Source organism: Cheilinus undulatus, linkage group 21 (assembly GCF_018320785.1).
Source record: "Cheilinus undulatus linkage group 21, ASM1832078v1, whole genome shotgun sequence".
Lineage (NCBI taxonomy): Eukaryota > Metazoa > Chordata > Actinopteri > Labriformes > Labridae > Cheilinus > Cheilinus undulatus.
The window spans coordinates 23,609,181-23,748,465 of record NC_054885.1 but is presented as its reverse complement, the minus strand read 5'-3'; the positions used below and the strand labels follow the sequence as shown (position 1 = coordinate 23,748,465).

The 139,285-nt window shown below is 38.2% G+C and overlaps 4 protein-coding genes across 14 annotated transcripts in view; 2 read left to right on the top strand and 2 right to left on the bottom strand.

Annotated features, from left to right (window-relative positions):
* LOC121503706 (clusterin-associated protein 1 homolog) overlaps nucleotides 1–5,712 on the top strand; it is a 7,031-nt gene extending 1,319 nt beyond the window's left edge. Inside the window, exons 2-13 of one of the 3 annotated variants that reach the window (XM_041778239.1) lie at nucleotides 684–760; nucleotides 873–984; nucleotides 1,344–1,428; nucleotides 1,529–1,708; nucleotides 1,887–1,982; nucleotides 2,223–2,306; nucleotides 2,405–2,538; nucleotides 3,618–3,759; nucleotides 4,052–4,121; nucleotides 4,171–4,272; nucleotides 4,457–4,506; nucleotides 5,531–5,712. In XM_041778239.1, coding sequence (XP_041634173.1) covers nucleotides 739–760; nucleotides 873–984; nucleotides 1,344–1,428; nucleotides 1,529–1,708; nucleotides 1,887–1,982; nucleotides 2,223–2,306; nucleotides 2,405–2,538; nucleotides 3,618–3,759; nucleotides 4,052–4,121; nucleotides 4,171–4,272; nucleotides 4,457–4,506; nucleotides 5,531–5,629 — 1,176 coding nt within the window. In that variant the 5' untranslated portion in view covers nucleotides 684–738 and the 3' untranslated portion in view covers nucleotides 5,630–5,712. Of the gene's footprint in view, nucleotides 1–683; nucleotides 761–872; nucleotides 985–1,343; nucleotides 1,429–1,528; nucleotides 1,709–1,886; nucleotides 1,983–2,222; nucleotides 2,307–2,404; nucleotides 2,539–3,617; nucleotides 3,760–4,051; nucleotides 4,122–4,170; nucleotides 4,336–4,456; nucleotides 4,507–5,530 lie in introns of all 3 variants that reach the window. The other 2 variants (XM_041778238.1, XM_041778237.1) reach the window with 2 other exon arrangements.
* A 13,001-nt stretch (nucleotides 5,713–18,713) lies between these two features.
* Nucleotides 18,714–40,821, bottom strand: gng13b (guanine nucleotide binding protein (G protein), gamma 13b). Its single transcript, XM_041778418.1, has 3 exons — nucleotides 40,347–40,821; nucleotides 24,200–24,326; nucleotides 18,714–21,600 (listed from the first exon to the last, which is right to left on the bottom strand). Exons 2-3 carry the CDS (start codon nucleotides 24,295–24,297, stop codon nucleotides 21,495–21,497), a joined length of 204 nt encoding a protein of 67 aa, XP_041634352.1. The 5' UTR covers nucleotides 24,298–24,326; nucleotides 40,347–40,821; the 3' UTR covers nucleotides 18,714–21,494.
* A 19,546-nt stretch (nucleotides 40,822–60,367) lies between these two features.
* On the top strand, nucleotides 60,368–83,889 carry traf7 (TNF receptor-associated factor 7). Of its 2 annotated transcripts, none has more exons than XM_041817295.1 (22): nucleotides 60,368–60,462; nucleotides 62,783–62,943; nucleotides 63,090–63,147; nucleotides 63,247–63,335; nucleotides 63,452–63,568; nucleotides 63,680–63,772; nucleotides 65,907–65,940; nucleotides 66,108–66,330; nucleotides 66,460–66,594; nucleotides 66,821–66,916; nucleotides 67,082–67,203; nucleotides 67,549–67,622; nucleotides 67,774–67,822; nucleotides 68,184–68,311; nucleotides 68,607–68,689; nucleotides 68,828–68,867; nucleotides 68,975–69,091; nucleotides 70,485–70,607; nucleotides 79,163–79,282; nucleotides 79,592–79,723; nucleotides 80,729–80,848; nucleotides 81,188–83,889. In XM_041817295.1, the coding sequence occupies exons 3-22, from the start codon at nucleotides 63,096–63,098 to the stop codon at nucleotides 81,200–81,202; spliced, it is 1,962 nt and encodes a 653-aa protein (XP_041673229.1). In that variant the 5' UTR covers nucleotides 60,368–60,462; nucleotides 62,783–62,943; nucleotides 63,090–63,095; the 3' UTR covers nucleotides 81,203–83,889. The 2 variants fall into 2 exon arrangements, with proteins under 2 accessions (XP_041673229.1, XP_041673228.1); XM_041817294.1 differs by having other exon boundaries at nucleotides 63,244–63,335.
* A 3,284-nt stretch (nucleotides 83,890–87,173) lies between these two features.
* The window catches only part of caskin1 (CASK interacting protein 1), a 144,105-nt gene continuing 91,993 nt past the window's right edge, over nucleotides 87,174–139,285 (bottom strand). Inside the window, exons 3-24 of one of the 8 annotated variants that reach the window (XM_041817028.1) lie at nucleotides 136,619–136,716; nucleotides 135,092–135,237; nucleotides 131,324–131,419; nucleotides 131,110–131,240; nucleotides 127,479–127,587; nucleotides 126,063–126,171; nucleotides 125,425–125,519; nucleotides 124,176–124,293; nucleotides 119,384–119,629; nucleotides 115,505–115,609; nucleotides 114,571–114,689; nucleotides 111,916–111,994; nucleotides 109,424–109,536; nucleotides 105,527–105,637; nucleotides 101,939–102,040; nucleotides 100,433–100,571; nucleotides 99,830–99,973; nucleotides 98,458–99,656; nucleotides 97,639–97,944; nucleotides 96,763–97,381; nucleotides 93,618–94,125; nucleotides 87,174–90,354 (exon numbers count right to left, since the gene is read on the bottom strand). In XM_041817028.1, the coding sequence (XP_041672962.1) occupies nucleotides 90,258–90,354; nucleotides 93,618–94,125; nucleotides 96,763–97,381; nucleotides 97,639–97,944; nucleotides 98,458–99,656; nucleotides 99,830–99,973; nucleotides 100,433–100,571; nucleotides 101,939–102,040; nucleotides 105,527–105,637; nucleotides 109,424–109,536; nucleotides 111,916–111,994; nucleotides 114,571–114,689; nucleotides 115,505–115,609; nucleotides 119,384–119,629; nucleotides 124,176–124,293; nucleotides 125,425–125,519; nucleotides 126,063–126,171; nucleotides 127,479–127,587; nucleotides 131,110–131,240; nucleotides 131,324–131,419; nucleotides 135,092–135,237; nucleotides 136,619–136,716 (4,789 nt within the window). In that variant the 3' untranslated portion in view covers nucleotides 87,174–90,257. The remainder of the gene's footprint in view (nucleotides 90,355–93,617; nucleotides 94,126–96,762; nucleotides 97,382–97,638; nucleotides 97,945–98,457; nucleotides 99,657–99,829; nucleotides 99,974–100,432; nucleotides 100,572–101,938; nucleotides 102,041–105,526; nucleotides 105,638–109,423; nucleotides 109,537–111,915; nucleotides 111,995–114,570; nucleotides 114,690–115,504; nucleotides 115,610–119,383; nucleotides 119,630–124,175; nucleotides 124,294–125,424; nucleotides 125,520–126,062; nucleotides 126,172–127,478; nucleotides 127,588–131,109; nucleotides 131,241–131,323; nucleotides 131,420–135,091; nucleotides 135,238–136,618; nucleotides 136,717–139,285) is intronic. The other 7 variants (XM_041817030.1, XM_041817029.1, XM_041817032.1 and 4 more) reach the window with 7 other exon arrangements.

Here is a 139,285-nt window from a genome sequence, read left to right as displayed (position 1 = left end):
CCCCAATGTGAGTTATAAATACCCAAATAGCCAACCATAATTCATCATTTTTTTCTTTGAAAAGCATCTCAGAGCTCAATCTCAGCGCATTCTAATATCTTAAAAAAATCTTTAGGCCAGGTGAACTTTCATAACACTGGTGTTGGGCCAAAGATTGGTATCTCCAAAATGATCATTTTTCAGGGAATGAAAAGTTTATAATTTATAAAAATGATATAAATATGATTTATAAAAACAAGCTAAAATCATGAAAAATGGAGATATAAGGTTTTAGCCTGATGTCAGTGATAAATAAATATATGCTTATTGTCAGTGACATATTGGTTCTTCTGACTCTATACAGACATTTGCATCCCATTTAACCTCATAATTATCCACCAATCCCCTGTTTAATGTTATTTCAACTACAGATTAACTGATCTATTATCTACTTTACATTCCCAGTTTCGATTGTGGCTCTCGCTAAAGTATTTTTTTAGATAATGTGGCTCCTTGGTAAAATAAGGTTTAGTACCACTGGTCAAACTGTTACAGTTACACGGTGGAACTGTGAAATAGCACTTTAAAGGGGCACTCTGTAATTTTGGGGAAGACATTTTTAATCAAACGAACATCGGACCCTGAACAATATCACCATGACACATTTTCTAATGCAGTAACTAGCTTCCTTGTCTTCAATACAGTGTCTTTCAGAGGGTGAATCGATTCCTGTTTACGGTACAATCCTCACACATCAAAATGTCTGTCAGAGACTTAAGAAGTAAGTGTTATTCTGCTCCCCAGTAAATGTAATATCATGTTGCTTCACAGATAAAGTTTGTAATGTCTCCCCACATGACAATAGTCAAGGCCGTGTCTTGTTTTTTTGTCAGATTTTACAGAAGTGATGAGGGCCCTCGGCTACCCTCGTTTGATATCAATGGAGAGCTTCAGGACACAAAACTTCACTTTAGTGGCAGAAATCCTGATATGGCTTGTAAAGAGGTAGGCTTTCACTTTAAAAAATGCTCTATTTCTTCAGCTAAAATCATGTTAGAACAGCTGTCATTTTGTCTTCTAGATCCATTAAGAACAGCCCTGCCTCTGTAAATAATTTGGACCTGTTTTAGTAGTTACTACATTTGTACTGTGTAATGTATAGAATACATTCCTGTGGATCATCTTTGGAAGGAAACCTCACTCCAGCCTCGTCTTCCACTCCATACAATGTTTTTCACCCAGATTCACTTGTCTGTGCTTTTTCCTGGATTAGCCAGTGAGACATCACTTACATTTAAACAGCTGTTACATTCCACTTTTTGTTATTTTGTCTCTTCTTACTTGTCATTCTCCACTACATTTAGATATGAGCCTCAGATTGATTTTCCAACTGATGTGGACACAGAGTATGACAGGATATTCTTCATCAAAGCTGTAGCCCAGTTTATGGTGATACCTTTTTGTACATTTAAACAGAATGTAAATATCGCTCTAAGTAAGTCAAAGATGGCTGTTTGTGTGACATGAACATTGTCTCTCATTGCTGCAGGCAACAGAAGCTCATACTGAGTTGGACACCAAGCTTCTCTACCAGGCTGATGGTTATGCTGTGAAAGAAATGCTTAAGATCACTTCAGTACTGTACAGTGCGATGAAGACAGCGCAGATGACACTGGGAGATCAAATTGAGGAGGACAACAGCAAGTCTAAATTTGACCTTGGATCATGGGTGAGATGCCTTGTTTACACTATTTAATGTTATCTGTGCTGACATTTCAATGACAACCCTACCACTAAACAGTTGAATTGAGGCTAATACCATTCATAGTTGAAGTAAGCAGATGTGACTGTGCTGCTGAAGAGATAATTGTTTACTGCTGATTAAATATCACTATGTCTTCTCTTAGAGTTCTGATCTTAAAGCAGCGCGCCACCTGGCATCAGATATCATATCTAAAGGAGCATCTCTTTGTGCCTTGCTGGAAAAAGAGGTGGAACTTAGGGTGAGAAAAACGCTGATGTTAACACAAGCATACTTCTCTACGAGAAAATAAGTCACTGAATAAGTGTTATACACTCAGAATTTTGGAAATGAGACAGCAAAATCATTTTTCATGGATTTCTGGTCATAAATCAGACCAAATGGATTGTTATTTCTCTCTGAGTGCCACCAACATGAACAGATATCAGTGATTTAACAGCTGGTGATTTCTGTACAATTTGTTTTTTCAATTTCGGCATAGGAAATAAGAACTTCAGCCATTGCCAGACCTCTGGACATCAATGAAATTGAAAAGGCCCTGAGAGCTTCCATCAAGGAGGTTTTGGTGTGTATTTATTCTGATAACCTTAAAAATTAATGCATGAAATGTTCATCTTGACATAATGGTACTTAAATCTGCTATAATTTCTTCCTGTTCTAAAGGAAAGTGTGGAGAAGTACGAAGACTTGACGAGGAAAGCTGTTTCTGATCAAACCATTCTGGATGCAAAGATAGAAAAGAAAAGGCAGGAGCTGGAGAGGAATCATAAAAGGCTGCAGATGTTAAAGAGTGTCAGGTCAGTTCACAATCTGAGGAGTAGCAGAAGGGTAGGATGATGCAAATGTCTCCCAGCTAAAATTTTCGAGTGTAACTATGCACTTGGTGTTCTTTTCTAATCTAATTAAATTTTACCTAACATCACAGTTCCTACAGATCTGTAAAAAGTTTTTAATTGACATTTATAAATTTAAGGCCATTAAAAGTTAAATGTATGATAAAAATCCCCATTTGGTATATTGATAGAAAAGAGACATTTAATGTGCCACAAATCATCCAATTTGGGTCTTTTTCCTATAGCACTTGACATTTCATTTACAGTGAATTGAAACAGATCTGATGTACTGAGAAAACTCACATTTCATTTCATTTATGACATTTTACCACACAGAACATGGTATAAATTTTTTTCAGCTCAGGTTTTTAAAAAGGCCTGAAAAGTCTTAAACTTGATTTTTAAAAGTGTGTATGAACCCTGTAATGTTGGATTCTTCACTGTGTCTTTTCTTTATAGGACTACATTTATACATGCAGTATATCAATAGGCCATTTTTCTCTGTACATAAGAAGCATAGTACTCTTAATCTCCTGAATGTCACAAAGTAACCTGCTGTGAAAAATAAATGACATATTTGAATTGAAACACAGATTTCAACCCATTGGCCCAGGGATGTCAATGAAAAGTTTCCAGTTGAATATCTTTTTAGTGTCACTAAGCTCCTATCCCATATTTCCACTCACAGCCAAGTCTGATGTGAATTTATGAACTCCCAAGAGAAGGCCCTAATAGCACTGAGATGTACTGAATTACAACTAAGATGTTCCTTGAATCCTCAAACACCAGAAGCACTGTCAGACACTGGACACATGTAGGAATTATAAAGTTGTGTATTAGTTTAAAATCCAGTGTTTAGGCACCAGGGCTTTCCAGCTGACTGAGTAAGAGCATTCACAGCCTCTTTTAATGTGTTCATCTAATGATATCATTGATATATTCTTCAAATTTTGACCTGTTTGCTAAAAAAAATCTTTAACAGAGAAGTATGTTGTCTGGCTCCTTGTAAGTCTTTGATTTTTGTATCTCTCTTAATGTTTTAGGCCAGCCTTCATGGATGAATATGAAAAAATCGAGGAGGAATTGCAGAAACAATATGACATCTACATGCAGAAGTTTAGGAACCTCTGCTTCCTGGAGTCTCAGCTGGATGAATACCACCGACTGGAGCAGGAGAGGTCTGAGGTTTGTGTTTATGACCCAAAGTACACACTATGTTGACTATTGGTTGCAAGAATTCTATGAACGTTTATAACAAAAAAGCACTGTGGTGCATTCTGCCATATTTCTTTACAAATCCAGCAAACAGTGTGAACAAACCCCTGATGAAAAAATAATGTCCCTTCTCCTTGCAAAAATGTCACCCCTTGGACTGTGATGATGAGAAATAAGACAAAACCCCCACAAAAATAGCATGGCAATGAAAGTGCAGGAGTTATTACAATGGCATATACATGTTTGTTTCATTTTGCTACAGGAGGTGGAAAACACAATGAGGATGATGCAGCACAAATTAAGAGAGGAGGAGAGGGATCTAATGAAGAGTTCTTGTAAGACAACATTTAAGAAGCAAAACAGAAATCCTGTCATTTCAACCTATTATGTTATTGCAGGACTCTGACATGAATGTTCCAGAGGATGAAGGTTCAGACGACCAGGAAGAGAATAGATCCTCTAAGCCACGCAGATTCTTGGCAGGTACGCCAGTCAAGGCCCTGCACCCAAGTCTAAAAGTGTCTTGTTTTTCATCACAAAATTTAGGTACATTTTATCATGCTTTCTACTGTCTAGTTTTTCATTGGTAGCTCATGTAAATGAATAAATTAGAAATTTAACTGTATTTTTTAATGTTAATTTAGTTTTTCCCCTGTTTACACCTCAGGTAGAGGAGCAGGATTCACCGGGAACATGCAAGATGGTGATAGCAATGAGGTTAGTGCTGTCATAGCAACAGCAACACAAGATTCCCCTATGTCCTCTTTTTCTACACTTAAAAATCTGATCATTTAAGTTCTTTTTGCTAATTTTGCTCACAGTATCTGCAAGCTTCTCTGTCATGCCTGCTTTGCTACAGAAAGACATGCTGTCATCATTCCTTAAATTTGTTTTTTTTGTTTGTTTTTTTTTTGTTTGTTTTTTTGTAATTTCTTATAAATTACCCCATGCATCAACTTCACCTTCAAATCATATTTCCTACTTTGGGTTTCCATGTTTGATCTGTTCCATATCTGAGAGTTTTTTGGGGTTTTTTTTGCTTTCTTGCACTTGTGTTTCTGAAGCCCTTTTTAGCTGTTCCCAAATGGCCTAGCCCCCATGCCAAAAAACAACAGAAAGGAAAGCTTTGTTTTGCACCTAGTCTGGACTCCCATTGAATTAGTCCAGACTCCCAGTTCCTTGTGTATCCATGCTTTTAAAGAAAAATCCATCTTCAAAATTTGTAGACAAAGAAGAGACCAGTTATGGAGCCCTGTAAGTAGCATGGGGATCGATAATCTTCAAATAGTCGTTGATGTGTTCATACAGAAAATGTGATGCAGCAGAAGTTTGCCTTAACCCTGCTAACCTGCTTTAGTGGTTGTAGCACCCTGTTTACTTCATTTCACTGCATTCTGCCTCACTGATGCATCTGTTGGTATTTCTTTGTGTTCTATAAGACATTTTGGTCTGCATGTTTTATGAAGTTGTGAAGATAAACAGCAGAAGTTTAATGTTTTTTTCCTTTAAGTTAGATTAAACCTCTGCCAAGAGTTTATTATTAGCTATAGTTGGAATTGCCCCAGCACAGTAATTAACTTAAATCCTGTCCAGACTGGTACAAACCTGATCCAGTAAGTAGATCCCCCTGTCTAATGTTAATGTGAGACATAGAGTGTTTAACAGGAGTGAAATCATGTTCGTTCATGTTGTAGTTTTACGTTTTGAATAGTTGAAAATTTCCCCCTGCCCCATCTTACAGACCGATGACAGTGAGATTGACGAGGATGAGGATGATGAAGAGGACGAGGAAGGTGAAGAGGAAGAGGAGAGCAAGGATCTGGAGGATGACAGACAATAGTTGGAACCAGGAATAGTTTGGTGCCAACACTTTATTTCTTTCATTGTAGTTTATTTCTATTCTCCAAGTTGTCATTAAAGTAAAGGGAGACTTAATCCTCTTTTCTATGCATGAATGTAATATTTCACAATATAGCAAGAATAAAGTTCCATCATTCACACAGCGGTCTGATGATGTCTGAATGGTGAACCTTTATATTACAGGAATATGGTCGATTTTTCAAAAGGGTGTTCACTTTCAATTTTTGCACATATTTTTGTGAGTTCATCCACCATAAAATAAAAATATGTCCTTTAAGACCATCCACTGACATGGAGAACAAATTTTAAGGGATAAAGCTGCCTCTCTGACCTGTTGAATCCTGACTGTATGATGATGAACTTTGACCTACTTAGTCTCTGTCACTGTCTGTGGCAATAAGGTGTTTCTATTTAATTGGTGTCAATTTATGATCAATATAAGTCTTTTAAAATCACTCGGGATGCTGAAACATTTTGAAAAATACGCTACAATCAAGACGTCAGTGCGCAGAATTTTAGATAATTTATAATTCAATGTATAACGTGCGCACGCAGAGAGAGAGAGAGAGGAAGCACTAAAACAGAACTTGAATCGTGAAGCCTGACAGTATTCTTTAAAACTGTCGGGTCAGTCAGAGAAGTTTATGAAATTCCCTGAAGTCTGCAGACACAAAATGAGCGCTGCGAGTCATGCAGGCAGCGCGTAAACCCAGAGATCTGCGTAGGTTTACAGGTGCAGGCGTAGTGCCGTATTAGCCATAAAGCCGTGACCAGTGTATGCGTTAAAACGCAGGACGAGTGCCTGTAAACATCACTGCATCAACTTCTCTTCCTTCATGACTTTCACGCTTCGTATAATGCATGTTACGTTATAGTAACAGCGAAAACAAGGGCATTGTGCCCCACAAATAGCCGTCCGTGCGAAACGCAGCACGCCGCGCATCACAGCGCGATGTCCTGGCTACAGCATGGCCGTATACGGACACAGGACTGATTTAAGCGAAGCCTCGAGGCAGATAATTTGCCTCGAGAATCGGGTAATTTTGAATCGAATTACCCGGATAATTCGAGGAATCGGATAAAATTTTAAAGCGAAAGCTCCCTTCATTTAGAGGCAGAGGACGAAACACCAACTGACAGCAGTGGTAACTTGTTATCTTGCAGATTACAATATTAAATATGAACCACATTATAAGTTTTAAGAACAATGCGTATTTATGTAGATTAAACAGTCATCATTTTCTAAAGTTAGAAGCAAATTAATATACTCCAAAGAGTAACTGAACTGACTAATAACATCTTGACATCTAACTCGCCTAGGCCCTTTTTTTGCCTTCTTCTGCTTTCTTAGACCATCAGTATATTAAGCTGAAGAACCCCTGGACCTGAGTCTATTGTAAGTGGAAATCTTGGATTTGCACAGTGAGGTAAAAAAAAAAAAAAAAAAAAAGAAAGAAAAATCATGACTATTCTTTAAACAGAAAACAAAAAAACGGATCGTTTTCTAACATTGACCTGTTCATAAGCGTTTAATCTTTTACAGAAGCAGTCCTATTAGATGATTTTTTTCTATTTTCTAAGTGAAGCACTCTGGCTGTATGGTATTCTATGACTTAATCCTGGAACGGTTAGAACTTCACTGATATACTCTAGTTTTCCTTTAGTTAGTTGGACTGACAGAGTTTTGACAGCATGTTATCAGACTAGTAACATGCAGCAGTTGTCTCTCCCCACACAAATGCCACAAAAGCCCTCCATCCTCCAAACTACACCATAGATGCTCCTCCCCCAGATGGCCTGACCTCAAATTTGATCTGGCTGGGTTATATTGAGCGATCAACTTGTTTGCTGGGTCATAATTGATCTTCTAGCACTGAGCTAGGATTAGTGTTGGGCTAATGGGTATGGTATTAATGGAGCTTATGATATTATATTTAAATTCACCAAAAAGCATGTATATTGAGTGCATCTTAATCAAAGCTTTACTGAGAGGCTGTTGGATTTTCAGGGTCTTTGTCAAGCTGTGATTTTCTGAACATACTGGCATTTTCTGCCATGAACTGTAACTAGTAAAAATAAAAAGCTTTGCCTCCCATTGATTTGTATGTGTGTTATAATTAGGCCTGTTAATATAAATGCGTTAACACTCATGATTAATCTGGAAAGCTTAACGCGTTAAAAAAATAATAACACAATTTAATCATATGACTAATTTTGACCACAACTTCCTCCCGTAGTCCTTCTGCACGGATGTTTATGTCCCTGGGGTGAAAAGGTTAAAGGCAGGTCAAATGCAGCCAGCAGTGACAAGTGAGGAGACAGACCCAGGTCTGCTTCACGGCAAATTTCAATTTAAAAAGCTGCCAAATGAAAGTCTATGTGAAACAAAAGTTGTGTGTATATACTGCGGTGATGAACTGTCTTTACTCCGAATTACAACAAGTCTGAAGTACCACCTTCGGGCAAAACACATCTTTGCTAATGGTAGCAAAGACACTAACAACAACAATAGACTGTAGAAAGAATTGGACAAACCCTGTGTGACGTCAGCCATTTGCTTACAATAGGCGGACTCAAACAGCTCTTGAAGCCAATCCGCAGTGGCTTCCATAGTGAAATTGCTGTCTCAGCTGAACTTTGGATCAACCTATCAGCTAGCTAGCTAGCATTCTGGTTGACAGAAACGTAGCTTCTGTCTGTCGAGCTATCTGTCAATCAAATGAGACGCACCAATCAGTCCACAGTGAGGTTTTTCCTAAATCTAAACGATTTAAACGACCCCCATGCAGTGAGAGCACAATGAAGACATTAGCTAATGAGACACGTTTGGTTTTTTTGAACCAGGCTGTAAACCAGTTTATTTCTAGTGTAAAAACCAGCTGTTTAACAGGTGTCCAGATGGGACTTCCGGTGTTTCTGCAGCCAGCCTCAAGTGGACACTCATTGTATTGCAATTTTTAGCACTTCCACATTGGCTTCATTTTTCAGGACTGGAGGTTGCCGCTTGACAACAACACAGGTTCAAGCCATAATGCCAAGCCACACAATCCAGCAGACCCAGATTTGTCCCCAAAACGACAACATCGACATCATAACGACAAGGGGCTTCAAGATATAATCCGGGTTGCCTTGGATAACCCTTACCACAGAACACCTACGAGAACTACTGTCACAAGAATCCGTGAACTGTATGACAGCTAAAAAGGCAACTAAAATGGAGCAGCTGGCCCAAGCTACATTTATTACAGTAACAAGAGACCACTGGACATCAGTCAACAACTTCAACTACCTTGGGGTAACAGCACACCTGATCATTCACTTTATGGCAGAAGGTATTCTGTGCCCGATGTGTTTGTCAGCTGGGGTCATTTGCATTCTGTAAATATTATTGCTCAGTGAATTAAGACACCCTGATTTACAAACCACAAATAAGTTTAAAAACTCTAGTTTGTATAATATTTCTTCATTTAAGCACCATACTTGTACTAATTTAAAAGATACAAGTAAATGGTAGTAAATCTAAAGAAATGCTGTGATTAATCATGATTAATCACAGCATAGTGATTTGATTAACTTGATTAATTTTTTCAATCAATTGACAGCACTAGTTATAATATGAAAATCAAGAATATTAAATATTTAGTATGAATATATGCTAGTTTTCAACTTTGAACTGTAACTATGCAATAATTTATGTTTTGGATAAGAGACTGATTGATTCTGTTAATGAGAGTCTAATAAAGATGGTCAACATCACCACCCACATCAGTCATATGTTAAGTTACACATTCAATGTTCAATATAAATGTTTGTTCTTATTTTTTCAAGAACATCTACAATCTGTTAAAAAAAAAAACTTCTATTGGCTCAGTTTTAAACATTTCCCAGAGTTAGTACTCATCCTAAAAACATTAGAAATTTCTTAACAGTTCCCCCTGTATATAGCAGAATGTTTGAGTATCTGAGCTGCAGCTCTGGTGGATTAACCCCTACAGTGATAATGAGTGTTGATTGTGACCTAAAGTCCAGGGAATCCACTGCTACCATCAGAGGATCAGCCCTGTAATCTGCAGGACTGAGTAGGAAGAGAGAGATACACTTAAGTTCATATTGTTTGAGAAACCTGAGGCAGAAAGAGGCAGTCAACATTTGGTGCTGAGGGAGTTAGAGGGAAGGAGAAGCAGAGTGTTTTTGAGTGCTAAAAATAGACTGACTAAGAGAAGAGATCTGAGTAAAATCTAGTGACACTCTGGGTTGCCATCAAAGCTGCCTGGAATCAATGAAAAACAAAAATATAAAAGATATGTCAGTAGATAGTTTTACCAGCTCAACTGCTGTTACCAACACTCTTGCAGAATATCATCAGATAGTATGAAATGACATTTGATTAGCTTTCGCTTTGAGCTAACTGGAAAGGCATATGAAGGATATGTGTGAATTAATGATGCTGATTATTCAAATTAGATTAGCTTTTTTAAATACACAGCATCTAAGTATAATTTGAATTAGACCTTTAATTCACTTACACAGATGTTTCTGTCTCAAAAAATGTAATGTATACAAGGGACCTATCATTACATGTTCACTTTCATGAAATGTGGGCTTTTTGGGTGAGATCCTAAAATAAAGGGCGCTTGATCCACAGGGACATCCTTTGAAAGAACAAATGGGAATGATGTGATTCTCTCACATTATTTCAACATAGGAGAAACATTTCTTGTTCCAACAGCCAATGAAAGCCAGCCTATTTGAGATAATAGCTTTGCAGGTTATAATATATTTGTGCATATAAAATGGATTTTACCGTATTACTTATTATACTTAAGACCCCCACAGATGGAAATTCAGTTTTTTGCTTGACAAATAACTGCAAAGATCAGGAATATGTGACTCATGTTACAAACAGAATGGACAAATCTACAAACATAAGTTCATAAAAGTTGTGACATTGTGTAAATTGTAAATAGAATCCAGTGCTTTGCAAATCCTTTTCAACTTATATTCAATTAAATACAGCACACAGACGATGTCTTTAATATTCAAACTGATAAACTGTATTGATTTCGTATATTCTGAGTTTAATGTTTGCAACACATTCGAAATAGTCAAGACATGAACAATAAACAAAAAAACTGAATGCTGAAACATCTGGAACATTTTACAGTAAGGGTTAAATGGTAACAGATGATAGAACCATCACTGGCTTTAAAAGGAGCACTCCTGAAAGGCTCAGTCATTCACGATCAACAATGTTGATATTCTCCACTTTTTAAACACTGTCCAAGAGTTTATGAACAATAAACACTTGTAAGGAGTTTAGAGATTTTATCATACAGTCTATAATGTCATCATAAGATTCAGAGAATCTGGAGAAATCTCTGCATGTCAGGGGAAAAGCTGAATGCATGAATGTGACTGTTGATCCCTCAGGCAGCACTGCAATAAAAGCCAACAGCTTTCTGTGATGGATATTACAACATGGGCTCAGGATCACTTTGGACAACCTTGTCAGTTAGCACTGTATGACGCTACATCTGCAAATATATGCCAAGACTCTGCCATGAAGGGTGAAAGTCATATATCCACAACATCCAGATTTCTGTTGCAGATTTCTTTGGGCCCAGGCTCAGGCTAAGTTCCCAGGCTAAGTGGGACTGATGTATTGTGAAAAAGTGTGCTGTGGTCTGCTGAATGCATATATCATTTGTTTAAGGGCTTTAGAGTCGTCCGAGAAGAGGAGAAGGATCCAGATTGTTTTTAACACAAAGTTCATGATGATGGTCCAGGGGTGTATTAGTGCTCATGGTATGGGTTATTTGCTCATCTGTGAAGGCACCATTAATACTGGGAGGTTCATACAAGTTTTGGAGCAATTTATGCTCCCATCCAGACAAAATCTTTTTCAGAAACATCTTTTATTTCAGGAAGACAATGCAAAGCCAAATTCTGCATGAGTTACAACAGCATGGCTTTGGCGTATAAGAGTGCAATACTCAACAGTTCAGAACTGTCTCCTAATGAAAAAGTGCATGGCTCATTTTGAGCAAAAAACACGATAACAGAAGCCCTGTACTATTGAGTGATGTAAGACAGTGGTTCTCAAACAAGGGTCCAGGGACTCCTGGTGGTCCATGAGCCACAGCTTGAGGGTCTGCAAAATAATTTAAAATAAATGATTGCGGTAATGCCATGTCATTAAAAAGCAAATAAATAAATATAGGGACCACAGTTGGTTTTATGGTTGTTGACCATAAAACAACCATACAATGACTCCCACATAAGTCAGCTTTGGGAATTTTTAAGTGCGTCCACTTCATCAAGTGATGTTGACCTAAACCAGCTAAACTGAGAAAATATGATGCCAGCTATCTCGAGTTTGGCTTTATTGACAACAGCGACGGAAGACCAAAATGTGTTGTGTGTCTTCATTTGAAGCCACGCTAAGCCATGCTAAAGCGTCATCTGATAACAAAGCATACAGAGTTTAAGGACAAAACAAAATATTTTTTCCGATGAAAGGGTGAGGAATACATCTGACGGAAAACACAAATGGTGGACCTGACCACAACCTCAGAAAAAGAACAGAGGGTTTCTTATTTGGCTGATCAAAGGATCACAAAAAACAAGAAGCCACACTTAATCGGACAAGAATTTGTATTTAGGTTGAAGAGTTTAAATACAGCATCTAGGAGTACAAATGGCAGTTAACATATGTTTAATCAGCGTGAGGGTTATGTGGGGGTCCTTGGAAAATTTCTGCCCTGTAAGGGGTCCTTAGCCCCCAAAAGTTTGAGAACCCCATCAAGAAAGAGTAAAGTGATGTAGCACTGTGGTAAATGTGTTCCTGTTACAATCTTCTGAAACAATGCGGGCATCAAATTCAGAGTGTGTGTACATCAAAAAAAAAGGAACCAAATGGTTTACCACGATGAACATTAAATATCTTGTCTCTGTCCTGCATTCATTGAATTCAGGTTGAAATTTGTAAACCAGTGTTTGTTTATATTAAAATATTACTCAGCGCCCCAACTTTTTGTAACTGGAGCTTACCATTCTTTTTAGCAAATTTAAGCCATAATAATGACAAAGTCTCTCAAACATACAAGCTTTTGTACTCTAATTCAGCAGGCTTACGTGTGGTTTCTCATGTCTGAGACCAAACAATCGTTAGTTAGCTTTAGCCAGTTTAAACAGAACAGTTCATTCATAAGACAATGGGGGAGAGAGAGAAGGTCCCCGAAAGACTGGATTAAAAGTCTCAGATTAGATGGCATGTGGTGACCTGAGCAGAGAGAGCAGTCAGCCTGGTGTTTGTGGTGGGCGTGAGCAAGAAAGAGATTATCACCAGCAGCAGAATGTGCATTAGAGATTGGTTCTGGTTCTCTTTATGTACACCGGGGGACTGTTATGTGTGTAGTAGGGTTGGGGATGGGCAGTTAATCCTAATCCACTCCTCAATGTATGCTGAGAATTGATGGGCCATTAGTGCCTGTTTTATGCTCATGTATGTGCTCCTGTACATGTTTGTATGTGGGTTTATGAACACATGTCCATCTTAACCCATGTGCCTTTAAATCTGTGCATGACTGTACCTACGCATGTGTACTTGTATGCACGTTTGTGTGTCTTTCTGTGTGTATGAGAGTGTAATCTGAGAGTGAATGGAGGGTTAGGGGGCCATTAACTGATGCATTAGCCTTGAATGCAGACAGAGTGAGGAAACGTAGTGAGGAGAGTGGTGTGTGTGTGAATGTGCGCGTGCGTCGAGGAAAGCTGATCATTTGAGGATTTCAGGGGGAAAGGGACAATGGGGGGTGAGGATTTAGCATCAAGGGTGAGGGGATTGAGTGCATTAGTGAGTGCATGTGTGTCAGTGTGTGTCGATGGGATTGAGGGGAAATGACCCATAAAAGGCAGACAGACACACCCTGAGCAAGAGTCCTGACTTTCTATTCCCTCCTGCTTTATTGTAAACATTTCTAACAGACAATTTTATAGAGCTTTTTAGGAGGCCAGTGTTACAAATCTGTGCATGTACAGTAAATAAAGAGCAAATATCCTTAATCCCACTTACCATTTTCTAAGTTTTCCATTTTTTGATTTAATGCAGTAACGTGAATATATTTGATTATCTGCACCTCCACTGTGCGAATGTTTTATGCAGACATAGGAAGATCTTTCAGCCAATTTATTTTGTAGAATGCTATTTCAAAAATAAGTGACAGCAAATCATTACCTGAAGTGCTCAACATGAGTTAATATTTTTTCTAAAGGGATGCCTTCATGGTAACCTGAAATAAGGCTAAAATGAATTTAAAATTTTATTCTTATTATGATTTCTTTCCTACTTTGAGTTTTAGTTTAATTTGAGTCTTTTTTTATTAGTATGGGATACCTGTATTATCATCATCATCATCTTTATTGGCAGACATAGAAGTCCATTATATTTCAATACAACCAATTATGGAACCACAATAGTTAACATCAGACAAACCATAAAGGATTTGTGTTTGTATTCGAAGTTTTTATCCATCTTAAACACTCAGTGTATCTATGAAAAGAAATTCCCTTTTGTTTACCCCACAATACATGTTCAATTAGTTATCTTCTTAAGTCTTATCTTAAGTTTTATTCCAGTTAATGAAACTGGCATTGACTAAATGTGTTCTAAGTTAGATTTTGTCAGTCACAATAATGTTGATTTAGTTGTCGGTTTGGTCATGGAGTGAATGTTTCCCAAAGCTAATTTGTTTATAAAATACGATGGCCTAGAAGTGCAATACAAAATTACAAGATCTAAATCACTTTTTTAAACTTCTTTTTTGAACAAATATACATTAACCACTACAGTTTTAACATTTTATAAAACAAATTTACATTAGCAAAACATTTTTACAAGTTACAAAACAAATTTATATTTTACAAAACAAATTTACAAAATATGAAAATGTTTTTTTACAGATCCTGAACCCTTTAACTCAAACGCTTTTACATTTCATGACAAAAATCTTAATTTTAAAACCTATATTTAAATTTTAAAACCTATATTTAAATTTTAAATTTACATTTTATAAAGCAAATTTACAAAACACAAGCTTGTAGTTGAACACTTCTACACTTTATCACACCAAATTTACAAACAACACTATATTATGGAAGTGATTTAAGTTTCATGTTTTGTAAGAGTGTTTCAGACTTTGTAGTTTTGTCTTGCACTTCCAAGCCGTGATGATAAAATATTCAATATAATATGAAATCATTCTTGCAACCAGTGAATCGAGGACTATAGCCTCTGAGTGTAGACACCTGCTCTACCCACCACACTGGTGGGTGCCTATTTATCCTTTATATTTTTGGCACATGAAAATTAGTACTGCTTGCGGAAAGTTGTGAATAGAGTAAAAAAAAAAATCGCTGAGTAAAAGTCAACAGTGAGTAGGATCTGTTAGCTGATACTGTCATTGCTATGCTGCTGGCTGCCTGATCGTTGTTAATAGTTTATTTAAATCCTGGTTCTTATCCTCTCTTTAAACTTCACAATCACAAACTAAAAACGACTGCACAGAGTTTCACGTTAGTAATGAGCAGTTTAAATTTCATAATAGTTCCATTTTAAGAGCCAAAAATGCAAAACAGACCATAATATATATACATATATATTGTTTTATAAAGTGATATCCCGCTTGTCACCTCTATCACAGGGTTGGTGTATGAAGATGTGATCAACAGAAAGCATCAGGAACAGGATTTTTAATTTTTTTCTCTGTCAGAAATCATTGTAAGTAACACCATAATAATTTCCAATCAAAAGGGATAAGGGACACATTCCCAGGACAGGATCAGCAGAGAAATAAATCTGTTTGCATCGTAGTAGTCACTAAAATCAATATAACCTGAAAGTTCTTCACAGGAGCTTTAAAGTCCAAACATTCATGTTGTCATTTTTATCTCAGCACACAGATTCTTCTTTAAAATGTGAACATTCAACATCCTTAAGTCAATATTTTGCTCCCACTTACCCACCTTAAACAATTCAGGTACATTTAACATAACATAGTGTGAAGTCTTATTTCATGTTTATGATTTAATCATTTGAGCATTTTAATAGTTTTTTTCTTACCTCACCGGCTGTAAGTGCAAGACCTGAGATTTTGGGAGGGAAAAAAATTTAAAAACCAAACAGTGACCATAAAAATTGTTGTTAAATGGATTATGCTGAAGTCTGTAGCTGTCAGAAACATATATTTTTGGTTGTATGCATTAGTTTATGTCTCTGTTGATTTTCCTTTTCCTTTTGATTTGAGCTTTAAAAAGAAGTCAGAGAGAGCACAGGAGAGCAGGGTAATCAGGGATAAAGAGAGAAGGAGAGATACACTGAGAGACCAAGAGGCACTGACAGAGAGAAGTGAGAGCCCTCCATGTCTTCTGTTTTCTATTATTCATGAGATACAAGAAGCAGTGGAGGGGAAGGAAAAGAAGAGATTGTAGCTTTGCTTTTTCCCCACAAGCGTAGCTGTCAATCGCATCATTGGCCTCCTCCGTCTCTACCTCCATCTTTCAGTCTACTTTATTGTCTGGCAGCTTGTTGGGACAGATGGCTGTTTACCAGTGAGTCCGGTTCTGATGTAGGTTTCAGCCTGTAAAAGGTCTAGCTCAAAGCTCAACCAAGATTTGAACTCTGTAAAAAGACATTTAATCACTTGTTCATTCTCTAAATCATGCCCTTAAACAGTGCTAAGAGCATCAAGTAACTCCACTCAAATCATAACTTTAAAAAGCCTTGTCAGCTGTTTCTTTTCGTGAAATAGCTGAAAAAGCAAAGCAAAGATCATCCTAGAAATTGACATGTTGCGAAGACACACTAAGGATAGTGATCATTCAGACATGAGCTTTCTGTCTTGGAAATAATGACAGAAAAACAAATAGTGATGTGTTGTTGTCTATGTGCAGGATGGACAACTTTGCCCACTGCAAGGAAAAGTAATTCTATTTCACAAAGCACTCAACTAAACAATATGCTTCTATTAAACTAGTTTAGTCTAGTGTGATCATTTCACATTTATCTGATTAATTGATTGTTAGTATTTTGTTTGGGGCAGAAACTTGAGGGTTAAGTTTAATATCTCCAGTGTTGTTGTTTTGAGTTTTTGAGTAATAATTCCTTGATTTTAGTAGTTTTGGCAGCAGGTGATATGTAAATTATGGGCAGGTAAGATAGAATGGCTCGGCACGGGGGAAGGTGATTGGTTTTTATAAAGTAAGGCATGAGACAGGTGCATGCCACTAGAAATCCAGTTTGTTTGTAAGAACATTTTTGCTTCGACATTGGCATGCTTTATCCTGTGTATGATCTGCTCTCCCTGTGCCGCAGGCCTCAGTTTGATTTTGAGTCGTTTATTTATTAATTGTCAAAAGCAGACTGTAGTTAGTTCATAGTTAGAGAATCATTTTGATAGCAGTGACTAGTTATTGTGGCTTTTACTAATTTAAGGTAATTTTCCATTGCTATCAATCAATTATCTTCAACTCTATTGTGATCTGTACTGTGATATCTATTTACAGAGCCCACAACAAAAGTGTATGATCTGGGGGGGTTTTGCTGATTTTTAGCCCATATACAGTACCGACAAAAGTATTCACCCCCTTGGATATTTTACCTTTTAATTGATTTTATAAATCAATCATCAATACAATTTGTCTTTTTTTGACAAAGAAAATAACAAAAATCCCTCTTTAATGTCAAAGTGAAATCTGATTTTTACAACCTAATGTCAATTAGATAAAAATATGTAATGTAAAATAAGTGACTGCATACATATCTATCCCTTTCCAGTCAGTACTTAGTAGATGCACCTTTAGCTGCAATCACAGCACTGAGTCTGTGTGGACAGGTCTCAATCAGGCTTGCACATCTAAACATGGCAATTTTACTCCATTCTTCTTTGCAAAACTGCTCAAGCTCTGTCAGGTTACACAATGATCAAGTATGAATAGCCCTTTTAAGTCCAGCCACAAATTCTCTATTGGACTGATATCTGGGCTTTGACTCTGCTACTCCAGAACATTCACCTTGTTCTCTTTAAACCATTTCTGTTTAGCTTTCGTGTATGCTTCAGGTCATTGTCTTGCTGCAAAAGCTGTAGGTCTCTAGCAGACTGAGTAAGACTGTCTTTCAGGATTTTCATATATTTTGCCACATAAGTTTTACCCTCTACCTTTACAAGCCTTCCAGGGCCGGCTGCCGAGAAGCATCCCCACAGCATGATGCTGCCACCTCTATACTTCAAGGTGAGGATGGTGTGTTTGTGATGATGTACAGTGATTGATGTCCACCAAACATAGCATCTTGTCTGATGGCTAAAAAGAACCATTTTGGTCTCATCAAACCAGAGAACTTTCTCCCACTTGACTTTTGGAGTCTTCCACATGCCTTCTGGTAAACTCTTGTCAGGATTGAATGAGTTTTGAACAGTGGCTTTTTCTATGCCACTCTCTCATAAAGCTTTGACTGGTGAAGAACTCGGACAACAGTTGTTGTATGCAGGGTCTCTCTAAATTGAATTAAGTCAGTCACTTTAAGAAGGGGTGGATATTTTTGCAACTGCTCATTTGTGTTCAGTATCTTTGTTTAATTGACATTACTTTGTTGAAACCTATTTTCACTTGTTTTTTGTTTTGTTTTGTTTTTTGTTGTTCTAAATTTCTTAATGTCAAAAATGCCAAATTATATTGACGATTGATTGATAAATAATTAAAAGGGTAAAACATCCAAGGGGGTGAATAGTTTTTATAAGCACTGTAGAGACATCCATATCAATTTCAGTCTCTTTCATAAACAACTAAAAACCTCTCACAGATGCTACAAGTTGTAAGTCTAGCATATCCTCTATGTCATTTGTAGTGGATAAAGAAGCAAACTTTTTTTTGCCACAACAATTAAGGTCATATCTCAAATGATTTCTGTAAGCCTGCTTCATAACCTTAATTTTGTTGACTGTACACATGCTAGTTACATTAATGTAGTCAAGCTTCACATAGCATGAAAATACAAGAAAGACACTCAGTTGTCTAAAAATTGTCTACTTTATTCAATAAGATAGATGTTTTTGTAAAACATTCAATAAAAAATGATGTTTCTTTTATTGCTTATTGTCATCTTTACACTAAGACTTGATCCGATGCATAATATGTTTTCCAAAGCACTCTCAAGAGGAATATGTTGCTAGATATTGAGACAAGATTTTAAGCTGTCATTATAATAGTAGTAACATACATACATACACACGTTCAGATTATATAAAAACAAAACAAACAAGTGAGTAAAGTTGCTGAACAGAACACAGACGAGGGACAGGCGGACTCAGGAATCCTCTCATGTACAGTTGGCACTGATTTAGGACTATGTGAGACTTTAGCTAACAACATTTGTTCATTTTTTCATTGGTTTAGTAAGAGTTGAAAAAAAAAAAAGAAAATCTCATTGATGTTGAAAATAAACTTCAGCCTGACAATGGAAAAGCTACATACCTGAGACTCAGAAAACAGTTCTTTGTACCATTGAAGCCATTTTAAAAGTCCCACTTCCTGCTTTTATGATGGAATAGAAAGGCTGAATTTAATTCTTTCTAACAGTTAACTTAAATTTCACTTTCAAATTTCCAAACTTAAAATCTAATATGTAACATAATATCAAAAATCATGAACATTATGTCTCAGAATGTCTCACAATAAACCATGGGACTTCTAAAGTGACTCTAAAGGGAGTTGTTGTGTTGCATATATGCTTGACATCCTAAGTTTCTTGGTCACACATCAGGTCCAGAAATACAATTATTTTTTTACATTTGCAGTTTATAATTAAATCTTTAACTTGTCCTTATGACTGAATGAACTTTTGAAAATGTGTTTACAGGAAGTAACAATGCAGTGAAAAGATAAGCTAGAATGTTGGATAAAAAAAATGACAATTTAGAAGCACATTGTGGTAAAGATAATAAGTGAGATAAAAATTTAAGGAGAGACTTAGTGTTACACATTCAAGGACTAAAATCATTCAAGCACTGAGTAGCCTTTAGGGAAATGGGTCAGTTTGAAGAAAATGTACATAATGAGACTCATTACAGTACTGAGATGATGTGAGGCTCCCCTGTCCCAAGTCGTTTAGAGAATCCTACATCCTTGCCACTCCTCCCTCATACACATTCCCACTAAGCAGTGTGCGTGTGTTATGTCAATCTGCTCAGCCTCAGGCCTGCCTGTGTGTGACACAGCTGCTTGTGTGTGCATGTGTGAGCTTCATGATCTGCAAGGGAGCCTAACATCCACTGAAAAACATATGCACACATAAACACACAGTTGCATGCATGCACGCACACACAAACCAGCTCTGAGGTAAGCGTGATCATGCCATATATTTACATTCTCTGTTTAAGGAAACTGTGTACAAGGCAGTCACAGATGATGATCTGGCAAGGTGTCATAGATTTTTGGTCTGTTTTTCCTTTAGAGGAGGTGTATTAGGAGGAGGAACGCAGACGTACTAACCAAAGCAAGGGGGAAAGAGGGGTCTCACCAATAAATAAATAAATAAATAAATAAACTACAATAAGTTAATAAGTTAAAGGGGTCTGTCTGTACATGTGTGGAGAGCAATAGTGTGCTTGCATGGGTTGTTTGCATGTCAAATGCGTGGGTTTGTGGCTTTGTGTGTTGTCCTCAGGGGTTGTAGCTAAGGAGGAGAGGGAGCGGTAAACTCATCCCCCCCAGAGACCCATAGCTTCATTCTGCTCTGACAACACAAACAGAGCTGCTATGATACTTTTGGAAGAAAAGATGCTGAAGCAAAACAACACTGGTTGCAAAGCTCATATTCAGAATGTTAATGTTATAAGCATGCTATGCGAGATGTGTGAAATCACATTATGTATAAAAACTGTAGGAGTCATACCAGGGAGAACGCTGTGAAACTAAAAACATGACTAATATTGCTGTTATAGAGAATTTGTCCCAAATTTTGCATGTTGTTTCTTCTATGTCAAGGCGTCAGTTAACTCAGTGTATGCAGGCTTTTTTATCCTGCATACATCATGAATGTTCAAATCAGGAACAGCTAAAAGCATGCAACATTGTCAGGGGTGACACTCTGTTGTACCAAAAAGTTTATTTTTATAACTTTAGATAATAACTAAGCTTACTTCAATTTAACAAGTCCTGGAAATGTATCTTTTCAACTTGAAAACTTAACAATGGCATGATTTGTTTGACACATTTTTGCCTTTCCATAAACCGTACTAACCTGTTGAAACATGCAACAATTGCATTTCTATTTTGTTATGAATTCCTTTAATAATCTACAGTCATCTGCTGCCTGGAAGAATGTGACTCTACAGTTTATGAAAAACCATCAAAATTGGAAAAAAAAACTTTTATGCTTACAGTGACGAGAAGATATTGATTAAGAGGAAAGAAAGCTTGTGACTAGCAGCTGCATAAATAAGTCATCATATATCCATATAGAGAAAGGTAATAAGAGTACTGATCATTGTCATCATATATCATTGTAATGATGCATCACCGTGGCAGGAAAAAACTTGCAGTGAAAGTGTGGCAGTCAGGGATAATCCCAAAGTTTTGTATGAAAGTGTGTTACTGTGTTACTCTGGAAGTGTGTGTTTCTGTGCCTTTGTTGGGGTGTGTGTTTAGGAAGTTCAGGGTCATCATTTGTCGTACATTCAGTGTAAGAGGTTGGGAGGCGCTGCTTGGCCGTGGGTCAGCAGGGTCAGGTTCAGGGGCGATCTGAAGTGTTGGTCATGGTGGTCAAAGTTGAAGGGTCATGGTGAATTCTTCTAGAGGAGGATGCACTTTCCTTTTTCCACCCATGGGTTGTTCTTCATCAGCTCTGGGTTCAGAAAGGGATCCTCTGGGACGCCATCCTCTATCCACTTTACCAAGCTTTGAGAAGAGACACAGAGGAACAGAGACATATTTCAAATTCCAGGGGAAGTCGCTTACCCACAATCCATCCTCCATTCTTAGATCCTATATTCCATAAAAGGCAAAAAAGAGAATCTGAGCATTCATATGCCATAAGTCACAAAAGACATATAGTCCTGCGACAGAAGTGTGGTATTAGACTGACTTGTGCCATTACAACAAACATACAGCAGTGCTGTTATTTAGCATGACATCACTTCCTCCTCTTTATCAAATAAAACGACTTTTGCATATTTTTTTAATAGATTTTTTCTACACATATGTGAAGCTGCACTTGGTGTTATCCTTGTTTTACTTTTCTGTAAAAGAGAAGAAGTAGCACTAAAATAATAAGCTCCTTAGAATGGATGATCTTTGTGTCCTGGTTATCTTATGTTGTCTTATAAACTGTGTTATCTGGAAATAATTCTCCCCTGATCAACATGTGGACTACCATGTACCATCTGCTCCAATCTATGTGATGCAACAAGTGCTTTATTTACTCAAACAAGTGTAATTACAGCATTTTAAAGGATGTAAAATGTTAAAGGCTTCCCATTACCTATAAGCTTTCATGATATTTATATACAGTTATGTTCTCTACATGAATTAAAGATTGTTTGACATTTTGGGGCTCCATTTTGGGTCCACTGGCCCACGCATTGGATAAATAGAGCAAGGAAAACAGAATGAATAGAAACAACCTGAACTGTCAAGCCATTTCTCAATGTTACACTGTTATATACTAGTAGAAAACTGCTTTGTCTCCAAAATGAAAATATGATCAAATAAATAAATGTTCTACAATGAACGTCCTTAAATTGACTGGCTTGAGCTGTAACTTTGCTTGCTCATGTTGGACACTTTAAATTGTCAGTCTTTTTCTTTTCATTTTAATGATACTGTTTAAATTCTTTGTGTTTGCTTCTAATAACTAAAGAGAGCATATATTAGACCATAAAAACTACTTGCCAAATAAGACTGATAAAGCTGAAACAAAGTGAAACTTACCAACTTTAAATTTGGCTAATTATCCATTCAAATGTGTAAAACAGTTCACTCCTAATTTGTTCAGTTGTTTCATTTTAACAACAGTCTGACACAGAGTTGCACAGCTCTGCCTAAAAGGACTTCAGAGCCTTATATAAAAAACAGCCTTAGTCAAGAGAAGGTCCTCTCGCACAGTGTTGATGAAGCCTCACATGAAGTGAGTTTCCCTGATTGGTCCTTCATCCCTCTCTGTGTGCAGTGAGACAGACAGAAAGAGCTGAACTGAACTAAGTGATGTCAGCAGGGTTGTTACAAATTGAACCTTGTCTGTGTCTTTGGTCTTATGGGAAGTATTACTTAGTGAGCAGCTACATCTGTTTTATCATTACTGGCATGCCCAAGCTATAGCTGACAGAAATAATAATAACAATAATAATAATAATAATAATCATTTATAACACAGGTACTAAATGTTTTACCCTCTTAAGTTAGCAGTAATATATTTTTGTACAATCTAAACAACAACCTGATCTATCTTGCTGATGAAAATGGGTTTAGCAATCTTTGTTGAAGGGTTTGCTGCGTGACAGCTGCAGCATGTGTCCACTTTCATACAGCCAGACTGTGTTTACCTTACTGGGGACATGTTCTGCCAGTGTGACAGCGAAGAGCTGCAGCTACAGTTAAAGTTTAGAGAAAGTGTTCTACTTTTGTGAGCATACATATCTGCTATAATGAGGTCAACTTCTCTGTCTATTTTGGCTGAGATACACACATGGCTCACAGTTAAAATAGGCAAGCTTTTTGTTCTATACATTATAACTTTTTAACATGTCGGAATAAAAATGAAGCCGTTATACACCTGAGGTGCACTCAGTCTTAAATAGCCATTGCACTTGGGATGCTTTTGATCAGATCACTGCCATTTTAAGCAAACGGGGAATGCTCAGATGTCATTGAAAAGCATCATAAATTGTCCACTTCTGCCACTGTTGATGACCATTACATTTTGTTCTGTGTTTTAAAAAATAGCCTCTTTATTTAGAATTAAATTAGTAATGGTGAGGGGGGATAGGGATGGGGAAGGTGATGACTATTTCAGAGAACAAACTTTACACACTTCTATTCTTCATACATTTTCATGCAAAACATTTCTGAATTAATAATTTTGTGATTTCTTTTTATGATATGAAAAGCACAACTCTCTTGTATTATACAAATTTCAATCACTCTGATGGGTTAACTTATAAGATAAGATAACTAACAATTTTAACAACTGCTTAAAATACGATTGAAATTTATAATAGATACGATCAAGTGATCTGGAGTAATATTATAAAAACAAACTGCTAGTTTGTTAAGAATATCTCATTTGTAAATGACATATTAAAAGAAAGCTGCTTGACATCAAAACTTCATCTTAATTTGTTTTTGCCACTGTTTATTGGAGAGCATAATTAATTTGCATTGTACTCAATGTACCTTGCAATAACAAAACTATTTTAATTCTTTTCTCCACTGCTTTTCACAGTTGTTTTAGGAGGCCTGACCTGGGATATTTTAGAGCTACTGTTCACTAACTACTCACTCAGTCACTGTCTTGGAGGACTTTTCTCGTTTAAAGGCCAGCTGGTACTTGAGGCTCTCCACCTCCTTCTTCATCTGGGGCAGGTCCATCTCATCCATGGCTGCAGCTTGATGTAGAGCTTTTCTATCTGCACACAGAGAACAGGCAAAGGTTATTTTTAAACAGTACAAAATATTGGAAGACACACTTGATACTGTGTAACTGTGCCCTGCAGCAGCTTAGCGATTCCACCTACAGGAAGGGTGAAAAGAGGCTGTTAAATTCACAGAGTACAAACAAGTGCTGCCAAAACTGGCAGACCCACTCAACACCACAGGATACATTCAGTTGGCTTCTTCTTTGTCCTTGGGGCTGTATGTTTCCACTTCTGCAGAAGTTTGACAGCTTTTATAAATATCCCAAATTCAATTACAATAGAAATGATCATGCCATTTTTTTTCTATTCTGTCCTTTTAGTTTAATAGTTTTGTCAGTAAAAGAAAGGAAAGAGGACAGTACTGCTGTATTAACCCTCATCCTTTACTCTTCATCTGACCACACAGAGGGTGACCCAAAACAGAAAAGAACAGTGTAGAGTCACCCAGGGCAAACCGACGTATTTCTGTCCACCTTAACCAAACTTTTAAATATTGTTTCCTAAGGCTGTGCAGGTTGTGCAATACTGTCATGATGTTCTTGTATTTGTTGTGCTTTTATGTGGTTTGCTTATGCAGATGTGCAATGTGTGCAACTTTTTTTTTTGAAAGTCTGTTGTTGGTATGTGCTTTTTCATTTACAAGTGGATTTGCTTTTCTTTTTATTGTATTTTTTCAAATCACTGCAATAATAGAAGCAGCTTAATGTGCATAGCACTTCAGCACAAGACAAATTTCCTCAAGGGGACAATAGTACAAATTGTATTGTATCGTTACTTAGCTCTGCTAATCATATCGTACCATATTGGACTGTATTGGATCATACAGGATTGTGTCCTACCTTAGCTCTGCTTGTATCATATTATGACTTAGCTCTGCTGTTCATATTATATTGTAAAGTATCATATCGAATTGTAACTACTGTAACTTAGCTCCACTAATTGTAGTGTATCATATCAGATTGCATTGTACATTGCAAAGCTCAGCACATGGTATGGTGTTGCATCTAATGAATTGTATTGACTGATCATTTCCTATTGGATTATATCATTTTGTATCAAAACTTAGCACTGCTAATTGTATCATATTGTATCAGATCATAACTTTTACTTGTATCTACTCATACTGTCTTGTATATAGTATTGGATCAGATCTTATGGTATCAGATCATGCATAAATAAGCTCAGCACATGGTATGGTACTGAATTGTATTTATTGAGCATTATTGTATCGTATGGTATTGTATCATATCAGATTGTATTGTATTGCATATGGTATCGTAACTTAGCTCTACTAGTACTGTATCGTGTCTTATAGTATAGTATTGGACCAGATCTTATCGTATCATATCAGATTGGATCATCAAGCTTAGGGCATTGTATGGTATTGCATCATCTTCTACAACAAAAACAGAAACAACCAGAAGAGCATCAAAAGGTGTACTTTGTGACACAATAGAATACCAGAGCTGATGAGATAAAGCAAGTTATCAACAACAATTGGAAAATCAGACAAAATAACCCAAGTCTAAAGGATGTGTTTCCATCTGCACCTACAGTCAGCTTCAGAAGAGCACCGACCATTGGAGATAAGTCGGTACACAGCTATCTTCCAGGAGACAAAAAAGGCACTTGGTTGGATCGCAGGCTGCAAGGATTTTTCAAATGTGGAAGATGTAATCATTGTAACTCCATGTTACAAACCAACAGCTTCAAGGATGAGCATTTAAATAAAACATTTCCTATAAAATCGTTTATCAACTGCAATACTTATGTTGTTTACTATCTTCAGTGCCCCTGTGGATTTTTCTATGTGGGATAAACAAAAAGACAACTTGAAGAAAGAATTGCTGAACATAAGTATGCTACCCGGATTGCAAAAGAAGTCTATCCCATGGCCAAACATTACAAACAGCACCATGGGTGCAATCAAGATTCTCTCAAAGCCATTGGTATAGAGGCCATAGAAATGTCCAAAAGAGGAGGAGACACACTGAAGAAACTATTACAAAGGGAGATTTATTGGATTTTCACAAGCTAAAGGCTACAACAAGTCCAGGACTAAATGAGGAGCTGGACTAAACCCCATATCTGTAGGTCACCTTTTTCCCCCTCACTAGATATGAAGATTAGCAAAAGAATGGGATAGCTCTATGAGATTATTATGTTCTTTGTCATGTTTTTTACTTTTTTCTTTTCCTTTATGATCATGTTTACTGTTTTTGGTATCTATTTTTTGTAACTGCTGATTGTAAAACAATTGTTCTTGCTCTGAGCTTGCTTTGTTGGAGTGCACCAATACACACCCACTTTTCTCACTGCACCTGAGAAGCAGTTGACTGATCGCAAGGCAGCTGCCATCTGTGATCAGTCACTTGTTTTTAAATGCCCTGATGAAGGCTTTGTAAGTTGAAACGTGTAGGCACTTTAGCTCATTTATTAAAGGCTTTTTAACTTTTCAAATACAGTGTGCCTTAGTTTTTTTCTGGTTATGACATTTTACCCTCAACAAAAATACAAGTCTGACCTCCCTCCCTTTTTTTATCAACATGGTATTGCATCATATTGAATTGCATTTATTGTGCTGTATCGTAGTGTATTGCAACTAAGCTCAGTGAGTTGTACTATCATAACATATCGTACTGAACCATACTGTACCATATAATATTGTATTGTTGCTAAGCTCAGTGTATGGTATGGTATGATATAGTTTTATATGGCATTCTATATCCTATCATGTCGTAATGCACATTCACCCCCGACAAAGCAAAGATATGGACAAAAATGGGCATCCTGTTCATCCAGAAAGTTGTTCACAGGCTCCACAGTGAGTCAGTCGCAGTGTAGTGTAGCAATAGTATATGATGTTATAAATAAATGACCTGGGCCTTGGTGATGGCAAGGGTTAAGCAGACTCTTAATCATAACATTTAAAATGGACAGGATTGTTATCAGTGGGTTTGGACCAAAGCCTGTGTTCAGTAACATAATACCTCACAAAGTGTCTGTCCCCAGCACTTTTTGGATCATCGGAAGAATGATCTTTTCTCAGGAAATCTAATACTAGATTCTCTTGAAATGTAAACAAAAACCTGAGACACTCAGCCACTTTAATATAATAACTACTCTATTTCTACGACCTGCAAATATTAATGGAGTAACGTGCACTTTAACATGTTGGATCCATTTCACCTGCACTGCAAGTCAGCAGGAAATGTAATTAGCCAAAAATGTCTTCCTGTGTAGACATATCATCATATTATAAGGCATAAGCTGTAATTTAAGATACAGACTGGCAAGAGTATCAGAACAATTGATTTATACATTATGTTCATATAACTGTATGTTCATGAGGCAATTCCTTTGTTTATAATAAAAGCTAGATTCTATAAAATGTAGGTGCTTTTTAACTTTATAAAGCAAGAAATAAAGGTTTGGTTCTTAGTTGATTAAATATATCTTTGTTAGAAGTTAAATCATTGTGTGCAGCTACATGATGTTATCAGAGCAGCCTTCTAGTACAGTGTAACCTTGGATGAAAAGCACACATGTATTTAGGTCAAAGTCAATGCTACTAAGTGCAGGCCTGCTCCTATGTGTTTTTTTATTGGACAGTGGTATTCAGGCTACCTTGAGGGGACTTAGCCAAAGAGAATATTTTTAAATTCATTGCCATTTTAAATTTTGGGAATTATGATCATTCATTTTGTTCTAGGAGTAAAACAGGAACATAAGATTGCTCTTACTGCTCTCTTGCAAAGCTAAAATGCAGCTAGTCTATTTTACCTTATAGAATGACTAGAGGGAGAAATGCCAGCATCCCTTCGGCACCTTTTTAAAAAAAAAAACGTGTTTAGTAAATGAACTAGAGCTTGTATAATGCTTTAATGACTATGCCGCAGGTCAGCCTTACCCATTCATACCCTTCCACTCCATTCACATTCATACAATGTTGGCAGAAGTTGCTTTGAAGAATTGGCCATTAGTATTAGCTAATCTCATTCATACCCAGCCATACCCAATAACAGGCCACTGATTAAGCAGTGGGAACAAATTGGAGTTAAGGGACACAATGACATGTGACTGCGGGGGTACATCAAACCCATGATTTTATGGTTGCGGGACAACCCACTCTACCTACCAAGCCACAGTTGCCCCATGTGTCACTTGCTGAAAGTTGATGATAAAGATGTAGTTTCATATGTGTGTTGGTGTCCCCGTGGTTTTCTCTAAAAAAATTAACTGCTCTTATCCATGGCGCTGTGTTACCTCTATGATCCTCTGAATGACTGATGACTTGTGCCCCTGTTTGGGACAAAATGATGACACAGTGATGAGATTTACAACCAGGATTCCATCCACTGTTTTGTATTTTGAAACTGACCCTGTGCTGCGTGGGAGCAGTATGTGGAATTTAAGGGTAAGGTGGGCTGTTAACTCTAGATGGAGCTACACCAGCTGTTTCAAGTATTTGTTCTTCACTAGGATAGATATAGGAAAGTGGTGTTTATCTTGTAATATCACTATGAAAATTAAACTGCATTTAAAAAAAATGCCCTTGTACATTCAACTATAAAGGGTCGCAGGGGATGATGATGTATGTTGGGTCATACTGGATCAGCCATCAAATTCAAACATGTAATTTTTCAACTATCTAAAGCGATATTGTCTTCATTCTCTTCTACTGGGTGCTTTTCCTTGTCTCTCCTGCTCCCTCTTTCTCACTCTCACTCCCTACCCACGCATGTGTCCACTATAGCCTCCGAACAATACACTTTCCCTCGTGTGTGTGTTCCTTTGTGTTCATGCTCTCCTGAGTGTGTATGTGCCCTTATGTGAGTCAGTTGAGGATTGGGGGGATTGAAGTGCTTGTCTGGTCTGAACTCAGAATTGATCTCACTGAGGTGCTCCACATAATAACAACAATGGTATTTTTAAAGCACATTAAATAATCCTTGATATTATGCAATTGTCCTTCATGACTGTTTAGTGAGTGCTGGGGCATTGTGAGGCATGAAATGGCAGTGCAGAATTTACATTTTTTAAATAATGGTCTGGTTTCAAATTAAGCACAATACATGCATGACACTGAATCTTGTTTTTAGCTGAAAAAGTGTAAATCTAAAAATGTAGTTGGAAAAATACACAAAAAATAGAATAACCTGAAAAATTAATGCTACTTTAATAAAAGTAGTAGTATTGGTACAAAACACACCTACACAATACTTAAGACACAAAAGAAGGTCAAAGCAATAAGACTGTCTTGATACCAGATTTCTTTTAACTCAGGTAAGATTCCTGTAAAAATCAGTGAATATCAACACTTCCATTGTCTAAATTGTACAAATCCATTGGAAACATTTTGGTAGAGAAGCCTTGCAGTTGGTTTCAGGAGCATTTGTTGATCAATTTATTTCTCAAATGCATCTGTCTTATTAGAAAAATATATGTTTTTAAGCCTCAGTAGATTTTGACACCAAATTTTATCAAAATAATGATGAAAAAATTAGTTTACAACTTTTCAAAGCCAAACTGGATTAAAGGGATATTTCAGTATTTTTGAACAAAGCAATGTTGGCCTAACCTGACACGCCAGATGGATTTGTTTCACACATCCAACTCGTAAACCTGCCATAGAAAGCATTTAGCAAAGGGCAGAGCCTTTGAAAAAGAAACTCAGAGGGTGATTGGATGATTGTTCTGTCTGTCACATCTTTACAGGCCAATCAGACCAACAAATGTGACGTTGTAGCCACTACCAGTGTGCACCGCTAACGAGGTGTAAACTCCATAGAGAACTGCATAACGCGAAACACGGCGATTGTAGACATGTCAGTACACGACTTTTGTCGTTTTTGAAAAGAAAACAACTCACTGCTGTTCTTTGTCCTTCTTTTAACAAATAAATGTCATCAAGTTCTAATAAAACTGACACTTAAGCAGCATCCACACTAATCTCTTCTGCCATTATTGCACCAGCATCTTGTTGCTGCTTGCTTACATCACGACTCTGCTAAAGAACTGAAAGTACTCCCCCTGAACGCTGATTGGTCCTGTCACTTTCTAACCAGGCCCAAACAGTTTAGATGGGAGCTTTGCAAGATGGATTCGCCAGTGAGAAACAGTAAATGGGTGAATCCATCTGCTTTGTCAGGTTAATGTTGGCCCAGACATACGCACTATTGAAAACATTTGAAGCATTTTATTTTTTATCCAGAAAGCATCTGTGTTTTTGTCACTGTTTTGCAATGGAGTCTTTGGCTACTGGTTATGTATTGCACTGCAAAATAGATACAGAAATCCGGAGGCTTCCTGGGTATAAAATAAAACGCTTCAAAGGTTTTCAATAGTGTGAATATTTGAGGCAAAATTGTTTTGTGGCCCATTTTTACCTAAAACTCACTAAATTCTGCTGGGAAACTGTACTCATCTGTTAAGCTGTATAGTCTAGCTTCCTGGCTGGTACAACCAGCCAGTCCTTCTTAAAGGAGCAATGCTCACTGAAATCACTGGAGGCTAATGCAACTTCTACTGCTAGGTACCATATATGCCTCACCTTCCAAAATACTGAAATGTCCCTTTAACAAATACCTCTAAAATGCTAAGTTAGCTTAGCTTTGCATAAGACTGAAAATGCCAGAACTTCAAAAGCAACAGATCTTTTTCTTTAACCTTTTTGATTTAGCTGTACCTTTCTATTTTCATTTTAAAAGGGTTAGAATTAGATCTGTCCTGTCCTTACACAGATAAAATGTAAATAACCAGTAATTCAGTTCTAAACCTTTATTTAACCAACATGGTGATGCTAAAGTACAACAATTTCTGCTTCATAAAAGGCGATTCAAAAGGAAACATAAAAGTGTTGTTCAGAAAAGGTGAGACAGAGACTGGCAGACAGAGACACAGTGAGATATTTATAATGAGGTATGAGGCGTGTGTACATGTGGGTCCCTTTGTGAGTTTCAGGAAAACACCAGGTGCAATATTACATGACAAAGTGTGTGTGTCTACCCAATATTAGACAGACAGAGAGAGGCAGAGTGATGGCCAGATCAGGTTACAGCAGCATCCTCCAGAGACAACAAGAGGATTGGATGCTTTCCTTTTTCTAACACTATCATTCACTGTCTACTTCTTCTCTAATTTCACTCTCTCCTGTTTTCCCTCCTTCACACTTTCTCTTCTCTCCCAACTTTGACTCTTAATAGTCAGGCCTCTTCATCTGCTTCCATGAGTTAACCTCCTTCCAGTCTCCTTTGTTGCACAATTGTTCAGTTTGTCTTTAAATAAAACACTTCTCCTTTTCAAACACATTTGATTCTCACTTTGTTTTACCTTCATTGCCTCAGCCTCTCTGCAACTGTCTCCTTAAAAAGAGTTGTTTGGGGGTAAACTGGGGTTATGAAGTAAAAGGAACACTTCTAAAATTACCACATACCTGCCAGAAAGACTCCAAAACCGTCTGAATCAACCATCTTGACTCAATGATCTATGTCTTTAACTGTAAAAGTCAAAACTCATTAGCTCTATTAATCAATATTGTTAATTAACCTTGCTTTTTTTTTTCAAGCTACTCTTAACGTTAACATTAGCTGTATCACATGAAGCTGTAGGGGTTATAATCTATTCTCGCACCCTATCAGTTAACAAAAATCAATACGATTGATTTAAAATGATGTAACTTTAGCTTCAGCATCAACATGGCATAGAACAATGCACAAAGGGCCTCTATACCGCATTTTTTTTTCTTTCAAATTGTCTCTTTTACTGTTAAAAGTCAGCAAAAGAGTGCTGTTAAACAACATGCAAATCTAAAAGTGAGATTAAACAGCCAGTTGGATAAGCAACACTTATGACAGTTTTCTTTCATATCACTGTATTAACTACATAGTTTTAAAAATGATTTAACAGCATATTTTGTCTCTTTCAACAAAGATATCATCAATATGTCTAATCTGAATAAGACTATTCCTTAAAAGCAGGCTTCACATATGTAAAGAGAGCTGAAGGTTGGGGTTTAAACTAGGGCTGCGATAATTGATTGATTTTGTAATTGAGTACTCTATCGATTCTTCTGTTGATAAATTGAGTAGTCAAATAAGAAATATTGCATTTTTTTTTGTTGTTTTTTCAAGAGAATTAGTACTAGACCAGGGCTATTAAATTACTAATTCAACTGGGCCACATTTTAAAATCAAGAAATTTAGCTGGGCTGAAAATGTTCAGCGCCTAGTAAGCAACTGCTAATGTCAAATTTGAACCAATACAGATCAATTTGATGAAAAATTCATGCAATTTTTATTCATAGTCTCTCTTTTAAATTTGGCAGCATGACAAGGGCACATGAAAAAGTGCATAAAAAACAACAGAGCTGTAACATAACCTGAGGTAGTAGAAATATTTTTATCACTTGAATAAAAATAAAATAAATTGAATTAAAAATAAAAGGAAGTTCTGTAAATAGTAATTTTGGTCACATCTTACCCAGGCATAAAAACTACATTAGCAGAGTTGTAGCTACAGTTGATAAGGACATTTATACTCAGTATTTTGGGGCTACTTCTGTCAGATTCACTAGCCACGCTCCAAAACAATGCAGTGCATTGTAGACTGTTGCTAGGCTATGTAGAGTGTTGTATCCACAGTCTGAAATACTGTGGACATTTATGAAAACTTGCGAAACAGTGGTCTGACTATGTCTGAAAGGTGAACCTTTACATGCAGCAATATGGTGTATTTTTCAAAGGGTGTTCACTTTAAATTTTTGCACATTTTTGCTTTTGGTTTCATCCACGATAAAAAAAAGACCTTTAAAGACCATCCACTGACCTGGAGAACACATTTTAAGGGATAAAGCTGCTTCTGTGACCTGTTGAATCCTGACGATGAACTTGAACCTATTTAGTCTTAGTCACAGTATGTGGCAATAGCATGTTTCTATCTAATTGGTGTCAATTCATTATCAATATAAGTTTTATCAAATTATTTAGGATGCTGAAACCTTTTGAAAAATACGCTGCAATCAAGACGTTAGTGCGCTGAATTTTAAATAATTTATAGTTAAATGTATAATGTTAGCCCACGGAAGAGAGAGAGACAGAGAGAGAGAGAGGAAGCACCAAAACAGGACTTGAATTGTGAAGCCTGTCGGTGTTCTGTGAAACTATTGAGTCAACCTGAGAAGTTTATGAAATCCCCTGAACTCTGCAGACACAGACTGAGCACTGTCTCACACAAGCGAGTCATGCATGCAGCACATAAACTCAGGTATCTGCGTAGGTTCACCAGTGCCATATTTGCCATGGAGCCACGCTCAGTGGCTGTGTAAAAATACAGGGCGCGTGCCTGTAAACATCACTGCACCAACTTCTTTTCCATCATGACTTTTGCGGCTTGAATCATGCATTTCATGTTATAGTATCAGTGAAAACAAGAGCATTGTGCCACACAAATAGCCGTCCGTGCGAAACACAGCACGCTGTGTAACACACGGCGCAATGTTCAGGCTTACAGCATGAGCATATATGGATACAGGACTGATTTTAGCGAAGCCTTGAGGCAGATAATCTGCCTCAAAGAAATTTTTTAAATGAATCACTCGAATAATTCGAGTAATTGTTTCAGCCCTAGTTTAAACCCACTCATGAAGCTAACAGTTTTATAATCTAGGCGTTAAGAAGATAAGTCAACTGAAAAGGACGACCATTTCTAGTTCAGCAAATAAGCTAAGCTAGCAGTAGTCATTTCAGCCAGCAAACTCTAAAAAGGTTAAGCATTATGCAACCTTAATTCAAAAACATGGGCATATCTGAGGCCTCTGTGTGAAACAAAGGACCTGCTGTTTCAGAAATGAAAAAAGCATTTAGAGAGCTAGATCTGCTCTCTGACTGTATTTTGCATACAGATAGCTGAACGGTGACGTCATCGCCCCGCTGGTTTCTGCTCTACTAACTTTTAGTCGATACAATCTCTCACTCAGCCTTCATTAAATGATCTTTCTGAGAGGTGAAGCATTTCTACGAATGATATTTTTGTAGCCTCTGATGAAGCTGCTGGGATCGGCTAAAAATAATAAGATATAAATAACAGGCATAATCGATGTGATGTTTTAACAATGCTGGATTTCCTTTTCTCCTTTCACTCATCTGTCTACAAGACTCCATTATTTTCTGCCTATTCTTTTTTTTTTGTCTTTTTCTCTTTTCAGTTGTTCTCTCTCTCTCCTTCTCATATTACTCTCTCTGTCTGCTGTTTGCTCAGTACCCATCCATGTTTGCATGCCTTTATCTTTAACATCTCAGCCACCAGTTCATTAAATAACAAACTCTAAGCCAATGACACTATATGATGTAGCCATAATGAAAACCTAAATGATGGAAAGCATCCATGAAGCCTACTTTTGTCCTACACTCTTAGGTTTAAATCTCAAAGATTAGTTGCAGCAGGTTCCTCTCTGTGGTTTTCTCACTTTCTTCATTTCATTACTGTCTAGTCGCTGTTTTCCATCTGTCTCCTGCTGTCTTCCACAGATGCCTCTTCACTAAGTGATCCCTATCTGTTTTCACAAATTATGAACACTCAATCTATTACTCTACACAATAGCAATATCTCTTACTCCCTCTCTTTTTGCCTTGCAGAGAGTTTGTCATGTCAAACCTAAGTTGTTAGTTAGAAAATCCTCAAAATTACACTCAGTGTTGATGCACTGCAGTGGCAGCAGGCTAAGCAATTCAACCCAGAAATCTCTCTCCCAGTGACACTTTTACAACTCCTTCTGGGGATTCCCAGGTTTCCCAGACCAGCGCATTCTGGGTCTTTCCCGAGGCCTCCTCCCAGCCAGACATGCCCAGAAGACCTCCACAGTGAGGCACCCAGGAAGCATCCTGATCAGATGCCTGAACCACATCAACTCCTTTCGATAAGATGGAGTAGTGGCTCTACTCCTGGTTCCCGGCTGTCTAAACTCCTCACCCTATCTCCAAGGCTAAGAACCACATCATCTGCAAAATGCAGAGACGGGATTCTAAGGTCCCCGAACCAGAACCACCCACTGGGAAAAGCCCAACTAATGACTGGCAGTGGGACCCCATATTCTAGCAGTATGCCTCACATTACCCCTTTGAGTGACATGATCGTAAGCTTTCTCCAAGTCCACAAAACACATGTAGACTGGATGAGCAAACTCTCGTGCTCCCTCACTGTAAGAAAAAATTAGTTGAGCTTACTTAAAAAAAAATATGGAAAGTCATTGCCTCAAAAATAACAAGTAAACTACACTTGACTTTTGTGAGTTAAAAAAACTTGTTTGTTAGTAGTGTGCAGTACTTGTTCTACATGAACTATTTAAGTATTCACTACTAGTTTAAAATCAATTATTTTAAGTTTTCACAACTGAGATTCAAATGTTAATTTAAGTTTGCTGGACTTAGCCTAAATCATCTACTTTGAGTGTGTAATACTTAACATTTTTAGTGCATTGTAAACACTAACAAGTTAATAGCACTCAAAATATCTTAGATAACTGATTACCTTAGAACATCAGCTAGTACAAAAGTGTTGTAAGTCATCATTTCACTTAAGGTGGACTATCTTGTGCCACCATTTGCAACAATGGCTGTTGGTTTCCCACTTCATCAATGACAGTGTGCCATACAACTTTTACTGATGCTGATGACAGTATCAGTACTCCCTGCAACTTCACTCGTGGTGCATTTTATTTATTTATCTTATTTCACCTTTCTTTAACCAGGAGAAAACCTCATTGAGATTAAAAATGTCTTTTTCAAAAGTGTCCTGGCAAAGACAGCTGCAGCTAACAGAGTGCATAAAGGTTTAGTGCCCAAAGGCATTCTGGGAAAACTGCAGATTTGCCATAACTCAAATAATATGAGTTATAACAAAAAATACTTAAATTGTTTGAGTACTGTTCACTTAAAACTGAAATAAGTTCTATCAGCTCATAAAAATAGAGTTCAAATCGCTGTTTTGGATTTTTAAGTTAACACAACTTAATTATACCCCCTTTTTACTTAATTTTTTAAAACTAAGTAAACTTAAGTAAATCAAGCCCTTTTGCTGTTATGGCCAAGAAGTACAATTAACTTGTTTATAATAAGTATTTAGAACAGGTTAAGAAGAACTGAGTAATTTCAACTCAATGTTTATGAGTAAAATGGATGTTGCTTTTTACAGTGCTCAAGAAGTCCAGCAAGGGTAAAGAGCTGGTCTACTGTCCCATGGTCAGGATGAAACCTGTATCATTTCTCCTGAAATTAGGGTTTGGCAATTGGCCAGAACCTCCTTTCCAGCACTCTAGAGTAAACCTTCACAGGAAGGCTGTGAAGTGCAAACCCTAATAATTCGAGCACAACCTCCAGTCCCCCTTCTTAAAAAAAGGGACCACCACCCTGGTCTGCCACTCCCTGTCCCAGACCTAGAGTACAGCTAGTCTTCCTGGGTTCCATCTTAAAAAATAAGTATATTTACAGGTATATCAAAAGTGCATTCAAATCTAATTAAACACCACAGACTACAAAATTGCATGATGGTTGCCCCTGCCACTGGGTTGACAGTTATGTGGAGAGGAGCCTTTTGAAAACTCTCATGGCAGAGATTCACGGTGCTTGTAAGACATTTTATACAAAGAATGGGAATTTTATTGTTTAAAAAACATTTCATGCATAAGAATTGCACTTTATCCACAGGGGGCACCAAAAGCATCATAGCTGGAAGTTCATCACAGGCGCATTAAGGTCCCTGTGAAATCCAATCTTTGTCTCTTATGCACTAGATATGTTGTACTAAAGTTGTATAAATGTTGGAACACTGAGATCTACATGTGACTGAATTTTTGATTTAAATCTTTTGAAAGTTGTTCACCTCTTTCCTGTCTTGTTTCTATTCAAGCAGAGCAAAAATCTGAGCCAGTGATATACCCAGTCTCGATGGAGAATTACCACGCCTCCCTAATGCAACAATGATATGAAATTGGCAGTTCATCTCAGTACAGTCTGTTGTTAGCTGATGTTACTGTCTTCATTGAAAGTTAACAGCCATCTACATGCTGTGTTTTTGTTCTTTGTGAGGTAAATTTCCCAAATCTATCAGCCACAGTAGCCTATGGGTCATTAAAAGTAGCATAACAGAGAAATCTGTACAAGAAAATAGTTGATTTAATCCCCAAATCTTGTCTTTCTGCTATGGCACAGAGCAAGGCAGCTGTGCTCTGATAAAAGGCATTTTTTTTTAGAGGATCACGTTTCTCATGAGTTGGTGGGGCTTCAGCTCTTTTAACAGACACGCCCACACTGTCCTAGAGTAAATTCTACTGCTTCATTTTCATGATTTTGAAGCTGAATTCTAAAAAAAGGAGTTTTTCATGACTGAAATTTGCCATACAACAAACCTAAAATAAATATTTTCAATCACTTTATAGGGACTTTAATGTGGTCGTTTTTATAGTCACTTTGCTACGGTGGCTAAATGCTCCAATCAAAATGTCCCTTTTGATTTGTTTTTTCTACCTGAGCCTTTACTGAAAAGTAGAACCATATATTTCATATGAACTCAGATGGACAATAAACAAATACAAATCATGATTAAAAAAACCCCATCAAATCACAGTCTTTGTGGAGTTGTTCTCATTTTAGAGTATTTAAATGACAAAGGTTCTTTTATTCATTGCGTTCAAACATAAATGGTTGAATATATTCCATATTTGGCGCCAGAAGGTCAGCGTCAGTAAAATAATGTGGATTGATGGTTGAAAGTGGCACTGTGTGGTGTTTGGCAGTGGTTTGGGTGTGTATGCAGTGGTTACTGCAGCAGATTTGCAGCTTTAAATCTAAACTGGGACACTTTGCCATGAAGGGATTGCATCAAGATTGTGCTCAGGTATGAGACAAAAGATGAAGAACAAGTTAATTACATTTGCTTTATTAAAAAAGATTCTTCAAGATCTTCTAATCAACTTTCCTTCTTTTCTTTACTTTTAGGCAATTAAGGCCAGATTTAGCAGTGTTTTGTCAAAGGTAATTAATAAAACACCAATCCACAGACATTATCAATTAGTCAAAATGTGGCTCAGCATGCAAGAGACAGCTGAGTTTTGTATTTGTGTGCTGCTTTTTGAAGATATGTTTGGGTGGGGATTGTGGGTCCGTTGTTTTAGGGGAGGGTATGTAGGTCGTTTGGTGATTTGGGTCAAAAGCATCCAGAGATTAACCTCTACCCCCGTCTCCTCCGCTGTCTTCTCATTCTCATTCAGTAATGTACTGTATGTGTGCATGTGTTTGTGGAGCAGGTGGCAGTTTGAGGTGAGCTCCTAGCAGTGCTTAATGTGTTGAATGGCTCTGTATGTGATGGTGGAGAAAGCAGCTCAAAGGAGAAAACCAAAGGTGAAAGGGAAAGTTTGAAAAATAGTTGAGTAAAAGAGGAAAAAGGCATAGGAAGGAAAAGAGACAGGGAAACAGAGTGAGACTCTTCTTGCCTCTGTAGCTACTGCATTGTAAATAGAGACTAAAAATAGAAAGGAACAAGCAGAACTGCTCTGACCAACTGAGAGAGGAGGCTAAGACAGAAAGAAGAGGCTCCTTGCTGTAAGACTGAAAAGATGCTGCTGCTGAGGATAATAAATTACACTGACTGATGATGTTTGAGCTTTTACTACAAGCTGATCTGTTCTGCACTTCTATGACTGAAGCGGCTGGGACAAGTCCAGCTTATATCTGTACTGACATGGAGAGATGTCCAGTCGATCAGATCTGATCAATTTATTCTTGAACCTGACAGAATGTTTTTTGTGTGTCAGGATACCAAAGGTCAGATGTTGTATATCTGCCAGTTTCCCTCACTGTAAAGAGCCTGATAGGAGTCTCCAATGAGGGTGTGCTCTGTCCTGTGTGGGACACAGGGCAGAAAGGAGGCACAGGGGTGTGGCCAGAGTGAAGAAAGGTAGCTGGCTAAGTAATATCAATGATGACCCACCATGTATGGAACCACTGTACTGGGTAAGTGCATAGATTTATTCTTGGAAATTGGGAGGGTGCACACAAAGGTGTGCAATAAGGAGTGCAAACAGTTAAAGTAATGACAAAGTCAGACAAACAACCACATAAAATCAAGCAATACACACAAAAAGACTCAAATTAGCATCTAGAAATGCAAACTTACTGCAAATAGCTACAAAAAGGAGAAAATGACATCAAAGACACAAATCAATACAAGAATAGCAACTAGGAAAGACAAAAAACAATGATATCTAGAACCCCCTTAATAGACAAAAAACACCTAGTTAACTCAAAGGCACATAGAAGAGCTACAAAGACATTTAAAGCCACCATCAAGAGATGCAAAAAGGACGCCAAATGACCTAAAAGACATGCAACATACAAAAACAATTACATTGACATATTCACAGCAAGCCAGATAACCAAAAGCTGCCTGTCATAATCTGCAATATGTTTCTACTCTATCTGAGAGCATTCAAAGTTCTGTATTTTTATTCATTTTCTCTTCTGGACACTAAACTCGCCCTTGTTCAGAGCCAGATGTAGATCTTCTATCCATAAAACAGGGTCATGTGAACAGAGACAGAGAGGGGAGAGAAAGAGGGAGTTAGATAGGGGGGAGGAAGTGCAGAGGAGAAATCTAAGTTTTATATAATATTTGTAGGATCCATAAAGGCCAGTATGGGTGTGCGCATATGTGTGTGGGGCCGTAGGCGGACAGTAAAAGTGTAAAATCGCCCTCCCAGGCTGTTGCACTTTGAAAACTACAAGTAGAAGAAACAACTGTTTACTTGCAGATAAATCCAATTCATAGCCTTGTCTGCAGTGATATCTCAAACCCATGTTTCCCAGTCATATTCCCATCTTGAATCGCTAAATTTGATGCAAAATGATGTATTGCTTCAGTAAGGCCTGGGATTGAGATATCACAGGGGAGAGAAGCCGACTGTGTTAGGAGAAAGTACATTCATTCTATATGTTGGCTGTAGACATTAGCATCTCTTACCTTACGGATGCCGGTAGAGGCTGTTGCTCTTTTTCAAGTCTGACCGGTACAGTTAAACCGGAGAAGGGGGCACAGGAGACAGCCGGGCCGATATGGGGATTGCGGGTATATTTCCCAGCGTCTGGACAAATAGAGCAGACTTTATGTCCTTGGACTTAGTTTATCTCGAGAAGACGGTGCGCACTCTCAGTAACGAGGATAAAATCCGCAGTCTCCGGAGTAAAACAGCCGATGACGATCAGTCTGAGGCTGTCTGGAGTGTTGGGGGAGTCTCTTCGTAGCCGGTAGTCTGGTCGGTAGTCCGATGGCTGAAGCAGCTTCAGAAATAAAGGGTTGATAGACTATAGGGCGAGGACAAGTTAACGAGCCGGTCCGGTGCGCACTCCGCCGTTCACTGGCCGCTCCTCTGCTGGGATCCTCCTATATGAGCGCCCCGCGTGTGCGCGCGTGTGCATGTGTTTGTGTAAGTCAGAGAGAGAGGGGGAGAGAGAGAGAGAGAGAGAGAGAGAGAGAGAGTGTGTGTTCCCTGAGGATGCATTTAGAGAGTTGTCCAGGCGAGGCGGGGGAGGGGAGGAGAGGGTGTTAAGCAGGTATCAGTCAAGAAAGGGAGGGCTGTGAAGTGTCTCTGCTCTCACGCGCTTCACTCTGCGTGTGTGCATAGACCCTTTTTTCCCCCCATTGCCAGACTCTGGATTTCTGCCCTAATAAGGTCACTTATAGCACCATTGGCAAAAGCCAGAGGAGGAGAACCGGATTCTGATCATTCACCACAGGAGAAGAGCTAATGCGTTTTTTGTTAAATTTAAGTTTAATTTTCATTCTAGGCCTATTTTATGTCTCATTTTTACTTTACCTGTCAGATTCTATCTTTGATATCTTTTTAAAGCACCCATGAAGAACTTTCAGTGTGTCAAATATACCAACCCCGTGGTCAAAGGAGGACCTCTTTGTTGTATTTGCCATTTTTAATGTAGCCTATCACTCATTTAGAATGATTGTCAAGGCAAATCTGGAAAAAAGGCTGTTTTAGTAGAATGTAATCTGACACCTACCCTGCAGCAGTGGTTTAAGCCACTAAATACTTAAAACCAAAAATCATGATTCTTGTGGCTGATGGTCTTATTTGCTTTTATAGATCATATACAGAGATTAGTGTTAATATCAAGTTTTTTCATAGCGAGTAAAAAATTCTGTGAAGGAACTTTAAGCATTTGATTTGAATTGTAATATTTTATCAAGAACCAACGTGAGGAGTGGTTTTACCTACACCTTTGGATAAAGAAATACTTATATCTTCTATTTTGTCAATTTAAATCTATCATCTTCCTTTCTTTCATTTCTTCTCATTCTTTCTTCCTTTCTTTCTTTCTTGTCATGTACATGTAACTAATGTTCTTTAAGAAAATAATGAACTATTACTGAAGACCATGTTTGCTATTTTAAGGTATGAGGTGTCAGTATTTTATAGTCTGTTTCATAACCTGCTTTTTAAAAACCTCCTCATGAAAGGTTTAAATCATCTGCAGCTCTCTTTTAGTGAGTAACCAGGGAAAGATACAAAAAATAAATAAATCAGTATGTCTTGGCACATCACGTTTTCTTCTTTTTACTTTCTTTTAAAGCTTTCATCTGGTAACCTTGCAAAGTTGATGGAGTCACCGGATGCCATGTCTGTCACCTGGCAAATCCATCTTGCAAGCTTCAAGCTGATGCATTTGTTCCTGGAGAATGAATGGACCAATCAGTATCATTTAAGGAAAACGAGGCAGTGGGCGTCCAATGAAGCAAGTCAGCTCAGGTGTGGGAGCATATGTTGAGCACTTCACCACGTCAACCTTGGTCCTGTACCGCTCTAGCCCCCTGACGGGGACTGAACCCACAACCTTCCCATTGTGCAATAACTGACTCTACTGATAAACAATGGTGGCTATAAAAGAGATTATCATGGATGCATCTATAGTGGCAGTTTTGTCAGAACTGGTCAATTCTTTATCAAATCAAGAGCAAAGGACCACCCAGGATGTTTTTCCTGTTTACAGAGAAATTTTGGCTTGTTTTTCCCCAGCTTTGGCTTGAGTTTGAGCCCATTCACCCATGCACTGAAAAAAGTAAAACATTGGTTTAACTTAAAAAAAAAAAAAATTGAAGTAATCAATCACACGAAACATTTTGTATTGAATCAATTCAATTTTTTTTAATTAGGTAAATGTGATGCAATAAAAATACTATGGCGAGCTGTGGTGAAGAATGGCTCATAGACAAGTTCAAAGAGTTTGATAAGCTCTCATACAGTGAGCATGAACAGCTAAAGTTTATTTTTAACCCAAATACACCCACATATACAGGCAGGGTAGTCTGCACCATTAACCCCCCCATTCATGGTGTGACACTTGAAAAGAACACCCTCCCCAAAAAACATGAACCAACAAACAAATCATGCTCCATTACAACCCCACAATGAAACATGAACATTATAGAACATCAGAAGAGTGAACTCCCTTGTACCAAACAATCCCAGCAGTCCCTGCTCCAGGCGACTGCTTCCTGGACAGCTACAATACATTGATCCAATGACAGAATTTAATTTGGTGTCCAGCTGCCAGTTTAAATAAAAAATATAGGTTCAACCATTAAGATAATTTAGAAGACTTAGATTTAATGAACAAATCAATAATTTTAGGCTGTTGTAAAACGGAAAATTATATCAATCCAACAACAGCATTGTTGTACTTTTTTCAGTGTGGGGAATCCAAACCAGTCTGGCCCAATGTGAAAAAGTGCTTGCTTTCCTTCCTTCACGGCGCTGTGAAAGACTCATCACCAGTCGTCGCAAACGCTTGAATTCAGTTATTGCTGCCAAGGGTGACACAACCAGCTATTAGGTTCAGGGGGCAATTACTTTTCAAATAGGGCCAGATAGGTTTGGTTTTTCCCCCTTTAAAAAATTAAATAATCATTCAGGAACTGCATTTTGTATTTACTTGGGTTGTCTTTGTGAAATATAAGAATTGGTGTGATGATCCGAAATATTTCAGTGTGATAAAATGCAAAAACATCAGAAAGGGGGAAAATACTTTTTCACGGCCCTGTACCTGTGTACACCATGCACCAGTGATTGTAGCTACCATAATATATTAGAAAGTAAAGTATGAATTGTTTTTATACATGTGTTATATAATTACTTATGATATTTTTTACACCCCCAGTCTGTGTGATAAATAATGACACTTTCAATAGAAATCTCAATGCAAACACATGCACATTTACAATTCATCAGTCCAATGGCATACAATGTGCTCATTATCATGTGTTCAGGTGCTCTACTGAGAGAGGAAATGCACCATTCTACAACAACAACAAGCATGCATGTATTTGGATTTTTGATGTAGCTTGTTTAATTTAACATAATAATAGAGAACTCTGTAGAAATCAGTGTTGGCCAAGCACCAAAAAGGATTCAGTTCTTTGCAGAAAATGTGGATGCTGCAACTGAAAACTATTTTATTTTACTTTAAATTTAATAATAATTCTAGGGCAATGGAAGCTAAAATGCTTTGCAGCAGCTAAAGAAGTTAAATTAAAGAAGTTGAAGTCATAGGGTAAACACATTGAGGAATACCTTAATCAGATAGATAATAATGACAGAAGCTAATTAAGTACATGTGTAAAGGGGATTCATTTAACTGGATGATGTGGAGGTCTTCAAAGACATTAGTGTTGCTTCATGTATGGAAACTGATGGACATATCGCGAACAATGTGTCACATAGAGTAAAAGCACTAAGCACACGTTTCCAAAAATAGCAGCGGAGCAGTGTGTTTTCAGTAAAAGAACATTATGATTAAAGAGTTTATCAAAAAAGACATTTTTTAAAAAGCTTTGGAGGAAATGGAATGCTAAACATACAGATAACTTTGCATGAGTATCCAGGACATGGAATTGTAATATAAAAGACAAGTGTATAAACATATAAACATTCGATTCAGTTCTTTAAAACTGATTAAAAGGAACAGCTTAAACACAGTATTTCATACAAATAAAATGAGTATTTTGCAAGTAAAAACAGGTCAAAAGCAGCAGCTGACTGTGTCCTGTCTTTGCATCCAGAGAGGAGCAGCATTTCTTAATGGTATCACATAAGTGCTGATATTGTCTCCTGGCCATCAGCACACTGTTCTGAAGATACAGAGTCCATTTCAGACAGCTCTCCTGAGCAGTGCTTCATTCCTGCTCAGACAGAATCTCACTAAATGACATCCAGCCTTGGCAATATGTTTAAAATATCCATCTCAAAATGTGGTCCATGCTGAATCAGCAGATTTCAGTCACTTGGCACAGTCTGACAAGAAATATCTTGTTACATGAGACAGGAAGCTGGACCTGAATTAAAAGCCTGTAAATAATATAATAATTCAAAGAAAAACAGATACATTTTTAAGGATTTATCATTGTATTTAAAATTCTTTTTACATTGTGACAGCAATGGATGAGAAAATATTCTGATGGAAAACAGTAAAGAAATGTTGTCTCTGGCAGTTACGGGCTAGGCCAAAAGATGCATCAAATTTAACAATTATATTGCCATGCCAGCTGTTTAGTTTAGCTTGGCATAAAGACGGGCAATGGGGGAAACCTACATTCTGGTTCTGCTGAAAGCAGGTAGCAAAATCTTTCCATTTGGACCTGACAAGCTGGCAAATTAAATCTTACAGTGCACTCGTTTGACCCTTCCCAAAATCAAGTGTGCACAGCGGTGTCCTTGTCGGCTGCCTGGCAACAAAATGAAACAGTCTGGCACATAACCTTACATGACTCTGTAATTAATAAGCCAGATTTAAAGGTTGTGACACCCCGTCCAGTGCTCACTCCTCACAATACCCTTGTTACCTCCAGTTGTCCGTCTACCTGTGCTAGAGAGCAGAGGTCTGTCAGAGTGGGTTGGCTGCACTCGGAGACGTTGTGGCTAAAACAGAAGAACTGCTGTCTCAGGAGTTCACCCTCTTTTGTTCCTGAGCGGTCATGACTTCACCAGCAGCACTATCTCATCTACAAATTATCCGACGGATGCTTAACAATGCCACGTAGAATTAAGAGATAATGCTTCTGTGAAAGGAATCATTTTTGCTGTATTGCAACTGTTTAGACAAGTGCCCAGACAACTGAGTCAGGTTGGTGCAAATCATGTATTTGATTAAATCATAAAGTTTTGAATAAGGCTGGGTCAGGCTGAGGCTCTACCTCCTCCTACTCTCTCATTTTCATGAGAGAAGATAGGAGAGAAAAGAAAAGAGAAGAACACAGGAGTTGATTAGTTTCTATTTACCAGGTTTGAACTGCTTCATGTGGCATCTCCTTTAATGTCTTCTGCAAACTCTGTCCCTGTACTACCAGCCCTCTAAAGTGTTGACCTTGCCATAAACCCCCCCAAATCCCATTTCTCCAAGACAGACCTTACACTTACTCTTCAGAGTCGTCCCAGGAAACAGTCAATTCTCCTAAATGAACCATCTGTTCACTTACAGGCTATAACTCTTATGTCAGGTGTCAGGTTAGTGCCAACTTTCTCCTTGTGGCACAACAAGATTTTCCCCCAAATCCACCTGCATCTCCCAGTTGTTAGCATTCTTTTAATGATCTGACTGGTGCTTGTCTAAAAATACTTAGTGTTAGGTGTGTACGGATGCATGTTCCATATATGCTGGAAAAAAGGATTCAGATAAAGAACTAGTGTGTCCCCTGGCAGTTTTATCTTATGAAAGAGAAAAAGCGATCAGGTTCTGCAGCCTCTTTAGCTATGAGCGGGAGAGCCAGGTGTGCTTAATTGGCCTGATGGCCCTTAGCTTCACAAGGACGTGCAGGCCCCATAGAAACACAGGATTAGCAGCAATCCACACACCAGTCGGGACAAGCTCAGGGTCATCACAACAGCAGTATTACCTGTTCCATACACCATGTTTTAACTAGATCTTTATTTTTCCTGGCACACATTAATGAGGTCTGCATCGAACCATTCATTTGTGCTTAGTGAAAGTAAATCCAGAATGAGCACTGCAAAAATAGAGGAGGTTCAAGAGGTAAATTTAAATACGAAGGCAGATATATTCATGGAAAATTACCATTATATTCCCTCTTCTACACCCTAAGAGGTAATACAGAGCTATTATTATCTCTGAGGACAGAAAAAAAAACAGGATTCAAGCTGAATTCAATTAGGCCCTTTGACCTCTTGGGGTCATGGTCCTCCATTCTTTGAAGTCCTCATGGAAAAAAATCCATTTCCATTCAGCAGCAGATCATTTTCAGTACATGCTGCTGATGGGGTGCAGAACTGCAGTGCACATTGGGAGCAGAGGAGGTCAACCTCTTAGTTAGAAGGTGTGAAACAACCTGGAATTGAGCTGTTCAACTGCCCTAGAAAAATCCTGAAGTGTTTTTCAGTATTGAGTCCCTAAAGCAAAGAGGAGAATGGCAGATTAAGTGTGACACCCTGCTCAACTTCAGAGGAATTTAAGTCATATTGATGTCTTGTAAAATGGGAAAAGCAGGATGATGCACTGTTGGTAACCCTGAGAGTATCCACATATTCCAATCAAACTGTTAAAATCCTTCATCTTTTTTAAGAGGTAGCCAGAGGCACTAACAGGACATACATCTTTGCATTACTTTGTAAATCTTGGTTGTTTTCTTGATATCTCAATTTATTAATCCTGTATTAATCTCAGCTTAACAACTCTTGTTTTTCCTGTGATATATACTCCCCTTCAAAAGTATTGGAACAGTGAGACCAACTCCTTTATTTTTACTGTAGACTTAATATGAGACAAAAGATCAATATTTCAGCTTGTATATACATCTGGATCTGATACACAACTTAGGACATAGCACCTTTAGTTTTAACCCACCCATTTTTCATGTGAACAAAAGTTTTGTGACTGAAAGGTGTGTTTTGTTGTCCAGGTGTGTCCTATTACATTGATTATTCACACAACAAATAATGCTGAATTTCTACACTCAGTTTTAGATTTGGGTCTTGCCTATTCAGATTGCATTAATAGTTAGAGGTGTAACCAAAATAAAGAAGAAAGAAACTACAGGGAGCTGCAAAAAAAAAGACCCTAAAACAACTATTAGTGACATCAGCAACAACCTCCAGAGGGCAGGAGTGAAGGTATCACTATCTACTGTTCACAGAAGACTTCAAGAACAAAAGTACAGAGGCTACACCAGAAGATGCAAACCACTCATAGCAAGAAGATCAGGAAGGCTAGGCTGGAATTTGTCAAAAAAATATTACAGAGACAAGGCAAAAAAAAATCTCAGACAAAGTTTTGTGGACTGATGAGACAGATATGAACCTTTACCAAAGTGATGGAAAGGCTAACGTTTGGAGAAAGAAAGGATCTGCTCATGATCCAAACATACAAGCTCATCCTTCATCATACAGGAAGATAATGGCCCAAAACACACTGCCAGAAAACACAATAGCTCATCAGGGGAAAGAAGTGGAAGGTTTAAGACTGGCCAAGTCAATCTCCAGATCCAGGCCATATCTACACATTTGAAAACGTTTCTATAAACATGGCATTGTTTCAAGAAATTTTGTATAAGCACAAAACCATTTAAAACCATTGAAAAGGCTGTAGTATATGTGCCATGCATTTACGTGGCACTGTAACGCTGCCACGGTAATGCACCTAAGATTGTGGGGCAAGTGCACACAAAACTTTTCTCTTATCCAAAACCTTGTCCTGGCTGCCTTTATAGTTGCACTCTGAAATAAATCTAAGAACATGTGATGAATGCTGCACACAGTGGTTGTAGAAGAGCAGAGGACATGAAAACAATGATGTTATCTGCCATTATTGTTGTTGTTGGCTGGTCTTGCATGCGGGTGAAAAAATGGGCTATGACTGTAAGTAGGCCCAAAGAAACATGCACTTGGTTGTACAATGGACATTAAACAGTTGGCGTATACAGATCTGTTCACTGTGGGACCCGGTCTCAAAAAGTTTTGTTTTTGGGCCCCCAAAACGCTGGTTCTGAGCGGCTGAACCGCTGATATGATCAAAAACTTTTGCAGATGCCTTAAACCCTATATATGCATTTTACCTGCTAAAGAGGAGACTGAAGGGAGTACTCCCCCCCCACCCCCCCCAAAAAAAATAAACAATGAGAGAGGCTGCAGTGAAAGGCTGGAAAAGCATCACAAAAGAAGAATGCAAAAGTTTGGTGCTGTAAGTGGATCACAGGCTTGTTGCAATTATAGCAAGCAAAGGATTGTAACTAAATATTAAGTCTTAATCACTTCAATCTATTTTAGGTCTATTTTTTGTTCCAATACTTTTTCTCACCAAAAAATTTGGTGTTCCATTACAAATATTGTTGAGTAAATACAGGGAGATGTGTTAACCTCTTGCTATGTTTGTTTTGCGGAAAAAATGTGAATTAGCATGCGGTCTTTTTTGTTTGTTTGTTTTGTTGGTTGTTTATGACAATAAGAAATAATGAAATGTAAAAAGGCATGTTGGCCTGCAGCTCTTGGTTACTTGTAATAAGTGTTTAGTTAATTAATATCTTGTGAGAGAGGGGCAGACTCTATAAGATTTTTCTTCTTTCTGCTCCTTTTTATTCACATGTTTGAGATTTTTCTTTGTTTGTATTTTAATGTTTTTATTCAATGACAGAATGAAATAAAGTCCCTAAACTGAAACTGAAAACTGAAATAATTCTATCTTCTAGGCTGTGTGTCAGATACAGATGTAAATACCTGGAAATGAAAGCTGAAATGTTTATCTCTTGTCTCATATTCATCTTCTGATGTCAAACCCAAATCTTTTCAGTTTTCAGCAAAAATAAAGGAATTGGCCTCACCGTTACAATAATTTTGAGAGGAGAGTGTAAAGTGATTTTCTAATTTGTGAGGGGGATCTCAAGAAGTACTCTTGATATCAAAGAAAAACTGGTGCTGTTATCTTGGGATGATAACATAAATAAGTTTAAGGTTCTTTTCAATTAAACCAGTCAGTGTTTGTTATCACAGTAAAACCGCCTATAATAAAATGCATGAATTTGTGTCCACTTGTAATTTAAATAGCAGGTATATTCTGATTGGTGGTTTGGTTTGTTAATCCCTAATGAATGAAGCATTATGTTGAAAACTAGGCATAATTGAAGGCTGTTTAATGTTAAGAACCTAAACTGAATTTCGGGCCATCAAAGCGAGGTGTTTTGACTGGCTATGCAAAGATACTACAGCAAAGACACTCTCAGCAAGAAAGATGATTATTTTAATGAACTTATTTACAATGCTGCCTGTAAATTGCTGTAGCTGGACACTGATGGTGTCACAAAAAAAAAAACCCTTTATCCCACATTTTTCAGAGACATTTTTAACTTTTAAAATTCAGCAGGAGGAGATTTTGTGTTTAAAAATGTTTCTATCTACACGTGTGCAGGGAAGTATTAGCAAAAAAGATAAGAAACACTGCTTTATTTTCTACTTTGTTTCACAAAACAAACAACTGCCCATGATTCAGAATTACTGCTGACATCTGCATGCCATAAGGTCAAAATTGCAAAACTTCCTTTACATATTGAGATGCTCTCAAATCAAAATTGTTTTCATGCTATAATTTTATTGAAGGTTCTTCTGTGAAAAAGACAGTAATATATAGAATCTTTCTTCACACATCATTTGATTGTCTGATAAAATTTCAGCCAAGGGCCAGAATTTTAGTATTTGTGGCTTGTGCAAAATAAATCAGATTTTTTGGCAACTGCAAATTCTTACATTGTTTTAACATGGACCAAAAAGTGGATTACAACACAAAATGATTTCTAACTGTACCCAATCAGAATCAGAATCAGAATCTCTTTATTGTCCTGTGAAGGGAAATTAGTTTTGCAGTAGGGGCACACAAAAGACAAGGTACACAACAAACACTGGCTGCGTGTCACCACAAGAGCAGCGCCATGGTTGATGCATGATTAAACAGCACATTCAAATAGAGGCCATGCACGTATAAACCCCTTTGGCCCTGAGATAGATTTGTTAAAACTTTAACAATTTTCACAGAATTATATCAGACAAGACAGATTCTGACATCACATTGCAGAGAAAACAATCCTAAATCTATACGGCTTTATGATGGCTGTGCATGAAACTACTTTACCAAGAGGAGACCCTGAAGAAGAGCCCCCTAAGCCAGCTGATCCTGAGGTTCAGCTCACCTTACAGCACTAGGCCTCAGGACAGCCCTGACACCATCCCAACCAATCAGATTATATATAGAGAAAAAGACAATTACATTAACTATTGGACAAGCACAACAAGGACTCAAAGTAAACTCCAGTGTCATTCGGCTCTAAACAGACAGTACACTGTAGCAGATCATTTAAGCACAGTGACTGATGAGAAACTGAGGAAGACACTGACCATGTACAGACTTAGTGATCACCTTCTGAACATAGAGACAGGTAGACACAGACACACCTGGATACCTAGAGAGGACAGACTGTGTCAGCTCTGTTCACAGAACCAGGTAGAAACAGAAACACACTTCCTGCTGCACTGCAGTAAATATGAGCACATCAGAAGATAATTTTTTAATCAAATCAAAGGGTTCCTCACTTTGATTCACTACAGGATGAAAATAAAATGACATACGTGCTAGGAGAGCACAGAATCGTCTGTATAGATGCTGCTAAATACATTCAATCCTGCCATAGCCTAAAGGACAACCATTCAGTCTCTTCCCAATAAACACACTGAATTCTATTCATTATTATTTATTTATTTTTATTCTTTATTTCTATTATTTTTTTGATCTTACTGTTTCATTTAATCAATCAGGTTTATTTTATTATACATTGATTATTTATGGAATTATTTAATATACAAATTTATATTATGTGTAAATATTTAATGCATTTTTATTTTTTACACTGCTTTGACAGTAACTGAACTGTTCATGCCAATAAAGCAAACTGAAACTGAAATTTAAAGCTTGAAACACCCAGGCCACCTTGCACTTTCTCTTCCTACAGGGTGATTTCAGGAAAAGCCTTCTGGCCGTAGCCTTTTGACAGGCTGATTCTAATCCAGGAAGTTTCAATCCTCAATGCTTTCACCCACTCATCTTAATCTCATGTCGTTTATGGTGTGACATATTTGAACGCCGAGGGTCTGGATTAGATTAGACTAGATTACACCTCTTTGTGTAAATGCACATGCAGCTGTCAGACTGCAATCTATGTCCTGTTTGTGTGAGAATATGCATGTGTATGCGTACCAGTGTGTGTTTTCAGCATTGGGATTAGACATAGGCCTTCAGCAGATCAATGATACTCCATTAAATCTGTATATTCAACCCACACACCCACCATGGGCTAAAATTGAAGCGATGACATCATCAGGTCACAAATTCTACATTTACATCCACACAAATGCACGGATGCAAGCACTTGAAAACCTTATCTCAAAAAAACTTTTTAAATATCTCAGTTGAGGACGAGAGCTCAAAGAGTTCAGGAAAGCTTTACTTTCAAAAATATCCCTCTGAGACCTTGGTTAGCATACAGGATCCGACAATAAATAGAGAGCAATGTCTGCAGCAGCAGCTGGTATTTGCAAAATTTGTGGGATATTTTTGCAATATAAAATCAAGAGTTATGGGCTGCATGCATGCATTCAGAATTTGTCATCACTGATACTTTGACAGGCTGACCAGATATTTTTTATTACTTTGTTGATGTTGAAAACCTTCAAACTACCACCATGTGTGCACAACCATAGCTACCACTCCAGCTTGGCTGCAGGAGGTTTTAAGATAAAGGATTAAGTTTTGGGGTGTTACACGGTCATAGCTCACAAATAAAGGTTTGAACATTTTAGATTATCATTCGGGATGGTACAACACTTAATGTAATGTTTGATGACAGAGCTGGACTGGGGAGGAAATTCGGCCCTGGCATTTTTGACTCGGACCGGCGCCTCAAAGCGGGTCAATATATAACATAGTTACACACTCTTTTGTCCCCCTTACTACATACTGCTACAAAAAAAAATCATCCAACTATGACGTAGTTTAGAGGTAAGTGTCATAGACACATCTAATGGAGTGTTTTCACTCTGTTTTTACTGGCTACTAATGGTCAGAGGTGAGTAGTCGACATATCAATACAGTGAGTATGCACCATATCAAGTAGAAATGCAGAAACATACAGTACACCCTTATTTTGAAAAATCTCTGCCTGAATTCATTTTTTAATTTACTACAAATGATTACAGAAATGTAATGAAGTAGATTTACTGGAATAATGTCGATTAACACAAATTTGATGCTAAATACGTCATGAAAAACTCTGCTTTGATGAACATTCGATGGTTCTTTATATTTCTACTCCCATACATCCTATAGGTCAGTACTGAACTGTGCAGCAATCCAGCCTTTTTTCTAAACTCATGAACAATATATAAGTAATCAGAAATAAATTATGCTAAATAGGCTAATATACTGATGCAACTCTGATATAAGAATGATGGCAAATTAACCACAGGTAACATTTTATTCTACTATTAAAATTAAGGGCATTCAATATTAATAAAAACCCTGGCACAGGTCTACCTGTATGCAACTAAGTCTGAATTCAGGACTTTTATCTATAATTGAGTAATTTCATGGTGAGAGGGATTTGCCATTCTTCAGATCACAGGAGAGCCATTAATCTCAAACTGTTTAAGTTTTCTATATAAAGTGGAATCACAGTCTAATTATGTTTATTAGCCTATACTTTGATACTTCACAGAGCTCACTCACTCACCCACTGCTTTCGTGCTCCTCATGCTCATGATATACCTGTCACACACCTACCTCTCCTCCTCCACATGTAGCTAGAGCAGCATCAGATTTTCTACTGCATGGACTGCAGAGTCTTTACAAGTTTTGTGCATCTCAACAGTTTTCTGTTGTAATTTGACAATTATTTCTGTACCCAATCGTAATCCAAATGTTTTCGCAGTTAGTTTTGTTTTCCTCCAGACACTTTAGTTTCACTTTCTGAGCTGGAGAAGAGTGGGGAGGGGAGGCATTAAATGGACCTTTAGGACACGTGATTGGGCCAGTAAACTGTCACTATAAAGTAAACAGCCAATGGGCCACTGCCCCTGCTCTATGGGCCTTTGCTTAGCAAAAAATGAAAAGAAATAGATCATATTGGCCCCACAGTACGCCGGCCCACTAGGCATTTGCCCAGTATGCCATATGGCCAGTCCAGCCCTGTTTGATGACATACTGTGCAACTTCCGCTTCCACTTCCAATATTTATAGCGTAATGTGAAAAGTCAGTGAATTTTCTTGATGTCACATGACACTATTAGTAAGAATATTTACACTCACTGGTCACTTTATTAGGTGCACCTGTTAGATTGCACAAATAGCTAATCAGCCAATCACATGGCAGCAACTCAATGCATTTAGATATGGTCAAGATGACTTTCTGGTCAAACTGAGGATCAGAATTGGGAAGAAAGGGGATTTAAGTGACTTTGAACGTGGCATGGTTGTTAGTTCCAGATGGGCTGGTCTGAGTATTTCAGAAACTGACGATTTACTGGGATTTTCACACACAACCATCTCTAGGGTTAACAGAGAATGGTCTGAAAAAGGGAAAATATCCAGCGGGCGGCAGTTAAAAAGAATAATTGTCTTTATTTGTATAGCACTTATTAGTTCAAGTAACAAAATGCTTTACTTAACACATATTAACATAAGCATACAGATAAAGAGTTGTGTGGATGAAAATGCCTCAGAGGAAAATGAGCAGACTGGTTTGAGATGATAGAAAGGCAACAGTAACTCAAATTACCAATCATTATAACCATGCTATGCAGAATACCATCTCTGAATGGACAACACTTCAAACCTTGAAACAGATGGGCTACAGCAGCAGAAAACCACACCAGGTGCCACTCCTGTCAGCTAAGAACAAAAAAATAAGGCTTACCAACATTTGACAAAAGAAGATTGGAAAAATCCTGCCTGGTCTGATTGGTCTCGATATCAGCTGTAACATTTAGATGGTAGGGTCAGAATTTGGAGTAAACAACATGAAAGCATGGATCCTTCTTGCCTTGTATCAACGGTTCAGGCTGCTGCTGCTGGAGTAACGGTGTGGGGATAGTTTCTTGGCATACTTTGGGCCCCTTAGTACCAACTGGGCATTGTTTGAATGCCACAGCCTACCTGAGTATTGTTGCTGACCATGTCCATCCCTTTATGACCACAGTGTACCCATCTTCTGATGGCTGCTTCCAGCAGGATACTGCACCATACCACAAAGCTCAAATCATGTCAAACTGGTTTCTTGAGCATGGCAATGAGTTCACTGTACTCCAATGGACTCCACAGTCACCAGATCTCAGTTCAATAGAGCACCTTTGGGATGTGCTGGAACAGAAGATTCCCATCTTTGATAAGCAGCTGAAAAATCTGCAGCAACTGCGTGATGCTATCATGTCAATATGGACCAAAATCTCTGAAGAATGTTTTCAACACCTTATTGAAATTATGCCATGAAGAATTTAGGCAATTCTGAAGGCAAAAGTAGGTCCAACACTGTACTGTTCTCTTTCATTGAGGTAATATTTGGGAGGGAAGGAGTGTCTGCCTCTGTTTGCATGCAGATATATCATATTTAAAAATTTAGAATACACACGCACACACATGCACACATACAAAAACATGCACAGATGGGGCAGCTGTGGGCACCAGCAGCACTTAGAGACAGGATCTTACTCAGCACTAATCATTTATTCATGATGTATGGCTAAGATGGAATCTCAAATCAGAAAACTCAGCTGTACATCACAGAGAAATATTCCAAGCTGCACAAGAACATCATATAGACATAGAGAGTAGGTTTAGTTTGAGATAGAAATTAAAAGAAGTCAAGAAAAAGCAGGGTCATTTGGACCAGTAAATGAGGAAAAACCAGTGGAGTTCCTGCGTATTTCTTGTTTTGTCTCTAAGAACACCCCCTCCTCCTCACCATGTCCCTTAAAGGGAATACTCCATCCCAGCATCAAGCGTTTCTCATCTTTCCTCTTAGCACTAAGACTCCGCACTTCCCTGACCTCAGCTCAGGTCTGGCAATGCTTCAAAAGGTTATTAATCTCAAAGAACATTAGGAAATAATTATATATTGATGAAAAAGTCTTAGCTGTAGTATTATTTTTACCCTGTTTGCAGTGAACAGTCAATGGACCTCAATGATAAACAGAATAACCGTCTGTTGCTATGGTAATGATATGAAAGTGGACTAGAGAACACTTTAAATCCTACTTTTCACCCATCCCATCCCGTCGTCTCTCTCTCCTGCTGCTTCCTCTAATCTCCCCCGCCCAGGCCCACCAACACCATCAGCACCCTCCCCTAATCTATTGTGTGCCTGGCTGCGTCTCTGTAATCTAGACTGTCTCTTTATGGGTGTGCAGCATGTGGTTCAGATGCACTTCGGCCCCTAATGGACCCAGTCAATGGGAAAGCTGCCAGAGTATTGTCTATATCAAGGTCAAGTGTGTGCACATGAGCATGTGTGTGATTGGTGGGCAGGAGGCCACTTGGGTTGTGTATTTTTGTTTGCATGTGAGTTCACTGGTGTGGACACACTCTCATGTTAAATATACTGTATATAGAGAAGATTTAGATTTAACAGTTAGATTTAGATTGAATATTTAAGACTAAATTCATTAGTGCAGGTTTAAAATTTTATTTTTTTTCACACATGCCACATTTTTCTTTATTATTCATGTCTCTTATGTGTGAGAAATTAGCTTAATAAAATGAGCTAAATATGTACATTTACTGTACATGTGATGATCTAGTTTTTACCCTGTATTTCAATGCATAGTGTCACTGCACATAAAGTATGATTTTGTCTATGTTATAAGAGCTGTGCATGGATAAATTCTTACACAGGTCACAATTACTGTACATTCACTTCAGGGTTAACTCATTTGTGGGTGCAAGCAACACTGCATGCCATTTGCTGTTTCCCGTTGCCATAACATGAGAAGACACATTTACTATGACTCATTCTAACATTTCAGTGTCACATTCAAACCTTGTTTCATGTCTCTGAGTGAAGGAGACAGAGCTCCATGTATTGTCAGATGTTATAGGCACACTTATCTGCACAGAAGGATGCAAGTCTCTGTGAATGAAGACTGGACTCGTGTGACACAATGAAATGTTTTGTAACTGCGAATTCAGAAAGACTGGCAATTTTTTTTTAATTCAGTACACACTGTCAGCTGTTTTAGGCATCTTATCAGCATGAAAGGAGAGACGGACGTTTGAAATTGTAGCTCATCCACTCTCTGTGGGGAGACCACTTTACTGTCCAGACCATCATCAAAAGCCAGTGTGGTCCCATCCACAACATCTGCTGCAGAGGAACAGAGGCTGCATGTGAGTGTGTTGGTCTGCTTATGAGTGTGTGCTGGGGGGGTGGAGAGAGGAGTCTTGTCAGTGATGTGCCATACAAAGAAGATAAAAGTACTAATGGCTCAGGCTTCCTGTAATGGAACGCTGAGCTGCATGTGAGTGTGTGTGTGGGTGTGTGTGTGTGTGGGGGGGTGTGTGTGGGGGTGTGTGTGTGTATTCTCCTGCACATCAACAAAGCATTGAAAATGTAAAATATCTCTCATTCATGTAGCTGCATTCATCCCTGCCTATTTACAGCCTCATTCTTCTCTATTTAGCTGCATGTGGGCATCTTTCACATGCAGCTACTGTTTCCAGACTGCAGAGCTGCACACATTGTCTTCATGTGTGGACTTTTTTCAAGAACAATGCCATGGTGCATGATGGAAAAATCTACTCTACAAATCAAAGAACTTGCATAGAAAGTATTTTTTGTTTCTTTATTTTAAAGCAGCTGTGAGGAATTTTCTTTTGGTTTAAATTTAGCCCCCCCCCCCCCCCCCCCGTGGATGAAAGGGATACAGCTATAAGGATGTTTAACATCTTATTTGTTTGTTTATTCTGAAAGCTGGAGAGAGAAGTTACTTTTTTTATTCAAACAAAACCGTCTCAGGCATAGTTGCAAAAAAGGTTGTTTATCCATTTGTACCTATGCAAGATTACTTTCTATTACATTAAACTTACACAATGTTGTAAACCTAGTTAAACTACCATTCATACACTGGGTTTACAGCTTACCAGGGTTGGCTTCTATGTGGTTTACTGCCATATCTTTAGGGTTATAAAACTCCTGCTTTTGGTTAGTGGGCCCTAAAAGCACTGGACCTCAACCAGCACAAGGGGAAGTTTTGTTTTAAACTCCATGTGAGCAGTTTCCACGATAATAAAAAATATCTAAGGTTCATTTCTGCTATCTTGCTTGGGAATTGATCTTTGAAAGTAAGTAAGAATCAAACACAACAGTCCAGAGCATACATATGTGCATTCTGCGCTAATTTGCATGTAAAAATTGTTGCATATTGGGATTTAAGCCACCTTATTACATTTTATACAATATCTCTATTGGTTAAACAGCTCAACCAATCAGAGCATAATTCCTCTACTGCACATAGTTTCATTAGAATAACTGTTATGTGGTAAAAGATTTAAAGGATACATTATTTCACTCTACTTTCAACAGTTCTGTCATTTTTATAAAGCCCAGGCTTAACACATCAGTTATTATGGGAAGACAAAAAAAGAAAGTTAGAAATGCTATCCTAAATCCCTGCAGTGCCTCGACTGTGACGGACCTCTCACCTGTTAGTTGTTGCTGATAACGCTTACAAAGGCTCTTCTCTCTTTTAGTGTCTTAGGACAGTCATTCTCAACCTGTGGGTCTGGTCCCAAAAGTGGCTGCAGGACTGTTTTAGTGACTCAAAAACGTGTCCCTGAAAAAAGAGCAGACATAACCAATACATTTTTATTACACTCCATTTTATCACAGTAACAAGGAAATTTTGGATATTTTCCTATGATCTTAGCTTATCTCCTTTCTTAAGATGAAATATCTGGTTTTCCCATGATAATAGGGTAATTTTGAGATCTCTTGGAAACAAACCAAACTCAAACATTATTTCAAGAAAACTGCGTAAAATAAAATGTATACACATTTTTCCATGGCTTTTGGATGATTCACTTCTCACATGTTTGTTTTGCCTTGCATCTTTGTTCAGCATATCTTTTGTTCCATCCTAAATCTGAGGCAAAACCATTTTAGAAAAACTGTTCTAGGACATGGGCAAACAGAAAAAGAACTCTACAACAACTTCATAGTTTTCAGTAGTCATGTTTTGTTCCACTTGCGATTTTTAGTGTCTAATTTTTGAATAATTTCTCAAAAAATGTCAGTGTTACTTTAGCTCATAGTTATGATAACACAGGGCCGTCTACACTTCACTTCTACACCCTTTAGGCAGACAGACAATCATTACGGAGGGTTCTGCCAACACATAGATAAACAGCGCCCTCTTCTGGTAGAAATAGGTTGGCATCAACTCAGATTAACTAAACTCTCACAAAATTGTACTTGAAGCCTTAAAAAAGTAAATAAACAGAATATTTGTTTGACCATGCAGGAAAAAATCAGAGAATACATAATAACTTTTTCATCAGCTGTGAATGAATGTTAAATTAATCAGATATCCAGGCATGTGCATTAAATGAAAAAAGCTAAATATGAAAGAAAAAAAAACTATTTCCTCCATCCTGGAAATGACTTGAGGCATTTAAGCCACCAGTCATAAAAGACATGAATTGACTTACTGTCACTTTCCCCACAGCAAGTTCCCAACATAGGGTCATAAATCAGAACCAATAACAGAACTGCTTAATTTGCTAAGTGCAATATTGTATGAATTCATCTGTATATCACAGTGACAGCGGTAGATGTAAAAATTAAAAGATAAACACACTTGCTACTTGTGCAAGAAAGTAAAAGTAAAATATAGATAGATAGATAGATAGATAGATAGATTTATCTATCTAGCTATAGATAGATATGTATTTATATATATTTGTATAAATACACATTTTCCAGTCAAATTGTCAAAACGCTGCGAATAACTTCTAATGCAAACTGCATATTTGAATGACAAGCAATATCTGTAATGTTGAAGAAGGTGGGGCTACGACACAATAGTGCAATAGCATGCATTATCTAAATACTTAAGGCGTTTAGCTTATAATATACAAAAAAATTATCAAATTCATTATTCAGTTGTTTATGGATAGGCTACGATTGTACAGTCTAGGGATGGATCATACCATTTACTTAATCTTTTCGAAATTTCAATGCTTGCAAAACATTATAGAACTTACTAAAAGCTTTGATTTAATAAAGTTATACTGTTGTTGCCATAGATCCCCATGGAGAACAATTATAGGTTATTTTTAAATCTATCTTTTCATGTAATTTACATACAAGGTGCAATTTAGCTCGATTATGTTGTTCTTAGTCCGTGATTTCTATAATTGAGAACACTGCCTCAGTTTAAGCATTTTCTACGCAAAAGGCTAAGTCTGAAAGCTTATTAAAGTCTACTTCAAAGGTATAAATAGGCACCATGAAATAAAATCGGTATTGATACATCATCAGAACAATGGTGTAGATGCACCATATTTTCTTCGAAGCATGCACGTAGCGACATAGGCCTCCTACATTATTTCACATTTTTGTTATAATGCTGGGGGAAAAACATGTCTCTACATCACACCACCGTGCACGTGCGTTCACCGTTGAACGTGATGTTAGTTGTCGCATGATGGCTCGTCCTCTCCATGAACCAATACGACACGTTACCGGACCAAGTAAGTATATAATTGGCAATGGAATGGTTCGCAGTTGGTTTGCGGAATTTACTGACATCTCTTGGTCCAATGGCCTTTCAACGAAGTGGCTTTTGGGTATCGTAGTCCGACAACTGAGAGAAGAATACAAGCTGCGCGACAGCGCTACCTTGATTTTCACTTCGTGTCCCATGACCCATTGCGGCTTTTGCGATGTGTGTATGAGGCAGAGAGAGGGGGTGAGAGAGAGGGGAAGATTTAGGAATTCGTCTGCAGACTTGGAGCTGCGATGTGAAAGAATAATGGTAAGAGCTTAAACTAAAACCACGCTATTGTTTATTTTGTTGATGTACTTGGTAGAAAATGATGTGGATTCTCCGTGTGTCGTTGAGATAGTTTGTTAAAAAACACTTACAGCAGTGTTTGCTAATAGGAAATGTAACATTAGCTAACTTAAGCTAGCAAACAAGACACTTTAGCTAGCTGATTATTGCCATTTTATCGGACCATATCAAGACGACAGCTGCTGAGAAACTGCGCTGTGGCTTGTCGTTTCAAGTAGGCAACATACATTAAACTGTCCCAGTCTTTAATGCTAGGTATTTAGAAATGTATCGAGCTAGCTGTCAGTGTTCAACTTTAGTCCGCTGTGTGTGAGTGTGTGTTCCGCCCCCCTTCTTTTTACGGGAATCTCCTGGCTTGTGAAAAGAGACAGTGACGTTGGATGGAGAGGATTAGGGGTCCTGGATAGTTTCTGCAGCATGGTACCCTGTGAGCTGACAGTCTGCATACCATTCTGTTTACATCAGTATCACATTGTGCGCTTCACTGCTTTTTGGCTGTCACTTTCCCTTTGTCTGTAAATTGTTCCCTCCCTCCCTGTGTTTTTCAGGGTTTATGGATGCTAGTCACTTTTTACCGTCTTTGTTACTGAATAGTTGTAAAGACATGGGGTCAGTGCTGCCTTCAGTCGGCTGTTGTGTGTCTTCCCATCTTTCTCAGTACTGTGTTTAAAACCAAAGTAATAACTTAAACAAGAGAAAAAAAAATACATTTTCATCTCTATGCTGTAAGAACAGAAGTAGAATCATGGTGATTGGATGTGTTGTTCTTCTAGAAGACAGTAAAGTAGGTCAAACATCTATTAAAAACATAAATGACTCCCATGATGCACGCTATCAAACTTTACTGCCCTCAAGCTGTACTGTAGCCTCCTGGGCCAAGAGTGGGTGTTCATATTTTTCCTTTCTTGTTTAATCCACACAAAACTGGTCAGCATGGTCCTAATAGCAAACAGACAGCTTCGAAAACAAACTTTATGGCGCTGCAAGACAACTTTGATCCATGTGTATGGACATTTTGAAAGCAGTGGAAAATGTTGAAACAGATAGTGTGATGATGAAGATAAGCCAAGCTGCAGTAAGGCATCTTTCACATATTTTTTTGTTTCATATCAAGAATTAAAGATTAATCACATCATAATAAAAATGTAATTCAGTGTTCAACTTTTCCTTGAGGGAACAATTACTATAAAGAAAGCATCTTTAAATATGAAAAAATGTAAGTGACCTCAAATCTCATTAGAAGTTCAAAATAATGTTTTATTAATGCATTACGTCTTAACTTTACATTCACCATTAAACACTAAGGGGATGTCTTGACTGTCTAGATGCTTACTAATAGATCAGTAGATAGATCTGCTTAAGAAACTGTAAATAACATGTAAGAGTTAAAGAACAGGGTATTATTACTTTTGCTTACTATCTTTTAGTTTTATGTATATATTATCAATAAATTTATAGATTTTATGTTGTTTCTGTGACTGAAATCACTGCAGCTAACATATGACATTATGTCAGGCATACAGAGCAAACAGAAGTTATTGCCATGGCAGTTAACACTGCTTTCTTATCACTCAGCACACTTTGCACGTTTGGGCCTGGTCATACTGCAGGCTAAGTTTGCAGTAACAAAATAATAAATAAAAAGTTCAACAACTATGTGATTTCAATCTTTAGATTCATTCCCTTATTTAGGGATATCACTGATTTACATGATTTTACTGATGGCTAAATGCCAAGTAATCAGTTTGATTTTCAAAACCACTAATGCATATCGCTGCATGATTGTTGCATGTGTTTGTGTTTTGTCATTCAAACTTTATTTTGTTTGAGACAACCTGCTGTAGCAGCCAGACAGAATGTAGTTTCTAACCTTTAACTTCATCTGCTAGCACCTTGATTTCTGTCAGAAAAAAACATTGTTCTTCCACCATACACAACAGCTGTTCATTCAGCTTGCATGACAGCACTTTAAAAGATGATTTGTGTTGGCCTTTTTTGGCTTGAATTTGATTATGAAGAAGAAATAAGATTCCCTTCCATTTGCAAACACTTTAGGCTAAACTGTAATCCATCAAATTGACATTTAATTGCTCTAAATTATTTTGGGGAACGTCATTTATAGATATGATATACATGTAAACTTTTAGGTTGAATTCTATGCAGTACGGTTGTCATGATACCAGGTTTTTAAACTTTTCAGAACTGATTTGTTTGAATAATGTAACACATCTTTTATCCTTCCCCTCTCTGTATGTTTTTTGTTCTCTTTTTCTCATTTCAGGCCTAGTAGTCCAGCTAGCTGTTTATGGTTCATCCTACATTTGTGTATTCTGTTTGGTTATAAGCAGTGTTGAGACCTGCCCACATTAGATTCTTCAAAGCAATAACAGCTACAAAAACAGCCAACTCCAGCTACCCTTCAGCTCCACAGCCCTCAGTAGGGTAAGAGACTATAGGGACAAATTGTAATCAGTTCCCAGATTATACTAGTTTTGTGCTAAATAATTTTACTCATAATACTCCCTGTTGTTTTAAATAATTGTCTTTCCCATCTTTTTCTTTCCTCATCTCTCTTATATGAAATGCAGAGCAGGATGGAGGCCTCATTTGGCCCTACCTTCTCAGCTGTGGCTGCTGGAAGTAAAGGTGATAAATAAAAAAATCTTCATATCAATACCCTTTTTCATAGTTTCTCTGTTTTTTTGGAACAGTAGTTTATGAATTGTCTTTATATGCTTACAGCAGAAGGAGCCAGCAACTACAAGCAGCATAGAAGGACTCCTTCCTCCTCCAGCACTCTAACATACTCTCCCCGGGATGATGATGATGGAATGGTACAATCTCAAATCCTTTCTTTTAAATGTGTGTGTGTGTGGGGGTTTTTTTTTGCCATACTGTGCAACAGTTTATGACCCCATTTTTCCTCTGCTTCTTCCCACTATTGCATCAGCCTCCTATTGGTACTCCACGGAGGTCAGATTCAGCCATCTCAGTCAGATCACTCCATTCAGAGTCCAACATGTCTCTACGCTCTACTTTCTCTCTGCACGAGGAAGAGGAGGACACAGTAAGATATATCAACTAAATAAATGTCATTCTGAAATATAAAAAGGAAGGTTTGGATACTAAAATCAAAGTAAACACTGACAATAACAAATGAGTTCATGTTTCTGTGCAGGAGCCACAGGTTTTTGCTGAGCAGCCGTCTGTCAAACTTTGTTGCCAGTTGTGCTGTAATGTCTTCAAGGACCCTGTCATCACCACATGCGGGGTGGGTTTTGCTCTCTTTTTCCCATCTTTTCCCAACTATTTAGATTTAATTGCAGTGTGAAACTTGTAAATATTGTCGGTATTTCTATATTGTGGAAAAACTACTTTTAGGCAGCTGAGAGAAAAAATCAGACCTTCCATTGTCAGCTACCATATGGTATATCAGCACAAAAATTACATAAATGTGTTGATAATGTGATGGATTTGAAATTGAAGATGCCATAGATTCCTAAGATATGAAGAGGTCTTGAAAAGTCTGAAGTATTAAATTTAAAGTCAGATTTTCTGCTTAAACCCTGCATACTCTGCATGAGACCTAACACAAGTGAATAGTCATCTCATTCATTGTGTCTTGCAAGTGGCTGCTTCACTGCTGGAATAAATAATTATACAGTCTGGACTGTTGGGGATTGACACCACTTTTTAAATGCTTTCTCCATTTCTATGTATCAATCCTGTATTTAAAGAAAACAGGGATTATTCCATTTAGTACATAAACCTTATGGAAGGCTGATTTGTCCAAAAAAGACTCCTCAGTTCAGCACAAGAGATAAGCAGATAAAAGCAGAGCCTGTCTGTCTTACAAAAATTACTGCAGGCAGATAGCTTAACTACTGTACTATAGCTCATAGATGCGTAAACTAGATATGGTCAAAACATATGGTACTAAAAGAGCAACACAGCTACACAGAAACAGCTGTATGGGAACTCTGCTGCAAAATGAAGATTGTTGCGCAAGAAGACAGTTTAAAACATCTTTCCCTTTGGAAGACTCCAAAAAGCAGACTGTGGCATATATACTTGAGCAACTTACTGGGTTTAATGGTATTTAAGAAGTGCCTCCTTTTAATTGTTGCTTGTTGCACCACAAGCAGATTATGATTTTAAAGCTCTTAAACCCATTATCTAAAAAGCTTTAAAATCATAAACCAAAAGCATTTTCTAGGTACTGCAAACAAAAAAAAAATCATCACATTTTCACTTCCTGAACATGTTTTTGATCATGTTTTTTAACATGTTTTTGATCATGGTTTCTAATTTTCATCCTCTACAAAACAACAACACATAAACAAACAAGAAATGTTTAAAGGATGTGTGTTTCCCTGTTTAAACTTGTTCTACAAATGTTGTAGGTCAGTGTTTTTACCAAGCCTCAACTTAACATTATTTTTGGGTTACAGGATACTTTCATAGAGTACACTTTTATCCACTTGGTACCTGCTGCACCTGAATGCATCTTTAACATAAGGAGGCTAACAGTGGATGTTCAGCTATTTACTGGATTTTGGAAGTTTGCATGAAGCAGTTTCAGGAAAACTGTTAGTTCAAGATAGCGTAAAATTTGCAAACACATGGGATTTCATCCTAAAAGCCAGTCTCAGTCAAAAATCCATCTCTCGCCTCCAGTTTATCCAAAGCTCAGCAGCCAGACTGCTAACAAATCCTGAGAGACACGCCTTCACTGGCTTCTGGTTAGGTATAGGATGGATTTTAAACTCCTACTCTTTACTTTTAAAAGCACCATAGGGACTAGCCCCCACCTACATCACAGATTTGCTGGTACTTTCTGTGCCTAGACACTGTTTTTTTTTCTCAGGTAGTCACTTAAGGTGACGAGGCATTTTATATAAGAGTCTTACAGCTGTGGATCTGAGATCAGCTAAATCAATGCCTTTTTCAAAATGACTTTTTTTAACAAAATGGCCTTTTTATTGCATATCTGTAGATTGCCTGTTTTATTATCTTTTTATTCTACTTACTTTCATTATGCAGATTTTTTTATCATCATAACAATAACAAGAGTTCCTCCTCTATCTAAATGCTCTATAATTCACCTTCTGTACCTTGTGATGGATGTGTGTAGTTAGTGCTTGGTTGAGTGAGACAGAGACAGAGAGGAAGTTTTAGGCAGAGGAGAATGTGGAAGTAACCTGTACTGTATTCAACACTGTGTACAGGCCATCTCGAAAAAAAAAATCAGGGTTTGAGGCAACACTCCTCTTGAACTGAGGACTAACTAAGTCCATGCTATCATAAAAAGAACTTTTTTTCTCTTTTTTCAGGTAGATAGAGGAATGGTCTTTGAAAATGTATTATAAAAACAATAAAATTTGGATCTTTTTTTCCCTCCTCAGCACACCTTCTGCAGACGATGTGCCTTGACTTCAGGTGAGACTAAATGTGTTGATTGTAATAAATGTACATTGTGATGGACATCAAAGATAGCAAAAAATACTATTACTAATAACGTTATTCAACTTAAACAAGCCTAAGCTGCAGCTGTAGTAAATTGCTCAGTGAGTAATATTGTAATCATCATGTTTTTGTCCTCACAGACAAGTGCCCAGTGGATGCAGCTAAGCTAACAGTTGTTGTGAACAACATTGCCGTGGCCGAGCAGATCGGAGAGCTGTACATTCACTGTAAATACGGCTGCAGGGCCACAGCAAGCAGCACAAATGGGGCTGCATCCTCCACCTCCACAGTGGCTGGTAAACCAGGAGCATACGAGGTTGACCCCCTGGGCTGCCCATTCACCATCAAACTTTCCACACGCAAGTAAGGACCACAGAGAGGGATTTTATATGATGCTTAATCCCTTCTGCTTATCTTTCTTTATGTGATGAGCAACTCTAAAAAAAAAAAAAAAAAAAACTGACCTCTTTCCTTCTATTCTATTTTCTGCAGAGAACATGAGGCCAGCTGTGACTATAGGCCTGTCCGCTGCCCAAACAACCCTTCCTGCCCCCCACTGCTCACCATGAACCTTGAGGCTCACCTTAAAGAATGTGAACACATCAAATGTCCACACTCCAAATATGGGTAATACAAAAACACTCATTTACCAACAGTTCATTTTGTCCAACTAACTTCCATAGATTTATACATAAAAAATTCCAGAGATCTTTTGAACATTGCAGTTCTTTATGGTGTAGTGATTGTTCTGTACATTTTCTCCATAAACTGGATTTTAAATCAGTCAGTTTTATTCACACTTATGACTTTCTTCTATCCTCTATCAATCCCCCTTTCCCCTTTCTCCCAACAGCTGTACATTCATTGGTAACCAGGACACATATGAAACACACCTGGAGGTGTGCAAATTTGAGGGTCTAAAGGAGTTTCTGCAGCAGACTGATGACAGGTAAGAATAACAGAATTAAAAGATCTCAATTACGTTGGATCAATTTGTTTTGTCTGTCTACAAGGTGTTCAGTATTGCCTTAATAATTTCAGCCTAATATTATACTTAATTATAACATCACTTTCTTTACTCATTATGTTTACAACCTCTGACCTGAAACTTTAGGTTCCACGAGATGCAGCTAACTCTAGCCCAGAAGGATCAAGACATTGCTTTCCTGCGCTCCATGTTGGGCAAACTTTCTGAGAAGTTAGATCAGCTTGAGAAGAACCTGGAGCTGAAATTTGGTGAGATGGCTAATAAAATTGCTACTCTGGTTTGAAGTCACCGAGAACCAAGAATGGATTAGCTCAGTTAGCAGGATCCCATGATTGGATCTACATTTGATGAGATTCCGCCAAGTGCATTTTTCCTATCTGTTAATCCTGTATGTCTATTTTAATCACTTCACACCTGACTTATGCATTGTCCAGCAACTTTAAGTTCATTCAGAAATGTTCATATTTATAACCTTATCTGTATCCCTCCCAAGGGGCAAAATCCAGAATTAAAAAGAAACCCAAACTAAAGTGTAAAAACTGTAGTTCCTCCAGGTTTTTCCCCTTTTTTAGTTTTGCCTGTGTGTGTTTTAGATGTGTTGGATGAAAATCAGAGCAAACTGAGTGAGGACCTCATGGAATTCCGTAGGGATGCGTCCATGCTTAATGTAAGTGCAAGTGATCTTTACAAAACGTACACTTCATAAAGTAGCCTGTACAAAAAAAACTCAGAGATGGTGTGTTAGTGAAGCCTGTGATTGATATAGGATTGCATAGGATAGGAGTAGAAAAACACCTTCTTTATCTGTGTCTCTGCAGGATGAGCTGTCCCACATCAATGCCAGGCTCAACATGGGAATCCTGGGCTGTAAGTAGAGTTCTTTTCATCCTTTATGCAAAATCACCTTTTACTTTTTAAAAAGATTTTACCTCGCAGAGAGATGAAACATCTAACAATTACTTTTGGAGATCTTTAGTGAGATGTTTAGTTGTAAATGATGTCTTACTTGAGTTGTCCTGATTTAAAACATTAAATAGCTTTGGCTGTCCTCCCAGACCTTTCTGTCTTTCTCTTCCTCACTCTGTCTCAACTTCATTTTTCTTTAACTCTCTATTCTGTCTCACCTACCTTTCTTGTCCTCTTCTGATCATCTTGTTAAAATCATTTCTTGTTTTCTTCCAGTTGAAAAATCATACTTGGTCTTATCCCTCTCTGTGCTTTCGTACAGCATATGACCCCCAGCAGATCTTCAAATGCAAGGGGACATTTGTGGGACACCAGGGTCCCGTTTGGTGTCTGTGTGTGTACTCCACTGGAGACCTGCTGTTCTCTGGATCCTCCGATAAGACTATCAAGGTATGGCCAACACACAAACAGAGAAATGAAAGAACTGTATTAATGTTACATCAATCTTATGAGACTTGTAAAATAAGCAGGTGTTTTGGGTGGATTTCATCCTCTTCACAGCACCTGCAGGTCATCCCAACCCCTTTTGTTAGTCTTGTTTCTCTGACTCAGTTCTAATTAGGGCATGAATGCAGCCTATACCACCAGAGTTATTGTGATCATTTTACTCACAAGGCTTTTTTAAAAAAATGAGATACCATTTTGCCTTTTGACAGTAGGTCTGCTCATCTCCTCTCCCCCTCAGGTTTGGGACACGTGCACCACCTACAAGTGTCAGAAAACCCTTGAGGGTCATGATGGCATTGTTCTTGCACTGTGTATCCAGGGGTAAGGCAAAACACACATACACATTAACAGATGCTCATACACTCACACACTTGGATTATTAGGTGCATTGCAACTGACGATGACAGTCCCCATCTCCAAAGCAAAACTCAGTGATCTCTTTTTTTTTTGTCTCCATAGAAACAAGCTCTACAGTGGCTCTGCAGACTGCACCATCATTGTAAGTACAGCTCACTGTCCATCCTTCCTCTTTTAAGGCTTACTTGAACAAAGAGTTTACAAGTCCGGTTGCAAAATGATTGCATAGTTGTTGTGAATTTTGCGTAGGTGTGGGACATCCAGACCCTGCAGAAAGTCAACACTATACGTGCCCATGACAACCCTGTATGCACACTGGTGTCCTCTCACAACATGTTGTTCAGCGGCTCCCTCAAGGCCATAAAGGTACAGTTATGAAGATTGAATATCCCCCAGTGTGTGTGCTGTGTCACTTCATGCGTGAGTGAAGTCAAGGTGGATTTAGTAGTTTTCTTAAAATCAAGGTATTTTCACAGAAGAGTTCAGGAGAAATAAACACATTCTGGAATAGTTGTATAGCTATTGAGAAGACACTTGTCGTCCTGATTGCCATCACATCTTCAAACTTTGATGAATGTAATTGTTTTCCTGAATCACAAGTGGCCCCACGATACGATAGTATCACGATACTTGGGTCATGATTCAATATTATTGCGATTTGAAATATTTTGCAATACAGTGAGTATTGCAATACCATATATTGTGATATGTTGCAATATATAGCATTTTTTCAACTGTTTAGCTGATTTAGCATTCGTCTTGCCCTCATGTTCATCGTATTTCTGCAGTATTTTATTTTCATCTTGCAATTCTTGCAAATGTCATGTTTCATATCCGTCTAATTCGTGCCTTGCTTGCATTCCTGATGTCCTTCCCCTGGTGCTGCCATATTGGTTGGACTAACTTTCTCCTGCTCAATGACTGCCACCACTGTGGACTTCACTGGACAAACAATTGATTTTATTTTTTCATTATAGACTTCAGTTCATATTAGCAATGGTGGATGAGACAATACAATATATCACCAGACAAAATATAGCGATACTATGCTGTATCGATTTTTTCCCGCACCTCTAATGCAAACCTTGCTACAACTCCTGAAGCAGATCCCATCCTCTTTGTCTCAAAGTGCTTTGGGATGGCTAGTGGGGGATGGTTGGATTCTTTAGCTGTGCTTCAAAAACAGTTCTTTTTCTTTGCTCACCTTCACTGCAAAAATCTGTAATAAAAGTAAGATTTCAGTGGAAGTGTCAATAACTTCTAAGGATTCTTTTCTAATTAGCCTTTAGTTTGACACAAACCATAACTGTAAAGATGGGGCTCCGCAAGAAGTAGACAGTTAAAGTAAGAAACACTGTCTTTGGCATTTTGTTGTTGCCATGGTTACGAGCGAGAAAAGGGAAGGGGTGATTGTGAGGCTGTTTGTGTGAGTGTGTGATGTCAGTCCTCTTAGACAGGGACTTTCCTCTCTTACCGAACTCCATTCTGCCTCCTCCTCCGCCTTTCAGCTTCTCCCGATTACAGTTCAATGACATCATGCACTACAGTATTTCTTCACTTTGTTCAGCTCAGCTCTGTTTAAAACACTCAGGCTTTGTGAGTCTGTGTGGGAGTTAAGTTGTTATTGAAAGCACATTGTTAAATCAGTTGAATAAGGTTACCATAAAATGTTTGGTAATATAAGCTATCTATGACAGAGGACATGCAAGAAATGTTCTGTTTCTACTTTCAGTATGTAAAATCCCATGTTTGTGTTCAGGTGTGGGACATTGTGGGCACAGAGCTTAAGCTGAAGAAGGAGCTGACCGGTCTGAATCACTGGGTCAGAGCACTGGTGGCCTCCCAGAACCACCTGTACAGCGGATCATATCAGACTATTAAGGTAGGCAGATGATGGGGTCTGAAGTTACAGTGTGTCCAGTCACAACATCTTAACTCAGTTGTCTTAGCATGCTGGAGTAATTTGCATTAAGTGACTGAATGAGAGCTCCTCTTTAATAGTTTTGTTTTTTCACTTTTTACATCAATGGCATGAAACCCAGTATTTATTTATTATATGTTACTCTGTTATTTTTGTTTTTATAAATATTTATTTTTGAGGGCTTATTTGGAGAGGACAGGACAGTGGAAATCAGGAAGGCGGTGTGGAACAACACACTGCAAGGCCAACTGCGCCCCCTCAGTTTCCAAGAATCTGAAGGGTTGTAGTTGTCACTGTCATCACCTTTAATGTGGTTTTGGTTAAAATGTGATGTATGATGTGTACCAAAAATAACCACAGGAGTGTTAATAAGCCCGGTTTATTACTTCTGCATTGAATATTAAGCTTATGCCTTTTTCTAGGTGTGTGCACCTTAAGTAGTGTGATCAAATATTCAATCTTTGAAATAGGGACACTTAAATTTTAGCGAAAACCCACATTTATGAGGGTTTTTTTTTTTAATAACTTTATTTTTTCAAAATGTGAGTCACCAGTGTGAAACACAACTTATATATACAGCAGACCAAAAAGCAAAAGGACCAAGCTAACAGATGAAAATACATTGACATGATTACATTGAAAATAAAAAACAAAATACATTGGCAATAAATAAACCACATACATAGTAAAACAAAAAGTAGAACAATGCAAACAAACAAACAAACAAAAAATTAGGGACAAAGTGCTCCCCTTTTTTGGTTCCTGACTTGTGTTTTACCAGTATTACATATTACTCTGTTTGCTGTTTGCTGTAAGAATGATTGACGTTACTATGTTGTTATTCATATTAGACGTAATGTTGTTAGTAATAGTAGTAATTGGATTATTGTTAGTATTATTATTATTTTATTGTTTTTCATTGTACCCTTTCTTGAATTCCCTCTAATTTTATGTTAAGTTCTCCATTTCTTTAATTTGTTCCATCAGTTCTCTCCATTTAGCTACCCCTGGACTGACTTTCTGAAGCCAGTTTTTAGTTATAAATTTAAGAGCAGATACTCTCATTATTCTAATGAGGTATGTCTCATCAGAATTCATTGTTCCATCAGGTGATCTGCCTAAGAGAATAAACTCATAGTTAATTATCGAGTCAATTTTTAAAATATTCCTAATTTCATTACAAATAAGTGTCCAGTATGTTGTCAAGGCGGGGCAGTACCAGAAAATGTGGCTGTAGTTTGCGTGGTTTTCTCCACACTCTCTCCAGCAAGATAAGGTCACTGATTGTTGAAATTTTACTTGTTGAATAGGTGTCATGAAGTTTCTCATTTGAAATTTCCATTCATACTCCCGCCAAAACTGAGATGCTGTTGTCTTATGTGCGAAAAGACAAGCATTTTCCCATTCAGTCTGAGGTATTGTAAAATCAAGTTCATCTTGCCATCTTGTTTTTTCTCTCAAATCCTCGTTGTTATTATCAACCTCTAGGATACTATATAAGGATGAGATATGATGTTTCAAATTCCAACTATTATAATTTTTAACCAAAAACTGTGTTAAGTCATGTTGGTCTGTGAGCCTTTTTTTCTTTATATCGTTATTCTCTAGCTAGCTTCTTACTTGTAGGTATCTAAAGAAGTCTCTAAAGAGTGCGGCAGGTCATATTACTTCTCTAACTTTTTAAATTGCACAATTCCTTTTTTTCTACAAATTGTCCAAAATCGACAAGCCTTTCTAATTCCAAGTTTCAAAAGTACCATCCTCTTTGTTTGGAATAAATTTTGGATCTCTTATTATCTCTCTAAATAACAGTGTTTCGTTATGAATATTTAGGTCCTTTCCTACTTTGTTCCAGACTCTGAGAGTGTTTTGGAACCAATTGTTGTCTATTTTTAACTGTAACTTTGAATCAAGAAATGGCAAGGTTTTCTCCATACCTCTGCATGGATCCAGCTCTGTCAACTTCCACTTTGTCTGTTTCTCAGTCAGCCATGTTTGTATTGTCTGTATATGAGCTGCTTTGTAATAATTCTGGAGATTAGGGAGAGCTAGACCCCCAAACCTTTTAGCAAGTTTGAGTGTTTTGATCTTAACTCTTGGTTTTTGTCAACCCATATGAACTTATGTAACATTCTATCCCAGTGCCTGAATGTGGTTGAATTAATACTTTAGGGGTAGGGCCTTAAACAAGAATAAAAATCTAGGGAGGATATTCATTCTGGTGGTATCGATTCTTCCAAGCAAGGACAAAGGGACCAATTTCCACCTATTCAAGTCTTGTTTAATTTTTTCTTCAAGTTGATGGAAATTGTATGTGTAGAGATTATCTAAATTCCTAGGTAATTTGATTCCCAGATATTTCACTTTCTGTCTGTCCCATTTCCAAGGATATTTATTTTTTATCTCAGGGGAAAAGGAGACTCCCAGGCTGATTGCCTCACATTTTTGCATGTTCAGCCTATACCCTGAGACAGTACTGTATTTTTCAGTAGTCCTCATCAAGGCCGGGAGAGTACTGTCTAGTTTTGTCAGATATAAAATAACATCATTGGCATAAAGGGCAGCCTTATGTTGTATACCTGCTACTTCTACCCCCTCTATTTCTTTACTTCTTCTTATGCTCACTGCAAGAGGTTCAATACATAGTGCAAAAATTAATGGTGAGAGTGGATCCCCTTGTCTTGTGCCTCTTCTAAGCTCAAGATAATTTGATAGTGTTCCATTTACTCTGACCTGAGCTTTGGAAGTACTGTACATAGTTTGCAGCCAAGATGTAAAGGTATTACTGACACCAAAGTGTTGACATGTCTCAAAGATAAAGGGCCAGGCCACCCTATCAAATTCTTTTTCAGCATCAAGGGTGAGTATAAGAGCCTGTTTGCTATTTTTCTGTACATAATCCATTATGTTTAGTGTACATCTTTCATTATCTGATAGTTGTCTGTTTTTTAATGAACTCTGTTTGTTCTAAATCTATGATATCGGGCATGATATTAGATAGCCTTCCAGCTAGTTTGCTGCTTAGCAGTTTTTGGTCAACATTTAGTAAAGTAATAGGTCTGTATCCTTCACACTGTGATGGGTCTTTACTCTCCTTATGAATAACAACTATAACAGAGTTACTCCAAGTATCTGGCCATATTCCATGAGTTAATGTCCAGTTAAACACTTTGTGTAGGATAGGAATCAGCTGTGTTTTAAAGTTTCTGTATAATTCACCTGTAAAACCATCACATTCAGGGCTCTTATCCAGCTTTAACATCTCAATTGCTTTAGTTATTTCTTCAGAAGTAGTTGGTGCGGTGAGACTTTGATTCTGTTCAAGAGTAACCTGGGACAGTTCCAAATCTTGCAAAAAATGTTTCAGCTCAGCCTGGTCGACTTCTTTTTCTGGACTGTACAGTTGTCTATAAAACTCTGCAAACTCTTCTGCAATCTCCTGGTTACCTGTTATTATCTTATTCTTGTTAATTTTCTTAATTAATGGGATATTTGATCTTGTTTGTTGTTTTCTCAGTTTATAGGAGAGTAATTTTAATGATTTTTGCCCCCCCATCATAACGGATGATGGAGATGAGAATGTCGCTTACCTCTGAATGACGGAGTAGATTCGGGGATGAAGATGGGGATATAGCTGTGCTGGGTAAAGAATCTAAACAGGGTCTTTTGTAGTCTGGAGAGAGGCTGGATTTTCCGGGTTTGGGGGTGGATGAAGTGGCCGTGTTCATTGTGCAGTATCTGGTGAAGAAATGGTCGATATAGTGATCCAAGTCGGTGAATGAGATAGTCTGTTTCAAAAAGGGGAGCCGAGGTTTATGGGAGGTGAAAAAAGAGCTTATGGAAGATAAATAAAAATAAATGGAAAAGTCCGAAGGGAAAAGTTGTTCTGAATCTAGCAGCAGGGCGCCCCCATCCTGGATCGAGCACCGTCATGTGAGTGTTGCGTTCACAGTGGCATGGAGCCTTCCCTCACAGCAGCATGGAGCCTTCCAAGGAAGGTCTTCATTTCTTCCATTTAAAAGATGTACTGGGGCCATATTAGGATTGCAACTCCTCTCCTTGATGATTTATAACAAGAGCAAAACACTTGAGCAGATGACATTTTTCCCAGCTTTTCATGTTCAACTTTGTTTAAGTGAGTTTCCTGTAGAAATGCTATATCTCCCCTTCCTTTCTGAGTTGATGAAGTGTCTTTTTACGCTTAATAGGGTTATTGAGGCCATTTACATTGTAGGAAAAAAATCTAATTGGCTTCATTACAACTTATCACTAAAAGTTTCTATTTCCAGCACACAGCCTTCATCATTGCTTCCCAGCAGTTTAGGTTTCTTACATTTTGAGTCAACAACCACATGTGAAGAAAAACAGTAAGAAAATTAATGACTTCCATGGGTGGCAAACTCTAACTGTTTGCCAAGAAAATGATTCCTTTTGTAAATCATGGAATCTTGGGCTTAAAAAGGAATTTGCCCAAACATGGATGGAAAACAACATGCTATAATCTTGTTTTATTCGTAACCCCCAATAGCAGTGTTGTTGTAGAGAAACTAATAGAATATAGTCTCTGGTAATTTCAATCCATATTCCCCTATATCCCTCATATTCTCTTTGATATTATTTGAATTCTGTGAATTGTAGGGGTGATAGGAGTGGGAAAAGGAAGAAAAGGGAAAAATTAATAGAGAAATGTTTAAATTGAAAATGAACAGTAGTGAAATATGGATTCAAATCCAGATATTTTAGAGGTGGGATTACATTCTAGAAATAAACAATTAACCCATTTTATTTATCCTGTTGATCGTTTCTATATAACAATTTATAGTAAATATTTAATGGCGAGTAATAATTCAGCCAATCCCACCTCACTCATGCCAAAATATGATCTAAACTTAACTGAGTATACTTAAGCTACCAGCCCATGTCACCACCCCACCAGTCATGTGTGGATCTCACTGTGTCGCCAAAACAATATTATTTAATCTGACAGATAGAGAGTTTGTCAGTCTTTGAAAAGAAAACTATCTCAGTCATTCGGACCCTCAGATCATACCTCTAAGTCTCTCAGGAGAGTGGTCACAGACTTTCCATCTCCACGTGGTTTTTGTCCTCTCTCAAAGGGTGATGATTTTGGGACTGTCTGCGCTTTTGTGGGCAGCGGGGCACTTAAAAGTCCCAGTTGACTCAGGTGTTTGGCTGCTTCCTCGGGTGAATCGTAGATCGTGGCCTCTCCTTCACCAAACACCTTTAATTTGGCCGGATAAATGATGTGTGACTTTACGTTCTTGTCTCTTAGTTGTTTTCTTATTGGTGCATACTGACAGCGCTCTTGTTGCACTTTTGCAGAGTAATCTCTGTCAAAATAAATCCAATTGTCTCTGAGTGAGATTTCACTCTTTGACCAGGCAGCCCGAAGCACCTTCTGGCATGTAGCCCACTGTAAAAGGCAAACCACAATTGAACATGGAGCTACATTTCCCTGTGTCGGCCTCCTCCGCTGCAAGCGGTGTCTGGCCACTATCAGTAATTGTGCTACGGGGATCTCCTCCGGGGAATTCCACCACATCTTCTCCCTCGGCTCCCTCCTGTACCTGATAGATCCTTATATTATTTTGTCGAGATTTGTTTTCCAGGCAGTCCAGTTTATGCCTCGTTGCCTTTTCTTCATTCAGCAGGTGTTTTAAAACCCTGGCTGTGCTTATTTCTCTCTCCTCCAGTTCATTTATTCTCTGCTCAGCTTTGTAAAGTTTCATTGTAGTTTCTTGTAATTCGGTTCGGATCTCTTTCATGTCCTTTCGTAGCTCTTTTGCTCCTGCTGTGAAACCTTCAAATCCCGTTTTTAATTCAGTAATTTGCTGGGAGATGTCATCTTTTATTTGTTACAGCATCTCCCTGAGACTTTGTTCCAAACTTTTGTCAGCTGCCATGCCATCCGGTGATTGTCTTTTCCCACTTCCCATGTCCTTCGTCTTAGTTTCCTTTGAAATTTCTTGAATAATTGCCCTGGAGCGCAGGTTCATTCCGTATCAATGTCCTTTATGAGTTCATAGCATTATTTTTGGGTTCTGATCTTGCCATTTAGAGCTATTTTACTGCTATTTAGGGTTTGTTTTACGAGCCCCTCATGCTGCTCTGTCGTGCATGCTGCCTACCAGAATCCCTTAAACTCCCGGAAGTCCCTCCCGCGCACTTTTTGACACCATAGAAAGTGCCTGCGCAGATGAAATAGCATCTTGCAGGATCAATCAAAACTTAAAAAATGTAATTAAATAACCAGCAAACAATAAAAAGAGTTGTGTTAGAGAGTTTGGTAACCTGCACTGTGACACATTCTTTAGGCCTATCAGCTTTTTAAAATGTATTATTATTATCGATAATAGGAAAACAATATTATTATTAGCTTATTATTGTTGTTGTTTTACATAAACAAGGTGGGCAGCAGCAGCATTTAATCATTTTGGACTGTTAGATGAATGTGTCAAGCATTGGTGGATCATGTGTGGCCCCAAGTAGAGCACGTGGATGAGGGGGTGGGGGCTGGAGTGGTGATCACGGATCAGCTCTGATTCTTCATTAGTTGTCAAACCAACAGTTTTAAAGTGTCCAGGGCATCTTTGTGATCATTTATAATTTCCAGTTTGGTATTGTTTTATATCAGGAGAGCTGCTGCTCCTAGTGTCTGCGCAATATTGATCTTGTGAGATGGATTTTTCCTCAACGAGAAATCTTGTGATGTTTTGATCTTGTGAGATCTTGTGGCACAAGATCTCGTCAAACCCCTACTAATGATTGAAGCCACTGTTGACAGTTTGTTTGGTGGCTTTGCACTGAAATTATGGAGAGAACTGTATTGGATGGTATTTTGTATTTTGTTTCTGTAGCGTGTTGACACACAGCTAAAACTTGAATGTTGATTGACATTTTCAACTTGTATAGTAGAAGTTGAACTTCCAAGTTACAAGTTTAAAAGCTAACAATGTAGCCCAGATGCCTAGACAATGCCATGAGCATGGATTCAACACCGAAACATAGAAAAGGTTTTAAGCTGGGGTTCAGATGTGCTAGAAATAGCGACACGAGGCATGTATGTGGTTGGCCTGGGTTCAAGTCTCATCTTCCTGCATGATCCCCCTCTCCCATCCCTATTTCCGACTATCTGCTGACCTCCTCTGTAAAGAAAGGCATGAAAAGCCCAAAATTAAAAAACACCTATGGGGAACCATCGGCCAAATAAATGGCGTGTGATTGATAATATTTTGTTGGATATTTTTCTATCTGCAATTTTTCTTGCACTGATTAAGTTAACCAGGTTTTAGATGCAGCATTATGAAAAATTAACTGTGTTAGACAATGATAGACAGTCATCTGCAAATGACAAATTTGATAGGAGTGGGAATGTGGCCAGTGCTGAGGAATTTCCAGAGTGACCAAAAATAACCCACTGCACTAATTATTTGGAATGATTCACCCAGTTGAACACTATTTTTTGTGTAACGTGCATATGATTTTTTTGAAGCTTTCTGTGTTAAATTTTCAGGTTAATACAGTAGTCACACATGGAAAACATTAACTTGGCTCTTAGTGCCATTGTTGTCAACACCACTGACCACAGTCTGCATTAAGTTCAAGTACAGAAATGTTGCTGCTCAAAGTTTTCAGTGGTGTGTGTGTTTCTGTAACATGCAGTGAAAGCTGTCGGGGTTTAGTAGTGTGTTTGGTAATTGGATTCTTCTCTATAAAAGGGACTTTGTGGCTGTCTTTCATTCACTGCTGTACTGTACACACACACACGTTCTCTCTGTGCCTGTACGTGCATCTCTGCCTGTTGTGTGTGTCTTATCATCAGTCTCTAATGAATACCTCAGGGAACCAGTGAAGGGAAAAGGAGAGGGACAGAAACGACCGCAGTCGGAGAGGGACTGGTTTTGGGAACAAGGGATGTCTGTAGAAGACTGAAGAATAAGAAGAAAGAGATGAAAAGACAGATATAGGAGGCTTTGCTTCTCTTTTTATGGCAGAGCAGTTGATCTCTCGGCCAATATTCAGCGAAAACATCCCTTTGTACATTTTAGAAATTAAATATCTCTGACACAGACAAAAATGAAAATTTCAAGTGAAGGGTAAGGACACACACAGTGTAATTTTTTGACAGATCTGTTTCTTAAAGTGCAAGACTGTAACTTTCTTTCTTTTTATTTTTAATTTTAATGAGCTGGAATCAGTAACTTGTGTGTAAACTATGGCTGCCAGTGTATTTTTGAGAAAAAAATAGTTGGCCTTTTTAATTTATTACACTGCTATTCTGCTACACTATTCTCTGTTGTATTAGCCTTTGATAAATTATCTAAAACAGATATTTACGGAGAAGACAGAGAGAAAGAGGAGAAACTAAAAGGCTTGTTATGAAATAAAGATGCTAAAGTGTCATGGTTAGTAATTAATGTTAATTAAGACCAACTGATCTCTGATCTTTAGAGCTTAAAGCAACTGTAACCTGTTTCTTTCTTCCTGTCTGTCAGATTTGGGACATCCGCTCTTTGGAGTGTGTTCACGTCCTGCAGACCAGTGGAGGCAGTGTGTACTCCATCGCTGTCACCAATCATCACATCGTCTGTGGAACCTATGAAAACCTCATTCATGTAAGGGCACTGCACATACACCTTAGACTTCTTTTCAGTAGTTTCATTTAGTTTTATTTAATTTTTATTCTTTCCTGACTGGACAAACTCTCTTGCACAGCATGAGATTATCTATTGGCTCCAGTTACACCAAGCTGTTGGATTAATTTTTTTTCCCCACTCAATAAGATTTCATAAAACCTTACACCAAAGCTAAGATCTGATACAGCAGAGAAGATTACTTTCTTGTACACATTCAAATGAACCTAATGTTGGTCTTTAAATGATAACGATAATGATTATGATAATGAAGATGCATTTTCTCTGCAGGTGTGGGACATCGAGTCTAAAGAGCAGGTGCGGACCCTGACAGGCCACGTGGGAACAGTGTATGCTCTCGCTGTCATCTCCACTCCAGACCAGACCAAAGTGTTCAGCGCCTCCTATGACCGCTCACTTCGGGTGAGGATAGCCAGAATAATAGGCAGAAAACACAGCATATAATTACTAAGTCAAAACACAAACATGGGTTTTAGCTAATTACGCGAGGCTAAATTAAGCCTTTATACCCAGTGATATGCTCTTTCACTGTCTTCAAAAAGGGTAAATGGAAGGAAACCAGCCAGTGATACATATAATACAGATCACTCTGGATTATGGGTTATGCACTTGGAGAAATTGGTATTGGGAAAACTAAATCTATATGATTTTGTGAAGTGCAATGATAACTTAAGCATGTATTAAGCTTGATGTACAGACAGAATCATCATATTAGTGGGCATGTTTCTAATTAAAAAAAGACCGGAAAACAGTTCACAATTTTAGAAATACACTTGACTTTTTTGGGTGGATGGGGGGTACCGATGGAAGGATCACAAACATTTACGTTTTCATGGTGTAAAATAAGGCTAAAGCCAGCAGATTGTACCAAACCTCCAAGACTGAATGTGAATGACTGTGAAAAGGAGTGAGCCTGGGCAACAACTAAAACTGTCAAGAAAATGAGACTTAAAACATATTATTTAACATATGCAATCTAATTAAAGGCTCAAACTACCTTGCGCTTAGATAAACTGAGTACATGGTGCATTATGCATATTCATTAACATTTCTGTGACTGAGATCCTCAGTCTTAGTATCATCACACTACTTGGTGATATCTCTTCATATGCATTTCCAAACACCTTGCATCAGTCATATTAATACCAATAACCATTGCTAAAACATTGATGTTATTGAATCACTAGACTGGAGTGGTATCCATATTCCACTGGCTTGTTTTTTTATGCAAGGTCAGCAAGGATGCCTCCATGTCAAATATCAACCCCCACATGATAATTTTAAAGTGTGGGAAAATATCTGCTCCACCAAAATTTCTTAGGGCAAAAGGATAACAGTTAAGCTTATTGGATATTGACTGGGTATATGGAAACAGTTTGCATATTTGTTTTTCTGTTTGTTTCAAAGGTATGGAGCATGGACAACATGATCTGCACCCAGACCCTGCTCAGACACCAGGGAAGTGTCACAGCTCTGGCTGTTTCCAGAGGTCGCCTATTCTCTGGAGCTGTCGACAGCACCGTAAAGGTACCAAAGATTATCGATCTTGTCATCAGCTACAAAATAATTACTTCCTGAAAAAAATCATACTTCATTTATGATACAATTGTCTTGTTAAATTGGACAAAAAGTTACAGACCTTTAGTAAAACAGCATAAAAACAAAAGCACTTAAAGATAAGTTTATGTAAAAGATGTAGTTTCATAGCTATTCTGACATATCCAGTGAAAATGTCTTTTCTGTCTCGTACTTCTGCTCTAATCAGTCTGATGTTTCATATTTTCATTATTCCTCTACTCAACAGATAACCTTTTTTTCTCTTGTATCATTAGATCTTCTTAATCTATTTGTCTTTTTCTCCTTCAGGTGTGGACATGCTAGGAAAGCAGCTATCTCTGTAGGAGTCCAGTTAACTTCACATCTATTTTTTTTTTGTCAGAGGGACTTTTTAAACGGTAATATAACACATGATTTCATCTTTCACTTCTGTTCTTTGATTGTGAATTAACAGCCTCAGACCATTAATAACTTTCAGCTCAAAATCAGAACCATTTCATGGTCTGCATTGCTTTAAAATTTCAAACACTCCCAACACCTGGATGCTGATCGCTGTTCTTAGTGACCTCATCACCAGTGCATTATGGGGCAAAATAAGACAAGTTGCCTTACAGCTGCGCCGCTCTGTACCACAGTTGAAATTAACTGGATGATACACTCCGTGATCAGAGCTGGAAGCAAGAAGTTTGGAGAGTCTTCTGAGGACACTCCTGCCATTCAAGAACTGTTCTGATGATGCATACTGCAAACTGTTACAAGAAGTTAAAAGGCTGGTTTCACAAACATGAATTACCTTTCATTCTCCTCTTTCTCTTTTCATGTTTTTTTTTGTGAGCTTGCCACCAAAAAATTCAGCTGGATAGCGTATTTGATATTTGTTTACTCACAGATACACGGGTTGAAGCCACAGATGATCTCTGTTTTAACAACTCATTTCTTTCTATATAGTCATTTAAAGTATGAGTTTAAATTAACTTTCATTTATTTTTATAGACTAAGACTGAGCCTTCATGCTCTCATACCCAATCTGTCTGTTTTGCTACAGAGAGCAGATGTGCTTGCTTTTTTGGTTTACTTAACTAAGACTTGCATAAAAGTTGTCAGAACAACAAACTAACATTGTTAAGTCTGTAGATGGTGAGTGCAGCAGGAACTAAAACGCTTAACTATTGGTTCATGCACCCAAGACCCTGAACAGCCTGAAGGTCATGAACTTTTTAGAGGACGCTTTTTAAATAGAAAATGACAGAATATTACTTGTGCATTTAAGAATGCGAATTAATGATAAGGAGTTGCAGAACAGACTAGTACATTATGATCTCAAAAGGGTTACTTCTATAGGATGTGTCCGCCAGAGAGTCCTGAAAGGTGGTCTTGAATCTGTAAAACATCCCATTCACAATTAAGTAAAGACAGTTCTTAATTAATGCTGTTTTTGTATTAAAGATACATTGAAAAAAATACTTTGCTCAAAATCTAAAGATGCAGTTATAGATATTGACCCAAGCAATTTAACGTAAAAATCTAATATTAGCTTTAATCAGCTCTAATTTCATTTAAACATGTATGTTATACGGGTTAAGTAAACTGCTTTTAACAAGCTTTTTGCAAGTAAAATGTTTTGTCTTTCACCTACTTCTACTCGCTTGTCTTTATTTTTCCCTTGACTGAGCCAAAGCCTTTAATATTAAATGTAGTCAGAATCATTCCATCAGTTAAATCACTGCAGCTGCCCAGAGTCAGTTATAACTTTATGAATACAGCTCTTTAGGAACAGTAGTTACGAACAGCGGCTTGGTTTGCAACATCACCAAACAACTGATGTGAAGGCATCTACAATTGAAGGTCTGTGTAGTTAATGAGCTGCAAAATATTTGAATGTAAATATCAAAATGTAAAGAAAAAAAAACTATCCTAAAGAAGGGATGTTTCGTTAGCGTGTGTCAGAATTACATCAGAACCTCCATCACTTCAAACTTGTTTCAGTTATTACATTATTTTATCATATGCTTTATCCCACCTTTAAGTAACTGAGTAGAGTAGCATTCGATTTAAACTAATGATGCTAGAGTGCATATATTTTGCACTTTGCTCCGTGTTTTCTGGAAAGAAAAAGTGAACACAGTAACATGTATGGACTGAGATAACATTTCCTCCCTTCTTAATAATGGTTGTTACCAAGTGAAGTTTTGTGAAACCAGCCTTGTAAAAACACCTTTCATTAAGAGAAGTACTTTACAGAGAATGACATTTCTATAGATTTACTAAATTTTATATTAGTGCCATGATAGAGCTGTATTCAGAGCCACCCTAACGGTTGTACAGTTGTGTAAAATAACAAATAGTGCCGAGCCTGGACATGTGCCCATGAGGATGACTCACCCTGGCCAACGTAACAGGAGGGACAGAGAGAGGACCGTCTGTGTACATGAACATGTCTGTTATTGTGTAGAGTGAGTTTCAATGAGTGCCATATGTGTATGTGAAAGCACAGACCGACTGTTGTGATGTCTTTTCTCCCTTCATTCTCTCTCTGCCCCACCAGCCCCCACTCTAACCCCAGCCGGTTAGACTGGACATGACCACTGATTGACTGATTGTTTCATTACTGTAAAACACTGTGGACATGCAGTGAAGGTGAGCAGGTGATTGTGTCTAATTCACTTTTAAACTCCCAGATGATATGCAGAGGAAGTGCCACAGAGTCCTGCTTGCCTAAATTATGTTTCAGGACCCATATTGGGTTTCAAAATGCAGAACAACTCATTTTACCTGGAAGGGTAGATTTACATTCAAGAGTACATTTATCCATCTAAATTTAAAAGCATGGGTTCAGTAAACTTTTACAGAAGTATTTTGCCTTCATTTCAATGCAGATCTGACCCCAACTTGTAACCTTGGTGATAAAGTTGTTTGGAAAGAGAAGTGTCATCACTGGTCACAGTTTCAGTGATTTCTTGTATACTTGTAATCATGTAAGCCTGAGTTGATCATTGATCAATAAAACCGTTGTACACTTTGGAAATGTTTATCTGACTTATTAAACAAAAGTTGCTTTTAAAAAACCTGCATCAATTTACAGGGCTTTGAGGGTTTTACATACATACACAATTTTTATTTATTTTTATTTTAGCAGGAAGAACCAATGAGTCTGGGTTTTCTTCTTCAGGGGTTCTCTGCAGCAATACAATAAAGACAGCATAAGTAAAATATAAACAGATAATTAACAGATGCTTTCATAAACTAATATCAGTACTTTCAAGCTTATGATTTCATTGAAAAGTCACATTTTAAAGCAGTTGAATCACTTTGCTTACATATTGGTTCAGATGCAAGCTCTTTAAAAACCCTACGATACAAAAGAGGGCAGCCTGGCCCTCATTTGGAAATTTTATTCAATTTTATTAATTTTTTGTTGTTGTTGTTTTTCACTCCTTTTTTCAAAATTTTCACTGAACGTCCTCTTTCCCACCTCACTGTACCATCTTTTCCTCCTTTTCTGTTTTTTGAACCAATGAGCTTACATTTTCAAGGGAAATTATCTGCACACTCCTCACCAGCCACTGTTGACAAAGGCCCTGATGAAGACCTGAAAAGCTAGCAATGCATTGCTGTCTAATGGTAGGTCATGAGTCAAAATATGTGGCAGATAAATCAAGAGGTATAAAATGATAACCTGGAAAATCATTACATTTCAATTTTTTTATGATCAAAGAACAGCATTCTTAGTTTTTAAAGCCTCACAGTGGGAAAGTTGCCATCTCTTCATGCAAGGATGTGATGGATATTTGTTTTTGCTCTTTTGTCAGACCATCTCCGCTAACAGTTTTGCTTGCCTTAAGAGGCTGCAAGGGAACTAAAAAAAAAAAAAAATCAAGTGACGATAAAGAACAATAGAAAAGGAAGACAGAAAATGTGTTTATCTTTTTAATTATCTGAAATGTATGCAAACTTGACAGGATAACAAATGATAAAGATGGACAAGCTTAGCTTTCTTTTGTGACTTTGTTTAAAGGGTTACATGCCAAAATAAGTGCACTAACTAATTCTGTACATTCTGATAATGTTGGTTTAATGTAGAAAAGTAACGGTCATTGTAAACAGACGAGCTAGTATAATGCTTTTTCAAGTCATCTGATCACTCAAAGCGCTTCTTACACTTTAATTTGCACCCATTCCCCCCACATTCACACACAGACAAGGAAGGCTGCTATATAGTGTAATCTCAATCATACACTAACACAGCAGTGAGAACAATTTAGGTTCAAGTGTCTTACCCATTGACATATCAACACATGACTTCAGGAGCTGGGGATCAAACCTCCAACCTTCTGGTTTAGAGATGACCGAATCTACTGATCCACAGTGGCCGAACACATCAGACAACACAAAAAGGAAGCAGAAGACGATCCGGTTTGTATAGAACATTTATTTATTCAGAGCAGATCGCCATAAGATGCAGTCACTGCAAGCACACCAATGTCCAGTCACCACAACACACGCACACTCACACACACAGGTTTCATACTGTCAATAGCAAAGCAACAAATAGCACACACTGCCTCTCTCAAGCATTCGCATACAGTCACTGCAGAGCAGAGGGAGACACCAGTCCGGCATCTTCAGATAAGCACAGGCGGAAAATCAAATAAAAACAGCTTGGATTTTTCTTTTGTTAAGAAAAGAACAGTACTTTGCTCTACATTTTTTGACCATCTGTGTTTTTTCCCCACCATCTGTGGTATTTCACCTTTATAGCTTGACCCCAATCTCAACATGCCAAAACACTTAGAAGTAATGGCTTCAGTATGATAGATGACCAAAATGAGACCAAAGAGCGAGAAGGAAAGTGTTGCATGAAAAGGTTGACTTTACAAAGCAAATGGTGAACATGTAAGCTGCAGTTGTGAGGTTAGGACATTCAGGTATGTCTGTGTTTCAGGATCAAGAGAGATCTGGAACTTTGAACTAAACACATTGAGGGAAACTTGGACATTACCATATACTCACAGGCTGAAATACAGTGTATGCATAAGAACAGTCAATTCTGATTTGGGAATACACATTAACATCAGGTTGGAAAATTGGAGAAATTTTACATTTTTCAACCCTTTATCTTTAGAAATTAGAGGTTCAAATACCCACTTTCATTTATACACACCCAGTTAAAGCTGAGAATGTATTGATTAATGTTTCTTGAACAGGCATGTTTTTTTCAACATCCACAGCAACATTTTAAAAACAGACTCATTGGCTTCATTGCAGACTGTAAGAAGCAAAGATTGTTACCACTAATAGAGGTACACAGTGGTTAGCAAAATGACCTGTAGAGACAAGAAAATAAAAGCTTCTCAGGCTCTTTCCTGAAGCAGGAAAAACAAGATGTTTTTACATTCAAGATTTTGAACAAATCAAGTCTCCTAATTTGACTTTATGCTAGGCAGGGCAAATTTGTGCAGGCATTCGAGTTCTTTTTAATTTACAGACATGAAAGTATGATTTATCTCTTAGAAATTTAAGCATATTTATAGGAAAATGTGCCACAGACTTTTTTAAAGCAGTTATTTTAAGTATAAGTACCTTAGGACAAACTGACATCGCTAACCTAGCTTTAACTATAACTAGCAAACACATGCTTTCACTCCATTAGTGTTTTTTTGTTTGTTTGTTTGTTTGTTTCTCAGGATATGGACTTTGCTGTCAATTTATGAGCTAGCTATTCCTCATTCCATTATTTGATATGCTAAGCAGAAGAAGCTAGTTATCAGCTGTAGCTTCATATTCACTGTTTAGTGGTAACATTCCTCAAATACAGCTCAGCAAGAAAGCTAAATTTGTCCGAAAATGTTGCACAGATATCCTTCAGTCTTCTTACAAATTTGGGATTTAGTTGTAGCTGACACAGATGTTTCCTGTTTCTGCAAAAAAATACTGAATGCAAAAACATTATTTCTCATTTTACTTGGACACTGAGTGTCAGATGGTATTAACACAAATTGAGACTTTGAGTAGAAGTGACGCACCAGTGATTGTGAATAACAGAATACCAAGATGTCTGTTTAGCTTGGTTTAGTCAAGTTGTTTTTGCTTCAAATATGACATCCCATTAGTGATGTTGGAGGGCTTTTTATGATCACATACACATTAAGTAAGCAAGAAAACGAGAGAGATCCCTATATTTTTTTACATACCTATCTACTGTATTGTACTCTGACCAAAATCACAAAGCAAGGCACGTTTCAAAGAAAAAACAAAACAGTGCATTTCAAATAATACAAAAATAATAAAACAGAACAACAAAGAATTGTTTTTATTATACACATCGCCACACCTGGACACATGTACACAAAAAAGAAAGAAAAGAAACTCTTCCTGCAAATATCCCAACATGGTATCTTACAATGATTCATCAGCTTGGACCACTGAAGCATTGAGAAGCAAACTTATTTAACACTCAGATTAGATCTGTTTACTTTGAAAAATAGTCTTCATGAGGATACACACATCATAAATACACTTCTTTTTTTTGCAAATATTCATATATATAATCTCTATGTGATCATAATTTAAATAACAGAACTATTCTCTGAATCCTTATTCATTTATATTAATAGGCTGGCTGCTCTGGGACTGTGACACCTTGATTTCTGAATGGATTGAGGTGCAAATGCAGGATGTGGTGTTGCACCACGTTGCAATTTCTTTCAACTGGAGGAACTTAGTCCAACCATCCAGTTTTACAGATCCTCCAAGCACGTTTTCTCTCTATCCTAAGAACAAGCTTTAAATGGCAACACACTGTGCAGTTACCATAGTGATGCCAATGAAGGTGGTGAAGGTGATGATGTAGATTGTCATGGCAACAAGGGGTGGGTGTTATGGAGAGTGTGGGACGAGAGCAATAGGGAAGGAAAGAGGACAATTTTTGATGGAGGTGTCAGGAAGGGTTTTAGTGCTTTTATAATTTATAGCCTGGAAAAAACAGACACTGATTCATTCACATTGTTATTAAAAGGAAATGGTTTTCTTAAAAGAAGGAATGCACTTACGCTTACATCTTGTGTTCAAGAAGTTGTGAATTGTTTTTGTCAAATTTCGTGTCTCAACTGTAACTTCTGTGAGGCAGGCTGCTGACTGACAGACTGAGATTTTACCCCCAGAGAAATCTCTTAAAATTTATCCCAATTAGTTCAACACTGTAAAGTCCACTCTGGTCAAAAATGTTTGTAGTGGGAGACATCTTAAAGCTTGGGTAGGCAACAGTGAGCATGTTTTTGACAGTGTCCAGCTGTAAAAATGTCAATGCTGCATCCCCAAACACATGACAGTGCACTTTCTGACTTATGATGCAGGATAAATCCATGAGAGAGCTGGATTTGATGTGTGGAAGATGTCACTACTGGGTAACAGACAGGTAGGCAGGTAGACGGGCTTCTAAAACTTACCTACTATTCTACCAGTAGTGAGATTATAAATAAAAGAATTCTTATTAAAGGCAAATTAGTACATTTAAAGATTTCTTCACCATAACATTAAACTTTTTGATTAAAGATTAAATACCAGTAGCAAACAGATTGATGGTTATGAATTAGAAATCAAATTAAATACTTAACGGCAGTGTTGTAGCAACCAAGAAAGACCTTGGTCTCAAGACCGGTCTCGAGACTACGTTTTGAATGCCTTGGTCTTGTCTTGGAATCCAGAGCATTTTTACCTGGTCTTGTGTCAGTCTCAGACTGGCTATACTCTGGATTTTCCATCTAGACTGGTCAAGACCACCACTGATGTGCTATTTTTCAACATCACTCGTGATAATAAAGATAAGCCCTTGCTAAAAAAACAAACAGCTTCCTCTTTACTCATGGTGGTAAGCTCAGATTTTAGGGTATTTTGTTACTGAATTTCGTTAATTGAACAAATTTGCTTAGGTTTGAGATTTCTGCTGTGGTCTTTTTGTGTTCCACCTTGTGATCAATTTTTAAAATTTATTTTTATGGCCTTGGTCTTGTCTCAGTCTCTACTCGGTCCTTAACCCCAAAAGTCTTGGCCTTGCCTTGGATACTGTGGTCTTAACTACAACACGACTTAATAGTGTTTGGAAAGAAATCCAAAAATAACAAGATAGTGAGTCAAAGGATCTCTGAAAATTCTCAATCAAAAGCAAACCAAATTTTTCTAATGTGTTCGGGAAACCTGGATTTTGTTACTGGTGGCAATTTTTCCAAGCACCTTATCCTAAAAAACCTGGAAACTTCCATTACCTCTTCCTTCCATTGCTTTCAAGTGACCCTGCCTCTCCATCCTGATATCATTCTTCAAAACTTTCTGAAACCTAACATCTGCTTTCAGACGACCTGCTGTAGCCTTATTTCACTTTTCTCCCTCCCTTCTCCTCTCTCATTGAATTGATACCATGCAGGTTCCAATGCGTGTGCAAGCTGGCTGCATGGGTCATTGTGCTTCTCCTCAGCGTGTGTGTGTGAATGTCTGTGTGTTTGATAAAGGTTATAATGTAAATGCAGCAGACTGAATGGAAGCAGCCAGGGCAGGAAACCAAGTATGATCCTGAAATTCCAACACTCCACAAGCTCAAATACAAACATCCGTCTCTCTCTCACACAAACACACACACACCAGGAGCTAAATAGTCTCGTTTTGGTCACAGATAAAAATCTTTCCACCAATTCATTTACATCGTCACAACACCAGAGGTCACCATTCCACACAGAACCAGGACATCAAACCAAAGAGCTAGAGATTCATATTTATCGGTATAGTATATATTACTGTGCTAATGCAGGACTTTTCAGTAGATATAAACTCTCCATGCTTAGAATGTACACATACCATACTATGGTTCATTACACAGTTGGTTTTTCAATCAGTATTAGTTAAGATTAATTGTTCGTCACAATAGCTTCAGGAGTGTATGTGGAATTCTAAAAAGACCCACGTTTTGATTGCAGTCTCCTCCATATTTGTTCAATATCTTCATCTCTCCATCTTATGATTATTTTTTAAAATTTTCTCTGCACTTCAGTCATTTTGGTGCTTTTTTACCCTCTCTCTCCAAGTGTCTCTCTCTCATTATTCAGTCTTCATTCTTGCAGTCTCTCCGAGTCATGTCAGTCCAGGCCTGTAGCACCTCTCCATCACCATTTCCATAATGAGCGGCAATAGATTCGAGCAAGAGAAGGAGGAAAGAGGTTTCAAAAGCAGCAACGAATGGACACCAGGAGGACGCGTACGACAGAGAGAGAGAGGAATGAAGAGAGTGAAGAGATAGAGGGAAAGATGGAGAGGCATGTTGCTTTATTGTGCCATCTGAGTCACTGCTAATGCAGAGTTGCCATGGAGACAGGCTGACTGGTTCCCATGGTTACTCCAACATGGCGTCCAGCTGGTCAGCCAGGTCATCGAACATGCTGCCGATGTCGTCGAGGATGCTAACCGTGGTCTTTTGCTCAGCCACAGAGCTACGCAAACACAGAAACAGGAAGAAGAAGCAAAACATTATACCAGCTGATTGGAAATACTTCATACAGTATGCTCAGTTGGGACTCATCAGTTTTTATAAGTCACAAGGCCCAGGATTAACAAGAGTTCGATGCATTAGGGAGAGGCTGAAAACTTTTAGGTGGGGATGCAGTTCATTCTTATTTTGCCAGCCAACTTTTTGATTACCATAGTAGCGAGTACATTTTTCATGTTGAATGTTTTTCTTACTCTGTCATTTTCTTCTTTGCTCTTCTTAAAATAATGTTGCCAGATGATGAAAACAATTGCTTGTACTTATTTATACTTCAGATTTCTCTATATTAGCTTTAATGGTAAATAATAGGCTTCCTTGATCCAATTATTAAGCTAGCTATTTTGTTTTTTAGATAAGGTGTCTGACTATTTGGAGTTTATCCAAGTTTCGGTGTAGTATAGGCAGCTTAAAATTTTAAAAATCTTGTACATTTTCTAGAATAGTTGGATGCTTCATTATTTAATTCCAAAACAAGTGACAGGCAATGGTTAGTGAGCCTATGACTCACTTACAGTGGTTTTTATAAAGTTTTCACCCCCTTGGATGTTTTACCCTTTTAAATCAATCATGGACAATATAATTTTGCATTTTTGATATTTAAGAAAAAAATATAATCTCATTGTGAAAACCGATTTCTATAAAGTAATTCAACCGAGGTCTAGCCTATTGTTGCTAGTAGTCTTACAATTAGTGAAATGGGGATTACCTGAGTGCAGTGAATGTGTGTGGTTGTAGTATGAAGACACCTGTGTCTGGAAGGTCCAGTCACTGGTTAATCAGTATTCCTGGCTACCATTACACCATGAAGACAAAAGAACACTTCGAGCAACTTGAAGAAAGAAATGGAAGGAATATGGTACACATGTAAATCTGCGTCTTAACAAACTGAGTGACCATACAAGAAGGAAACAAGTGAGAGTTCAACAAGACACCTATGACTACTCTGAAGGAGTTACAACCTTCAGCAGCTGAGATGGGATTGACTCTGCCTCCAAATTATTATAGTTAACAAAAACTAAATACCTAAAACTAAAATGTGAAAATCATTTTAGTTAACTGAAACTAAATAAAAACTAAGCTTTACAAAAAAACAAAAACTAACAAAAAGTGTATAGTGTGTTAACAAAACTAATTAAAATAAAATAAAAATAGAGACAAAATATCCTTAGTTTTAGTCTGACACTACCATACAGACTGGCACCTCCACCTAAGCCTGGGGAGTGTAAAATTCCCTGATTTGACTGGTTAAGACTTCACACAGGGGTAGTTTTATGTCTGGAGTTGTATTTAAACATCATCTTTAAATAAATAAATGATAAGTGAAGAGTAGCCTGTTTGAATATGTTTTAAAAATGTATGATGTTCACTCAGCTCTGACATCTATCTGAAAAAACTAACTAAACACTACAATTGACACTTAAACTAATAACAACTACCCTGAAATGAAGCATTTTTGCAAAATATAAACTAAACTTTACTAACAAACCAGCAGTAAAAACTGATTAAAAACTAAACTGAAATTGAATACAAAAAGTGAAAATGAAAAAAAAAAAAATTAATGAAAAATCCAAAACTATTATAACCTTGCTCTGCATACAAATGCTTCCTAGGTTCTTCAGCAGTCAAAGCTTTAAGGGAGAGTGGCAAAGAGAAAGCCACTGTTGAAGAAAACTCATCAAATCTTAACTAGTTTGCCAAAAGACATGTAGGAGACTCCATAGTCAAATGGAAGAAAGTTATTTGGTCTGGTGAGACCAAAATGATGCTTTTTGGCCATCAGACAAGATGCTGGTGGACACCAAACACTGCACATTACCAAAAACACACCATCCCCACTGTGGAGCACAGTGGTGGCAGCATGCTGTGGGGATGCTTCTGAGCAGCCGGCCCTGGAAGGCTTGGAAAGTTAGAAGGTAAAACGAATGCAGCAAAATATAGGAAACCTCTGGAAGACAATCTTATTTAGTCTTCAAGAGGACTACAACTTTGTAGATGATTTATTTCCTAGCAAGACATGATCTGAAGCAAACAGCAAAAGCTACACAGAAATGGTTTAAAGACAACAAAGTGAATGTTCTGCAGTGGCAAAAGCACAGACCTTATTCCAATAAAGAATTTGTGGCTAGACTTGAAAAGCCTGTTCACCCCTTGATCCCCATGTAACCTGACAGAACTTGATCAATTTTGCCAAGAAGATTGAGGTAAAAATGCAGATGTGCAGGCCTGATTGAGAACTACCCACACAGACTCAGTGCTATGTTTGCAGTTAAAGATGCATCTACTAAATACTGACCTGAAGCAGGAGAATATTTATGCAGTCACTTATTTCAAAGTACCTGTTTCCATTTAATTCACATTATTTTAACATTAAACAGGTCTTTTGGTATTTTTTGTTTGTCAAAAAAACATAATTATATTGACCATATCTGGTTTATAAAACCAATAAAAGGGTAAAACATCCACAGATTTATACTGACTATATTAGAGCATCTGGACAAATGCAGCATTACATGCTAGGTGGTGTCTTACTTTCAAATGCAAAGTATGTACAGTATGCTGAATCAATGGTTACTATGGTGAAATCGGGGAAAAAAGCGATGAAGAAAAACATTTCAAGTTTAGAAAAATACAAAATAGTACATGCTCCTTTATGTTAATTAGACACTTGCAATAATAGCTCATTGTTTCCAAAGAGAATTAGAGAGATCTTAGAGGTTGCTAAATGAGTGAGTTTACTGTCTTATAAAACTACTGAATTGAGAGTAATGAAGGATAGCACTGACATGGCTGATCCAAAGTTGAGACCGCAATTTCAATATGGAGCCCACCGTGGATTGGCTTCAAAAGCAGTTTGAGTCCGCTTATAGTAAGCAGATGGCTGATATCACTCAGGGTTTGTCCAATTCTTTCTACAGTCTATGGTCTCCACCTGATGCATTATTATGTTTACACAAAATGCCAAAACCATTAGCCTGAGCTGAACTCTAGTGCTATTCAACAAATTTACCCAGGCAAGCAGTTTTCAAAGGATCATAGTAAACATATCCTGAGTCTTTTTAAGGATTGCTAATATGAGAAGCATGCTGGAGATAGCATTCAACCCCACAGCGGACCTTAATACCAATTAAGCCTCGGTGTATGTTTGAGTATTTGCATTAGAATGAAGGTATGTGAAATTGTAAATATGTGTGTGTGTATTTTTCTTACTCCTCCTGCCGTAGAATCTTATCCTCCACAGCCTGCAGAGCTGCAGCCAGTGACGCGCTTGTCTCCTCCAGTTTCTGATGCACCAAAGAATCCACACTGAAGTCCGTTGTTGCAGGGGCTGGCTGTGTGACCGCATTCCCCGTCATTCCACTGTCCACTGACACACCCCCAATGGAAGAGCGGGGAGGCTTGACAGGTGGTGGGGTCGGGCTGGGAGTAGCAGGAGTCTGTGGTGTCTGTGGTGTAGTTGGAGTCTGCGGGGTATGTGGACTCTGGGGAGACGGGCTCAATGGTTTGGCGTTTGGCAGACTTGGGATGTTGGAAGGCGGGAAACAAGGGGGGGAGCTGGTCTGTCTGGCCACAACAGAGTGCTTCATAGGGGCAGGAGCTGGAGCCGGTGTTGGGGAAGGAGGGCTCGTCATTGAGTGTATTAGCTTGGCGGGTTTGGGTGCCATAGGTGGGGGCGCAGGTTTGGGTGAGACAGGTGGAGGAATCTTCTTTCCTTCTCCTGTAGAAATAGAAAAGGAAAATAAGAAATTAAAGCTGGATCATCAACAGTTTTTTTAAACTGTTATTATATGCGATAAAGTGACACTAGTCAGTGTGCTTTTAGTATGGTAACACAATATCTGTAGCAGCTTTTCCCAGCCCTATAAAAGTTAGTGTTACTTCATCACCCCAATGTAGTTGCTTACTATGGCTGTGTAAGGCCAAACACATCATGATACAATTGTTCTAGTTCAACATTTTGCTTTTGAACTCAAATAATTATTGATTTAGAAATTTCAGTGATCAAGGATTTCAGTCAGCTCGAATGCTCAAATTCACACTTAATGAACCTGTAAAGTTAAATCCAAGATTTAGATATGTTGGAATACTGTGGCTGTAAACATGTGAAAACCCTGAGCTCCATGTGTGACTGAATTTTGGATTTGATTCTTTGAAGGTTTTTTACCCCTCTCCTGGCTGGGTTTAATTTGGGCAGGGCAAATATATGGAATGGTGACGTCACTGACCCACAATGGGGAATAACCCCACCCCTCTAATGCTTCAGCAATATAAAATCAGGAGAAGTTCATCTCAGTACAGTCTGTTGGTAGCTGTCCCTGACTTCACTGAAAGTTAACAGCCAGTTAAATTCTGTTTTTGGTCATTGTGAGGTAAATTTACCACATCCAACAAATCTCTTCAACTTTGATTGCCTTTGGATCATTTAAAGCATCATAACAGAGAGATTTGAGCCAGGACATGGACTTTGTCTCTTCTCTAGCACAGAGCCAGTTAGCTACACTCTACTCATAATGTCACCGTAAGGTCAAGGGGCAGGCTACTCACATCAGTGTTTGTCTATTTTTCATTTGAACAAGATGCAGTAAGAACAAAGATCTTATCTGATGAAGTTGTGTTTAAATCGATTCTTTTTAAAAAGGCAGACTGGGGCTGTCTCTCTACAAGCAGTTCAGCAGTTTAATACTTCATGATGCTAAATTTTAGTAAATAATCCATTGATAGACAGGTCTAATCCTGCCATGTCTGTCACAATAAAAGCCTCCAATGCTGCGCATCATTGAGGAGTTTTATTTTGGAGAGCAACTTCAGGAAATGTACTGTTTTTAGCAGCAACTTAACAACAAAGACGTCTCAAATGGGAAAGACAGAGACTTAACTTCACATAGTTTAAAAAGTGAGATATAAGGACAACCTGAAGAGTTAAATATAGGATGAGAAAATAAAACTGAGACTTTTTAGCTCTAAACTGTCCGTCTGTCATGACATAAAAGTGATTGTTTCTCTGGTAGCTGACAGAGACAGCCGACAGATCCAGTAGAGATGATTCATCTAGCCAGGTTGAGGCATCTTTTTAAAGAGGATTGTATTTCTCATGAGTGTCTACGGCTCATTCAACCAACACGCCTGAACCATCCTGGAGCAGATTTACGACTAGTACTAGTACTGCTTCATTTTTCATGATTTTGAAGCTTAATTTGATAAACTTGATTTTTTTTTCCTATGAAATTTGGCCTGGTAGATCACAACACATTGACCTGTCACCCAACAACCTAAATACAGATATATTTTTACTTTACATGGTAATGTAAACAATGAAAATTATTTGCTCCACACCAGAGCTATAAAGTTCAGAGACCGAGCAGACAAAATATGAGTCATTTTGGGGTTTTTAAAAAACCTTCCCCCAACCTATGAGACCCTTACTAGTCAGGCCCTGTAACCCCTTTATTGCTCTGCACCAATATCAAGCAAATAACATTGTGCTTGGAAAAAGGAAGTCCTGATTATTGTGCATAAGGTCTCCAAGAGTAGCATGAGCAGCAGGCCCCAAATTGGAATCCCAGAGGCAGACAGCCTTGTCAGTTTAACGACCTCGCCTAAACTTTCCTGTTTGATCAAGTTTATAGTTATGAATGACTTAAATGTACTTTGGCCTATATGCTTCGGTTGGCTTTGTCTGTGAGGGACTTAATAATCAAGCTCCTGTCTCCTCTGCTCTCTGTAAGCATTTGTGTCACATGAATGCATGTTATTGATATGCAATCTTCCACAGAGTTAAGTAAAAGTTGATACAGAACTCCTGCTGCCATAACCTACGACTCTCTCAATGTTAAAATTGTTATTATCAGTCCTAGTTATGGAGCCCAGTGGAAGTACAGGCAGAAAGAATGTTTCTTATTTATTAATTAGTCACCACTCGTTCATATCTCTTTCTTTATCCATCCTTTCTCTCTTCCCACTCTGGTGAACAGCTGACTATGGGCGTTCACTCTCTTAAGTAGTAAACTCATCAGATCCTTCCACTGCCTTGTTTGACTAATCATCATGCAACTGTCATATTTTAAAGCTGTCTTCCTCACTTACACAGTAAGCCTGTGGTTTCAGTGTTGATGCTGCAACCCACCTCCACCCCAGCAGCAAAAGAGATTTTTTGTCAAACAGAATTTAACCCAACTTTAGCTGAGCCCTTCTGGTGCAAGAATTTAGAGGCCACTTTTTGTTTTTATTACCAAAAATTTGCACAAGTAATTGCACCTTATCCTCTTTGATAATAGGATTTTTGGTATATTTCCATGATCCTCACTGTCCCCTGACACACACAGACACACATTTAAACAGTCATACATGTCCATACCTGGGCTTCCAGGCGTCCCAGGTCCAGGAAGGGGGACTCTCTTGTTTGATACAGGCTGAGGAGGGGTCTGTGGGCCTCCCTGTCTCTTGATTTGTGCCATGATAGGCTTTGGGGACACTGGAGGCTTTGGTTTTCTCACTGGGGCACCTTCATTGCCCACTGGAGCTCCTTGATCTGCACTGTTCCTGTGAAGACCAGCAGTCACTTGTGGTTGAGGTTCATGTTGGGGTTGAGGTTGAGGTTGGGGTTGAGGTTGAGGTTGAGGCTGAGGCTGCTCCGTCACTCCAGCATCAGACACTGGGCGGCGTTTCACCGTGCCTGTTTCATTCTGGTAGGACACTGGCTGTGTGGTGTTCGGCTGCCCAGTGCTCACAGGCTCTCCATTATGAGCAGACACATCGGTGTAGCCTTCAGGCTCCTTGTCCCGGCTCTTGGGCCGTCGTTTGACAGTTGATGACTCCTGGAGGGTGAAGTCAGACCCGTTGGGATGGGGTGTTGAGCTGCGTGGTCGTCTCTTTAAGGTTGCTGTGGACTCGGTCCTGGAAACTTCTTCCTGCGGGTAACCTCCATCTCCCTGAGGACCCTCGCCGTCGCCCTGCAGACATACACAAAATACACACTAACGGAAAATTCATACATTCATGACAAGAGGGGATTTTTGCACAAACATTCAAACAACAGAGATAAATGAATAGCACATATAAAGCTCAGAGAATATAGAAGCTATGGATTTACAATACAAAAAAGCACATTTGATTTTAGCACGTAAAATTACATTCATAAATAATGCAGATAGATAGATAGATAGATAGATAGATAGATAGATAGATAGATAGATAGATAGATAGATAGACAAACATATATATAGATAGCTACCTGTCCTTCTCCTTCTCCTCGACCCTGACGGCGGATTGTCAAATTTCCCTCATCTGCAAACGGGAGGTTCTCTGATGAACTGCCACTTCCACCAGAGCTGGGGTGTGGTGAGGACAGAGGGTTTGGTGAGGAGGAATTTACTAGGACAGGGGATTGCTCAGGCTGGGGTTGGGGAGAGGGTAAAGCAGTTGGAGTTGGCTGGTCACGTCTGGCAGCTGCAACAAGCTCACTGACAGGACCACTGATGGTCCTTCGGCGGTTCACCACTTCACCGTCTAGACCAATGGCATCACGTGTTTTTCCCACCTGGTAAAAGCACAGTTATATAATTGCTTAATCATGCTTTAGCTTTATGTATAACTGTAATTGTAGAGAGAAAACGTACTGTAATCATACATTTTTCATACGTATACTACAGTGTTAATTTTGTTAACTAAACTATGTATAAATATGTTAGTCAACTTTGTTGACTACTAGACTGGCTTAAAATAGATCTTGGGTGATAAAAACTTTGACAAAAATGTGTCTAGTTTTATTTAAGGAAACTAAAATAAAGACTTAAATATTAGAGCTGGATCATTGGATGTTTATAATCCAGGATACTTCTCCACTGTGTATATAATTAACAAAAACACAAGCAAAGACTGAATAAAGAGCATGTCAGTTTTTTCCTAAGTACATATTAAATATTATTTTAAGTATTTATAGTACATTGACTAAAATGTGACTAAAACCAAAAGGCATGTTAACCTAAAGACTAAATTCAAAATAGTTGCCAAAATGAACACTGAAATACTTGAGTATAAATTGATTTTTTACCTGCAGGAAATTCTTTTGCAATGCCATTCCTTTGGCTCCTCCCCCAATAGAAGACATCTCCAACATGGCGGCGATGCTCCTTACACTACCTACACTGCTTGTCTCCACAAGCCCAGTCTCCACAGACACTCCCAGGTCACTGGCCCTCCGCTGCTGGTTGTTGTAAGGCACGTCCAGCATCCCTCCTGTGGTGGTGTGAGTGTTCTGCTGTGCACTGGCATCAGTCAGGTTGGAGTTGGAGCTGGAAATGGCAGAGCTAGAGCGTTTGGGAGGAGGTGGTGGTGGGCCTTTTTTCTTCTGCCGCAGAGCAAAGGACTGCGTGTGGTTGCGGCCGACCGTTTTGGTGTCCTGGTTGCGGACAGAGTGGCTGCGGCTGACACGATGGGTCACTGTTGCATATTTAACTCCTTCCCCTCTGACCACCGCAGGGGCCTGAACTCCTACCACCTCTGTTCCTCCTTCTCCACCTCCACCTGCCTTCTCATCACACTCGCCATCTGAGACAGCGTATCGGTTGAGGCTGTGAGCTCGTTTTTTCTGCAGTGCTGAAGGCTCGGCTCCTTCCCCTTCAACTAGCTCAGCCTCTGGTGGGAGGCAGAGAAGTGGAACCTGGGATTGTTGGGTCTCACCCACCTCCATGACCTGTGCGTGTGGATGGTGCTGAGGAGGTGCCTGTTGAACTTGCGGCTGCTGTGGTTGCTGGGGCTGAGGCTGGGGACATGGAGCTCCACGGTGAGTCGGAGATTGAGGTGGGTGAGAGCGTGGTGACTGAGGTCTCTCCCCTTGGATGTACTGGGTGGACGGCTTGTGTTTGGCTTGTGGGGAAGCTGTGCTCTGGACGGAGGAGCTGGAGGAGGAAGAGGAGGTTCTAGTCTTTGTTGGAGTATGGGGGGGTGTGTAGGGAGGTGCAGGCTGGGAGTGGGAGTGACGGTGTTTGCCCTGCGAGGACACACTGCCTCTGTGAGAAGAGGTGCTGCCTTGGCTGCTCTGCTGCCTCATAGTCCGTGCCTCCTTCTTAGGTGGCCCAGCACCGCCCCCTCCTCCACCTGTCCCTCCTGTTATCACCTCATCATGGTCTTTACTGAGGGTGCGAGATCGCTGTGCTTTGCAGACCTCTTGTCCCGGTTGGGTCATGGCAGTCTGTAGTTCTTTGCTTAATTCGCTATCTTGGAAGGTGCCCATCTTTGGAGACATGACCTCTGAAAAAAAGAAAGAAAATATATAATTAAAATGAAAATAATTTCTGATATAAAATATCTATTTGGTGAAATTATTTTTTCTCTTAGGAACATCTCATCAGATAAAGCATGCACACTACTAGCAGTTAAAGGTTAAACCTAACAAAGTATATCATAAGCATTCCTCAGCATACCATCTGGAGGAGGGCCATCCATTGACATGACTTCCTGCTGCTGTGTGATTGGCGGAGGCTTCTTTCGAAGGGAGCCCCGCCCATCAGAAGTGCGCTGCATTTCAGCCAGTCGTTTAACTGCTAACATCAGCTTCTTCTGGTGGCCTGAAACATTAAAAGATTGGTATCACAGGTCTTGTTTTATTTACAAAAGACCCAAATACTTTACATATGTATCTTTTATAAAAATAAAAAACATTAAATTTTTTTACATTATCATTATCAGCAAAAGTAGATCATCTCTCAACTTAATATAAAGCATCAAGTTTCTAAACAGTATGAAATATGTTTTCCAAAAAGGTAAAAAAAATACTAATAAAAACAACTATTATCCTTTATACTTAGCACATTTCACTCCTTGCCACAGATTTCTAAGTCTTAACCTTGGCTCAGTGACTAAAGAGTAGCTAAATAAACTACACAGTTCTTATATCAGTCCATAGTGAATATTTCTTGTGATGATCACTGACATTAATAAACTGCAGTTTTTAATGAGGGTAATGTAGCTATCATAGTGAACGTAACACTGTGCTGAAGTTCGTAAAGCATAGCTGTGGGTCTTACCTAGTTTGGTGATTCCTATTTCCTGCAGGTCCTCCCAGGTGATGTCAGTGATGAATTCAATATTCTCGTAGCCGTTCTGCACTAACACCTGGTGGTACTGACTTAGACCAATAGCAGTTAGCCACTCCTCGAGATTAGCCTAGGAACATCACAAAGATGACTTCTTACCACACTAGCCAACACTGACTTACAGCTTGTCAATAAAAACAGGTCTAGCATCTACACAAGAGCCTATCATTGGGACAATATGGGCTGATTTATAGGTAGAGGCATATATGTTTCAATATACACTGCATTCAGAAAGTATTCAGACCCTTTTTGTTTGTTTTTTTTCAGTTTTATTATGTTGCAGCCTGATGCTTCAGTTGACAAAAAAACAAACAAACAAAAAATAAAAAAACATTTTTATTCTCATTAATCTACACTCAGTACCCCATCATGCCTTCTCCAGATCTGTGCATTGCAACAATCCTGTCTCTGAGCTCTACAGCCTGTTATTTTGACCTCATGGCTCGGGTTTTGCACTGATAGGCATTTTTAGCTGTAAGGCCTTCTATAGAGAGGTCTGTACCTTTCAAAATCATGTCCAATCAATGTAATTTACCACATTTGGACTCCAACCAAGGTGCAGAGCAATCTCAGCAAAGATCAAGAAAAATTGGAGGAACCTGAGCTAAATTTCAAGTGTTGTTGCAAAGGGTCTGAAAACTTGTGCCAATGTGATATTGGCATAAAAAATTTAACAAATTCTAAAATTCTGTTGTCACTTTGTCATGATGGGGTATTGAGTGTAGATTAATGAGAATAAAAATAAAATGTTTCAACTGTAGCATCAGTCTGCAACATAACAAAGCTGAAAATAGTGAAGGCGGTCTGAATACTTTCTGAACGCACACATGTCAATACGAAATCAATCCAAATTAAGAATAAATATTCCTCATACAAATGGTTGTTTAAGAAAGGAGGCTTTACATTTTTATACTTAAAACGACACAAATCCAAGTTATAAGGTCTATTTACGTCAAACTGCATTATTGAAGATCTCTCATTGCCATCTGCCAAGTTGTTAGTCTACAAACTTTTCTATCCACTGTTTGGATCAGATTAAAATCTCTTGTCGGTATGGTATTAGGTTTAACAACTGGTTCCCAAACTCAACCCTGCCTCACCCCCTTCCTCAAAGCTTAAAAAAGTTAAGCACCCCCACTGAAAGAGACATTTCTTTCAAAAATCAGCATCAGTTTTTATTGTTTTATTGATAAAATCCGGAGAAAATAGGTAGGTGAAGCTTTCCTTACCAAATGACCTTTGTATAAAAAAGTATACTGTGAAGTGTACACTAATAGTGGTATGCTTTAATAAGTGTTCTATCATCATTTCATTTGTGCATAATTAATTGTGAAAACTTCAGAGCAGACAAAGCCTTATCCCTCCCGCCAGTCCCACACCCCAGGTTGGAAACCAGTGATCTAGACCATAGTGTTGGTGTGTTTGTGTTTTACTCACAGGTTTCTGCTCAGGTAGCCACTCATTGACACTGAGCTTGTTAATCTCTGATGTCATCTTCTTTCTGTGACCTGGTTTAGTTATTCCAATAGCTGTCAGATCCTACACACACACACACACACACACACAAACACACACATACACATGAAATTAAGATAACAGCAGTGACACACCCAGGATCAGAATGTAAATTAAAGGCATCCCAGGACTCCACTGAACCTCTTTCTGTCTCTCTCTCTCTTCTCAAACACACACACACCCAGTACACACACAACGGCATACTCATGCAGGCACAAACACACACAGTCACGCATAGAGAAAAACTTGCAACACAAAGAAACAAGTGACAGCGTGACATCTGATGGAAGCTTCTGCCAGCTGAGGAGGATAGAGCAGGAATGGAAATGTTCTAAAATAATACACAAAAGCAAGGAAAGCAAAAGCAAATGTCTGCAGTGAAAGAAAGTATCAGTAAGATTTAGCTTGGTTTTTTGTAGATTTAAAATCCAACTCTTCATACTTAGAATCGCCAAAAAAGCTTTTTCTTCATAACAAATTAAGGGAAATAAAAATGACTGGGCCAGATTTATTTAGATTTCTAATCAGTAAACAGTTCCTTGAATCATTCGGTAATTGTCTGATCTTTTTTCTTTCTTTGTATTTCAGTGCTAATTTTGTATGACAAGTACACACTTTGATACAGACAGGAACAATTCTAACACTTGTCTCACAATAACACGCACAAACACATTCCTTGTGTAAGTCAAAAATCATATGCAAAAGCGACACAAAGAGGCCAGGATTTCACTTCTCTGATAACAAAACCCTTTAAGCCAGCTCAGTTCTTACCCAATCAGCATGCATGTTACTAGAAGATACACGCACATATATAAAAAACATACAAACAATTCACATGTGCTGTAAATCATTTGTACGTAGGTGGTCGTGTTGGAGAACATCAGTGTTGTTTCTCAGGGCAGGCAGCAGCAGCAGTGTCGAAGGTGATGAGAGGGTAATGAGACATTTATTTATTCATCCATTGTTAAAGATTTATATTTGGGCATTCTGTGCCTTTATTTGAGTGACAGGACAGTGGATAGAGTAGGAGATCAGGGGGAAAGAGTGGGGAATGACATGCTGGAAAGGAACAGAGGATCAGAGTCAAATCTGAGTTGCATGTTGCGAGGACTACAGCCTGTACAACCTAACTGCAAGGCTAAGTGGAAGTCCAGGATAAAGCTACTTTAATTCTGTTTTTTTATCTTAATTTGTTCTTTTCACATGTTATGCTGTTCTGTTAAATAGTTTGATCTGCTCCTCTAAATATGAAGTTCAAAGAGGACTCCAGCCATTGAATCAGAACTTTAATCAAAAAGAAAAGGCTAAATAAAAGCAGACAGACTGATAAAGCTGAAGAGATATATCTATGTGTCCTTGAGTGCAATTAATTGTAGTTTAAGATTGCCTGTGTAACTTGTTATTTAAAGCTCATTAAGCACTTTTAGACAAGTGAGGGCAGAAAGTTACACTAAACCACTTAAACAAGGAAACTTTATCTCTCTTGTTAGTTGTTAAAGCATTCACCAAGTTCTGTTAAACAGATCAAGGGATTTTTAACACAGCTTTTCCAAGCTGTGTTGGAAGCATACGTTATTTTACTTTGCACACATTTTTTTTTTTTTTTACAAAAAACAAAAACTATCAGTGATAAAATATTAGCCTCCTTTATAAATAACCTTTTTGTTGAGCCATAGCACAAACCACTGTTGTGCAGTGATGTGCTTTTAACTTTTTAATGCTCAAAATTTGTAAAATCAAGATAAAACTGAGGGTTATCTTCCAATTTCCAATCCCAAAACGTCAGCGATGGTTTGAGATGTCCCTCGAGAAAGCATCATGGCAAAAAAGAAATCAGTTTAGACTTGAGAAAAAAAATGTTGATGCTCACGAAGTGGGGGAAGGATGTACAAAGTTGCCACAGCATTTCCAAGTGTCAAGAACTTGACTGAGAAGTATCATCAAGAAATTTAATGAGAGTCACACAGTATAGAACAATTCTGGCAGAGACAGGAAGAGAAAGAGTTCAAAGACTGGAAAGAAAACTAGTGAGAGATGTGTCATAAGACACCAGAACAGCTGCCAAGACACTAGTGATGGACTTAGCCAAGTCAGGAATTGTCGTCTCATCTGAAAAGTTGCAGACCAAGAAAAACTCCACTTCTGCACATAAAACATGTTCAAGAGAAGCTGAAGTATGCTAAAGACAACCTGGAAAAAGATTATTTATACTGGAAGCATGTCCTTTGGTCAGATGTTTGGAGAAAGATGGGAGAGGTGTATAATGCAAGGAACACAGTCCTCACAGTGAAACACACTGGTGGAAGGAATCATGAAGAAGGAGGATATCATGACGACTTTGAAAGAAAACCTCAAGTCAGTAGCAGAACTTGGTCTGGGTCGTCGCTTTGTCTTTCAACTTGACGATGCCCAAACAATACAAGGCTCCTAGTGAAAAACTTTTTCTAGAAGACCAAAGTGAACGTTACTGACTGGCCTGCACAAAGCCCTGACTTGAATCAAACTGAAAATCTGTGGTGTGAACTGAAGACAAAGGTCCATGCCAGAGGACGTCAAATCAGGAGGAGCTTGAGAGATTTGCCAAAGAAGAATGGGCTGGGATTCCTCAGGAGACATGTCTGAGACTTGTTGAAAACAACAACAAACAACTGTAGGCTGTTTTCCAGCAAAAAGGAGACACAACTGACTATTAGAATCAGAGGGGCTAAAAATTTATACCCTGGTAGTTTTTGTTTTTTGTGAAAAAGTTTAGTTTCTATGTGAAATTTAAACAATGGAAGCACCCAAAAATCATTTAACAGCTCTTGGGAAATACTTGGGAAAAACTGAAATTTTTATGGTGGGGTAAAAACTTCATCGTCATCTGTATTAGCCAAAGTTGAGGTGCTATTTTTTTGGTCTTATCAAGATCCCATTAAGTACACAGTATCTTAAAAATACCTTAATATTCCACAAGATAAACTTTGTTCAGAAACTACAGTCTCTGCTCTTAGTGTTTCTTTCTTGGCAGATATTATACACTTGCATAATGACAGTTTACTAACATCTTTTATTTTGAAGGGTACTTATGGATTTTCTGCAAAACAGAATCATCTGATTTTATTATGTGGTACACTCATGACTGTTGAAAAATTACAGTTCTTTACTGTCTTGAAGGAGCTAGATGCAAAATTGAGCAATAAATAAAGTATTATTTTTTTGTTCATTCTCTAAAAAAATATCTTGCAGCATTTTTGCAACTTGCTATGTTCAGTATTCAGACCCAGGTAAATATTTTTAACAGGGGGGAGAGGTTCAACCAGGCAAGGATAAGACAGGGGAAGAAAAGCACAGCTGACATCACTTTATTGGTTCCATGTGCTCATTGAAAATTTTTACACATGCATGTTGCAAACATGAAGTTGAAAAAAAATCAAAGTCGTGCAGACTTGTTTCCACAGTGGTCCTTGGAGATGTCTGTGACCTCTCTGGGGTAAAGGGTAGCTGGGTAGTGGGGTTCAGTAGCCTTACCTCAGGGGTCATTCGGCTAATGGTGGGCAAGTCATACCCAGCACCCAGGAAGTTTGGAGCGTAGACCTGCAGCTGAAAGTCGCTCAGCCATTGGACAACGGCCTCTGAGCTCTACGGGAGAGAAGACAGGGGGCATGCTGTCACTGGCTCCATGTCTGCTTCTTTAACAGCCAATTTTTCTCAGCAGGGCCAAGCAGGGCCAAACAGACGGTACATTCTGGAAATGGTAAGATCTATTCAACTTATTCTCTTGTCAGAAAAACCATACCAATATCAGGAAGACAGTTTTTTTAAACAAACCCAGCTGGCGTCTATCAAATTCTGTCCTCATTGACCCTGCTTGGCCCTGAATGGAAAACCAGGCTAAAGTAAGGAAGAAGAAAGGCCCTGTCTGAAGTATTTTTGATGCTACAGCCACAGATGAAGTTTAGAAATATTAGTCTACTTTTTGTTTGAAACTTTACAGCTTAAAGGTAAGGATAAAGTGTAACTTATTTCTTTACTCTATAAGAAGTAACAGCAACAATCACTTTATTAATGTTGAGACAACTGTTAATAATCTCATGAAGAGTTTTAAACACACACATACACACTTTCACAGTAAATCTCTCCTCAAATACTCTCACAAAAGTAATTCTCCTTTTCTTACATTTGTAGATTTTGGTCCAAGATATTGAGCCCCATCAGAAAAGACCAACAAAAAACCCTGAAGGCTCCTTTAGGCTCTACATTTGAAATGCATGCAGTCGAAATGAGCTTTCCGTCCATACTCCGTGTTCTTTTCTTCCACATTCCTGCACGTTCTTTTGAAGCTCAAAGTTTTCGATCGAAAGATGCAAAACTACTGCAAATATGAGGGCAGAGTTGAGCAATGGCTGAATTTGCTTAACTTTTTCAGGGCATTTTGCTGGATATAGTGTGAGTTGTTACAAACTACAGATGAATATTAGACAGCGACTTCCAGTAGATTAATTTTTTAACATTCACCAAGTGTAGTAACAGCAGTATCATCTGAAACACACTGATTTGTTTTTGTACATAAAGGAAGCATAAATGAGCCTTAAACTGTTGATAATAAACTGGATCATTTAGTTGTATTCAAACTATGTTTCATGCATCCCCCAAAAAGACTATATAATTGTATTTAAATTGAATTACCAAAATTTCAGCAACTTTACTATTTTGCTTTGACAATCCTAAGACCTGGCTGAGCTTGAAAGTGAGGTGTTTTAAACATAAGCGAACTGAGGGGGTGGTTAATGGGGCTTAAGCCCCAAATGTTTTATCAAAAGCCCTGAATCATTTGGGTTGGTTAAAAGTATGTTGCTTATGTATGCTATGATATATGGATGCAAAAAAATAATTAGTGCTAAACAATTGGGCTTTGCAGATCACAACATGGAAATTTAATTCTTAGAGTCAAACATAATTACAAAAAAAATCTGATCATTTTTATCATTGACAACATATGCACTCACTTCAGTATAAAATTACTTTTAACATTTCTCCAAAAAAAAAGCCTTTTTGTGAATTAATCATACCTGTAACCCCATACTGTATGTTGTTTATGTTCTTTGAAAATACACAACTCCAGTTGTTATCTTTTACAACAAATTCCTGCTCTACCTATGCAAAACCTAAAAAAGAAATATCAGACACTCTTAGGTGGCAAAGGGAAGATTATTGAACTTGGAGGTTCAATATTTTAGAATGATATTGACACCTTTAGAACATTAGATTAAGAAAAAATATGTAAGCACTGAGGATTTTTTTGCCCAAATGATGCTTAGATTTGTTGCTATTCTAAATTTGTGTTTCAGATTGTGTGAAAAAAAAAAATTCACACAAATGCCAAATAGGAAAAAAAAAAGAAAAAAAAGAAAGTAAAAAAAAAATCTGGGAAAACGACTCCCTGGACTGTTGTTTGTTTGGGTTTAACCCCAGATATTTAACAATTCTGGCTCTGTCCCTGGTTTTAAATATTTATCATCTGATCATTATGCACTACATTACATATTTTATGTTTATTGGTAACACTATTAATATGCTTTAAATAATCTAAAGCTAGGTAGCACTCATAGAGTTCAGATGATAAATCTCTGTAGATTAATTATGAGAAGCACACACTTTCTTTTTGTAACGGTATAATCTGAAACAATACAGTTTCCAAAGTTTGCAAGTTGTTTTAAGTTTCAGATCCTGAAACCCCTGAATATCTAATGAGTTTGTTACACTTGTATTGTCAAACTGCCCTCCATTGTAAGGTTTCACCTTTCCATTCCAGCTCTTACAGTCTATGTGTTTAAGTTTTTTAAACAAGACAGCGAACCCTAATCTATACTGGATCACATAGCCATGGGAGTAATACTGACTAACACTTTACACAGCATCATCTGCCATCAGAGGATGTGAAAAGTGAATGTTCTTAAAAGTGCTTGGTGTGATTGGAGCTCAGAAAAGATCTGTCTACATACACTGACATATTGAAAGAGCTTTTCACTTTTGACTGGGAAACACTTCCAGCAAACAAATATTTTATAGCAAGCAATTTACTCATGCTACTCCTCTATCTGGGCTCAGACTTTTCAATTACTGTTAGGCAGAACTGCTGTCCTTAGTTGCCTCTTTTACCACAGTAAGACCATAATTATAAATGGAAAATCTTGTATTAAAGACTTGAGATGTATGACTGAGTCCAGACAATCAGCGTGTAAACGCTTACTGATTTATTACACCAGACGTGACAAGGAGTCAGTTTGAAGTAGACTTGCACAGACTTTTACAACCAGAGGTTAATTAGAATTGTCTTTAAAAACAGAAGAAATGTACCTCTTTTTTACACACTTTCTATTTTTCTTTAAAACCATGCATCCCTACAATCTGTCTCCATTCTGGTGCTTCATTTTTGTCTCATCTTCTCCTTACACCATGCTCCTCCTCCTCCCACCCACACTGACCCTCATGGCTAACTGGTTTTCCCTCCCATCTTCCATCCACTTTACCCCGCTGAGGGAAATATTAGGACGATGGGTACTAAGGAATCAGGACTGTTGCAAACAGATGGCAGTGAGAACAGGGCTTATATGACAGCACACAAATGTGCGCACACACAGAGACACACACACACTTGTACTGAAGGCAAGCAATGCAAACACAACCACAACCACCTGCTATTTAAATATGCTGATTGTTTTACCAAGCCTGAAATTATTATACAATGAGAAATGAACCTCAGAGTTATCCCACACATATACACACACACTACAGTAAATAACAGCTTACTGTACATGATGTAAGCTCAGATTTCACACTTCCTGTGTGGAGCTAGTCAGCCCACAACAGTCACACTGCTGAGCACCTGCCCTCACACACACTCACTGATATCTAGAGTTAAGATTGCCTGAGGCACGCCTACCAACCATTAATCAAGAGACATTTTTCTCTGCAAAAGAAGGAAAATACTGCAATGGAAGAATAAAAGCTGCAACTAAAAGGAGCGAGTAAAGATGGAGAGCAGGTAGCAGATAAACAAGAGATGAACAGGACTCTGTCGTTCACACACTCTTCATCCACATACTCACACAGGACCAAGCAGCATCTCCCATTCACACACTCACCGTGTCATGGCTGCATCCGAACACTCGCAGAACAGACGAGGCGAGTTGGGAGAGAAACCGCTGGGACATCTTGTTATGTGTGTGTATATTAAACTGTATGGTGTGACTGTTTGTGTGTGTGTAGTAAAGTGAGAGGACTGTGGTTGAGGTGACTGTGGAGCTACATTGTCATCATGCTGCACTAAGATGTTGATAGTGATGATCAGCTGTCTGTGACTCGTGAGTGTTTGTATGAAAGAGGGAGAGAGGACTGAATTTCTGAAATTTGGGACTGTCCTACCTTCCCCTCGCCTGGCCCCTCCCCCTTCCTGCTTGCCGTGGCATCATAAGGTGGCGCCTCGTGAAGAGGACAGCCTGATTGGCTGGATGTCCGAGAGGAGCTGGCAGAACCTGCTGGGAGAAATATTATTGGCCAATTTTTAAATGTCGCCTTATCATTGCACACTTAGGATCAATCAACAGATGGGGTTCCTTGTCGTACACTCGGACCTCTCCACCAATCAACTCAAGTTTCCTTTTTTCCTTTCATTTTGAACGAATCACAGGATTTCTTTACAAGACATATAAAGTGTTAACCAATCAAAGCCTTCTACACTTCCTCCTACATCCCCTGCCTTGGCCATCTGTCTGCTAAACCAGCCAAGATGTGTGTGTATACAAGACTGTTTGTGAGAAGTCATATACATACATAACAATTTCAAAACACCAACGGATTAGGACTCTTATTTTTATAGCACAACTTTTTTATCTTGTGTTTAATCTTTTTTTTTTAACAGTTTCAATACGTTTCATTCTTTTCGGCATTTCCATGTCACTTACATGGGGGACAGTTGGCAAATATGGGCTAGTAGGTCTAAGTGCTCCCTTTCTTATGTAATGAAAATGAGAAAATGAAAACTAAGTACTTGCAACTGATTGTTTTAAATGTTGGGGGAACCCATGGCAGCAACAGAACCTAAAAGTTACAAGAAAAACACAATATCTCTAAATGGGGCTATCTTTTAAAGCCAAAGCACTGTAGAATTTTGTTGCATTTATTTTCATTGTGTCAGTGAGTGCTAGGGGCCATTGCTCATTTGCTTTGGACTAATGACTAAACTGCAACTTTACAAACTGTAAAAAACTAAGAAACTAAGTTAGCATCTCTTAAGCTAAGAAACAGTTTAAATTCGTAAGTAAAATTGCAGGTTTTTAAAGTTAAAAGTACAACCCAATTCCAAGAGAAAGTTGTGCTGTGATAAAAGTAAACAAAAACAGAATGCATGACTTGCAAATTTCATAAACCCATATTTTATTCACAGGAGAACATAAACAACATATTGCATGTTAAAACTGAAAAATATTTAGCCCATTTGATTTTAATGTCAGCAGCAACATGGCTGGGTATAAAAGGAACTTTTTAGAGAGGTGGGTAGAGGTTCACCAGTCTGTGAAAAACTGTCTAAAATAGTGGAACAATTTTAGAAAAATATTCCACAACATAAAATTGTAAAGAATTAGAATATCTCATATCTACAGTACATGATGTCATCAAAAGATTCTGAAAATCTGGAGAAATCTCTGTGCACAAGGAACAAGGCCAAAGGCCTTGGATGTTTGTGATCTTGGGTCCCTCAGATGGCACTGCGTTAAAAATGCACAATTCTGTACCAGAAAATCACTGCATGGTCTCAGAAACTCTTCAAGAAATCACTGTCTGTCAAAATAGTTTGCAGTGTCATCCACAAATGCAAGGTAAAGCAGGATCATGTAAAAAGAAGCCATATGTGAACATGATCCAGAAATGCTGCTTTCTTCTCTGGGCTGAAGCTCATTTAAAATGGACTGAGGCTTAATAGAAACCTGTTGCATGGTCAGAAAAATCAAAATTTGACATTCTTTTTGGAAACCATGGGTGTCCTGAGGTCTATAGAGTAGTGGGACAATCCAACTTGTTATCAGTGCACAGTTCAAAAGCCTGCATCTTTGATGGAAAGGGGTTGCATAGTGGAAAGGCACTGTCATTGCTGAAAGTATACAGAGCTTTTACAGCAACATGTGCTCCCATCCAGACAATTTCTCTTTCAGGAAAGGCCTTGCTTATTTCAGCAACACAATGATAAACCACATACTGCATCCATCAAAACAGCATGGCTTCACAATAGAAGTCAGGGTACTGAACAGGCCTGCCTGCAGTCCAGATCTTTCACCAATAGAAAACATTTGGCACATCATAAAAAAGTCAAAGCAAAGAAGATTGATGACCAAGTAGAATGCTACAACAGAAAAGAATGGGACAACATTCCTCTCCTAAACTTCTGCGACTGGTCTCCTCACTTCCCAGATGTTTACAGACTGTTATTAAAAGAAGAGGAGATGCTACACTATGTATTGGTAAACATAGATCTGTCTCAATTTTTTTGATATATGTTGCTGCCATCAAATTCAAAATCAGCTAATGTTTTAACGAAATGGTAAAATGTCTCAGTTTCAACATCTGATGTGTTATATTAGTTCTATTGTTGATAAAATAAGAGTTTATGAGATTTTCAAATCATTGCACAGCACCCAAATGTTTTTGGAGTTGGGGCTGTACTACCCTCACATTGCTAATTTGGTTAGCCTTTGAAATGCCTTCATCATCAGAAAGCAAACATACCCCCCACACACACCTGTATAATAATGTAACACTTGTTGCTTCCTAAATGTTCTAACATTTCTAAGTCAACTCATAGTGACCATGTATAACTGAAACACAGACAGAATGATCTGTTGCTCTGACTCAGGTCCTACCTGCAGGCTGATCCACAGACTTGGACTCCATCAGATGTTCCTTGGCTTTAGCAGACTGGGACAAGACTGTGGCTAGAAGCTGCAAACACATACAGTCCACACACATGCATACACATTAAAAGGCATGTAGCCATTTAAGTATGGCTCATTTATGAAGAAAACAGTTTTAACTTCTCTGAGCAGTTGAACAAGTTGTGGGTGTAGGATGTAATGTTACTAAGTTCTAGGAGCTAACATGTTAGGCTGGCAGTGTTTCTCCATGTGTATAAACATAAGCAAACATGGTTTCACACTTGCTGCCTAGTAACACTTAAACAATCCAGTAGGCTTGCTTGACAAGCAAGGCTTCACCAGCTCTGAACAGTCAGTGACTGTGCTCTAAGTGAGAGTAGGTTCAGGTGTGGTAACCAGATAGATGACTTTCAGGAGAGGCACATAGTAACAGGAGTCATTTTGTATTTCCTTTGAGCAAACCTTTGAAACAAAAATGTCATTTCTTAATCAACAAGATCTAAGATGAGATAAATCTCTGCAAGAAAAGCTTAAAAAAAAAAAAAAGGTTACTTTACAGGATATTTTCCAGGACCTTTGAAAAGTGCCTCACTTGCAGCTTCCTTAAAGGCCACTTGCTGAAAATATATATGTGCCTAACTAGATAAAAATGTGCATGTATTTAAGAGCGTTTTGAAGCACAGAAATGAATTATTGGACATCCTACAATACCAAACAAATACAGAAATAGATTAAGTTTTGAAATGTTAAAACTTAAAGGTTTTATGAAACAAATCTTTCTGTCTTTGACTGCTGTTGTAGGTTTGTGTGCATATGTTTTCATTCAATTAAGCACCTGAGATATTTGTAGCTCCAGATAAACTGATTTGGATAAGTGGTAGTTTACAGAGAACCTGCATCTCTCTCACTGAGAGCCAGGTATACTATTTATACAATTTCACACAGTGGCTGTAATCTTGTTCACAAGAGCAGAGAAAACAACTTCCCACCCCCATTCTAAGATTTCTCTGTGATAAAATTATACAGATATGACTCAACCATGATGCAGGTTGGTAAAAATAAAATATTCATGCTTTGCCATGTTTGCCTACCACACAGGTCATGCAAAAAATCTTATAATGCTGGTTTTATAAATGGGTGTTAAAGCAGTCTTTTCTGATGCATACCATGGACATCAGGACAGTGGTCATTTTGTTGGTTGTTACAACTGACAACCTTTTTTCTTCCCATGAGGACGACAAGACTAAGATTAGCTTTAACTAGATCTCTGATAATACCTGTGCCAAAAAGTAAGCTTAGTTTTCACCAAGAATGACACTGAAATGTTGGTGCTGGACTGTTGAAAATTTAAAATCCATGATATTTCTCCACTGTGTGTAAACTCAGCTCTGCATGCTGCTGGTAATAACATACAGACTCATGAAACCCATTGTAGCTGCAGGACAGTCTTCTCCATCATCTTTGCTCATGGCAGCTGTGACAAACACACCCAAAAATTGTACCAACTTCTGTTAGTTAAAAATTCCAATCCAATGTTGAAATCCATGTTGAAACCAGCAGGATAAAACTAAAAGAGGCAACATGTAACAATTTGAAACAAACATGGCTGCAAATTCTGCTGCACTGAAGGTTCCCAAGAGCACATTATTCTCAATGGAAGAAGTTTGGCACACTGGGACTCCTCCAAGAGTTGGTCACCTGGTGAAATTGAGCAATCAGGGGAGAAGGGCCTTAGTGAAAGTGGCGACCGAGACCAGGATGGTCACTCTGATTAAGCTCCAGAGATCCTGTGTGGAGATTTGACATTTCCAGTAGGACATCCATCACTGCAGCCCTCCACCGATCTGGGCTTTATGGCAGAGTGGCTAGACAGAGGCCTCTTCGCAGTGCAAAACACATGAAAGCCCGCTTGATGAAACAAAGATTGAATTGTTTATCCATAACTTTAAGCATTATGCCAGGAAGAGACCAGGCACCGCTGCCCAATACCATCCCAACAATGAAGCACAGTGGTGGCAGTGTCATGCTGTGGGGGAGATTTTCAGCAGCAGGGACTGAGAGACAAGTCAGGGTTGAGGGAAAGTTGAATGGAGCCCTGACTTGGACCCTATCGAAGATCTCTGAAGAGACCTGAAAATGATTACCCACCGATGATGCCCATTCACTTTGACTGAGCTTGAGACGATTTGCAAAGAAGAATGGCAGAAAATCCCCAAATCCAGGTATGCTAGCTTGTTGCCTCATATTCAGAAACACTGGAGGCTGCCAAATGTGCTTCAACTTAGCACTGAGTAAAGGGCTGGAATGCTTATGCCAATGTGATATTTCATTTTTTTTTTTTTTTTAAAAACTACAACTAAAACTTAATTTGAAATTGTGTGTGTGTGTGTGTGTGTGTCACCAAAATCAACACAAATTAAAAGATCCCAAATGTTCTTTAACAATGGTAAACTTAACAGTGATACAAATTATGCAAAATTGCAATTTGCTTAAGCTAAGTCATTTGCATGATTCGCTTTTCCCAGCACATATCTAAATATAATCCTTCTGTGGGTTGACTCAGAATATAAACCACCATGTGTTCATTTTATTTCCCTTTTGCTTTGGCATTATTGTAAACTGTTATGTGTGTTTGTGTCTTACCTTAACCCCTTCGGCCTGTGCGTGGAGGATGTGTGCAGCACTGCCGGCACTCTGACCGCTGCCTGATGACCTCACACTGGTGACACTGCCAGAGCTACCCACACTACTGCGATCTCCACCTGCAATATACACACACACGCACGCATACACAACACAAAGATACGCACATTTGCAAGCACACACACAAACATACACACAAACATACGAATGCATAGACATGCATTCAAACATGCATGCAACCGCACAAACGATACAAATAGATTTTTTTCGCAAACAAATGCACACATGCAACAACCAGATGGATGCATACATTCATACACACAAAGCACACACACAGGCACACACACATTGAGTGGTTTAGCTGATTTTCAAAGCAGTGTGGTAACAGATGTGACTCTCCACTGAAATGCACTGGGCAGCGTGTGGCTGACTGGATGGACAGAATGGACTGACTGACAGAAAAGTTGATGGATGACTGAGCGACTAACACAGTGGTGGAGGAGACAGGACAAACCTTTTACTTTTACACACAACCCTCACACATACCAGTTCTCTGTCCCTTCCCCTTCCTTTTCCTTTCTTTTCCCTGTCTCTTTCATCCAGAAGATCTCCATACATCCAGTTAGAAAGACACACAGATTGTTGACCAATGCAGATGGCTGCAGTCCTACACAGAGGGCCACTGAGCTCAACTAAGCTTTAGATGGAGGGATAAGCAGGACATGGGGTCTGTCAGGAGCAGGTCAAAGAGTATCTGAGAGCCTTCCAAGCATATTATTTTATAGGTCAAAGAAACTGATGGATACTCTGGGGGACACTTGCCGGCTGTGCCAGGCTGAAAAGTCCTGTTTTTACTGCATCAGATACTATTTGACCCCTGGTCAGACCTTAAGGAGTCAGGGACTGAGGGCTCAGCGCAGCGCGGCTTAGTTACCTGCCACGGGCTTGCGCAGTACCCAGATCTCTTCGTTGGAGCCTCCATGGGGCCCGCTGGATGGGGAGGGAGAGCTGTGAGGACTTGCCTCTGAGCCGCGACAACCTTTAACACAGAACACCACTGTTAGCCGCTAACCGACCCTAAACTGGCGCTGGAGGCTTTCTGTCTTCTTGCTATCATCAACCAGCATCTTAAGCATAAATGATTGATGTTTTTATAAACTTTTAGGGGATAAAGCTGGTCAAATTTCAGTAACAAACTTTTACTTAATGAATTAAAAAGTTAAAGTCGCAAAAGTGCTCAATTTCTACACAGCAAAAAGATGCAGTTTCACATTTTGGTGCCGTATTTAGCATTAATTTGTGTAGTGCTGTCAGAATTTCAAATTAATTTCAACTGATTAATCACAGGGGGGGAAAATGTGATTAAAAAAATGTATGCTGTTGTTTTATCACACTCTTTGATTGGAACACATGCAAAAATTCTCTTGCTCTTAATTATTATAATTTTATGGATAAAATCCATATTTCACTGATTAACAGCATCCTAGATTGACCAGTAAGTGGACAAGCTCCCCTTTGTTAGTGTCATATTTAAATCTACCAGTAATCAAATTATCGACATATGAAATATAGCCATTGATTAATTAAAAAGCCTATAATTAATTACATTCTTTTTTAATGGACTGACAGCACCAACATAGTGTGTTTAAACCTTTCTGCTGAAGGTCAGTGAAGTATTTACTCTCCTTTGATCTTTAAAGTCAAGATCATCTCTTGAGAAAAAAATGTTATGATATTCTACACTATGTCCACAAGCTAATTAATAATTTAATAGGCAAAACTGAAAGCTGTGAATTCGTAGTTATTTCCCCAATGAGACTAAAATGATCTGGCTGGCTAAAATTTGGTAATAGTTCTATTTTGGTTCATGATTGTCAGACCCCTTTAACACAGTAACTATTTGATCAATTGTCCCTATAGTGCAAGTTAGCTCAAACTGCCATTTACCCTATTTTACCCCATTTTTACATCTTGTTTTGATTCTATAAAAAAATACTAGTTTAAAACAAGAGAGTGATGTTGGTTAATAAGATAATTTAAAACTAAAAAACTACAGATGTATTTGGGCTATAGAAATCTAGAATCATTGCCTTAAAGCTGGGTAAGGGAGTTTTTGGTTTGTTTCTTTTTCATAAAGGGTAGTTAAGTTTCACACTCACTTCTACACCACACTTTCAATCTCACACACATGCGCACACACACAGACACAGAAAAATACAGCATATATAGATATAGATAATATGAAAACATTTATATACCCATAGTACATAAATAAATCCATAACATGAATATCTGTGTATATACACATATATGCCGTAATGTACATACACATACATATATAATGCATCCTTATGTGTGTGATTATATATGTAAGTCTTATCAGAATGGGGCTGCTGTAGTGCATTTGGAGAGAGTCATAAACCATTATAACCCTCCAAATAAGGGTTTATAAATGGTTTATATGTTAAAACCAACAGTGCTCCAGTGAAACACACACATTAAAAAAGTTCAATTTGCTTTCATGTAATGCTGCAGCTCCTTCTTGTGGCCATTTTTTATCCCTCCAAGTGACCTTGAACAAAGGACTGATGGGCTGTGAAGTCTTTGTTGAATGAATCATTTGCAAGTAAAAATAAAATGTTTTATTTTTTTCAACAAGTGTGATTAATGCTGTGATCAGTTTACCAGATTGAGTTACCAGCTAACCTATCATACAGCATCTTTATTGTTACATACTTTGAGCTCAAAGCTTTGGATTGGAAAATCTGTCAGCAGTTTTTGTCTCCTGGAGGAAAAAAAATGGTATCCAGTGAAGGTGCCCATTCACAGAGTAGATTACAGTTCATAGTGAGTGAAAAACTTACCTGCAAATCATCCAGGATGACAGTTTTAACAAAGTATTTGTGTCCCTTTATAATACTCAATATTTTATAGCTTCTTTGTATATTATACATCATTTAGTAAGAACTAAAGTAACCTCAGGTTCAAGACTCTATGCATGCCTTAACAATAGCTGCTGCTATGAATTTTTTAGCATTAATTCAGATACAATTACTTTTTGGGTTTAAGATAATATAATATACAACCTAATCATGTGAGTATAATCCATTATCCAACTATTCCTTTAATGAACTTAACAATCATTAACGCAACAACTACCTTCTCAACAGATTGTACACACATTCAAACAAGCATAAGGGTAAAAGTGTAAGGTGAGTAAAAGTGGTGTTAAAATGATTAGGCATGTCAGTAACACAAACGACATGGGTAGAGCAGAAAATAAGCTTGTTCACACAGTGTGGTCAGGAGAAAGTTGTGTCGGATGGATTTGTGCTTAAAAAATGGAAGGATTGTCTTGGGTGTTTGGGTGAGTGGTAAGATACAGGGGAAGAGAAAAGAAAACAGGAAGGAAGGGAAGGAAAATAAAAACAGTAAAAAAAAAAAAAAGGGTGGGGCCAAGGAATACGAACAAACTCAGGTGAAGCTCTGTGCTTAGCTTTACTCGCATCTGACATCTAACAAGAAGGTCAAAAAGATTCAGCATAAAAGGATTGGTGGAACTGCAACCATATCCAGAACTGACAACTACAATAACAATAGTTTCTTAAAATGTATGTTTCCTTTAAGTACTAGGATAAAATGCTTAAAAAAAAGAGTTCAAGAAATGTCTTAGCAGTTACTTTCGTATATAGCTAGATAATGAACATTACTACTTCAGCATTTTCTTTATTAGCATGATAGCACAGAGAGAACGTCAGAACCTCAGGCAGTTCCAGTACACTAGCTTATGTTAGCATGTTATGGCCAATTTAGCTAGGCATATTCTAGCTAGATACTGAATGTTAAAATGTTCGCATTAAGTTTCTCTGTCACCACAATGGACAAAGAGAGCTTAAGATAGCCCGCATTTATTCTAGCATGCTATGTCATTTTAGCTAGAAGGCATGACTTTAGCTAAGCCACATACTGAATGTAAGTATGACATTTCTCTATCACTGTTGTGGCACAGAGAGAGAACCTCAGACAGCCCTGAATCGTGCTTATGTTAGCATAATATAGCCAGTTTAGCAAGGAGGCATGTCTGGTTAAAAAAGAAAGTAGCTAGGAAGTAAACGTTGTGTTAGCATATGTTGAGCAGGCTGATAGTCAGCCCAAGCTATCTTGTAATATTACAACTGTATTCCTCCAACGTTATGACTATCATTTTGCCACATTTTGTTGTTGTAAGGTTATTGTGTTTATTTTGGTTAAGTTATGACTTAATTCTTACGTATCAAACTTTTTTTCTAAACTAAACTTTCTAATGTGGTCCTTCATTCTGTTTTACAAAAAGGCTACATTCCATTGCTAAAGTCATTAAATTTAAGTCTATCAAAATATACATTTTTGGCCACATCTTGTAAATATAATGGTAAAATGATATTCCTCATTTATCCTTTAAATACTTGTCAAGTATGCAAAAGCCTCTATGATAAAAAAAACAAAGAACTGTCCTACTTTCTTAAATTTTCTGTCTAAAAGCTGATGCTGACTCCCAGCGATGGAAATGACAACAGCAAAACAGAAAAATAAAAGTTATACAGTATGAGCAACACAATTACATAAAGTTACATAAATAATGATCCATAACTGAAAACTTCAAAGGATGCCTTCGTCAGACAATTTAAACACTAATTAGAATTTTTCATGACCAATAAGAAATAGAGATTGGATGACACAGATACGAATCACCAGAAGAAAGCATCCTTTGAAGCTTTAATAATAATAATAATAATAATAATAATAATAATAATAATGAAAAGGGGGCGTGTACCTGGGGCAGTGGGTGTGTCTCCCAGTGGGCTTGTCACGGGCGACTTGTTATAGCCAAAGGAAGTGAAAAGTGGAAGCAGTGGCTGATGGGAATGTGGTGGAGGAGGAGGCGGTGGAGGCAGGATATGGATCTGATGGAACGTGGTGTCGTTGCCGTTGACTACCGCGTTGGCAGGGGCAACCGTCGCCGGAGGAACCAGCGGTATCTTTTGAAACTGTTGAGTGCAAATGACTGTGCTGGCCAAACCTAGATAACACCCACCGTGACAACACATCGACACACACACAACCAGCCAACAGTGAACCATCGCCACGGAACAAACAAACGACAAAACAGAAAATTACGTGTAAGAAAAAGGAGGAAAATAAGAAAATTAAAAACAATGGCTGAGGTTACAAAATTAAAGGAAAGAATGAAAGAAAATGAAGGACACAGCTGATGTCAAATGATGAAGAGAGAGCACAAACAAACTGACATACTACTGAAATGATATGAAGAGGTGAAAAAGGAAGTGAAAGTGGAAATGGTGCGAGGAGGCTGCAGTCAGTATTAGTTGATAATCACCGTGACCTTTTTACAAGTGTTAAAACAATGTCATCCCACTTGCCAGTAGTGTTTACTGGCCCACAGGTGTACTCTTTGTAATACTGCACTGAGCAAACAAGTAAAGCTGTTTTGATGACAGCTTTGACATCACTGTTTCACACTTCAATCAGTCAGTGAATTTAAGAACAGAGCTGTCCTGGACATGGAGCAGACTGTGATGATATTCTATAAATTTGACTCATTTTTGTACATATCTAATGCAACACTCACACATCATCTGACAGCTTTCTAATATTGGTCCTTAACCATCAAGTAGACTGTGTTGTACTTCTATTGCCATCCCACAGAGCTGCTTTAGCTAGCTGTTGTTACTGCTACCACCATCATCACGACTTGACTAGTGCTCTTTATAGGGGGTGACACCTTCAGAGCCCACACTCTGTGCATCAGCACACATGTAGTAAATGTCCTGCACAAAACCTAATCAACATGAGCTGCCTGAGTGAACAGTGTCAAATGAAGGGGTTAAGCTTGGCTAGACAAGGCCAAAGTAACACTGAGATAACTGTATGTATCATCAAGCTAACAGACAGTCATTGGGCCTCATTCACCAACCTTTAGAGGAAACTTTTCTAAAAACAAAAGCTGGGCAATTAATTGAAATTTAGATTATGGCCTGCAGCAATTTTTAAATTGAAGGGGGTGCATTATTTTGTTAACCTGGAATGTGAGTCAAAATAACTGTGTAACTTTTTTTTGCAGCAGAGGTGTGAAGCTTTACACATCATGCAAACATTCATCTTCCTTTAGGAAGATTTTTTCAAAATCCTGCTTTCCTTATTTTTGTATGTTTTTCTTAAGAATACAAATGATTTAGAATTATTACTCCCTTTAAGACAGCAATTAAAATAAAATTTGTAAAATGAGTCATAATGATCACCATCATTTTTCAAATATGTTCAGCCCTATTTTATTCTGTCTAGTTCTGTGTTGGTTACAAAAGAGAGTGATTTATTGCTTGTGTTTGTTGAAAAAGACACTACATGAGAAACTTTTTAAAAAATTGCGCAATAAATAGAAATCACAATGTTGAAATGTTGGAAGTATTATAACAGAGAGATTGGTACTAGAAATCAGTTAATTTAATTCACAACTTCTGTCAGTCTGCTCTGGCACAAAGCCAGGCAGCTTCTCTCTGATCAGAAGCATATCTTTTTTATTTGAGATGATCATGTTTATCATGAGTGGGTGTGGCTTCAGCTCTTTCAGCCAACACACCCACACCAACACCAACCTAGAGCAGATTTTACTGCCATATTTTAATGATTTTGAAGCCTAATTTTAAAAACTTGTGTATTTCATAACTAAAGTTTCACCTGGTAATACAGATTTTTTTCTTACTTTACAGTGACTTTAATATCCACTACTGTTGTCATTATGAGTAGGACTACATACACTTTAGAACTATTGCACAAAGTATTGCAGTGGTTTTATAAATTATATAACTTGTACATTACTGACATTACAATTCTTCTCCTGTCACTCCTGTATGCCTTCTGTCTTTGCACAGGGACCTCTTTTGTCCTTATTTGGGCATAAAGAGGTTGTTTCTCTATGCTAATAAGGGGCTTATGAGCACCTGGCATTAATCAAATTGAAAACACAGGTGCAAACAGTTCAGCTGTTTAATGATTTGTCATAAATCCCACGCAGCTTTCTCTCTGAAATTTTAGGAACAAATTTAAGAAAGATCTTAGGATAATATTGGTGAGTGAGGCCTGTTGTCACTATTTGTGCGAAGCTCTGTTAAGCTATGTTGCGTATATGCTTGTGTAAAGTAACAAGCATTCAATTCTTATCTAATAGCCACTGAAACATGAAGTTCAATCTAAATAATTCACTTGTTTGGAGGAAATAATTACCTCCGCCAAGGAGGTTATGTGATCATGGGTTTGTTTGTTCCTTTGTTAGTTTGTTCGTCTGTTAGCAACATAACTCAAAAAGTCATGGATGGATTTTCATGAAATTTTCAGGAAATGTCAGAAATGACATAAGGAAGAACTCATTAGATTTTGGGACTGAACCGGATCACCATCTGGATCCAGGAACTTTTTGAAGGATTCTGTACTAGTGGGAGATAGGGCTGCACTGTTACCACTTTACATCAGGAGATGGCGGACATGAGTAACTTAACCAACGTTTTGGAGTTGATAGAGTTTGAAAGACGCATGCCCGGTTGAGGAGACGAGTCGGAGCGTAACAGAGAGAAAGACAGTGAATTGTGGTGAGAATACTCACAATGCTGGGAGGAATAAAGGTATATTCACCCTCTGCCATGACTTTCACACGTAGCAAAGCCAATGCTTGCCTCACCATGTCTCCACCCCAGGGAGTAATCGGCGAATTAGATTTTGGGAGTGATCCGGATCACCGTCTGGATCCAGGAATGTTTTTAAAGGATTCTTCACTATTGGAAGATAAGGCTAATGGCGGAGGTCTGCGCTCTCTGAGTGCTTTTCTAGTTTAGTAATATTTTTTCTAGCTGTTCTAATTTCTTATTTATGTTGGTTGAAATGAATCTGATGTGGCATCCCCAGTTTTGTAGAAAGAGAGATGATATGAGAGGTAGAGTACATGGAGAAGACACTGACTTGGTAAGAAGTATGAGGAAAAAGGGATGATTAAAAATGAATGAAAACAGTTGAGTAAATGAAACCTCTTGCTAAAACAGCTGCTGTAGCCCCAAGTGTGTGCGGCTGTGATTAGTCAGTATGGCTCTGCAAGCTGATTAGGGGATTTCAAGCTGTTTTTTAACTGTATTCACAGCTGTTCTATACTGCACGTAAAGAGAGAAACAGCTACAGTAGCATTACATGCGACTTGGGGCAAGTTTAGTGAATGAACTATACAGTGTGTAAAGTGATTAAAGAATATAAAGACAACCAGAAGAAATGACCATAAGAGATGATACTGCAGTTATTCTAAATGACAGAGATGAGAGTGCTCTTTATGATTATAGATGATGGATGTCAACATTTACAGACAGCTATAGAGACTGAGACAACCAGACATTACACAGCAAAGACACATAAAGATGAAGAAACAGAGATACCATACCTACAGACATATACAGTTAAAACAGACTGAGCCTTTTTGTCCATGACAATCTGTGGTGATGGGATGGATGAGAATGTGCTCTGTAGATCTCACCACAGAAGTAAAAAGCTCATTATGATGATATAAAGGAGAGATATGCTTTAGATTGTATTTGGGAGGTTAAAACATTAGTGTAGCATTAAAAGAAATGAGAGGACAGAAAAATTATACCTGTAATCCTTGCTGATCTCTTTAGTAGATTTGAAAACATGCTAGAAATGTGCAAGAGAGCAATCTACACTGTTTCTTCCTGTACACTATTGATCTGTACACTGATTAAAGCTAACAGGAGATTGTTGGCAGCTACACATCTAACGATAGCTTTTATGCAGTAAGTGGAAATAGCAGAAATGGGATGCAAATGTAGAAGTGCCCTAAACCTGTTCCCTTCCCAATGGCTATCAGAGGATGACTTCACTGATTGCAAAGAAGTCAGAAGTATAGGATTCTATGAATAATGCTAAGCTAATCCTGGTCCAACTGTTCATGAAATGGCTTCATATTTATCCTACAGACATGAAAAGCTCTGGATTTTCATCTTTCAAGAATACATTCATTTAGTATGCTCTGCAATGTGTTGGCGGGGACATCATCAGCTAAAGACATGCAGAGGAATTTGTTGTCACCATCAGGCTAATGTTGAACCCCGGGCTTTAAGCAGTTGTCAAGTAAAAGTGTAACTAAATTAGTTTACATGAGTTAAACTTTCATAACACTATCAGTAACAAAGTGGTGAAATCTTGTACAGCATCACCATGCTACTCTATTGAACACAAATCTTCTCTGCCAGTGTGGACGATGGAAGAAATACACCTCTCTGATATGACTGTCATTCTAACCTGTGCTCATTCAAGAAAAGTGAACACATAAGAAGATCAGATTAAGATCCCACTTTGAGGCATTCATGAGAGCCTCCCTTTCCTCCTCATCTGGTTTTCTTCCTTTTTGACCTTCCTCCAGGTTCTTCTGTGTTTCTACATATGTTCACTATATTCACATGACACTTTTCCCCAATCAGTAAGCCACAATTTCACATTTCAGAAGTAATGTCAACTCACTCACATACACACACTTTAAAGAGCACACACACCTGTACGTTTGCTGATGACTTCAACCATGGTGGAAGGGAAGTAGCCCACTCGGTCATTTCCTGTTCGGTTGTCATGGATACAGCCTTTCCAGCGTCCATCCGGATGCTGCTCCAAGACCTTTAAAATCAGCATGTTTACAAAAGTTTAAGAGCTCCACAAACCTATTTATGAAGGCTTTAATAATACTACGTATATCTATTTTTATCCTGTTATAGTTAAGTAAAGCATAGGCTCTGCTTGGTCTTTTTATTACTCTTAAAAAGTTCCCAAAGGCTGTATAAAAGTTCATAAATATTCATGGATGGTTGGCAGACTGCACTGAAGCAAAAGAGTGTGTTTTTGTAGAACAACTTCATAGTAAATGAGGAGGTTTCAACCATTAATACAGAAATCTCACCCAACGAGTAGGCATATCAATAACTAAAGATATGAAAAAGCACCGTACAAACTCCTAATTTTCTTCTTCTGTAAAGGCTTCAGAGAAGTGAGCTTAACAAAGAGCTTCTTGACAGGTTAATTTCAATATTCTGATGTTTTGGGGTTTTTTTTGTAATTCCTACACTAGTTATTCAGATTGGCTCGAGGTTTCACAGCCAGAAGCAGTGCATATAGAAAGTATTCAGAGGCCCTTCTTTTTTCAGTTTATCTATGTTTCAGCCTGATACTACAGTTTCATTCTCATTAATCCACACTCAGTTCCATTTGACAGGGTGAAATTTTAGAAATGTCTACAAATGTATTAAAATTTAAAACAAAAACAAAATAGCACACCGACAGATATTCAGACCCTTTACAAAAACACTTTAAGTGTAGTCCAGGTGCCTCTCTTGATCATTGCTGAGATGCTTCTACAAAGTAGACCAAAACTATAATGTGACTAAAACTAAAGAACAATTTACTAAAACCAAGACTGCATTTGAAATAACTGCCAAAATGTACACTTTTTGACACATACCCCCAGCAGGGATGACAGGCACTAAGCTAAGCTCTAAAGAAATCACTAATTTTCTCATCAACTCGCTTGTTGCTTTGGGACCTCAAATCAAAGCATTGGTATTAACTTCAGTCTGCTTAATAATCAGCTATAAACTCATCACAGGAGATTTAATATGTATTAAATACTAAAAATGCATGAGTGTTAACAAAAAGATCTTTTACCTACTTTAATGTTAGGCATGCTCAGGATTTGTGTCTTTATAATTGTGAGTGTGTTTTGTGTGTGAGGGTGTGTGTGTGTGTGTGTGTTACCGTAATAACGTCTCCTGCTTTGATGTTGAGACTGGTCAGGTCATAGTTGTTGCAGTAATCCTTAAGAGCACGAACCTGAAGGGCGGCTGATGCATCTACAGATCAGGTAATAGATTCAAACATTGCAGAATCAAAAGTGTGCATTTTTTCAATTCAATTTCAATTATGTTAAAGACATTAGTTCCCATAAGCCTGCCACTTTAATGTGTATCTCGAAACATAAACTATAACCTCACTATGGTGTCTTTCCCATAATGCATAATGCACATGTTTTACATGGTGTGTTTTGAGAGCAAGAATCAAAATGGCAGTTTAATATTTTGATTGATTAATATTCTGTGAGTTAGATGAGACGTATGCTCAGTTTTCGGTGCAATATAAAGAAACAAGATTTAACATGATGAATTGTGAACTCTTGTCATTTATTTTTCTCGTTCTAGAATCCAAACGTGCCCACACATTTCAAAAATGAGTTTAGATAACTTTCTAAGCCCTTGCAGCACTTTTCTGTCCATAATTTGATAAAAATAAACTGACTGATTTTCTCTTATAACGCTCAGAAACTTCCCTTTTTGTCTGTTACCTCCTCCCTTATTCCCTTCCTGCCTTTATCCTCCATACACTTATTGCCACTGTACCTCTTAGCAGCTGTTTGATCTCTTTACTGGCTTGAGTTGCAGTGAACTGGTAGACGATGTCCAGGGCAGTTTGGCTGTAGGTGTTCCTTACTGTGGCATTGATCCCACTCTGTGAAGGGAAAGAGAAGATGGAAATGTTAGCTTCTTTTTCCACAGACATAAAATAAGAGATCAGAAACATGAGTATATCATTTACGTCGTATTATTATCACTTTGGCTGTCAAAAAAGAACTTAAGATTTTATAAGAAAAATCACACACACAGTATAAAATGTTTCATTTTCATACAAAAAAAACTCTGAAGAAGGGTGATTATAATGCTGAGAAAATAGCCCAAACTTGCTAATTCCCTGAAGAGCAGTATTGTGCTCGGATGTAATGAATTAAATGAAGACAGAGAAACAAAGTAGAACTCAGTCTAATGACATATCACGCTTAACACTTGGAAACTTTCACAGCTGAGGGGCATGTTGGCAAAGATAGTCTCTCACGCTCTCATCACAACATATTGCCTCTCTTGTTTTCATAAACCCTGTGGCATTTAAAGTCATAGGCACAAATGGATAATTTGCTTCATCTCTTTCTTGCCTTGCAGTTTAGCATCATTATTCATGACTCTGACTCAGCCTTATCACATGGCTTATTGCCTGTTTATGAGAAACGGGCAACAAGCTTCAGACCCCCTCTGCACTAAATGCATCTCTTCCCAATGATCTCTCAAGGAATTAATTTAATATGTCTATTTTGATAGCAGGAAAATATGTCTCTGAATAAAGTAAATCCTATTTGTGTTTATGTTTGAAGCTAAATCTCTAGTTTAATGACAACATAACCTTTGAATGACGTGTATAGAAAAGTCTTATAGCTAATCAAGGAAGCAATGATTTGCTTTTAGCATTTTGCTAAAACATTTTGCTTTTTACATTTTCTCTTGGTTCATTTCTGTTCTGCAGACCTGCATAAATCATGAAGATTCCCTTCAGACATCTTCAAAGAACATGAAAATAATTTCTGCTTTTGAAAAAAATGTTTGTCTGATATTGCTTAAACATTGAAAGTGACCCTTACTAAATATCATTGTAAAAAGATGCACTAGCACCTGTTTTTAAATTCATATCAACCTTGTATAAGCCCAATTCTTTGTTTTAAAATCAGCATTACTGAAGACAGTTTTCACCAAAACATTGTAATTTTAGAGGAGTACAAAGCAGGGCTGAACAATTTGGAAAAAATAATCTAACTGTACAATTTATTGTATTCTTTTTTTTTTCCAGGATTTTAGATAGCCTTAAAACTCAAAGAGGGATTGGGACTTGAATTTTTGACACTGCATCTAGAAAATCCAAATTAAATCCAAAAGTTCTTCAGCTCTATCCCTTGGTCAGTGCAACAAGGCTGTCAGTGAAGTTCCACTTACCTCCAGCAGGAGTCTCACTGCCTCAGTTTTTCCACACAGGGCAGCTTCATGCAGGGCAGTGCCTGCTTTGGTCTGTCTGTTGATGTCGATGCCTGCCTGAATCAGCAGTCTGACAGCAGGGGCAGGGGGCACAGGAAAGGGGAAGTGAGTGAGGGAAGGAAGTTTTAAGCAAAGAAAGAGATGACGGAGGACGGACAGAGAGATAGCCGGAAGGAAAACAATGTGAGAGGAGAGAGGATAAAGATGGGATGAGGAAAAAAACACAGATTCAAAGTAAGAACATACTCACCACTCCTTCCAATTAGGAAAAAATACAGTCGAAATATCACATATTTCTGTTTATGTCAACCAATTATTATTAGTATGTGCCTTTAAACATTTGCTACTTAATTAGCATATAACTCACATTTCTTGGTTGTTTTTTCTGCTGTCTGTTTATTGGGTCTTCCTTGCAAGAGACATCCTAGAGGTCCAACAAGACCCTTAGTTTTATTCAAATCATTGGGTTATAAGGCTTAATATATGAAAGCAGTTTAATTTATGCTTAGGATTGTTTTTTTTTTATTGTTATTATTTGAAAACAGCAAATGCTACAGCATTTTTTAAGAGGTAATATTCTCAGTTAGGTGTAATGTTTTATTTCAGCAAAGTTAAATAAATCTGGCAGCCAGTTTTTCCTCATTTCAAACAATTCAGGTCATGTTTTTGTTGGAAATATCTTTAAATGCAACATTAGTCTGGACTTGTCAGGTAAATGTGTCTATTAGTACAGTGAGCTATTTTACGATAAATTTGACTACACTCGACACACCTACTCAGCTGCAAAGGTTTCAGCCATTAAATTGTCACTGATGATCTCTTCTGCATTTGTAGCTCATCAAGAGACGTAGTTTTAGTCTGTTTTATAACTGTCTAAAACCTCCGCAAAGGATGTTCAATAAAGTGAAATATCTTGGTTACACTAAGCCAGTGCGTACAGGTCCATATTTTAGAATGTGTCAGATGTGTTCTGTGAGAGTGGGAGGAAAAATTCTTCTGACTGGCTTTGGGTTGACATTATTAACTGTAAAAGTATCTGGATGAAGTCAGAGTGATGTCAGCCATTTGGTTACTGAAGGAGGCTTCTGAAGCCAATTCATGGCAACTGCAGTATAAAAAAGTCTACCTCAGACTAACTTTCCCTCAGCCGAGTAAAAGAGGTACGGCAGAGGTCAGCCATGCCCAAAATTACGCATATGCAAATTAACTCATTCGCCCATCTGCCACAGTGGCTGGTGGATCAAAAATCATATTTTAACAGCCTTTTATCTCTGTCTTATTCATTAACCGAAAAAAGTGTTTGTTTGTTTTGTTATTTATTTGTTATTAGGGGCAGGTTAGCGTTTCCTGCCTCAGCCCCATCCACATGGAGATGAGCTCAGGAGTATATGCAAAAGTTTTTGTCTTATCGACATTTCATCCACATGGAAAAGGCCTGTTCAGAGGCTGTAAACGCTACTTTTTCAAACCAGGTCCTAGAGTGAACAGATCTGTGTACGTCTACCGTTTTGTCTTTGTGGACAAGGCCACAATCAACTCCTCAAATGCAGAATTAACTGCAGCTAAACCTCAACTGAAGCAAGATAATCAATTTATAAGCTTATATTTTGTTTACCCGTTTGCTTCTGCACCTGTCAAAGCACTTGGAAACCCTTGTTTTTACAAGTGCCGTAATAGTTATTACATTAGGTGAGTTATCACAATCATAAAGGTTATGTTAGCTAGTAGCTTAAGCAAATTCACCTGTTACTGTCTCAAACTGTGTAGTGGTGGGTGCAAATTTCCCACCCTGACGTGAACCCATAAAAACTTGGGAGTATTCTGACAAAAACAATTTTGAAACATGCTGTAAACATGTTTTATCTGGTGTAAAAACTAGGGACGTGCACAATAATGTGGTCAAATGCTCTTTCAAAACGGTAATGAAACCTCCTGCCACAAGTAGCCGCTGTAGCTTCAGTTTATGGCCATAGCATTCCTGCCAGAGCTTTCACTTTGCCAGACGTAAATATGAGAAGCTTAGTGGTTAGCATGTCGTAGGAACAGTACAGTTGACAGTTTTTTAACTAGAAAATGGAAGTAAAGTTGTATGGAGGCTGTTGAGGTTTATACTTACATACTAAACCAAAGTGGCATATTATCACACTGAGCACCATTTTGATTTGCAAAGAGGAATGAAGGCTGGCGAAGCTAGCTGTAATGTTAGCAATGTTCTGCACAGCATATCAGCTTGTCATTATACCCACTGATACAATGATCCTGTGAATGACCATTTGACTGTTCTTCTCCTCTTTAGACTAGTTGGTAAAATGCTTTTTAAATGGGCTTTTAGCCAAATAGGTAAATAGATGCACAATTAAATCCAGCATTTTTACATGGGGTGTGTATGTGACTTCTGGCACTTCTAAGGACAGCCTCAAGTGGACAACTGAGGAACTGCAGTTCTTTTACACATCTGCATTGGCCTCTTGTTCAACCACAGAAGTTTCCACCTGGTCCACAAACAGCACAAGTACTTTTGGTAAAGCATTAAATGATCTGTCAAAAACAAAACTAGACTGATCAGCCAGCATTTACTGTGCTAATGAACTAATATTAGATGTTGACCCGAATAAAATTACAATGCTAAACAGAGGTATGTTTTACATTATTACCTTAAAGGACAGGTTGAGGATAGATGCTTGAAATAATAACTGTAGATCATCTGAAAAACACACATTTCTTTTTTATTGTCATCCTCTAACAGAGAGTCATTGTTTGTATGTGTGTGTCCATGTGAGTGTGTATCTTTCAGACTTCCAGTTGGTGCCTGACAGTCATTAATCAGAGTCACTTCTGGAGAGACACGTTCTGCTCTATCAACTATGTCAGGCTTTATACTCTCTGTTTCCTCTTCTGTTTTAAACCTCTGTCTCTGTGTCCCTCTATGTTTCATTACTCTCTATCCCTCTGTCTCTTTGTCTCTCCCTGATCTTCCCATAATTGCAGCCTTTTCTCATCCCTTACTAATACTTCGTACCATCACTTTCTGTCAGTGCCTGCCAGGCAAGCCAACTCCAGCATAAACATACACATGCCATGAGTAACTTAAAAAGAGTTGGAAGTGATAAAAGGGAAAATAAAGTTGGTTGTTTGTGTTCATTTCCCTGGCACAACGTCGTACTGGGATTCTTCATCCAGATCCTTTGCGCTCAAGAATGACATCACCTCGGAAACTAAAGTCACTTTGTTGTGATGCTCTTTTGCAAAAACGTAAACAAAGTTAGGCACACTTCCCAGTCGTGAGGAGATTATAATGAGTCAACATTTAGTGTGACAAGGTGCCAGATCTGCAGTTTCCAGTCCATGAAGCAATTATGGTGCATCTGACATGTGAGGCATTACTGTATGGAAAAACATTTGTTCCATTATTCCTTAAGGTAATTAGATCACGTTGTTCCTCTCTTGTGTTACATAACTGTTTTGTCAGATACCTCAGGTGGACTCTTTAAAGCCACTGACTCATTAGAAACAGCGTGTTTTTAAAAGATGGACCTCTCTGTGTTTGTGGATGGATCTAAATGGGGACCCTTGTGTGTTTGTGTGTACGTACCTGATGATGTCTATGTGTCCGTTCTTGGCGGCCAGGTGGAGAGGAGATGTCCCGTTGGGGTCATGGGTGTCTCCTTTTTTGGGCTCCAATAATGCAGCACACATGTTACTGGACAGCAATAACTGGACCACCTACACACAAATACAGCATTAGAACATAAAAATCACATCTGAATCTTACTGGAAATAATCTACAGACAACTATAACTGCTTACCCCAACTCTGCCAAACTCACAGGCCAGGTCCAGGGGCGTTTTCCCTGCATTATCCACAATACAGGGGTTGGACTGGTGCTGCAGGAGCATCTCCGACTAACAATGGAGAACACAAACACGAGTAAACATAAAATTACATGTAAGATAATTTAAATAAAATGCAAATGGATTATTTTTTAATAAAATAATCCATTTGCCCTTTATTAATTACATCCTAAAAAGGTCAAAAATCAGCCAATCTCTGGGCTCACACAACATAATAGCAATTCACTATCAGCCATTCTGGATAATTAAAGTAGCCAATTAAAGGAATTCAGTTTGAGTTTTTCTTAGCTCCCACTGTGTTCATAAATAAGTGTTTTCTCATAAAATTTTATAGTTTTCCTTTAAAAGTCAAATGTGTCATTCTTGGTCAATCTCGTTCTGTTCGAGCAGGGTGCTATTAATCACATTTTCTGACAACTGCCCAGCATAATTAACTGATTGATGTAGCTGAACCTGATGTTGATCTATTCAGTGAGGCAGCCATTAAAGACACCTTTAAAAGAGATAAAAATCATCAGGAAGTTATAAAATCTGCCTGGGAGACTGGTCCAGTTGTTACCTACCTTAGCTTTACAAGCTATATAGCTAAAGCAAACAAAATTTGCCAATATCAGTTGGCAAACAAAAAGTCATAGTTATAAGATAACAGTTAGAGGTCTGCTTTGTCTAATTCTTTCTCAAATCAAGGGCCCATTGTTATCAAAAACTGCCAGAAATTTTAAGTGATACATCTGTCTCTTTTGTTTAATGAGACAAAGGCCAGGAGATGCAGAGCCAGTAAATAATAGAGGCTTGTTTTTCCTCGGAAAGGCCCAAGAGATGTAAAAAAAAAAACATAAATATAAAAACACAAAATCATGTAATGCACACACAAGCATGAGAAACTTCACAGACCTAGACAGTACAGAAAGCCCTAATGCTTGCTCAGAGAATATGTCATGCTCTGTTAGAAATCAAAAGCTCTGCACATGCCTTCAGGAGAGAAGGGCTGATAAACACATTAGAGAGCAAAATGTTAATATCTTTTAGTCTTCAACACAGCTTATTAACATTTGTCAACAATAATTTCAATTCCAAGCTGTTGTTGTGTTAAATATGTATTTTAGCCTGTGATGAATTAAAAGAAAAATATACAACAGATATAAAAGAAAACAAAGTTCTTTTTTCTCACAGGTTGAGAATATCCATCATAAAAAGAGAATAATTCCATGGAGGTTGTCTCTTTCCAGAAACCCCCAAACAGCGCCATGACATGGAGTGTAAGAAAGCTTGGTTACAGTGGTAAAAGACTTAAAAGGATAAATTCCCACAACCATAGGAATTATTTCTATGTGCTTTTGGTTTTCTAATGCACCTTAAAATGGAACAAATTGGAAGATATGCCAAATTATATCCTTTTGTTGAGATAAAAACACGGTCTGGTCATCCTTGTTCTTAGAGCAAATGGCTCTTAAATTTATTCTGTGCCTCACTTGATGGTAATAATTGATTTTTTTAAATGGTAGTCTGTTTCAATTTCTGTATTTTTCTATTTATTTGCTCTCGCTCAATGGGAGCAGCTGTAAATTAATATCCCAGCCTCTGTTTGTTCTCTCTTTAAATCATGCGTATTTAATCAAATTGAAGCAGCGGTGCTTCGGTTCTCTGAACCTGTAAATGCTGAGCAATGCCCTTCTTTACAGTTTGTAAGCTGCTGTAGTAAGTCTGCTATATTTCATTGCTGTAGCATTGGCAGGCCTGTGGCCTCACTGCAGTGATTCCTCCTAATTCTTTTTCTTGAGTTCAAGCCTCAAAGATTTAATCTTCTTAAAGGAATGTCTTCAGTTTTGTGTCTTTAAACATTTACAGTTAGTTGTAAAAATGTAGTCTTATTTTAGATGTGAATTATCGGGCACATCTTGTATTCTTTGGCTGGTGCTGTGCTAAATGTCTCTTTAGCAGAGGACATTCTGACCAATAGTGATTGGGAAAAGCAAAACTAGCGCTCCACAGTAAATCCCAACTTTATCGTAATCACGTTATTCGTATTTTAAATAAACTAATGAATGTGTGGTGATTAGGAAAAGTTCTATATGACATCAAGCAAGGCTCTCTCACCCAGCATGTGTACTTTTAAACTGTTGAATGGAGTCCTTGGTATGATGCTTTTGCACCGTTCCAATGCAGTCAAATGAAACTAAAGACAGCTATCACCTACCCTCAGATCAATTTAGAACTTCCTGTATCTTTTTATAATACAAAATATCCCTAAAAGAAAGATAACATACCAATTTTTCTTCATTGAGCTCAAGCTAAAACACTGGTGAGAATTCATGTTAGACAATATAGCTTTTAGAAGATGTCAAATTCTGTTACAGCTATGCAGGTACCTGCATTCACAGAAAAAGTGTTTATCCACTTTCTGTGCATAAATGTGCAGAAGTAAATTAGTGTTTTGTTCCTAGAAAGTGCCACAGCAGATCTAATGTCAGCTGAAAAAGGCAAACTTGAAGGTAATGTCAGATGGCCTGGATTTGGAAAATGCTTGTTCAGTTTGGTAACAATTAATACAATCAATTTAATATGGATTGCACATTTTAAACAAGAAATGCAGCATCAGCAGAGTTAAGCAAGTATTGCATTTGTCTGTTTCACTGCAAGCAAACTCTTCAGTGCCACTTATAGTAATTTTATCAGCTGTTACTTTAAAACTCCCGTGAGGAGTTTTGAGTGGGCATGAAATAGACTGAAATTAATTCTAATGCCTCTTTGTGAGCTATAAAAGTAAAACAGAACATAGAATAAAGACTATGTCCATTCATTGTTATTTTTAATGCCTGAAACTACTGCTGAAGTGTAGATGTCAGATAGGGTTGCCAACTGTCCGTACTACCCAGTGTGTCCCATATATTGAGCCAAATTTTTGTCCCAAGTGTGTTGGCATTCGTCCCAAATATTGACATTGATTCTCTTCAATCACTAGACAACTGATACTGGTTTTTACCCATCATGCACTGATCACATCAGTCAGGTGACACCTGTTGATCGATCACAGCCATCTCAAACACATCAGCGATACCTAAAGCATCAAAAGGCTCGAACATAAGTTTGATTTCAGATGGTTTTCAGTTGCCCCACTTCAAAATACAGATAAACTTGCAAAAAATCAAACAGCTTTACAGCTAACAAGGAATGGGAAGCAACAAAGACGTGGTTTAAGCCTGACACTGACAACTTGATGAAGGCTTCCTGTACTTTGTACCCACTAGAGTTTTCAAAGGCCACAGAGGTGAGCATAACTGAACACAGCGTGTTGCTACGGTGATGCAAAAGAAGGCCACGGCTGCAAAAGGTGACCAGCAATATTGGTGCAATTTTTGTGACATCATCAACAGAAGATTAAAAATTGCAGCGTGAGAGAAGCATCATATGTGCTTAACACACGCCTGGAGCAGGTGCAGCACAGAGCTGAACTTTATGTAATGATTTGTCATAAGGACTTTTCTAGTGTGAGTAAAGATAGATTCCTCAAAGCTGTTAGAACAACTAGAAATATCCATGACAAAGTAAATGTTGCCTCTCAGTTTTTTTTTATTATCATAAAGCTCCAAGTTGAGGTTTATTGTTGAGGTTTTACAACACAATCATGCATCATACACACCGCTGTGACACTGAGATCAAAGCAAAATATCGTGCCCTTCATTCGGTACTTGTACCATCTTGTATAGAGATGTTTGAACTCACTACGTCATAGTGGCCGTGTTGCGCTGCCAGGTGGAGAGGAATCTGTCCTTCATCTGATTGGCCATTGACAGATGACCCAGACTTCAGCAGCATCTTCATAGGTTCCGCCTTCCCCTGCCAGGCAGCGTAGTGCAGCGGCCGCATACCTACACAAACAGACACACACCCATGCAGAGTATTAACACACAGACCATATGTACACTACATTGCCAAAAGTGTTCACTCACCCATCCAAATAATAGAAATCAGGTGTTCCAATCACTTCCATGGCCACAGGTATATAAAATCAAGCACCTAGGCATGCAGACTGTTTCTACAAACGTTTGTGAAAGAATGGAGCTTAGTGAACTCCAGCGTGGTACTGTCAGTGGTGTTTTAACAATGTGGAATTGATTGGGAACGACAGCAACTCAGCCATGAAGTGGTAGGCCATGTAAAATAACGAGGCGGCATCAGCAGATGCTGAGGCACATAGTGCGCAGAGGTCGCCAGCTTTCTCTAGAGTCAATCGCTACAGACCTCCAAACTTCATGTAGTCTTCAGATTAGCTCAAGAACAGTGCATAGAGAGCTTCATGGAATGGGTTTCCATGGCCAAGCAACTGTATCCAAGCCATACATCACCAAGTGCAATGCAAAGCGTTGGATGCAGTGGTGTAAAGCATGCCGCCACTGGACTCTAGAGCAGTGGAGACATGTTCTCTGGAGTGACGAAATGCGCTTCTGCATCTGTCAATCTGATGGACGAGTCTGGGTTTGGTGGTTGCCAGGAGAACGGCACTTGTCTGACTGCATTGTGCCAAGTGTAAAGTTGGGTGGAGGGGGGATTATGGTGTGGAGTTGTTTTTCAGCACCTGGGCTTGACCCCTTAGTTCTAGTGAAAGGAACTCTGAATGCTTCAGCATACCAAGAGATCTTGGACAATTCCATGCTCCCAGCTTTGTGGGAACAGTTTGGGGATGGCCCCTTCCTGTTCCAACATGACTGTGCACCAGTGCACAAAGCAAGGTCCATAAAAACATGGATGAGAGAGTTTGGTGTGGATGAACTTGACTGGCCTGCACAGAGTCCTGACCTAAACCTGATAGAACACCTTTAGGATGAATTAGAGCGGAGACTGAGAGCCAGGCCTTCTCGTTCAACATCTGTGTGTGACCTCACAAATGCGCTTCTGGAAGAATGGTCAAAAGTTCCCATAAACACACTCCTAAACCTTGTGGAAAGCCTTCCCAGAAGAGTTGAAGCTGTTATAGCTGCAAAGGGTGGACCATTGTCATATTAAACCCTATGGATTAAGAATGGGATGTCACTTAAGTTCATACGTGAGTCAAGGCAGGTGAGCAAATACTTTTGGCAATACAGCGTATCAATCAGTGAGAAATACGATAGTATTGATCTGTGAGTAGTTATGTTAGTGAGAGGTCAATGAGTGCAGTATTTCCTGTGTGCACAGCTTGTTCTGTGTTATTTGGACTTGGACGTGTTTTTATGTTTCTTTTTTTGGTATTTTTGTGCATTCCCCACTCACCTTTCTGGTCTCTGATGTCCACAGCAGCCTGTGACTCCAGCAGCAGAGTGATAAGCTCCAGGTTCCCATTGAGTGAGGCGTGGTGCAGCGGAGAAAACCTAAGAACAAACACAAAGAAATAAAAATGTGGTATCTGTATTTTTGTAATTATTCTATAACTCATTTTAACAGCATTTTTTGCATAAGATTTGGTACACTTAAGGTTTCTGACCAATCAACTGTGCTAAAACTGAAGCATACATTTGCATACTCTCTTTCTATCTACAAAGACGTACACACATAGGTCAGTCATAATGACAAAGCTTAGCATGACAATATATTTAATAGCTGAGGATTAGAAGCAAATATCTCAGATGGGATGGTGGAAGATGAAACACACAAGGGAAATGGTATTACATAATGTAAAGGATACAGTGTGTAAATATCGTGCCTCTGTGTGTGATGCCAGTGGGTGCAGAGGACATGAGATTAATAGCCAGCCTTGTAGGATAAACATGAGAAAGGGTATAAGGAGTAGAAGCATCACATAGCCTGAGGACCAAGGCAGAAAACATAAACACACTCAAACACACACAAAAAAATCCTTCTTTGTGTCTTTTGTCAGACTCATGTCACTCATTCATCCTTTCTGACTCCTCATCTCTCTAGAGAATTATTGCTATGGTCCAAGACAGCTTTATGAGGGGCTCCTGCCTTGAAATGATGACCCATTTAACTAAAGGACACATTAACAGTCAAAGATGCAATAACTGAAGCTCATATCAATGTTTGCTCTTGTCTAATGTTTCTAAAAGGAGGTCATTGAAGAGATAAAACATGACATCCCTTTTGATTGACAGGGAGCATACATCCAAAGATCAAGAATACTGACACCCTCCCATCTGCACTTCTAATATAAGCACACTGCTGCTGTCTTATTCCCTGATTAATCTATTAATGCGTATTTTTATACACTTTTAAAGAAATACTTTGGCCTGTTTCATTAAATACAGAATAGGTCATTATAGTGTATTTATTAAAAAAAATTAAAAACAAAAAAAGTACAGCACACAATAAACAAACAGACATGAAGGCAGGGGTGTCAAACTCATCCAGGCTCAGGGGCCGGATTTGCTCCAATGAGATGTTCTGTGGGCCGGGCTATTTTTTGTTAGCAAAATATACATATATACAGTGCTTAACAAATTTATTAGACCACCCTAACCCTAACCACCAAAAGTAAGGTTTATGTCACAGCTGCCCTAAATTAACAGCATTGGTAATTACCAAAATCATTTTTTAATGTTTCTGCAATGGTTAATACACCAATATGTAGAAGCTCTTCAACCAAAATGATATTTTTAATGCTAAGATAGAATTATTATTGTTATCCATGAATTTTCAAATTTACTGATTTATAAAAAAACTGAAAAAAAAAAAATAAAGCACATTATTATATCTTGATTAATATGTCAAATTATAGTTATTCACTTGCATTCCTGAACAGAAAAACTAGTTTTAGAGGTTGAATGTTATGCTTGATTAATTTCTGACTTCTCAGAGAAGCCCAGTGAGCTGGCTCAAATTTGGGCGAATTCAGTTTGAAATCCCTCATTCTTGTTTAAAATGGTAAAATGTCGAGAGCCCACTGAAAATGAGAAAGTCCGCATTAAAGCACTTCATGATGCTGGATGGTCGTTGAGACAAATATGACAGGTGGTCTAATAAATTTGTTAAGCACTGTGTATATATATATATATATATATATATATATATATATATATATATACAGGTCAGGTATTAATATACTGTCCTTGTATCACTTGGATTTTGTTTAGACAATTAAGAAGACCCACTGATGCTAAATTTACAAGACTGGAATATTCAGCATAAATACACACTCAGCGTGACTATTTATGGCTTTAAAACGGCAACCTCTTCACAAAATCTGATCTGATCCTTATTTCACCCAGCCTGGGATCAGTTGACAGAGTCCAGAGAGGAGATGAGAGAGAGAAAGAGGGTACAGACGGGAGAGAGAGAGGGGGAGGAGGATCCTGCAGAGATGTATCCCTGACTGTTGCTCTATCGTACTGCTCACAGAGCTACAAACTCTCACCTGCTGGCCCCTGGTCATATGCAAGGACATCCAGGGGACATCAGGGTTGTGTCAGTCCTCTTTCCTGCCCAATGGTGCCCTCATTTACAACTTACTTCAGCCTCAACTTTTGGCCCAAACATGTCTAAAAGTTCTACACAGTACTGTAAAACCTTCAAACTTCTCAGTATTTGTATGAACAGTTTTATACACAGAGCACAGTACCATCACCAAACAGAAGCTAGACTGTCACATTAGAATATACCTTTTTCTGTCACAGCTTTTCATTGATAAGATTGAACAAAAAAAATCTGTAATAAAACCCATTAATATCCATTAAGCACATCAACATATATTCTCTTCCATGTAACAGTCCATAGTATATTTCATTACATATTTTACATGTCAAACTTTCTTTGAAAATCCAAAGCAAAAGGTGGTGAAAATGGCTTTCATGCTAGTTAAGGGACCACCACCTTAGAGCTTCAGTCAAGGACATTCATAGTGTTACAAGCTATAGATCGGACTCTAATCCAAATCCAAATGCTGCTTATAAACTTGCTTACAAACTTGGTTTTGTGCACACAGCT

Bases quoted from the DNA above. Each gene is read 5' to 3' on its own strand.
- gng13b (XM_041778418.1), bottom strand. From the start codon at position 24,297: ATGGATGAGATGGACCTGCCCCAGATGAAGAAGGAGGTGGAGAGCCTC. The intron at 21,601-24,199 runs GTGAGTAGTTAG...CTCTTCTCAAAG, and splicing joins TCCTCCAAGACAGTGACTGA to CTTGGTAAAGTGGATAGAGG.
- traf7 (XM_041817294.1), top strand. From the start codon at position 63,096: ATGGAGGCCTCATTTGGCCCTACCTTCTCAGCTGTGGCTGCTGGAAGT. The intron at 67,204-67,548 runs GTGAGATGGCTA...TGTGTGTTTTAG, and splicing joins GAACCTGGAGCTGAAATTTG to ATGTGTTGGATGAAAATCAG. The intron at 79,724-80,728 runs GTGAGGATAGCC...TTTGTTTCAAAG, and splicing joins CCTATGACCGCTCACTTCGG to GTATGGAGCATGGACAACAT.